Below are 144,179 nucleotides of genomic sequence, written 5' to 3' on the forward strand. Positions count from 1 at the left end.
AAACCCATCTCCCTGTCCCAATAAGAAGCAGTATCTTATAATTAGAAAGCAGCTGACTCTGTCTGTCTTGAAGAGCTAATATGGTACAACAGCATTTCTGATTGCTCCAGAAAACAGCAGCAGTATGAGCAGTGAGGTGAGAACCAAAGCCGTCTGGCTCTCTACAGAGCCAGTCTTTCTTCCGGCGTGAGCGTAAACGCAGCTTGGTGTCCTCAGCCTTTTCTGCCTCCTGCAGGATTCGCTGTGCCTGAGAGGCCAGATGCCCTCTGACTGTGCTCCAGGACTGTTCATGTGGTTTGTAGATACAGGCATTGACACAGTTAATGCAGTAACTAAATATAGAAAGTGCTTCCCAAGCTGGTCTTTACACAAGCTGCATCACTGCTCATGGACTCCAGCAAGAATTTCTTCTCCTGTTTATCACTTTTGCTGTCTGATTTCATCACACTGAGCAGTGTGCTGCAAGGACAAGGGCTTACAGTCCTTTTCCATGGTTTCAGCTGCCTGTATCCCAAACCTCACCTGCATGATGGAAAAGAAAACTTTTCACTGACACATTAGAAGTTGCAAGATGGTGTAGCTAGCAGTCTATATCAGGCAGCTATTTCCTTTAGTTAAGAGGTTTATAAAGCGTAGATTCTCATAGCAAAATATGCAGGTTTTCTACAGATTAAATTCCACCATATTGGAATATGTTGAGGTCTTTATGCACAAGGTGATGAACCTGCCTGCCCTCCTATGAAAATTGAAATAGTGGTACAGGGACTAAATTCTTTTAATTGGATGTTCTCCATATATGCTAACAGTTATCTATTGTTTTTTTTAATCCTTGAGAGATCAAGTGTTTCTCAAACATGCCCCTCTTTTCCACAGATAGGATTTGCAGTAGCTGCTGCATGGCTCAAGAGCATATTCTGTCAGCCTAGTACTTAGATTTATTACACTGGTGCCTGATGTGCACTTCCACAGCCTGGCAGAGAATCAATAAGTGCAACCCACCAGCTAGTCATTCCAGTAATTATGATAACCCTGTAGACCAATAAAGCGGGAAGTGTTTTGCTGTTATTGTTTTCTGAGACACCAGAACACATCCTCATCTTTAACAGTGTTTTACAATTATTTGAATAATCAGGAGGCTTCCCTGAGAAAGGATCTGTGAGGAGCACAAACTAGCCCTGCAGGCTGTTTGTGCGGCAGGGCTGTGTAGCTCCATGGCTGCACGAGTGGGGTCAGCTCAGAGCCACCACAGCAAGGCTCTGTAGCTCATTTCTGCAAAGTTTCTAACAATACCCTTGACAGTGGCCAAGCAGCTGCTGTGCAAACTATAATCACATCACTGTGCCTTGTGCCTCCTTGCCTGTTTGACATACTCTCCTAGTTAGTCCCTTTGCCAGATATGCAGAGTCCTGCTCTCTCTTTGTCCATGCTGAAGCAGATGGACATGTCCAGACTGGGGCTTGTGAGGAACTGGAATCCTCTCAGTAATGACACTGCTGCTTCCTAAAATCACTAGTTCCAGACGTGGTTGATTTGCACTGCAACTCACATGGGAAAGTAAGTTCAAACACGTCCTCTGCTGAGCTCTCACTGCAGCTGGGCTGATAAACTCTGCAGAGCACAGATTCACTGGGACTGAGATCTGTGCTACCTGGTGCTACAGGGGCTGGTCTGCATTGGCTGTTTCAGCAAAGAGAAAGTCCTGGGATTGAGGGGTGAGTGATGGGAAAAATCAGCAAGATCCCACTGAAAGGTGGGAGCTGGTGCAGCCTCTGAGAAAGCATTGATGGGAGTGAGCTGTTGTACTGACTGCAACTGAGAGGGCAGTAATAACTGGAGTTACTACTCAAGGATGTGAGTGACTAAAAAGATCTGTGAAAGAACACAAAATGCTGGGAGCAGAGAGGAAAGCCCAGCGTCTCCAGAGACTGTTGGAGATAGATGAAAGGGTCAGCTTGACCTGTGTGATCTGCAGGACTTTTTTTTCAGAAGAGTGAGAAAGAGGGATGAGCCTGGTGGAACTCCTCTAGCACACAGACAAGTAGCCTTGCTTTGCAATGCTACCCCCAAGATGACAGAGCTTGAAGTGCTAAGATAAAACACAGAAACAAGCAACTATGGAACACGTTGCATTAACATATCAAACTCCAGTGACAAGTCAGGTGTAGTTCAGTGCCTTCTTGGCCTTTTGATGCACTGTAATTATTGCACAGGGAAGATAAAAACATTTCTCAATAGTTGGGGAACAAATGCCTATGAGGCAAGAAATGACACTTCTGCCTTTGGACCGTATTCTTTGCCATTTCAAGAGGTGAAACATGGTTGAGATAGAGGAACCTCCTCCATCTGCTTCTCCCAGCACATTAATAATTTGGCATCTCCGCATGAAAACTGTTAGTACTTTCTCAGGTTTTGGAATATGCTTCTTCCTTCTCTGTGCCCCAGAAAAAAAAAAAAAAAAAAAAAAAAAAAAAGAGAGAAAGTGGCATCTCACTATGCAGCAAACAGCACAAAACAATCTGTGCAGCTGTGAGAACTGCCTGGGGGAGGATACGATGGCTCCAAGGTAGACTATTGATTTGAAGCCTGAATAAACAGAAGAAAAAAAAATAGAGGATTGTAACTTTTAATTATCATTTCTAGAGGTATTGAATTGTAAAATCAGTGCTGTTTTGCAGAGCTGAAAACACACCCTCTCAAAATGAAATTTCTTGGAGAAGCTATTTGCCTGGAATGCCACTAGAACAGCCAGAAAAATAATTATCAACTATTTCTATTCAATTATAATGACTACAGTAAGTTTAAAAAGTTGATATTGGTTTTGGTCCCAAAAACCAATATGGTGTATGTCTTTATATATGTATTTATATATGCACTTAACCTTATAGTCTAATGTAATATGTATATGATATCTTTTGACAAATATTTAGTAATAATTTTTTAATTAGCTTGAAATTTGAAACAAGACCATGGTAGATTATTTTATTGACTGATATTTTTTACCTCCTCTAGTAAATTCTTTCCATTAGGCAAACAAAACAAATACCTAAGCCACTGAAATTTATGTTTTTAGTGGTTGTGCCTTTTTCTTCAGCACATATAATATCATCCCAAATTAGTTTTCATTCTCTACCACCTGGTGAGCTTTTTATACCTGATGAGACAAATTGCAGGGTATTTTCTCTTCTCTTGCTGGATGAGCAAATAAACACCTCCAGAGCAATATGAAGTTTGCTTTAAAACTTGCCTTACAGGCAAAAGCCACTGAGCTTTTATATCAACATTTATGGGAGACAGAAGAAATCATTGCATGGCATTTCTATCACTACTCACCCAGCTTCATCCCCATTTTCAAAAGTGTCAGCCCATTCTCCCTTTGTCTTTTGATGTGGTCAAAACTATTTTCCCACCTTCATCTTCAAAAAATCACCTGGGCTATGAGCTCAATTCTTGTCTTGTGTGTCACTGTTCTTGCCCTGCAGATTGCCATTGATGCCAAGCTTTCCTTTCTAAATCCTTCCATGCCTAAGTGAGGGCACCTTTACTCCAACGTAGCACTTTCCCAGTGCCCCCCAGTGCCTTCCCATGGATAAGGCAGTGATCACACCCTCTCAGAACCATATCCCTGGGGGGTTGGTTGAGGCTCTGCATCTCCATCTGAACTAAAGATGCACAAGTTTAAAGCATAGAGTCCCTTCAGGAATGTGGTAGGAGGAAGAGAGTTCTTGGGACCTCAGCTACGAGGTAGTTTTATTGCATCATTAACTGAAAGCAAATTGTTTTCTTCTCATTCCAATTGAGTGATGGACATACCAGTGCATAAGCTGCATTTCTATCAAAGCTGTTTTCAAACATCTCATGGATTTTCCTTTCTCAATAAGCTTTTGTCCTGTTTCCTGGCCAGGTCCTAATCCACATCTACAGGCTGCCCAGGACTGGGTAGATTAGCAATTGAAAATTCTGCTCCAGAACTCAGGAAGGCATATTCTGGGATGATTCCCATCCTTTGCAATCCAGGCAAAGACTTTGTTCTACACAGTGTGCACAGGCACCAGCCCTTGTGACAGCAGTGAGAGCTTCTCCCTCCATTCCCTTCTATCAGTATGAAAGATTTGGTCAGAAAACTTTCTTATAGGGAGATTCAGTATGTTAGTCCAAATGTGCTGGTTCCTCCACAGATGAAGTCTGAAGTCATCAATCCTTGTGCTGATAATCAGAAGGGTTTTGCAGGAACTGTTACACCCAGTGACTGTGATGATGCTATATCCAGTGAAAATCTAAGTTTCTAGCTCTCCCTTAATGAAAAGCAAGCAGTGTGTAATGGAAGCATAAAAAAGTGCTGAGGCTGCTCTTTATTATTGCTGACTTGGTGTTTTTATGTGCAAGGCCCAATAAATGCTACTGACCATGGCCATGGACCCTCTGGTCAGTTCAGCTGAGGGCCCAGAGGAATAATCATCACAGGAATAACAGGGTGGCAGCAAAAAATATATATAAAAAAGGAAGAGCTGAGAAGTCATCACAAATCCTAACTGCCACCTTCTGTAAAATTTCTATACCACAGAACAAACTCAGATCAAGCTGGATGTGCCTCTTCATGAATAGATATGTGAAATGGGAGTTTTCATGTAAATTGGTGTCAGCAGCCTTGGAAATAACCAGAGCTTGCAACAGAACGTGCTAATACCAGGTGTTTTCAAGGGAAATCAGTCTACAGATTGATGGATGAGTTTTGGGAGGATAAATTGTTAAGCTTGTGAAGATGAAAGTCTCTATTTGCACAGGTACAAAGTTTAAGGAGCTTTTTTTTTTGATTCACGGTTTTGAACTGCAAAACAGCGGCGTGCATCGTGCTATGCGTAACCCAATAATCTGCTTTAAAACAGATGTAAGGCAATGCCAATTATGGCTGTGTTTTTTAATGAATAGCTGCTCAGCCAGGTAAAAAAAAAAAACATGTAGCATATTGTACCATCCATTTTAAGTAGAACTTCCCGCAGCCCTTCAAAGGCAGGTCCTGCCTAACAAGTGGATGGAGCCATGTATCTCTATTTTACAAGGCAAAAGGGAATAGTGTGGGCAGTGCATGATGTGCATGTGTGTGCGTGCCTGTGCGTGCTCGCAGTGTTGAAAGCACCAGATTATGCTGAACTGATTAAACAAGCTTACAATTGCATTACAGCAGACACTGTGATGGGAGCCAAAATATGATTGGCAAAATATACATGACATATTGTAAAACAGATAAAATGATAACAGCTTTTTGCCGAGGAGCATCTGCTATTCAGTTGGGAAATTAGGGTGGAATGCAACTGTTCTTATAAATCATAAAATGGCGTTACCATCATCAAGAATTTCTTGTCATGATTTTTTAAAGTGTGATATAGTTGTTGCTCTTGCTTGTATGACAGAAAGTTAGACTACAAAATTTTTCTCTGAACATGTTAGAGAGAAAAAAAATTCCTTTACCTGCCCTTTAGCATTAAGTTCTCTAAACCTTGTGCTTATTGGAAAGTTTGAGGGTTAAAGCAGGATTAAATGGATAAAATGACCTGACATTAGAGGGTTTTGGATTTGTTCAGACGAACTGCAGAAGAAGGGAGAGCAACTCTGATTATTCTGATGTTAGCCAAACCTCCTTACCTTCCTGTTGCAGTGGTTTACCATTTGTTCTGCAGGGGAGGCTGCACACACAGATTGTGTTGTTTTGTGCATTGATCTGCTGGGATTAGACATACTCTGACTGAACACAGTGACCTTCAGATGCTTCCATGGAAGAAGGTCTGTTTCTTAAGACAAATAATTAACCACTTCAGGATGGATGTTGCCTCGCTATCTATTGAATTGCTTCCACAGGGTGTAATGACTCACTACTTAATTGCTATGTAATTTTATTATTATCTGTAAAATGGTTTTCAGAAAGGAAAGGAATAATTGCAAACGGTCTGATGCAAACTGCCCCAGCTTTACTGACATCCAGTCATCATGTGTTAGGTCCGTGGTGGGTGTAAATTCATAGCTTGAAAGGGCTGTCCTGCTGTAAGTAGCCTGCCATGCAATTCCTTTATGAGAGCAAAACACAGGAGAAAGTGTGAGACACCCAGTGCTCTTTGTGGTCTCATCTCTGATTTCACGGTGCCAGAGCAAACCATATCCAATTTTGTTGCTGTGCTGACATCTTTCCAATCTATTCTGACTGTTCTGCTGCCTGCCAGGTCATGTAGTGGACACTCATTTTGTAGTCTACCACCTGCAGGCAAAATAAATCTTGACACATTCCCTCAAACACACATGTTGCTAGATCTACCTGTCCTGCCCCACACTGCATCTGCTTCAACTTACTGGCTGCCCAACACTCACTCACTGTTTTTTTTTAATTTCGTCTAACTGGATCAGATTAGGAAATGCCCATGTATATTAAGATTTTTTTATAGGATCATGCAGAAAGAAGAGATTCTGCATGTAACAGAGCTGGTTTTCCAATTATTTTTGTACCAGAGATTCATACACTCAGCCTTGGCACAGTGTTCATATATCATGCACCATTTTAAACTTGAACTGTAGTGCAGGTAGGGGTCATTCCTGATCTCTCTCACAATAATATGTAAACATATCCTGTGGATGCACAAAATACAGCTTTTTTGGCTGAAAGAACTGGGTCTTTTGTCTAGTACTTGTTAGCCTGCACATGTCATTGGTTATTGCACTCTATGTCATCCTGTGTCAACATGTGTGTTTAAATTAATTAATTAATTAAATTAATTAAATAAATAAATTAATTAATGTTGGGCAGCAAATTATTCTGATCAAGGATCCCCCAAACACTTCTCCCTTTTTTCTGGGGCTTACCCTGGTAAGTAGTTAAAAATGCTTCTCTGTCCATTTTAAAATTGCTGCATCTAAAGGCTCAACTGAGAGCAAATAACAACTGGCAATTCTTGTGTCATCTCCTGTTCTGCCAAAACTCACGGGTACTGTCAGGTATCACTTTTGTGAGAGCTGACCTGTGCTTTGTTTCCCAGGTTCCTTTTTTGTCACCAGTCCTTTCTAAGTCTTCTCTCAGGTCTAATAGATGGTATTAGGCTGGATAGCTGGATACTGAAACTGGGACAATCTCACCACGAAGCTGTGTCTGTTTGCAGCTAACTGCAAAAAGTAGAGAAAGAACCTACCTTAGATCCCACTATTTCCATAGTCAAGGCATAGAGGTCTTCATGGGCCAGAAGAGGCCTTGTATCTTGCTATGTGAGCCTTAAAGCACATGAGGTCTTGCCCTTGGGAAGGACTCATCCTCAGCAATAGTTGACCAGGGGAGAGATGGCTGAGAGCTGCTGTGCTGAAATGGATGTGAGCATCTTCCCAGGCTTGTGAGACAACTGTGTGCCCAGGCAGCAAAACCACCCATCAGCATCCAGGCCTGTACCAACAGAAGAAATAAGAGATCAAGGAAAGTGATTATCCATTCTGCTTGGCACTTGTTAAAGCATATCTAAATAGTTTATTTAGTCTGGGCCCCCAAATATGAACATGATATTGAAAATTATAGCAAATTCAGGAGAGAGCCAACAGGATACTCAGGTTGGGAGCATTCTCCCTTTGAGGAGATCTGAGGGACCTGGAGCTGCTCAGCCTGGAGGAGATATGGATTCATGGTGCCTAATAGCTTCAGCCTCCCAGTAACTAAGAGAAGATCATTGAAATGTCAGAGCCAGGCTTTTCATAGTGGAGTATGTTAGATTATGAGAAAAAATGGCCATAAAATGAAATAAGAAATTACATATAAAGATTATAAAGCTTGTATGTGTGGAGGAACTTTTTCATCATGAGAACAGTTAAGATATAGAGCAGGTTTCTCATAGAGGCTTTTCTGTCTTCATCCGTGGTAGTTTTCAAGAGCTGACTGGATAAAACCTTGAACAACATTTTCTGATCTCATAGCAGACCCTGCTTTGAGCATTATGTTGAACCAGGGATCTTCTGAGGCCCTAACCAAGTCATGTTATCTGGTGATTGTATGATACTTATAGGCCTGTTTAATTAAAAGCTCAGAATTTCTTCAAAACTCTTAGCTGTCCCTGTGCACTGAAGGCTCTTTTCCAATTCTGAAAACTCACTCATTGCTGTGACCTACTCTGCTCAATTCCACTTCTTCAAAGCCTCCAAGCTTTTCAGGTTCCTTCTGTTAGTATCAGCTTGTCATGGTGATTAATTCACTAACTGTCCCAATTGTCCTTCAAAGACACTTGTAGGTATTGCTCAGATCTGCAGTATTTTCTAAAATCCTCTCCAGTTATACTCACATTTTGATCACTTCTGAATATTTCATGGAGGTTTTTGTTAAACTTTGCCATGTGTCCCTCTTGGGGAAGATCCCTTACATGACCTGTGTGCCATCATACTTTGAAACAGGAATGCATTTCACCCTACCTCTGATGGAGAGCTGAAAGACCTAAGCTTAATTTAAACCTAAAATTACCTTCCAGTGCTTCACAAATTGTTCTTATACAAACAAGAGCAAAAGTCTCTGGATTGCTTTTGTCTTATAATTTTTATTACACATTACTAAAGAGTTCAGGAACAGTCAGTAAGTTGAACTAGAACCAATTCTCATCTGTTGTTATGGTTACCAGGAGTAGAAAATAATTTCCTGTAATTTATCTTAAGATCATTTATGTCAGATACAAACACAGATTAAGCGGAATACCACAGTAATTTCTTCTTCAATTGTGTTAGGAACCATAAGACATTCATTTTTACTTCATAAATAAGGGTTACAGTATGTCATGCTCAGTCAAAGAAGATAAAATGAATCTAATTAAGTGCCATCAGAAGATCACTTTGCTGTTTTTATTGCAGCAATAAAAGTGCCCTTACCTTCTTATTCTTAGAGAAATGACAGAGATTATTATGGAAATAGGATGAGATCAAGTAAGTCTTGCTTGACCTAGACTTGGATACAACAATATCCTTGTGTCAGTGATTGTTGAAGTGAATAAGCAGTTTACGAAATCTGATGGGCTAAAGCTCATAAGAGATGCACTTCCTTTATTAGAATGAATGAAACCATATGTAAGCCTCAGACAGGACTTGTTTATTGGGTTCTATATAAACAATATCATCTTTTTATTGATCTGTAGGCCTCAGTGGTGATGATGGCAAACAAGGCTTTCAGATTGATGACTGCAGGTCCCTTATGTTGATTAGTTGATGTGTGCACAAGTGGAAAGAACCATTTAGCATTAGTGGTATATATATACCAGTATAATAATCTGGAGCTTGCTTCAGGGCAGAGAAGAGTTCTGCCTGGAAATAAGAACAGTGGAGAGCCCTGAGAGAGCACAGGGTAAGTGAAAGGCTGTTAAACAATATTTCAAAGATGTTTTTATCAAGTTGTCACTGTCTTTAAAATGCCAGCAGGGAGTTTACAAAAAAATAAATAACTGAGGTCTGTAAAATGTCTGCTCTAAACCCTGCCATGTTTGAGGAATCTCACTGCCTATAACGTAAAAGAGAGTTAAGGTGACATGTGGTAACAATGCTTGACCCATGTGTTTGGAGAGTTGATGGACAACAAATCCAGTCTCCTATGTGTTTTCAAAAAAAAAAAAAAAAACCTCAAAAAACAAAAACCCCACAAAACAAAAACAAAAACCCCACAAAAAAACAAACCAACCAACCAAATAAAAAAAATCCCAAAAAACAGCAAAGCACCCAAAAACAAATGTATGAAACCAATCTGAGGAGAGATTAAAAAAAAACAAAAACAAAAACAAAACAAAACAAAACAAAAAAAAAAACCACAAAAAGAAGCTGAGTTTCCTTCATGTACATATAATTTCCTTCAGGTACTGGAGTTACTCTGATCTGAACCTTTGTATAACATATTCTTTTCCATGATGACACTTTTTTACAGCGCATTTTTGAAAATTCCTAGGACTTGTTCCGTTCTGGAAAAGGTCCTGTATGATTCTGTATGTCTGATGTCTATTTTTTGGTGCCTCAAGGACAGCACCTGAAAGGCTGTCCCAACTTTTCCTGTTAAGACAGCACATTTTGGCACACAGGATTAAATGTGCCCCCAAGTCTTGTTTGACTTGGTAGACAGTTGTCAGTTTGAACAGTGCCTGAAAGTGCAATCAGTGAAAGGTACAGAATTCAGCTGGAATGGTAAACATTGAAATCATTGAAATACTGTAAAAATTAAATTATTGGTGTGGTAAAAGCAAATAAACCCTGTGTCTCCACAGAGAAACCCTGGTAAGTTTCTTACTCAGAATAAATGTGCTGGTTTTGTGTGGGGTAGAAGTAATTCTTTTCACAGAGGCTGGTATGTGGCTGTTTCGGGTTTGTGCTGAACACAGAGTTATTAATACAGAGATGTTTTTGTTATTGCTGAGCAATAACAAAGTACAAAGAGGCCATGTCTTTTCTGCTTTTTGTAAGCAAGAAATCCGAGGCGGGGCATGGGAGGCTGGGAGGAAACACAGCCAGGACAGGTGGCCCAAAGTGACGAGAGGGATATTCCAGATCATATGGCATCATGATCAGGAGGATGAGGGGAACATTTGGAGTGGTGGTGTTTGTGTTCCCAAGTCACTGTTACTAGGATGGAGTGTTTTCTTTCCTTATTAAACTGTCTTTATCTCAACCCATGAGTTTTCTACCTTTTACCCTTCCCCCAGATTCTCTCTGACCCCGCTGATGGAGGAGGGAGTGAGTGGCTGTGTGGGGCTTGGCTGCTGGCTGGGGTGAAACCATGGCAGCAAATAATCCAGTTCAGCAGTTTCTCCATGCAAGAGACAATACGTCTACAAGTTGATATTTTTGTATGGGCTCAGGGCCCAAGTAGAGACATCATCTCATTCAGGAGAATGCTGTCCTTGCCATTTTCACTTTAGCTGATCTAGCAGAGATGTAAAGCACCAAAAAAATCCAATAATGCTAATTTATTTAATTTCCTGAGCTGGAAGTGACAAGGAGCCAAGTGCACGCTATCCTGCTCACATGAAAGCTGATGTGCAAGTTGAAAATCAAAAGTATTGCCAAGGAGACCACAACTTGCATGGAGCTAACCCAGCTCAAATGAAAGCTTCTGAAATCCTTAACCTGCTACAATAAATGACATTTCAATGCTAATAAGGAGAGAGGAAATCAGGGGAAATATTTAATGGAAACATATTGCAGCTGCAATTGCTGAGCCAGATCCACTGCTATAAACACTGTTGAAGCAAATACAAGATATAATGATTAGCATCAGCTAGGAATGCCCCTTAGCACTATGCCATTAAAGTTCCTGAGAGTGGGAGTAAAAAAAGGCAGTTTAAAGTGTATTGGAAAATGATTTTTCATTCCATTTTAAAAACTCATTTCATGCATTGTTGTGTCATCTACTTTTAAAATTACAGTACAAGCAGAAAGACCAAAACGTGATACCGATCTTCTAAACCATGATCCCCAGGGCAGAAGTACATGGTTGACCTGTAGTTATTTGTTAGATCTTTCTAGGCCATTCAGCAGAATAGTATGCAGGACAGTCATATGAGCACCTATATAATAAATACAAGGTATTTGATTGAGAACTATATTAGAGTGAATAAATAGCAGTGAGATGGCTCACGCTGTGAAGTTGTGACTGAAACTCAAATAGCCGTTTCTGCTGCCGTGATGTAATTGGTGACCTACTGGAGCCAGCTCTTTGTTGGTAATCTATATCAATGCTTGGACAATAGTACCTTTCAATTCATCATTTCCCAAGAGATTTAAAGCAGTCATAGAAACATTTTCTTTTGCTGCATGCCATTTATTACTTTGAAGGATGGAGCAGTCCCTTCTAAATACCCACAGTGCATTAAATATTATAAATTAAAATAAACTACTTCCTGACTAAATAAAACAGTAGCCACAGAAACGGGCTGGTATCAGCTTATTTTCCTAACATTTTTCTCAATTAAGGAGAAAGACTTTAGTAACTGGAATATAACAAAATGTTGCTTCTTACTCTTGGAAAACATACATGTGCATATGTAAAAATACAGTTCCTGAAAATGAGAATTAATTGTATTCCAATACAGATAGTGGATGGGGAACACTATACAACTTCTTATTCCTAGCTTTATTACTTCATCCTACTTGCTGAGCTGGAAATGCCTCTTGTGTATGTATTGAAAATAATTAGACTTGCAGCAAGATATTGACTGGAAAAATTACAATTTATGAGTAATGAGCATTTGTTGATTTCTTTTTTCTTGTGGATCAACAGAGAGAGCTGGCCAAATTTGAATTTCTCTGTTGCCGTTCATATCACGTAGTGGGAAAGATGTCCTAAGCCATGAATCTAACTGTGTTAATGTAAGGCTTCTTTGTAGTAAAAAACTCTAGTTTTCTCCTTTCTATCCTTTTATTTCACTAGGAACAAAAGAAAATCCTGTATGAGAGATTTCTATCCATGTTCAGAGTCTCTTCCTTTGATCATACTTCTGGATTCAACCCATACTTTGGGATTCTGCCAAGTCTAGCATGCATGAACCAGAGAAAACTCCTTTTGCTTTATTTAAATAAAGACTGTCTGTCTGATTCCCCAGTTCCTGATATCCTTCACTATTTTCTCCTGACAAGAGACTCTGGCATATTAAGAGGGTTATTGACTTTGGCTAACATTGTCCTCTTTTAAATTTAATTTTAATTTTAGCAAGCTGCTCTCCTGTGGAGGAACAGAGAGAAGATGGATGGGAAACACAGATGGGGACCACTGGCCCCTGTCTTTTTTTTTGTTTTTATTGACTGTTTTTGACCGATATTTTCTGTAAAGATATTTGGAGATTTTATCTGTTTTGAGAAAACACCTACACTTTAGCTCTCCATGCTTTCAACAGCACCAAAAGTCTAATTAAATTTCACCCTATCCCTGCCAAAACTCTTTATTACATGGAGAAGATATATTTTCCCTATGAAACACGTATTATACCAAGCACTAATAAGCATGGGCACACACAACATTAAGCCTGATTTGACACTCGAATGTTAACTGTTATGTTTATTTGCCATTAGACATGATAACTGTTATGTTTATTTGCTATTACATATGATAGTAGCTGATAGCCACAATTGAGGCTTGAGTGTCAAGGAATGAAGCAGTGCACCAGAGCAAATAGCAAGAACACAATCTGGCTTGGCGTTCAGAGGGAAAACCAAGGCATGTAGGGGTGAGTTGTCCTGCCTGAAGGCAGAGCAGGGCAATGTTTGAAACAGGGTGTAGCCATACCAGCTCCCTGTTCAGTGCTGTGACTGCTGGAATGTACTGCTTAACTCAGTTTCCAGTTCTGCTTTGTGGGTCTCAGCACACTGCAGAATCAGCACAATCCTCACTGCAAGCACAGAGAGGAAAAAGCTCCATGTTTGCACGCCTCCAGGCTGAATCTCTGTGTCCAGAGAACAAAAATGCATCCCTCAGAATTATGATTGAATTTCTTCTCTGCTATGGGATTTCTGTTTGTTTTCAGTGTGAGGTAACAAATGCCTGATTGGGAGATTAGGGGCAGATTCTGTAATCATAAAATGTGGTGTCTTCTGTAGCCCAGAGCATTCTCTGAAGTAAAGATCCCCAATTAGATGAAAGCTTATGTCTGAGGTGAAGAAGTCAGGGTAACATCACTTCCAAGAAAATTCTTTCCTGTGTCTTTCAACCAAGGAGATTTTGAAATGAGGAATAAAAAGAAAAGATAGTAAATATGAATATTTCATCAGTTTGAGGTTCAAATAGCCCTTTATTTTCTTTTCTTATGCAACAGGCAATGAAGGTGCAGTGTAAGGCAATAATGATGTGCAGCATGGGTTTCTTTTCCCCACCCTGCGTGTACAACAGGTAACACACAAACCAAACAGTGCAACCTGTGCTCTGCTGGGGTGGTTCTTCTCTGAAAAGTCTCATTCCTTCCACTTGAAGTTCAGTTACTAGCCACATATGTTAGATATTAGCCAGATCTGTGGTTTATATTTTCCTAAGGTGTAATCAGAGTTATGGATGGCTTTTCAAAATTGTTCACAAAAATTCAAGCTGGGATAGAGCAAACTTGCAGAGGAGAGTGTACGAATTCCAACTGAGGGGAGAGAGGGGATAGGCAGCCACTAGCTGTTGTCTCTTTCGATGCAATAATTACGCGTGACTAAATGAAGCTGGCAGGAGCAAAGTACAAACCAAGCAAAATGGGACAGAACTTGCACGCTGCAACAGATCTATGGGGGTTTTCCACAGCTTGCATTGGCCCCAAAACTCATGTCTGCTCTTGGGTGGGGCATCTGAACTTCTGAACAGCTTGTAAACACATTGCCTTTCTCACTGACTCTTTCCCACCCATTGCACATTTTCAGAACCATTCTACATATTAAAGTTTCCCTTGAGTCAAAAAGGTCAGGGGAATTTTAGTGAATTCCAACCCATTCTTTCCTCTGACTCACTGTGATTTTGCTTTTGAGGTACAGCCACACTGTGAGTCTGTCCCTGTTCCCTTATGAAACCTGTAACTGATTTATTTTCATCAGAAACTGTTTCAAAACTTATATCCATATGTATAGTCAGGACCTGTTTGAAAGAACGTCATCATGAATCTTCAACCTCTGAAGTTCTTGGCTTTCATAATAAAACTCATCTCCTCATATTTAAACATATTTTTCCACCTTTAAATAGGTGACACCTACATTTTAGAAAAATGCATAGGTGAATATAGATGAAATACCAGACAGAGACTACATGAGAAAGGCGTGAATAAATAGGTTTTACCATCTTAAACAGACCCTAAAGCTGCTTTCATGTGTGCTTCCTTCACTTCCTCTGTTGAAATTGATTCATTGAAAAAATTGGTCATTTAGATTCAAAAGCCTTAGCTCCCGTCTGTATTGTCCTTCACTTTATATCTATGTTGCTGGCGATGTGTTGTTAAACATCCTTTTAGGGCTCTTTAAACTCTGATATATTTCTGGAAGCACAGATTTGAAGTACCAGTGGTTTGTACCAAATGCAAGAAATTACAGATCTCTGAAAAAACTGGGTTCATCAAACATTCTGCTACTCACCATGGTTTAACCACATAATGAGCCTTTTAGTGCATTTTCCTTGGTGACATTTGGAAGGCAATGCACTCAGAGCTGGCTGAGGGAGGCACACAGGGATAGGGGCAGTCACATCATGTTGGATATCACAAAGGAATCTCTAGGAATTTAGGAATGTCCCCAGACAATATCATCAATCCAGCTTCAGGTATTTTAATGCAAAAATAGGGGAAAGCTTTTAGCCCAGGATGCAGAGAAAGCTGAATGGGGATGACAGCAAATTTAGGAACACGAAGGATGCACCATCAGTCAGAAATCAGCATTCTGATTCACACTTCATCCAAGCACAGTCAAAACCAATCCCCACAAATCATCCGAGGAGGACTGATTCTACATTAGTCTATCTCTTGTATATAGAGACTTCATTAATGAACCTGATGCAGAGAGAATCTCTGATACTGTCACGGCAGGAGATTCTGTTTTAATTATTATATGTGGTTTTGTAATTTTAATTGTATAATTATTACAACATTAAAAGATGCAATTATATTTTAAATCTTCTTAAGACCTCAATTTTATTACATTTTCATTACTTTGTAATGGTATGATATTTTATTATTCAAAATCATAAATTATTAGAAATATTTTTATGATTACACTCTTTTAAAATATGATCTTCTTATTCTTTCATCACTTTATCTTACAACCATCCTACACATCCAGTGGAAAGTGAAAGGCTGCAAGTATTTTAAGATGATAAGACATCAAAGATGGTGCTGAAATTTTTTCACTTTAGCTGTAGCCTGCCTTACAGAATTAATGAAGCAGCTTCTGATGACAGAAGTTAGTTCAAAGCAAAACTCTAGTTATGAAAACAGCTTTTGTGGAGGGCTCACGCTTAAGATGAGTTATGTCACAACTGTCTGTGAGATCAGGAACTGTGTGAGAGGAGGTGGTGAAGTTGTCTGGTGTTAATTGTTCCATTTGCTCATAGCAACCTGAATCAGAGGCAATCCTGTTGAAATCAGAAGCAACACTTCTGTTATGGAGAGCTGAGTCAGGTTTCAAACCTGAGCAAGTCTCACTGTCACCCATGTTGCAGCACCCAGGGAAGCAGAAGTTTTTCTAAATACAAGTTAAATTGTCCATGCTGCATATCAGAGCTTGAACCACATTAAATGCCCTCATTTCCTCTTCTATTTTTATGTTTGTATTTACAATTTGCTTTTATGTGTTTTCCTCTGTGTTTTTATTACACAAAGTGCCCTTTTTGAGTTATATTAACATTTTCCATTGTTCTTCAGACTTTGATATTATACATAATAACATCCATCCTTTGTCTCAACTTGCTCCTGAATCCTGTTACAAACAAAACAGAGTAAAAAAATCATACTTTGATCTGCAGTTAATAGAAATGCAAAGGCAGGGAAGCAGGGTGGGTAGGGGTGTTTCCACCCTACCCTAAAGAGCTGCTAACCTGAAAGACAGAGTGAGAGTAATTTTAACTACTGCACTACCACCAGTGCACTGACTGCACACTTTGTGATCAAGAAGAGCATGGTCTTCCTGGTCTGTGAGACACAGCAGCAAGGACAGGATTAATTCTCAGTGAGGATGCCCTCATAGTTGGGTCTCAGATTCAAGGGTTGATCTCAGCAGAAAGGGGACTTGTGTCTAGATGCCTTCAGCAGTGTTTTGTCAACAGTTTGAGGTCCCACCATTCAATCATACTATCTACCCCACTTTCAAACTGTGTGAGAAGGCAGAGACAGATTCTTACACATACAACACTGACCCTAAACGATAAGCAATCACAAAATTAAAATCTTAATAAAAATCCAGTGTAATATTATATTCTGATGGGCACACTTTGTTTGTCTTAGGTGCAAACCATCAAGTTTAAAATTTAAGCAATTGTTTGCTCTCGTTTTTCTCTCCACTGTTTTCAAATCTGTATTTTCAATCATGGCTTCACCTCCTTTATAGAAAACTACAGTACAAACTTCAGTGGATCCTGCTGTTTTTAAAAAAGCTTAGGTAATATTTTGTCTGCACAAATGTCACAAACTCTTTTCATTTGGAACAGATCAAAGGGAAGTATTCTATCAAAATTCTTAGAAATAAAAAGAAAGCACACTGATTTCTGAGTTGCAGAGACTGCATTAAGGTTGTGTGTGTACAGAACACACAGCTGCTAGAAATGCCCTGATTTTGCTCCTCTGTAGTTTTTAACAGGCAGAAAATATAACCTCTGTATATTAATTTCCTTGTAGCAATTTTGTAGACTGTCTAAGAATGGTCTCTGAAGTTGTGCAATGTAGTGCAGTACATCAGGAAGCATGAATGCTTTGCAGGGAAGCTCAAATCACAGTGTGCAGTTGAGAGCCACACTTCATCTCCTGCCATTCTTTCACAGCAAATGAGAATTTACACATCAGGACCCGATATGCTGAGTTGCTTTCTCTATTTAGTGTCACAGCTGACATACATTGGAGGGCAGGAGTACTCACATTCATCAGAACTATTCTTATAAAGCAGAGAGATTTTAGCATTGTGTGCTACTGCTTTTGATCCCAGTACAGGCCAATTACCACTCTGTCCTGCTCTTCCTTTCTTATCCTGGGGTGATGATGGAAGTATCCCATGCTGAAGAGGTTTGCCAAGCTGAAAAATTAAAAGCTCTTCTTCTGTAATAGTATCAGCACTTGCATCAGTACTTTTTTGAAAGCTGATTATGTTGCTTTTAAGGGATAATGTGTTACTAAAGCAACAGCTCTATTTGCTACAATGAAAGGGGAAAAAAATTCTGTATCCTGAGAACAACATCAATGTGTTGAAATGTAGACATTCCATATTTTTTTTCACATCATCAGTGCAGGTGATGTTTGATTAAAGACAAAATACTCTTTCCTCACCTGTAGGCTTTCTGAGATGGGATATGGAGGAGGGGAGAACTGAACTCTTAAAATAACAACCTGGAAGCCCTTGGGAGGACTCCTGGACAGCTGTGCCTGTGGCCTTTACTACTTTAAACACACACCTCCCACTCAGTGCCTCCAGGGATGCAAAGCACCCCACCCTGTCTGTAGGTGAGCAGGTTTTTATGGATGACACGAGTGCTCTGCTTGCACACACAGACACACACGGATTTACACCACACTTGGCTTCATCCCAGTGCTCCCGGCTGGTTCAGAGTGTGCTCACTGGAGTCAAAGGGGCAGCCTATAAACTCCAGTAAGAGCTGAATCAAGTGGCCAGAGAGGGCTCAGGATGTATTTCACACACAGGCAGAAGTGAATTCCTGAGGAATTTACTATCAGCAACACGGATCATTTGATCACACCCAGTGTTACTTCTTCAGCAGGGAGCAAAATGAAAGAAACCAACTCCTGAATCCCATGCCACCTGCAAGCTGTTTTCCTACATCCCTACTAATTCCATGTAGAGAAACCAGATAAAACAAACACTGAGTTTTGAATAAACAATGATTCACCTCAGGGAAATTATCTAACAATACTCACAATTTCTTTCCAGATAAATCAACTGAAGTTATGGGTCAGATCTTCTTGTTGCTAGGAGCTCTTTGGTTTTTGGTGGGGGAAGGACATAATTTTGTATTTTTTAAAAGATGAACTTTTAATTTTGACCAATTTAGTATGATTAAAACTGTGAATTGATTGGGGATTGCATTCCAAAGCTGATTCATTTCATGCTTAATTATGTCTCTAAACTGGGAGTATTGCCGGTGATTGTCTTTATGTAAACAGAAGCCTATACGTTTTGAAAAACAGAATGAAAACACCACCAGTACAGAAAGATCAATAAAGCTCTCTTTTCCTGATATGCTGAAGATACACATCTTTTTTATAATTGAGTGTAAGGGCCAAATTTTTAATTCATAAAAGTCAGTGCAGTTTTGGGACTTATGAGAAGATCCAGGAATGCAGATATTTGTGAGGAAAAAAAAGGACTTAAATGGCTGATTTCAGGTATTATTTGCCATATTCTCCCTGACACTCTAAGTACAGCGATTTCAGCTGCTACTCTTCAGCCTGCTGATATCAATAAAATTGCAAGAATCAAACATGAATAGTCAGGGGATCGTGAATTGCAGGGTTAGGTTCGTATGTTGATAAAAAGAAGTGCTCACCTGCCTGGTGGTGTGATTATATATAGTCTTGAACAAAATCATGGTCCAGAGCACCCTTCTTCAGCAGAGCAGGTAGAAATCTGAAGAAGGGATGAGGTAGGAAGGTGATTTGAGCAGCTCATATGCTCATTTTCAGATATATTTCAGTGTCCCCCAGCACCCAGTGCATTTGTGGTTTTGGTCAAGACCCTAGGGAACTGCTGTGTCCCTCTGAGAAGAAAATTATTAATGAATTTAAGGGGGAAAAAAACTAATGCTTCTGAAAAGGATTTTGATCAGTTGGAGCTAGCTTTTGTTCCAAATTGGCGTGACAACTGCATGCATCAAAATGCTCCACAGAATGAACTGTAACAGCATTTCTGCTCAGTGAGCTGTGGCAGCCTTGTGGTCCCTGGAGCCTCACCAGTCCTGCTGGTGATCCTGCTGGCATGCTGGGATCCAGTCACAGATCTAGGAAATATGGGGCCACGTGTTGAGTCGCCTTTCTTGCTGTGTCCAGGATTTCCTGTTCATCATAAACCTCAGCTGAGGATTGTAGCAAAGAAATTAGGTGCATTAATAAAATGGGTGCTGGCACTGGGGAAACATACTTTCCAACATCTTGTGAGAATACTGTAAGAACAGCCACTGGGCTTGGAGACCCCTTCCAGCCCCATGGGTGCTGAGCAGTCCCCATGTCTGTTGGCAGGAATCGTGGCTGCTTATATTTGCTTGCATTTTCTAAACAACTCTTCAAAACATTTAGATGCAGATTAAGTTGAATTTCCCATGATAAAAAATGCTGCCCTGATGTTTTTTAAATCAGATTTTGAAGTCACTTTCACCTGGAAGTCAGAAAAATAATGAAAAAGAAAGGTCATGAAATTGTCCTGTGTTCTGTGTGAGGGAAATTTGGTTTCCCAGTTCCTCAAGTGCAATTGTGTTCTACAAAAGCCTATTCTCTCAATAGTCCTGGTCTGGCCAGAAGCAGAAATGAATTGAAATTTCATAAGTCCCCTCATTCTCATGACATTTAAAGACCCTCTTTGAAAGCTGATTAATATACAGTGAGTGCCTTGTTGTTAAAGTTCACTGTATTATGATATTGATGGTCTACTGTTGTATTTTGAGACCAGACATTGATATGGGGAGCTTAATAGCTTATAACAACCTGTACTACCTTTGGTCGGAAACATAGATTTCTGATTCTTTAATGGATTGGAGAATAGCTTGTTCATTTACAGACCCTGTTCCTATTGAGAGAGAATACAAAAAATAAATCTTTTGGTAAATAGCCTAATTTTGCACCTTCCAAGTGGAGACACTGATGGCCTTTCTGCTTTGCCATAATATTTGGGTGAGTGGTCCAGTAACTCCTCTGGTCCTCAGCTGGGTGATTCTCCTATCATCTACTTTCCTGTGTCCGCAGACTAATCTAGAAGAGCTGCAAACACAATGTACCTTTCTGTGCTTCTTTCCAGAGTTGCAACACATTGCTCCTCTATCCTCTTCACTCAAATGAATAGTTTACAGCAATCAATAATATTGCTTTCATTTATCTTTTTTTTTTTTTTTTCCTACAGCAAATATCATTATAATTTCCTCTTTCAAGTCAGGGAAATAAATAAATAAATTTCCTCTTTCAAGTCAGTGAAATAATCTCAAGCTTCCTCTCCCTAATGTATTTTTTTTTTCTAATTTTCCAAATGAATCCCTGTTTCTGGTCAAAGACTAGCACAGTGTGATGAGTTCATTAGTTTGCTGGTGTGCATTCTCTGACTCACATTAAAGCACTAAAGGTCTTTGAGTTAGCAATAATTAGATGAGGTCATTAAAGCTACAATGAGATCACAATTGCCAGAAATGGCCTCACATTGTACAAAGTAAGGTCAAATCAGCCATAACCATTACTCATTCTGGATTTTTAATTCATTACATATGCATTAAGTAACAGTAGTGGGTCATCCACAGCTTAGCATGAGTGAAAAGCCCTACAAGCTGTCATATACACAGTATTGTACACTGAGGGGAGAGTTGCATGGTGAAATCTTTTATAGCAAAGATCCCTCACACATAGAAATCCCCACAGGGACTAAACAAGACTGGATCAAAAGAAATGGCAGCAGGTGCCAGCAACATTTTGAAGGAGAAGCAAGGCAGGATCACAGGCTGCATTGTGGAATGCCAGCAGGAGCATTTGCCCAGGAAAATTCAAACTAAGAAGAAGGAAACAAGGCTCCCAAGCAAGACAGGCGAAGACGTTCCTCAGGTCTAAAGCTGATGTGAAAGCCATGGCTCCATGGAAGGCCACAGCCACAGCACAGAGCAAGCCAGGCCCTGTGTTCATGTTGGCAGAAGGTACCAACATTACCTGAGCAGTATGAGAAACCCATGCTCCCCTATCACATTTGCCTTTGTCCCACAGACACCTCTCCAGGAAAAGGAATGAGGAAAAGGAATGAGTCAGTCCAGCCGGCAAAATGGATGGATGAGTTTTCCTTCTTCTAAGAATGAGTGACATTTGCCATTCTTTAGGTGTTAATTATAAACATGTAATCACCTGGTGAGGGGAGGCAGAACTCCGACCATTTTTTCTCATTTTCTACACTGCCAAAGAACAGCTTTAAACCAAGCCTCTCCGTGGCAATAGATAACCCAAATCAAGCTGAACAAATAGTTAAGTGGGAGAATAGACAGAAGAGGTGAAAATCAATATACTAATGAAAGTAGCAATTGCTTCCAGATGTGTCTATCACAGAAAGCTGAGCTGGTTTTTTGTGTGGTTTCTGGTTATCTCTCTCCTCCTCTTCCTCACACTCTGCTGATTGCAGGTAGAGTGGGAAAATGGCCCTTCCAGCACTCGAACACATCCCATTCCCTCAGTGCCGTGCAGCAGGCAGCGTGCCCAGGGAGGCAGCAGGAGCTGCACAGCAGTGCTCACCTCTGATGCAGTAAAGCCTGCAGGAAATGCAAGGCTCTGTTTCATCTGCTTTCACTGTGAAACGCCTCCTCCCTGGATTACAAGGGACAACCCCACCTGCATGTCAAGGCTGAGCAGTAGACATGTGAAATTACACATCCATTCTGGGCTGTGCCAGAGGAGGAAAAGTGGCCTCTTTGACCAATACAGTCCAGACATGAGGCATAGACCAGAGCCTCTGCCTGAAATCCAAATTACTTGTGGCCAGGAGCATGAGCATGGTGTCCAGGGAACTGACCCCCAACAAGTTGTTGTCTGCAACTTCTCCCACTCTCTGGAAAGATTTCCTCCCAGGAGAGGCTGGACTCTGCTTACTGGTTGTAAACATGCACAGACCCAGGTTCTGCTTTCTGGCAATTTCTATTTGCATTTTCTCTGTAACCAAAGTAATCAATGAGCCTAACTAGGAGCAACACCTGAATTTCTTCACAGTCATACCTGTGTTATGAACAAAATTAGTAGTTAGTCAAGAGCTCTTGATTTGTAGAAGTTCTTCTGTCTGGGTACAGAAGTACTCTGAATGACTGGGGGAAGGTGCAGAGCTTCCTTCAGCTTGCAAAAGGCTGTCCTCAACCTAAACCTCCTCTTTTCGCCTGTTATTTCTGGGGAGAAGTAGAGTCTTTCTCTGAAAATATTGAGACTGTTGAATACAGATTCTAGAGTGTGAAATGAATTTTTGAATGCATCACCTGAAGGGGATGCTGGAGAATCTGGGATGCTTCAGTGTCATCTTGAGAGACCAGACCCTCCGGGTCAGCTTCCACAGGAGCTGCCAGTACCCTCTCAGAGATGCAGCTGGAGTTTTACCACCCATAATATGAAAAGATGCTTCACAAATATGTGCCTTGCAATTTTCCCTTTTTATTTCCAAACTTGCTTGACTGGTAATGAGAAAAAGACATGGCAATGAAATTGCAAATGGAGTAGACCATAGATTTGGCATGCTAATGCTTTTCTGACATTTCAGCTACCCTGAGGATCTACTTCTTTATGTTATGGAGCCAAGGGTTGATTTTCTCTTCACAGAGTTTTTCTTTCAGAGAAGAGGTAAGTCATTAATGTTAATAGATCCTAAAATATCCACAGTGATGGAAAAAATGTTTTGCTTTAATGTGTGCAGTAGAACTTATGTGCAAATAAATAAAGCATCCAGGTTCATTAGCATTGATGTGTTAGCCTGAAAGGGAAAAAGAGAATATAAGCAGCTAATGTTGTTTGTCCTGCAATCCATCTTCCATGTCACTGAGGGGAAAGAAACTCTTCTTAAATTTCCAATCAATCTTCCTGACCTTTTTACATCATTTGCATCTTCAAACAGATTTTTTTTTGGTTGTTGTGAACTTTCCCCTTGGTATTTCACTTAAAAAGAAAAAAAAGAGCTTTCCTTCAGAAATCTCTCCTTCCAAATGCCTCAGCTCAGACACGGGTCGTTATAGCCCTAACAGTAATACCCCGTATTCGCTATTTTACCCACAAAGCAGCAATCCAAGGTTCTATTTAAGGTGGACCTGAAGTGATGTCCTGGGGTCAACCGCATTGTTCATTCAGGCTAATAGAGAAGCAGGGGCCAGGGGAGCTGGTGGACCCACCCAGAGCCAGTTACTCAGTTTTCTTTCCTTAAACTGCTTAAGTAACTTTTGGAGATACAAGTCTTGGTACTATGCAGAAATGACTTCCCTATTTTATCTAGTTTGGGTTTTTTTTAGAGCTACATCTTATTTGCACTGTTAATAATAGACAGACCATGTAATGACACCTTTACCCTACATTAAAGATACACTAGGCACACAGTAGCGGAGCAAATATAGGTAGTTGATATAATAGAAAACAGAAACACATTTACACACTCAGCATTCATGTGCTGCCAATTACAAATTGTGCACAGCTTCTGACAGCCCATGAAATTCTTCACGTATTTATTTGAAAGTGTAAGAGTATAAGGGCAAGTTAAAGAGGCTGAAAAGTTCCTTTGTCAGCTGTGGTACCTGTCTGTTGTTGCCAAGGGCAATGTGAATAATATCAGTAAATCAGTCTATTGCAAGCATTGTTTTAAATGATATGCTGGACAAAACTGCCTAGCTTACTAGTAGCAGTCAAAAAGCAAATCTGGCAAAAAGATAAATAATTCAAAACAATAACCATTGCACTTTATACAATAGGCCTACTACTTCTCTCTTCCTAGAGGAAAAAAATAAGTCCATCTTTCACCCTTTCATACCAGTTTCCATTCCTGCAGTGAATTTTGTCAGGAAGACAGAGACAGGTTCCTCAACTAAGCTACCAGAAACAGCACACCAGTCTTCTGAGGAAAGAAAGCACTTTGGCTTGAAAGCTTTTGGAGCTGGCTTTGAGGATTTCACACCAACAAATAGCTATACTCAGGTTTTTTTATCTCCATTCTGCTTGTACACTGCTGACAGCAAATCCTCACCCTGCTACCCAGCAAAGGGTTCAACTGAGTCCTTCTGAACTGTGTTTGTGGCTGTAATTAACGGGGAGGGAGAGAAGGAGTGCAGAACTGTCCATAAAATACAGCTCTAAAAATTACACCCCACCGAACAGTAGGAGCTGGCTGTGGATTCACAGGACATGAATGAGGTGAGTTATTAAGTCGTTCTTGACCCAAATTTCTGTAGGAAGCTGCAAATATGGAAGTTTTGCCAGTTTTAGACCTTAGGTTTCTGAAGAGTGAGAGGCTTCTTACTGACACAAAAAAAAAGAAGAATTTGCTGTGTTTGTGATTGCTATGATGACATTGACTCAGCAGTCAGATGTTTTGGTGGCATTAAAGGGGATGGAAGTGGCCGAGGGTCCTTCCCAAGCACAGCTGCTGCTCCTGCTTCTGCTCATCTGTCTGACTTCCTTCGCAAAGAAAGGAGACCTGGGGAGTGGCTTTAAAGACCTGGCATGAAAAATGTATCCCATGTGAGGCTGTGCTGTGGGAAATGATCATCAGTAGAATTGTACATGCTATGCTGCCTGCTGAATCCCCCAAAGCAGTTAAAGAGCCAGGAGAATACGAGACTGTCATTACGCTGTCTCCCTCCCTCTGCTTTGGAGCATAAACCTCTGCCAGACACTCAGGCAGAACAAAACACTTAATCAGAGTTAAGGATGCATCTGGTCCCCTCAGAGAGATGAGCTGTTCATTTATGCTTGTTTACAATATGTTTATAAACATTAGTGGACAGGAATAGATTACCCCAGTTTACTGCCACATAAAGAAGTCAGCTGCTTACGTTTCCCATCATATCTACGTGCTTTTCTTTTACATTACTCAAGTGGTACCTTATGGCAAGTAATCTTTGTGAATTAGACCAGAAATCAGGAGTGTCCCTGCAGAATTTATGCTATTTTCCCTGCCATTATCTCCAAAGTATTACTTTTGGATCAAACCCTCATCCACAATGCCTAATGTTCCCTGCCATCTCAATTGCTCTACTTCATTTTACCTATTTTTCCCTGTGGTCCATGGAGGAATGACATTGGTTTTATATTTGAGATGAAAAGCATATTGTTTGGACAGAAATGGTATTGTGATGACACTCCCCCCTAAGTCAAATGCTCATAACCAGCTAAAGAAAGCATCTCTGTAAAGGAAATTTTTAATTTTATGTTCTTATTTAAAAATAGATTTTCAGTGTATGGTCTCTCTCAATTACAACTTATGACTTAACAGAGCAGTAGCAAAGTAGAGACTAACTGTGCAGCTCAGGTCGTGTACCAAACCAGCGTCCTCTGAATTGGGGTGAGGACACAGACATGCCCCCAAATCCTGGGAAGAGCCCTGCACTGCCATTTTACATTTCACTCCACCTGTTGGTTCTCCCTCTTTCTTTCCATCTTCAGTTTGGCTATGAGCTTTTTAGGAATGAGCTATTTAATTTTAAGTCTTTGAATTGCACATCATGAGCCCTGATTTTAGTTTGATAATCACAGAATCATAGATCATAGAATGGTTTGTGTTGGAAGGGACCTTAATGACCATCTCATTCCAATTCCCTTGCTATGGGCAGGGACACCTCCCAGTAGACCAGGTTGCCCAAAGCCCCCTCCAGCATGGCCTTGAACACTTCCAGGGATGAGACATCCAAAACTTCCCTGGGAAACCTGTTCCAGTGTCCCACCACTCTCACAGTAAAGAATTCCTTCCTAATATCTAATCTAAAATTACCCTCCTTCAGCTTGAGGACATTTCCCCTTGTGCTATCATTACATTTCCTTTTGAAAAGTCCCTCTCCAGCTTTCTTGAAAGCCTCCTTTAGGTACTGGGAGGTGCTATAAGATGTCCATGGACCCTTCTCTTCTCCAGGCTGAACTCTCTCAGCTTGTCTTCATAGGAGAGGTGCTCCATCCCTGTGATTAATTCAGTGGCCCTCTTCTGGACTTGGCCCAAGAGGTCCACATTTTTCTGCTGCTGGGGACCCCAGAGCTGGACATGTCACTCCACACTGGGCATCACAAGAGCAGAGTAGAGGGGGAGAATCACCTCCCTCAATGTGCTGGCCATCCTTCTCTCAGTGCAGCTCAGGATGGGGTTGGTCTTCAGGTTGACAGGTCAATAAACACATTCAGGGTAAGAATACCTATGGTTGAGAAACACTGATGTAACAAAGGAGAAATAAATTGAAAGAAGACAATGGAACAGATTTCACAGAGAGCAAGTGTGATGGGCCATGCGACCAGCTGGTTATAAATTAATACAGACCAATTGTTATGGGTGAGGATCTACTTAATTGATGAGAGATTTTAGCACCAAATATTTGACTTAAGGTGGCCGTGTTGTGTGCAAACTCATTTAAAAACCTGGAAAGAAAATTGTAGCCAGCTGTAGCATCTTCTTCCTGATCTGCTATTGGTCACAGAGCCCTCCAGGATAGAGTGATAATTTTCATTTTGTTGGCTAAAGATCAGGTATTGTAAGGAGTACTGTCACATCTTTTATTAGATCAGCATTATAAATGATCCAGCAATCCCATCAATCAATGGATACGTGAAAAATGTTCATGAGCTTTCTCTACTCTCGTGGGATTCTCTGAGATGCCATCAGGAAGGACCTGCTAAACAAATCAGACCCGAGAGTGAGACTCACTTATGCAAGCCCAGATGTAGCAAATTACAAGACAAGGCTGTGGACCACATGGAAAAGGCAACCCAAGCAAAAGGCACAGCAAATATGCAGCAGAATCCTCTCTAACACACCCTTGCACACACACAGAGGCAGGTCTGGATCACCAATATTTGCACATTGACAACTCTCCTTCCAATAAAGTGCACTGGTACCCTGGAAGGCAGATTTTTTGCTTTCCTATCATGAAGCTGCCTGTACTGCTCACTATTTGTGTGCTTCATGTCAAAAATCAAAGCCAATGCAAGGTCAAAGGAATTTCCTGGTCTTTTTTCAGTGACAGCAGGAAACAGGGTTCCCCATGCCTTCAACATGCATATTCTCATTATTGTTTGCATTATTGTTCTGAGTGGTAGACAACCTCCTTTCCTTTATTAAGTCCTCCTTCTTTGGGTGGAAGATTGAGAAAATTATATTTGTTTGCACCTGCTTCTTGAGGGCTCTATTCTCCAAAGAATAAAACAAGCATTGGGGAGAAAAAAGATTCCTATATCAAACCATCCTATACACATGCAAATTGATCTGTTTGCAAGATAAACTAGTGTGTAGACAAGATTAATTCAAAAATGTGTGGAAAGATTCTTGATTTATTGTTATTACTATACAGCACTAATATGTATGCAAAATAAGTTAGGCTGAGTAATGCAGTACTTCAGTTCTGACTCACTACCAAGATTTGCACTAAAAGAAGCCAAATAACCTTTCAAACAGATTATATCCACCTAAAATACTACAGTGTTCCATTTCATAACAGTAAAAAAATTGAGAAAAAAGGCACTTCAGATATCAAACAAATTCATTTCAGATACACTGGCAAATTTCAAAAGGTTAAGATACCAATATGAAACTTTAAAAAAAGACAGAATAATGTTGGAGACCTTTCCTTGGAATCTCATTTTGCATGACCAGTATTTGTAGAAGAGACTATTAAAACTGAAAAGATCAAAATTTGTGATGCTCTCCACCTGAAGCATGTCAATGGGAGATGGCAGATTTTATATTGGGCCCCAGGCTTTACAATTCAGATACATCTTAGAAGCAGTCCTTGCCACATTACCAGAACAAATGAGTGCTAACACATTCTTGCTTTGTAAGCAGATGGGTCTGCCACTCTTCATTTAGAGGCAGTTCCATTGATTTTGCTTTCAAATTTCATACATAAGAGTGACAGGATCCAACTCTGAAGTTTGTGTGTTTCTTCTGTGCAGGCTCACTCTTAACTTTTAGTCGACTCATGGATACTTTTTCAAAACATGCTCAGCTGGGCTAGAACTTTTCAGCCTGGAAAAGAGACAGAGGAATATAAAGGCCTAGAAAAGCCTGAGTAGGCTGGAAAACCTGGTCAGAGACTGACTGTTCACTGCCCCTTTCTGTACTGGGCTAGTGGCAACCAAAGATAACTACTGAGAACCAGGGCCAAAGCAAACAAAAGGATGTGGTTGTTCATGAGGTCAGTGATGGAAACTCTTTCCAGGAGTCACTGTGAATGTGAAATGTACTTGGAGGAGAGTTTTGTGTGGAATTACTAAATAAAGAGAGCACCATTTTAACCCTAGGAAGTTCTAGGAGCTAAGCAGCTTGAAGCTGAAAGAGGAGACAGCAGCCCGTGCTCTTACAGGTCAGATTGTTAACCTGGTGAAGAAAGGAAAGAGCAATAGGTGAACCCTTCATCCAAACAACACAGCTCTTCCTAGGGTTCCTTGCTTTGGTATCCAGTTCCTTGCTTTTGCGGATGATGATGTCATATACTTCCTCTGAGAAAGCCATGGAGACCTGCCTTGAAACCAGCTATGCTCTTTGCCCATCTGTCCCTATCTCTGCTCAAAACTATCACACCCTGATCACAAGAAATGTCCGTGTATTATCCATCCATAATTCACCAAGGGAGAATTTGATAATGGCATTTGTCGCAGCTCTCTCTTCTCAAAAATGTTTTAACCGGTGACTGTCTATGGAGTAAAATAGAGATTTTCAGCATCACCACTACATCAAGAGGATAAGCCCCACCCAGCTATTACAAGAAAGGATGAGCTAGGAGAGCCTTCCTGGCAGTGAGTGCCCTCACAGGCTGTTGTGTGTAGTGTCCTGCATCCAGAGAGAGGCAGCAGCTCCCCATGCATCGTGTTCCCTGTTGGCTGTTCATAGGCATTCAGATTTTTGTTTCTTTTTTTTTTTTTAATTTCTGTTACTCTGGAGCTGTCTAACTAACAGTGAGTTATCTCCAGTAGGCATATGGAGAACCAGAACCCTCTGAATCAATACCCTTTACTAAAGGTTCTAACTCTAGGGAGCTCTCAAGCTTTTACCAGAGGGTTGGCAGGTCCAGTGAGGAAATTCACATCTCCCAAATGCTGCTTCTGAAACTAATTTGAAACATGCAGGCTTAGCTGGGAATTCTAGTTTTGAAAAACTGTGTTTGACACAGGCTTTTTTTTTTTAATTAAGAAGTAAAAAAAAATTTGAAACAATTATGGTAACCTGCTTCATGCTGTGTGCAGATAATTCAGGCAATTGAACTACCTAATGAGTAAGTCATTAATTCTTAAAAATACCTTACACATTCCAATCATAGCATCAACCATTAAAAAAATCCATACTCCTGTGTTTGCTCTTATTTTCATCTAATAATAGCAATAGCCACCCCAGCACAGGGCATTCTCAGGGATTAATGACCAGCTGGGACTAATAGCACCCTTGGCGATACCTCTGGCCATAAATGCTTGTCAGACTACCATCAATCCTCAGAAAATGCCCTATGCCCAGATCATTACTACTTAACCAGTAGTCAGAATGAAAATGAAAAGCAAATGTAGGGAGAGTTGTCAGGAATTTTCACATGGGAGAGTGTTTGCCCCTGTCAGAAGTCTTTGTGTTGGGGTTTCTGTGATTACTCCTTGTGCAGTTGTGCCCCTCAACCACATTTTCTGAGGCAGGAGATGTGAGGATTCAAGCTCATAAGTGCCCCCAACCCTATTCATCCTGGGGCTGGACAGAGAGCACCACCAGCTTTGGTGCTATCACTGACTCCTGTTCAAAACATCCTGCATGATCTATCCTGCATCATCCAGGACAGAGCTTTTTCATCCCCATCTTCTCAGGATGGCCAAAGCTGAGGGCCTCAGCCTGGGTAAATCATCAACAGGCTGTGGAATTTGCAGTACTAGGGAAACATTTTTAAGCAAAACCTATAGGAGGAGCAGCATTGGTTCATGCTGGTAGTCAAAGTAGTTACATATTTATTTCACACTGGCATTCAGAGGAGGTGCATATTGAAATTTTGACCCAAAATTTCTCTTGCTGTTGTGCAAATTTTCAGCAAATAGCAGCAAAAGCAGTCCAAACCACGTGCCACTGAATTGCTGGAAATGCCAAATGTCTGTGAAGGCAAGTAAGGAAACATGGATGTGATTTGACTGACAACCAACTGCTGCCATTTTTACTTTTTGCCGACAGAATGACCCCAGGAAATATTTGTGCTGGCAAATTTATAGGTGCAAAATGGGAAAATGAATTAAAGCTAAAGCTGGCAGGAAACTGCTTTCTCCACTCCCCTTAGGTATGTGTGGGTGTTCACATATTTAGAAACTTAATTAATAGCTCTGAGGGACTTTCCCTGGCTATTTTTCAGTGAAAAATGTTTTCAGTTGGTTGGGGTTCTTCTTTAATTTTTGCATTTCTATATCACTAATTAAATCAAATAGATCTGGCCTGGAAAACATCAAATAGGGAAAAAAATTACCTTTCGGATAGCCATTATCAGAAGACTGAAGGTAGTAAAAATGCTGTACATTTTACTTTCTGAGGGCCCTCATTTCACTGGTATCTTCTTGAGATTCTTTCACAAACCAGCAGTGTCCATCTGACCAATGCTTTTACCTTTAACCCACTGCTCCTGTCACTGGGAGAAGGGATATCTCTCCATTGCATTTTTGTTCTGGTTATTTTAAATCCATTCTGTTTTCATAGCATTGGGAGTCTTTTGCTACCCTGCCTATAGATTTTTTCATGGTCTACACATTTCCTACTGTGTGGAGGAAAGGGGAAATTTTTCCAATCATTCATCCTAGGATATTTTCTTCATTTTGTCATTCTGATAAATGTTAAATACAAATGAGAGAGTGTGGGATGACATGAGAGACCAGTGCAGAGCAAACACAAAAGCTCTTATTGAGGTGCACAAGGAGCATTCTAGATAAATCTGTCCAAACCCCTCTGAATCCATCATCTCCATAATTTGAATTAATTCATCTTTTCCTTTTGTGGGAAAGAAAAGAAGCTATCTAAATCAGTGGGATTAAGCAGTATTTTGCCAATTTACACTAACACCTGGCTTCTTTTAGATAAGGCCCAAATGAACGTTAGCTCATGCCAAAGAACAGCCTCAGACTGTTGACCTAACTGTTTAAGTTATCATTCCTGAGATTTGGAAGAACAAATGTTGGAACTAATCCTGTCTATTGCATGTAACCTTATGCCCAGGGAGGCATTCATGAAATGTTATCAACATCATGTGGTTTTTATATATTTTTATTATTATTTTTAAAGGAGAAACTAGAAATGAATATCAACTGATCCAATCATAACTGAGAGTATTGCATCCTATGTACATGACAGTGGTCATAAAACTGATATAATCATTATATTATTCAAGGAGCAGAAAACTCTAGGGAAAACAAAATATGTAAAAATAACCCAGAAAATAAAGTAATATTCAATGACAAGGGAAAAAATGGCACATGGTAACTTGCTATAGTAAGCTTTGCTGTGTCTTGGGAACTCTCAGCCCTACTCTAATATGAACATTATAAGTAGCCATTTACATAGAAAATGTGAAATAAATGCACCTGATCCTTTGGTTTTGGAATTGGGGCCCTTTGAGACCAACATGAGAAGTTCAAGGCTCAGTCCTGCAACTTCTCCCCAGCCAGGAGGTTGTTACATCAGTATAAAATCAGCATGCCCTCACCCAGCTTGGCTTCATCCCATTTTAATCTACACCCGGCTGGGTGTGCAAAGACATCCTAATGCCCAAGCTGCAGTCTCTCCCTGAGTAACATTGAACCAGAACACCCATATCTTTAAATCACAATAGATTATTGCTGGTTTGAATTGATTGGGATTCTGTCCAAGCAGGTGACAGCCAAAGGGATGGTGAATCATATTTGTGTCAATGAATAGCCTGCAGTGGGAACTGGGACTGTGCAAGGGAAAACAGGGAATGTAGAATAACCCCCATAGCTTATTGCTAAATAAAAGCAAGAGTAGTGTTAGCAGTCACTGAGTGTTTGTCCAGTGCTTTTATTCTTTACAGCACTGTGCAAGCCATTGTCAGCTCTTGTATGGTCTGGAAGTACATTTGCCTTCCCCCTGGTTCCCTTGCCTACTCCCTGTGGTTGGGTTTGTTCCTGGGAGAAGATGCTGTCACAGCAATGGCTGGGTAGCACAGAAATGGTTAGACCTACACAGAAATTTGCTCCCTTTTATTGAATTACTCCTGCCAATTTGGGGTTTACCCAGGGTGGCTCTACTGTAGGAATAAAAGCCCTAGTCCCTCTCAATCAGATGGCATGGTCTCATCAAGCTGGTTCTCCCACTGAGCAGCTGCACCTCAATTAGAAACTAGTACCCATGAAGAAAGCACCATTGGCTAATTATGCTAATTAGATAATAACCACCACCTCTTCATATGTCAGGCTTGTCACGTCTCTCACTGGTATTTTATTGCAAACTGCACTGAGGAGAATTTTTACTTTCCTGCCCTATCTCTCATGGGAGTGCGACACTTACCTGATTATAAAATCTGATTTCAAAGTCCAATCCTGCTGGGTTTTGGAAAGTTCACACTCAGGTCTTGGTTCATCCTAACTTAAGGAGATTATTTGACAGGAACTGTTTAAAAGAAAATTGGAGGAAAACTGCTTTTCTGAGAATGGCTTACAAGAGCCACTGGAAGCCCCATGGCCTAGAACCCAGTGAGTACACCATTTATTCAAAAGAATTATTTCATGTTCAGAGGGAAGAACTGGTGCTGCCCTTTATACTAAAGAGCCCATTTTCATGTAACTCATACAAGAGTAATTTAGAGCTGTAACTTATGTCTTATTTGTTGGAAAGTGGTCTTCAACAAGTGCTTTGAATCTATCCTCTTGTTGGACTCTGTAGCAATTTGTTACCATTGATTAAAATAACAATTCCTTGTCATTAACCCTTTTAGAATTATATGTGGAGAATTAACATGAAGTGTGATTAGAGTGGGTTTCTGCTCAAATCAAGCAGGATGCTGGTACACTGGAAATGAACTGAATATCAGGAAGGATGATAAAGCCTCTCCTTATTTCCTTATTATGATGTCGCCATCCAAGTTACCCCAAGAAAAGATAATTTCAGATGCTTGTTCATTTGATTGCCCTTTTCTACTTCAAAGGCTGTCAGCAGAGGATAAGAGCTTGCATTTTAGGGTGATGTCCATAGGGGAGATCAGAGCAGCCTGCTGTGGGGTCAGAGCCTCAACAGGGCCCAGCAGCCCTGCCCTGGCTGGGGAAAGCAACACAGCTCATCTGGAGCCCCTCGGCACTGCTGAGTTTCCAAAAGGAAAAAAAGATCTACACCAGGGCCAAAGCTCAGCAGGGCTCTGCTAAGCCTCTCTGCTATGGCACATGTTTGGTAGTCCACATGAGAAAGGTGTGAAAGTTGTGCATTATTGTTGCTGTTTTGTTTGGCTTAATAATATCTTGTTGGCACTGATCAAAATAACTGTTCCTCTTTAACTTGTTTCAGAATTGCACACAGTTTTCAGGTATCAACAATGAGTATTTCTGATCACTTTGTCTTCATAGGAGTCATACAGCAATTACTAGTTTTGTTAGTTTAAGTGTTTACAATTTCTGATAACTTTAAAGCATATTTTTGTTTTTTCCTGTTGCCAAATAGCTATTATTTTTATTTTATTTGTGATGTTTTGACTATGCTGTATGAAAAGAGACAACCATTTCTTTCAGAGCCACAGGTCACCATTGCTACTTGACCTAAATTCCTATTTAGGTGATAATTTCCCAGTTATTTAGCAAGTTGTGAGCTATATAAAACTCCAAACAGTGTGGGCTTTATTCCAAACAGACAATAGGCAAAGAAAATGGATTTTCCAAAGCACTGAGACAGGGCGGGAGCTGTATCATCATCAGCCAACGTCATATTCACCAGCACACACAACCTCTCCTAAGCAGCATGGTCTGCAAGATGTGAGTTTTGCATTTGTACCACGACCACGATGTGCAGAAATCAGCCCTTCAGAAGAACGTAGTGCTGCAAATCTGCCTGTTGACACATCTGCCACCACTGATGGCACTGGAGGTCACCAGTGTGAGGTGCACAGAGACGGGAGACACCTGGAGCTGAACTAACTCACAACGCAGAAATGAAATTCCTTAGTGTCACTGAGATGTGGGCAGAGCAGCTCTGAGAGCAAGACCTGATGAAAAAAACCTGTTCAAAGCACAGTTTAGTCACAGAATTTAAAAAGAGTGGAGGAGAGAAGAGCTTTTCTATCCTTGTGACTGGCTTCATTCACAAGGCACAACACTGTCCATGTGATTTCATTTACCAGCAAGTTCAAAGAGTAGCATGATAATGAAGCCATCTCTTTTTAATATTCACTTTTCCTTAGAGTCCAAAACATTTATGAAATGCTTTCTACTGAAATCTGAACACCTCTGTTTCTAAATATAATGCTTTCAAACTTTGAGTAAGCTACACTGCAGTGTCCAACTGTACTGTAAATAGAACAGAATTATTCCTAAAGTTAATTGAAAAAAGAAAACTTACCTCTATTAGCATTCATAAAAAGCTAACCTGACATCCCAAAAGCAGCTATTATATGCCAGCGTGTCATGTGCATTGGGAATATCTGATACAATTCACAGCTCATAAATGTCTAATTAAAAAAATATATATACAACAATTTTAATTGGTTCATTGCATCATTTGTTTTTATTACAGTTTTAAACTCTTGCACAATAGTCCGGGTTAAAACTCTCTCAATTTGCAGGGAAAAAAGAACTATGAAGAAGGATATTGAACAAAGATAAGTAGGAATTCAATAATCACCATATGTACAGGTATAGAAAAATGGCTGAGTGTTGGTTAGAATATAAATCTGGGGTTTAATAAATCACAAAGTAGTTTGGATCTATCTGTGACAGGTTTTTAAAATGCCATAAGAGTCAGTGTAGAATTAAAAAGCAGAGTCAAGTTTTAGGTTCACACAAAACTCCAAGCTGAATAGTGTAATAGATAAATGTGTGAGAGCACATTGCTTCTGGTTTAAAAAAAACAGAGAAATCAGAAAATTGTTCTTATTATTGGTTTTATCTCTGTTGGGTTTTAGAATGCTGCAGCAAAGAAAGTTAAAGAGGAGATATCTTATGGCTAACTCAGTTTTTATCTGATACTTGATAAAGAAAATTCAATTCATAATTATTTATGAACCAACATCAAGGAGTTTATTACTCTGATTACTCACTAATCATTTCCCGTAAATGCAGTGACCTAAAAATCCCATATAATCAATAAAGTAGTAAGTTTCAGATTTAAATCACTGTACCTTGTATTCTTGAGTAAACCTTTGGGTAATTTACAAAGGCTGTTGAATTTTATAGTAAGTGTTTTTCAAACCAAGCTGGATTCTAAACAATAATGACTTTTTAATGTGGATCTGTGATTACATTGTCATAGTGAAATACGACAGTCTTTGACTGCATTCGAAATGAGGCAGAGGGTGAATTACTCCGAAGGCACAGATTACCATAGCCTCAGGTAAAGCAATCTTCATAAATTAAACTCCAATCTAAAGTGACCTGTCACTACAAACCTGTTGCTACTCTCAGTAACTTAAATTTCAGTGTACAATTTGTAAACAAGTTCTTTTCCTATTACCACAGTGGGGGAGAGTTACTTTGCTAAAGTGCTTTAAAACGAATGTGAGGGAGGAGAATTATACAGAGCATTTTATGGGTTTCTTTTCCATAATTTCAAAAAGCTGTTAGTTTAGAAAATGCAACTTGTTGTCTGCTAAAATGTTTATGATTTTAAGATCTCTAAAGCTGTCAGCTGAAGGAGCCTTTGGCATAAACAGCAACTGCAGCACCTTCCTAACTAATTTTTGACACACTGAGCATATTTGACTCTCATACTCAGCAAGGATGTCTACAGTTCAATAGTATTAAAAAAATGTTTTGTACATTTAGAGGCTTCAGCTGCCATTCCCCAAAGGGTTTTCTGGTTTTGCCATAGCTCAGTCTGGTGATATCTAGTTTATAAATGCCTTTTTCAGAGATGCCAGAGCAGCTGTCTTCTGAAAACCATATGGCTTGTGTGGTAACTAAAAGCTGAGGGCTTTGCTCAGGGTTGGCTTTGGACATCCACAGCAGAAATAGCAGATAGTCATGTAAGCATGGAAGTCCCAACCCTTGGTAGTTTTCACCTAGACCACTCACATCCCAGCTTTTATCTTACACATCTACACGTCTACATCATCCTACACATCTACACATCTTTTGGCCCAACAACTGCTCTTCTAGTACTCACTATCACTTGAAGTTTGTAAAAAAACTAAAGGCTACCCCATGAAGAGCTGAGCTAATTCATTGGAGTTGTGCATTTTGATTTTCAGAACGCAAGACCAAATTATGTCTTCTTGTTAAGAAGATATTGATATATAACTTTTTTTAACTACATTTGCTGCAAAGAAGAAAGTTTAAAAGGCAGTAATGGAAAGTGAAACACATAGTTTTGCTGACACGAGAACTAAAATGAAACATTTTATGAAAATATTTTCAACCTCTTTTAGGCTTACTTTCAAAGCCTAGAAATTAATCCCATGATGTTTGGAAAAGATAATATTTATTGCAACTACCTAAAAGAACAGCAGTTAATGGCTAACAACCACAAGTTCAATTTGTTTTGAGCAATACCTTCATATTCATAAAGCAAGTGTCTGTTTTTTTTCCACTGGTTTGTTTTTTAGTTTAACAAAAATCTCAGCTTCATATACACAACAAACATGATGGTGTCACAGTGTGGGGTCTAGGTTTGAGCCACAAGCTCAGTTTTTGGCTCTCTGGAATAACTGGTTTATACACAGGAGGGTAATGAGGCAGAAAAAAGTTTCTCTGTTCTTCCTTTCTGGAGGGTGAAGAATTCCTTACTTGGAATGACAGGTCTGGGTCATGAAGATATTTCTGAGCACCTGAGCAGAGCAGGTTGAAGAGGACCAAATTTACCATGCACCAAATCTCTCTTAATATCAGGTTTTCAGGCTTCCTTTAGGATGACCATCTTCCTCAGCCTATTTGGATATTAATATTGTGCGCACTTCCTAAACTCTTCTTCTTTTTTTCATCCATTCTCTCATCATAATCATTGAGAATGCCTTAAGAAAATGGGTTTTGAACGGACATTTTATATCTGCCAGGCTGTTTGCATCATATGCCCACTTACTTTAGAGCCAGTGACCAATTTCAACCAACCCTGATGTCTAAAGAGATCCTATTTTTCTATGAGTTGTGTGAACTCTTCTCTGCATATCTTTCCACACAAGGACCCTGTAGGCGCTAGAAAATCTACCTTAAGGTGGTTAAAAAGAAGAAGCAAGCCTAAAATAGAAAGCTGGCCAGGTTAGATTATTAATCTTGTATTGCATTTTGAGGAATCTTAGCTGAAACAATCAGAAAAAAAAAACAAAATCAAAAATTCACACCAAAACAGAAACCCATAAATAAATTCATTTTTCAGTTCTCACATTGTCTGCATTTTTAAGGGTTTATAAAGACTCTAGATGCCTCTAGGATTTTTTGCATGTGGTATTTTGTCTAGGCACAAGTGCAGCTGCAAACGTTCTGAACTTGCTGAGTAGTTCAATGTGCACTTCATGCCATATCCTATCAGATTTCCAAGTATCAAGCTTCTTCACAGATTTTTCCCCACTAATTTTGTCACAAAGACCAAATATAGGATCTAGAAGAAGCATGCTTCATTGTGCAGGAAAACACAGCTGTACCTCCTGTACCTCCAGCACTTCCTCAGGGGCATGGCTGGAAGCACTGGCTCAGCACACAGCTCTCTCATTCCACATCTTTCTTTACCCTTTACCTGCTCTTCAGCAGCACTGCTTGCACAAAATTAATTTACTCCTTTTACAATGATGTCTTTAAGAGAAAGACTCTGTTCCCCAGTACATCCTGCTTTTGTGACTGCACCTCAGCCTTCAGGGAATGTCTGCTGAAATCAGTACCCACACATTTGGTAAGGAGCAGGTAAGAAGCTTCCACCTCTACATGGAAGCATTGTTATCGAGCCTGTTGAGACAGTCTGACTGCAGGCACTGGCTTATTTTCTCTCCTGCCAAGAATATCAATTGGATACTACACTTGCTATTGATCCAAAGGAAGATTTTGTTGTTGTTGTTGTTGTTGTTGTTGTAAAAAATGTGAATGCATTATGCAATGTCATGTAACACTATAAAGCAAAATAAAAGGTACAGAAGGGAAAGAAAGCAGCAGAACAGAAAGACAGCATTAGCTCTGCAGATTTTCCAGCCTATAATGGCATGTTTTGGCAGAGGGGCAAAAAAACCCATGGCATATCTATGGGTGTCTGAGTCCGGAGATGATTCAGCTCCTCTCTGCTGTGCCTTGATGGGCTTGTTTGTGATGACTAAAAGTACAATCAGGCTGGCTGATATCATATTTGTAACACCTTAACTGAGAAATAAACATACCTGGAGCAGCACGGAGTGCTTAAAGATTAATCTGGATCATGGGTTTCCTTGTCCTCCCAGCTCTTTATCCAGCCTGGATGGATAAAGATGCTGCACACCAGGCAAAGAGCTGTAGGGTGCTGCAAGGGTCTTCGAGCCCTTTGTTCTCCTTATCTCTTTTCTCTGGCTCTCAAGGGGAAATCTCCTCTTCTGGGCTCACAGTGGGTCCATGACTGCTGGGGGAGGGACCTCACCACTTGTGCTGCAGATGAGGCACCCACAAAGGAATGAGCTTTTGGAGGCTGGGCTCCTGCTCTCCCTGCCAGTGGACACAACTCTTCTCCCAAGGGTATGCAACACCTCTCTGAGCAGATTTCAGTGTGTTTTGCACTGACAGGTGTCTCATGCTGAGATGGAGGCCATGAAAGCCGAGTTTCTGCACTTTAAGGTGGTTCCTAGACAGTCACGATCCAACTTCTCACAGTTCTGGTTTTATTTCCCTGATATGTACATCTGTGGCTGCTCTGTCACATTTAGTAGAACTACCTAAGGTGCTTACGAGTTCTGATTTTCATGTACTAGTTTGCAGCTCAAAGCTGTAGGTTTGTGCCAGAGATCTAACTACTTCCTTGGCCACAGCAGGGAAACAGCAGAGAAACCATGACACCTGTGACATCTTGGTATCTGTGGTAGTGACTAAATGGGAAGGTGGGTCAACTGGATTAGCATCCATTTGCAGGGGATGCAACTCTTAACCCTGGATCTGTGAGCTCTTGTTCTGCCCATGATCACAGTACCCTGTAATCTACAGATTTAGAAATATGCCCTGAGCAAAGATTCTTAGTCTGCTGCCCACCTGGAAAAGGAGTCAGGTTCAGTCTGAGTGGCCCCACAAGGACCCAGTAGTTTATTCTGTCTTTTCTTCTGACTTTTCACATGGATATTTTGTGTTTATGAAACTCTGGAAGGGACATATAATTACAGAAACAAATCACACTTTTGGCACAGCAAGAAATACAGCAATGTGTAAAAAGAAAATATACCTCATATTCCTGCCTCATTTTTCTTCTAGTGCTCTTAAATCTTCTTCTCCTTAAAGCAAGGCCTCCTGAGTCTGGGATTCCCTACAGGAATTCTCAACTTCTCCTGTGAAACATGGAGCTTTTACTTCTCTGTCACAGAAAATCAGCTTCCTTTTTTCTTAGCTGTCACACTGCTCCCCTCCCCACAACCTCATTTTTTTCCTTTGAACATGTGGACCTTTTGTATTGGGTTCAGGTTTTGGTAGTGGGGAAACTACAGGGGTGGCTTCTGTGAGAAGCTTCTGGAAGCATCCTCCATGTCCACTAGTGCCAATACCTCCAGGACATCCCCACTGCTGGCCAAGGCTGGGCCAATTAGAAAAGTTGGCACACTTCTGTGATAACATATTTAAGAAGAAGAAAAAAGTTATTGCACAGTTGTAATTGCAGCTGGTCCCCTTCAACTCAGAATATTCTGTGATCTCTGACAGCTCTCCCTGACCAGGATCGGGAAAAGCATGTGATGAACTGACCATATGATAAATTGACCATAACTCCCATTCCTTGGGGTGGAGGAGATAGAGCTGGGAAGGAGGGGGGGGGGGGGGGAGAAGTTATTTATAAGGTCTTAATTTTACTTCTCATTATCCTGCTCTGATTTTGTTAGTAAAAACTCAATTAATATCTCTAATTTGAGTCTGTTCTGCCCATGACAGTAATTGGCAGGTGATGTCTCCCTCTCCTTACCACAACTCATGAACCCTTTGTTATATTTTCCCTCTCCAGCTACAGAGGGAGTGATAGAGAGGCTTTGGTGGGTGCCTGGCATGCAGCCAGGGTCAGCTCTCTGCACCTTTCCATTCATTTTTTCAGAGAAATGCAAACAATCCTAAGGCCATGTGACTATACTTGTAATATGTACATGGCAAAGCTTAGAGATGACAGAGTGATACGTTGCACACTAAATGGAAAATAAATCTAAACACCTGCCAGCTTATATTTAGCATAAGTATCAATCAGCGTGTTCCAGTGGATCTGCTCCAACATACACCACTGTGGATGCAAGCCAAAATCTGAGCAGCAACAAACAGCCCATTATCAATCCATTAGTCCTCACTGACTGAGCTATACACATAAAATCTTGTTTTACATGCATACTCCTGCCATTCCCCAGCAGAGATAATGAGATTACATGTGCTGTATCACTCAGCCCAGAAACTTGTCACATTCTAATGAGTTTCTTCTCTCTGCCCACAGACACAAATAAAATACCTGAATTTTCTATTGTTACCTACGAGGTACCCAGCAGCCAGATGCTCGCTGGAGAGAACTTAGTGACACCCTGCAGCACCCAGCTAACACACGTGGGATGATTATTGCCAGTGTTGTCTGTCACTCTGCATCACAGGGAGACAGAATAGCAGAGGTTGTGGTGCCCACTACAGTGTTACAAGCTGGGAAATTGAAAGTGGAGCATTCTTCATTCTGCCATTTTCAATATAAAATAGAGCCTTCCCTTTCCCTTTCCCTTTCCCTTTCCCTTTCCCTTTCCCTTTCCCTTTCCTCTTTTCTTTCCTCCCTGACACAGCTGACCCCAGGGATACTCCACATCTTTTGCTCTCTGCTCATTATATAAAGCTGGGCAAGGAGAGTGAAGGAGGGGAACATTTGGAATTACAGTGTTTGTCTTCCCCAGTCACTGTTTGTTATGATGGAGTCCAGCTTTCCTGGGGATGGCTGAATACCTGCCTGCCCATGGGGAGTGATGAATTCCTTGTTTTACTTTGCTTGCATGTGCAGCTTTTTCTTTACTTGTTAAACTGTCCTTATCTTAGCCCAGAAGTTTTATCATTTTACTCTTCCATTTCTCTCCCCTCTCCCACTGCAGGGGCCTGAGGGAGAAGCTGTATGAGGCTGAGTTGCTAGCTGGGGTTAAATCACAATGCCTTTCCTTTCTAAACCTGTGAGTATTCTGTAAAACAACTAATTAGGTGCTCATTCCTTCTCTTAATGCTGAGTAATGCCCTTAGCAAGCACACAGCCATAGCTGAATGTGACCAGCATCAGAGAGCACCTGGGAGAAACTTCCCCACCCAAAACTCCACTTCTTTCAGAAAATCTTTTTGGGAGAGACATTTCTTTGTCTTTCCCACAGTAGCCTTCTCTCCTACCAAATGGTGTGTCCACTGGTGATTCACCCAGGGAACCCCATACTGAACCCATCCCTTGGATATTGATGGGACAGTGCCACACAGGCAAAAGTTTCCTGGGTGTCCCACAGTGCTTCTGCAGCTCTACAGTCCACAGCGTTCCATTTCAGGGTGCCCAAGTGCAGTGTAATTGGTGCACATGCCTTCTGCAACTGCCCTGTTTTGGAATGAGGCTGCTTTTTGTGAAAAGTGGAAAACATGCTTTTGTAGAAGTCCCTGTGCTAAAATTTTCCTTTGAGCTCTTAATTTGCAAATGGCTTCCTTTGTTTTAAAACCCTGTTATAAATAAAAGAAGAATCTAGCTGCTCATTTTTACTTTTTGATGCTGGATAGGTCTCCATTTTGCTGAAGAGCTGGAAAGGTAAAAATGTGTACAAAGGGATGGCCAATTTATGCCCTAGATTTTAAAGCAGAATAGCTCATTGATCTTGTCTGATAGATTTGCTTAAAATTCAGTGGTACAATATATCTTAGAGCCTGAAGAGACGAGTGAGGATCTGTATAGCTTGCGTGAGCTGAGGAGAAAAAGGAAAAAAATCTCCCATTACAGTATAGAGTAGTTGTCTTTTCAATTATGGATGAAAAGATGAGTATGACCCTGAGGGGTTGGATTCAAACAGAATGCAAGGGGGGAAGAGCCCTAAAAACAAGCAAAATCTTTACTAAGAGGTGATTAAAAGGGAACATAAATGTCTGGATGTGTGTTGAAGAAGGAAATGCAATGGACTGGGGGAAAATGGTTATGGTGGAATATGGAGTAATGGTATTAAATTAACAAAAGGAAAAGGTCTGTTGAATATCAATAGAATCCTTTCTGTTTTCCTGTGGCATCGTCTCCCAAGGGAAGTTGCAGGAGCCCCATCATTTGAGTCCTGGCAAATGACTTGGGACAAACCACAAGAAAATGCGGTTTAAGGCACATTACTGAGATGTTCAGGGATGGAGTTACTGACTGAGTGGGTCATTTCTCCCTTCCCCCTTCCCTGGGAAGCTACAGCAATAATGAAAATAAGGGAAAAAAAAAAAAAAAAGACACCAGGGCAGGGTAGAGCTCCTGTTTATACAGGAGTGGCAGTGCTACAGCAGCAGCAGAAAGAAGCAAAAAGATGTGTCCACACAGATTGAGAGGACTGGTGATGGGGGAGGGAGATACACAGAAAAACTGAATCGCATGAGGAGTCAGAAAGGGGCAGGTGAATGGGTTGGCCAGAGGCTGGCAGTGCCCCTGGGCAGGGACTACCAGAGCTGTATAAAGGCACTTGTGCCCTGGCAAGATTTCTCCTGCAAGGGACTGCTTTTGGATGCTCTCCACTTCTGTCATAAGGAAATGTGTTCCTAGTAATTCATGAAGCAAGTAGTCCTTGCAGAATGTTGGCAGATAATACAGAGCATCCGGCAGGGTAGGAGGTGCCACTTGTATCTTCCCAGGTCACTTATTCCACATCTCCCATCACCTGGCAGAGCTTATAACAGCTTCCTTTGAAAGGAAGGTCCACACATGCTTCCTAAGGCTGATCATGCCCATTTTGCACCTCTATCTTAATTACCCTATTGAAGGGTCTCAAACATATCTTGAAGCATTCCTTGGCTACGCCCCTGGTGCTGTGGAGGAGACTGGCCTTTTCCAAGAGAAGGAATGCAGAATAAAAGGGGCATATGGTTCAAGCTAGGCCATGAAACATCAGATCTGGAATCACAAATGCTGCTCGTGAGCCCCCAGGCTGTCGCTCAAAGCCCGTATCTGGCCTTGAATCCCTGTTTATCCATGAACTTTATGAACATGCACCACTTCCACTGCTTAAAGTTAAGCATGAGCTCTGAAGCTTGAACAGACTATCTAACTAGAGTATGGCATGAGATATTCCACGCAGACAGCTCAATAATTATTTCAATGAAAAAAAAAATCAATCCTTTTTGTGTGGAGTCCCTCAGCACCAAGTTAGAACAACCTGGAGTCTGGGCTTTGAGAGGAGGCACTGTTAGGAATCTGAACGTATTGTTTTCCTTTAAATTCAACTGAAACCTTTAATGCTGCACAAAACCACTTGTCTGCAAGAACAGGGGTCAGAGGAGGCACTAAAGGAAAAGGCAATTGAACAGAGTTTCTCTTCTTTCCTGAGAAGACCATTAAATATAAACATAAATTTTGTCATAGAAGTGTGTCCAATAGCTAAAAAATGGATCCACTCACAAAAGCAAGAATTCCTTGTTTTAAAATTAAAATAAAATAAAATAGTCATAGGGCAAATTGTCCTTCATCAGGACAGCAGAGAAAACAAATTTGATTTCTATAATATAAGACAATAATGATTATTAAGTTTCATGAAAATAAATTCAACCACCTTAAGAGTAGGCTATAAATGCAAAGTATATTGTCTCAAAAATTAACATATGAAGTTCAAATTTGTGCACCAATTCAAAATCAGATTTAATAAACTGTGGTTATTAAAGTTAATTGGTGAGAATTCCATTATAAAACCAAATGAAATCTTAACTCTACAAGAAATAAAATTTTTTTTAAAGCCTAAGCAGACTGTGTTAACATGCAATGATCCAAATTATGTATTAAACTCAATTATTTTTATTATTACTTTTCTATTAATGTTACATGATTAACTCCATTCTTATTAGTCTCAGTTCCAATCCTAACTGTGTCTCAACTTTGGTATCTTCTTGGGTAGAATTTGTTCACAGAGTTATTGTAAACAAGCCTGTTCTCCAGAGGTCTATAACGGGGCGTGTTTTGTTAAGAGCAGAACAGCACTGTGGTTTAACAGGCAAGTTAGTGAGGTGGTGCTTTCCATCAGCTTTGGCAGCATTTTCAATGGAAGAATGTGAGTATCAAGGTTCAAGAACTCAGTTGGTTGGTTCTTATCCGAGTTAATCTCATGGCTGTGTTTTCAAAATGAACGCTTTGTTTTTAAACTTTATCCTCCTTAATATTCACCAAAGATCTGAACCAGTTTGAAGTGCAGAAGTTTCTTCTAACATCACCTGGACTCCAAATCAGCTTCACTCACCCCAGCAAAGGATATGTCATAAGCATTAACATCTACAGTCATTGGACTAATTCAATGAGGTAATACAGCAAGTTTTTTCAAAAATATTATTTTATTATATCACCATCTTTGTGCATATGGAAATCAAAATTAATGGCTCTGATTTTGAAGTAATTTATTTGTGTGGGTTTTGAATCTTTCTTCACATATTCCTTTTTCTAGTGTAATTTCTGACAGCCAGAGGTTGTCTTTAGCATTTATAAATTTTCTAATGCTAGCAAGATCTGAAAGTTCCTTGGAAAAGTGTTTTAAGTCTTAGTGAGTCATGAAAGAAGACTTCACCAGCTCAGCACATCTCTAGGGGTTTTTCAGTAACCAAAAATGAGGCTTAAATTTTTTTTTAAAGATGCAGTATGCCCACCCTGAAAAACAAATACAGAAGTCAGAAATGTTAGTCAGATCTATTCTCATTTTTACTGGGGAACCTTTGCTGCATTCCTAGGAAAAGCTTTGAGCTTTGGCTTGAATGAGCACTACTAGATTTGGTGCACTCTCCCCCTCACACACAGGGCTCCTGTCTGTAAATCAAGAACATCAACACTGATCCAAAATCCAAGCCTTCATTGACTCAGTGTGATGTTTTCGCCCCATGCAAACAAGGTGATCTTGGAAGATCCCCTTCCAACCCAAACCATTCCATGATTCTATGATTCTATGATATTGTGTCTGTACCTCAGCAAAAGCTTTTTGTTTATTCATTTGATTAATTTCTTTGAGTTTAAAGAAAGGAATTAATTTCACTTATTTCTTTATGTGATCATTAGAAAAGCTTTTAATGAACATAGTAAAACCCAACTAATTATCACAATGGCATTTAACTCTAAATAAAATTGACAGGAAGCAAGAATATGATACATATAATTTTGTACAGTTTATTAAAACACATTTATCACTTTTTTTCCTCCTAAAGCAACCTGATAATATTATTCCATGATAATTTAGCTAATATTTTTTTCTGTGCATTTAATATTTAAGTGGCTTTTACTGATATTAAAGTCATAATGCATTTTATGGAAATTACCTTGCATTCTAATTACTTTTCTTGGTGAGGAATGGTAAACAGAATTATCTCGTTATGCTTGTTGTAGATGAAAGCAAAGAAATATTTAATGAGAAGAGACTGCTAAAGGAAAAAAGAAAAATCTATATTCAGATGGTTTTTTTTCAAATGAGTCCGTTTTGCCATCAATTCAGAGATGCGCGACTCCCGGAACCAAAGCAGGAACCAGGCGTGCATGTGAACAACAAAAGGCTCTGAATGGCAAGCTGGATGCTTTTAACATCAGCAGTTCCCTTTTTTCTGTGGCCTGTCCGAACATAAGCTGAGGAGAACTGGGAGTAAGACAATGTGCTACCAAAAGAAAGCAAGAAACACAAACAACAGTGTCCTTGAGCTCGAGCTGTCCCATGCTTTTAGTAAATGAATTTACTGTTGGAAAGCTACGAATTGTAGCTACAGAAATGGAGAGGTCAAGGCCTGTGCAAAAGTTAACCCTTTGTCCTTTCTTTTCCCAGTTCTTTATATGAAATATACTTTGCTGGAAAAATAGAGGAATTCATTGTGGAGAAATCAAGTTTTGCCGACAATTCTTCTCTCAGTTTCTCTGCTGAAGTCTAAGTGGAGTCAAAAACAAGGCTGGATTACTGTCTCTGAAAACAAAATGGGAAATTTTTTTGTATGAGCCTTTATGAAGATGAGTATGTGCTTTAGCACTATCTGAATGAGGTCTCTTCTCTTTCATAAGCCATCTTTTGGGAGATATGAGATGGAGTCTGGCTCCAGGGAAATCCTGGTTCACTGGCCACTCTGTGTCTCGACATGTCTCTGAAAATCAAAATGCACCATGGCTCGTGCTTAGTTTGCATGACTTTGTAACATCCAAAGAGCTGCCGCCAGAGCAGATGAATGGAAAGTACAGTATGTAGCAGAAATAGGTAGAAAAGGAGGAATAAGTGAACAGTAACACCAAGAAATGAAATTCCAGGTGTTGTTACTGTGGGGTTCCACAAATTTCTCTGGATTTGATTTTTTCCTTTCTTTTGCACTGGCACAGGGGTTCCCTTCCACCCCAAGACCTACACACATGGCAGCAATGTTTACACCATAGGTCATATATTTCATAATTATAATTTTATATCTATATATAGAGAGAGATAAAAAATAAAGATATATAATTATATAATGTATAACCACCCATTTGTGGTAGTAAGTGTGGTAGTTCCACCCTTGTGAAAGGACTTCTCTGAGGCTTTCATGTAGTTTAAAGAGATCATCACATTTCTCCTCCACATGTTCTTAATTTCCAGGGTCAATATTTTCTATTTGCATTTCCAAACTCCCTAGCAAGACAAATATTGTAAGATTGTTGTTCTTGCACCTGTTTTAATTTCAACCTTCCAGTTCTGGTAACTTTGGAGCATCAGATATTAAAGGCAAGTGGATGGAAAATGTAGAGTTAAGCTTTAACTCACACAGAAATTTCAAATTCAATTTAATTAAAATGTTCTGTGAATTTCTGCCTACACTAAGCAAATTTTTCTGTTTAGGGGAGGGAGACTAAAAAGTTCTGTGAATAATGCCTATTTTGCAATTTTCTAAGCTTTCTTTCCACTAGAAATGACCTTTAAATAAACTGATTTTAATTTGCTTTTCAGCTCATTCTTTCTATTTTTTGATCAGCAAGCAAAACAAGCGAAGAAGGCCTTTAGTCCCCTGTCATCACTGAAAAAGTCACTGTAAACCCTAGTGCAGTAGTCCAGTCCACTAAACTATTTATTCCTTTTTAACCAAAACCTCTTATGCAACCCTTCCCATAGTTCTGCAAACAATAATTGCAATAATATTTCACCATTGTATTAAGGATCAGGTTATCTGTGTAGAATATTTAGAAAGGTCAGTATCTCATACTTAACTTATAGGCAAAAATAAAATTGCCAACGAATGTCATTGATATTTATTGCAAATGCTCTATAACGTTCCATGTTTGCCATGCACATTTCTCCCTGTAATACAACATGTTTCTAAAATGGATTAAATCCTGATTTGATTTTAGTACTCTACATATTACAAATGCATTTAATTTTAAGTGACAAAATAAAATGTAGCAGATGACATCCTAATCTGATGTATAGCAGCATCACCAGCAATTCCCTGTGAGATACATCTTTTTTTAGTAAAAAATGTCAGTGTTGCTTGAGTTAGCTCAACAGCGCCTTGTGTTCAAGCAGCACCACACTTCAGTGTCTTCTCTTTACGAAATGTTACCAAAACTGAAGGGGTCTCAGCAAGAGACACAAAAAGCAAGTTGAAGCAGGTTTATTTGCTTTACGAGGCACAAAGAGCACTCCCTGTTGCTGTGCTCCAGCTTATTTGAATAGACAGCAAAGACAAATGCAGGCAGCACTTTTAAAGGTCCACTGGAAGACTTACCATTGGATTTTAAAGACTCAGGATCAGCAGAGATAGAACAAATGTGATGTGTCTGTGTGTCAAAGGCACAGTCTTGTTTTGGAGGTCACTGAGTATCTTGCTGATGGAAAACAAATAAATGAGTAATAACATTAACTGAATGATTGGGTTATGGGCATTATTTTCTCCAGAATCCTTCAGAGGCTTCAATGTGTTGACTTCAGCAAGGCAAAATCCTCTCAGGGCATCATGACCATTATGACCTCTCTTCTTTCAAATTATGTTAGTTCTGAATAACAATTATGGAAATTAACTTATTAGTGCAAATTGATACATGATGCTGGGCCAGCAGAATTGACTATTCTGTATTATTTTATTTATTTAGGCCGCAGTACTGGTTATAGTGCAATAAATGGAGACTGACTCTATCATTAATGTAGAAGGATATTTAAGTTATGGGTATAACATTAAATTCATTTATGTGAAATTTACCTCAGAAACATCAAACAATATTCTGGTATTATCTGCAATTTGCCATGGTTGGAAAATGAAAGAAAGGGCTAGCACAACACAAAGTCTAAGAATTAAGAAATTATATTTGTTCTTTGAGCATCAATAAGAAGTCCTGTTTCTTTGAAACAATTTGTGCCATCTCAGAAGAGGAACAGATTTTTTTCCCTTGCATATTTGTTCATGTCTTCCCTCTTTCACCCCTCTGCCACCACATTTTGTGATGGGGAAGTGCAAATTGAACTTAAAACTGAGCACACAGATCTCAGAGAGAGGGAGCTGAAAAAAGACAAAACAAGTGCGGGCAGAAGCATTGGCCTGAGGCTGCTGGTGGTGCTGAGGCTTCTCAGGATCTCATGAGGACCATGTGGACACCTCCCCGTGCTAATGCAGGAGGTGTCCCATCTGTCCAGCCACAGGGAAACCCCTCATTCCTCCAGGAGGACATTAGGGAAAGCTCTGCAAGTGCCAAACCCCACCCCAGCAGGCCCCCTGAGATGGAGGAAAGCCCATGTGCATAAACAACCACCTCATATGAGCATGACCCAAACCCCAGTGGGAGCTCCCAGAGACACAGGGGTAACTCTGCTGCTGCACCAGCCACCAGAAAGTCCGTGAGGAAAATCTGAAGGAGAATAAACCTTTCGATGTGGCTGGCTGCATTCAGATGCAAATTTTTGTCTGTAAAGCTGGAGATTATCACACTGCCATGGGACGACAATGACCTGTCCTGAGCCTTGTATAGGACACCTCAAATCAGCTTTGCCACCGCCTGTGCCAGGCGGGCACTGAGCCCTTCTAATCCCACCTCTGTTGCTTTAATTAACTGGGGACAGCCCCCAAGGCTTTAGTGTGTTTGCATCAACAGTCTGACCATCACACATAATGAGGAGAAAAATAAAACTATCACACATAATGAAGAGAAAAATAAAATTCAGTGTGTGTTTACATGGAAGATAATTTTCTCAGGAAAAGGTAAAGATTATTTTTTCACCTTCCTTCATACTACTGCAGGGAAATACAGTAGCAGCAGTTGTAAAGCAAATTTTAATGATATGCCTGAATGTCACAGTTAAATCCCTGACAAGTTTTTACAATGGCAGCATTTTGATATTTTTTTTCTTTCTTCTTATTTGACCCTAGAGATTACAATCAAAAGCTTTCTTTCTTTTTATTTTTTTTCTTCACATTAAAACCTTCTAACATTAACATTAAATCTTGTCTGGAAATTGACAAAGCCTGTGATTCAAAATGAAACAGGGAGATTACAAATACTGACTCCATTCATGGAAAAAAAAAAGTTATTTTTTAAGTTTAAAACTGTAATTATCTTTTAATTGCTTGTATTTGCATATATCATGGAGTGTTTGGGGGAAGTCTCATATTCTTTGCAATTTTACCTGGCTATCTGTGTAATGACACCTGACTGTGCAGCTCCCACTGGTCATTTCAGTCATCTGCAAGAATTTGAGTGCAAGGATGTTCTGTGAATGCTCATTTTCCTCTGGCTGACACTTGGAAGGAAATGAGGAATTTCCAAGGGTTGGCTGTACCAACTGCCCAAGCAACATGTGCAGCTGGGGCAGTGAAAAAGATCAGAGAACAGGACCCTGTATGTTTGCATCAGGATTAAACCAGAAGCCTCCAGAGCAAAACCAAAGCACGAAGGAGCCAGGGACAGCTGGTTGAGGTACAGCAGATTCAGAGCCTTAGAGCACAAGGCAAAAAGATGCAAAATGACCTCTGGCTGGGAAGATACCCAGTGGTTTAAAAGATGGGGTGTCTTGTATAACACAGACATGAAAAAGCACAGAGGTTTGGAAGAGTTCCTGGAAGACAGCGAGCAGCTGCTTGGTGCCATGTGGGGACAAGGAGAGCCCTGGGTGCCCCAGCTGCCACACGGAGCCAGCAGAAGGACAGGGGGTCTCGCTGTGCCCGAGGCCATGCCTGCTCCTGGGGCAGATGGGACAGCCATGGCCACAGACAGGAGAGTGTGGGGAACAGACTGGAATGTTGTCAGCTCGGTAAACCGTTCCCTGAAAATAGACTCCTTCCATAAATCTGCTTCTAGAAATACCAAGTGCAGGGCAGCCCCTCTCTGCCTGTATTTTTTGTGTTAAAATCAGAGGAGAATTAGCTTCAAAATTCACCCACCAGACCCAGTGAGACATTTTACCTGCTCGGAGGGTAATGCTTCTGCTTGCTTGAGAGGGGCATGGGAGGAAGGGAGAACATTTCATCATGCTCAAAAGCTGCACAAAGCAGTGTGCACCCAAACAGGGGAATGCAGCACCAATAGGAGCTCTGAGAGCAGCTGCTGGGCAGCTCTCACTCCCGTCTGTTTTGTAATGGTAAAGGAAAAATAAGGATAATGGTATCCATAACTCTTCATGAGCACTTTAAACCTGAAACTATCTTGGTGCAGCTTAAATCAATATAGTACCTGAAATTTTCCTTTCTGAACCCTTTCTTTTTCTTCTAAAATGGCAGGTTTCTGAGTAATTTTCAGCTGTCAAAAAAAAAAAAAAAAAAAAAAAAACCAACCCAAACAGCACCAAGTACCATGGTTCTTCCTTTCTCAATCCTGATAAATAGAAGTGAGTCTGCTGACAAGGAATTCCAGTGAGCTTAGATGTCTGTTACACTTGCATTTTACTCCTCCTAATTTCTCAAAGATTTCTTTGCCCTCTCTGATCCTGGCTGAAACTCAGCAAAGTTACATTAATAAAAAATAGCAGCATAAATTGAAAGTTTTCCAGGAATTCCTTGTTGTGGCCTTAAGTACAAAACTATTACAGTCTTTTCCTCTTCAAAGAGATTTCTTACAATTTCATAAATCTATCAGTCTCATCCACTGAAGTGTGCCTTTCAAAAATCCTTATTGCTGTTGAAAGTCCATGGCATCACTTTAGTTTTATTGCAGAGTTTTCCAGAGAGGTCTATTGCTCTGTGTCCTTCCTGCACCTGCAGAGTCTGAGGTCTGTCTGTTTTAACTTTAGCTGCACCACTGCAATTCAATGAAATCTGTGGGAGAGGCATAAAATGGTCAGTCTAGGTTAAATATTTAGTCTTATTCCATGCAATCATTAATTTCCTTCAAGAATTCCTTTCAGGGCCATATAATACTGACACTGTATTTCTCTAGAACTCTATGTTTTTAAGGATGTAGAGAAAGTTGGTCTCAGTTCTCTGGGATTTTAATCACGGACCACATATCACCCCTGTGTTATAACAAAGCAAAGTCTAACAGGACGGCAGATATGGATTAATTTGGGAGGCAGAGATCATGATCATTCATTTTCCCATTATTGCTGATGCCATTTAGCCTGTATGAGCAGATCACACAGTGATGTTCCTGCCAGCACACCTTGCTGTATGGCAGTAGGGACTTTTCCTGACACAGGGGAAAAGAGTTGAGAAGTTGGAAAATGAGAGTTCTGACCCAAGGACCTGACACCAGTTAATAGATTTCGTCCTCAATGTAAATTATTGCTAATATAAGAAAGTGGAAGACAATTTTAGCTGTTAATGAGAACAAGTATGAAGTAATTATTTCTTGCTAGTTTTAATGAGAGACAGCAAAGAATGTGCCAATGGATTATTGCTTTATGCCCTTGTCTTCACTGGAATGAAGCTCCACGTTGGAGCACAAAAGATAATAACAGGACAAGAAGGAAAAATAACCTAAAAATCACTGCTGTGAGAACATCTGTAAAAGTCAAGTGCCAATGAATTCAAGCTCTGCAAATGTTTGGCATTGGCTTCATTTATGCATTTTTAACACATCCAACATGATCTTGATTTGAGAAGGAACAATAACATTATACCAAGTAATTTGTTGATAATAAGTTCTGTCTGGTTTTTGTAATTAAAAAAAGTGATTAAGAAAGGCTAAGTCATTAATGCTTGAACTGCTGCTGCTAGGATATGCACAGTAACACACAATTTATAAACTTTTGGCAGAGGGATTTATTTACTGATGCTTTTTCAAGAAACTTCTTTCTTTATGGTATTTATAGAATGTGAGAAATAATAGACTGTGATTATGAGCAGAGAAGAGCAATCATACTGATAAATGCCAGTGAATTGTAAAACTAGACCAATTACTAGACCATTACATAAGGATACAACTGCTGAATCTTGCAGCTCAGCTACTTTGTCTTTTGCATATTCATTATCTCAAGGATGGATAGTTAAGTTTGGCAGGTAGTTAGGAGAACACTGGAGAAGCCACAGCTTCTATGGCAAACCCAATGCTCAAGTTCTCACTCTCAGAAAATGGTCATTTTAAACTCAAGTTTTTTTGGTTTGTGTATCTATTTTCCAGTTCTAAGCAAAGGCAAAAACAGCAGAAGGGAACGGGGCAGGTCCACTGACATAAACAGAAGCAGAAATTATAGGATGTCATTTCACCCCATGTCACAGGAAGGCACAGACTGGTGTCTCAATACCCCAAACACAACAGAATACTTGAGGAAATTTTTAATATCACATCTGGTGCCGAGTAAATGAGTAAAATTTATCTCATTGTTAAGTGGGATGTGTGTAGCAGCCTGGGCTGTGAGTCTGTAAGAGGGAGAGGATGCATCCCCTTCCCTGCTTGTGGGATGGAAGCCAGCACCCCAAGCCAGCTGCAGCAGTTTCATTGCAGAAATGTTGATTCAATAAATTATTTGCCAACAGCAGACCACCACTCTTTGAAATTCATGTAGTTTATGACTTGGAGAAAACCCTTTCAAAATACATTTTTAAATTTTATCACAAGTGTCACAAGGTTTACTTTCTCAATTGCTTTATCTTTCATTGCAATGCATGAAATAAGGGTAAAAGTTTGTACTGCTTTTACAAAGAGTAAACAGCCAGGGTAAAACAGACTTTTCTCTCTCTGTAGATATTTAAGTAGATATAGATATTTGATGTATTACAGACATTTCTATCATAAACATATCTCTCTGAGTGCATTATCAATGAGGACCAAACCACATCTCTTTTGAGAAAACAAGGATTTTCAAATCTAGTGTAGGTAGTGATAGATTTAGGCTCAGGACTGTATTGTGTTGGAATCAACACTGTAGTTCTCTATACCTACCTTCAGAGCAATTTGGAGCATACTTTTTAATGAACTGGAGATAAAAATTATTCTCTGCTACAGTGAAATCTATTAAGATCTATCAAACTTCAGGCAAATCACTTTCTGCTTGGTAATGCCACCTAAGAACAGCCAGAGGTTTTAAAAATTATTATGGCCCTTGCTGAGCAGCAGCATGGATCCTAGATTACTCTTGTAAAAATTGTGTCAATAGAGTTCTTATATTTTCCTGCATAAGGACAGTGTAGGAGATAATGAGAGAATACCAGGAATCAAAGGTTTTGCTTTAGAAAGATTTACAGCTGCTACTTCATACTATAAGTCAACACTGAATAATTAAAAGACTTGTAATTAAAGGCTAATTCAGTATTGATTGTGTCCTAGAGCAAGAGGGCCAGTTCACTGTTCTCTCACCATCCTGTGAGAGCTTCATCAGCCTGACAGCAAGAGTGCAATTACCCTAAGTAGCTTTCAGCAGTGGGATGGCGTCTCCTCCAACCCATTCTGGTGGGCTGTGGGGGCAAAGTGGTTATCTCACAAGGTCTTCAGTATCACACATCCTCTCAGACCACTCAGCGCTCCAAAAGAAAACATCATTCTGTTTCATTTGGGAAATTGAGGGCATGGACTCTTCAGTCCAGTTGTGTTCTTGGTTCTCTGCTCCCTCTCTTCATGGTTCCTGTGATGGCCCATTTTGAGATGAGCACCTTTTTCAGGGTCTCTGGTTGCTGTCTCCAATGCTTTTCATAAGCATGTTCAGAATTGCTGTCTTATTAGGGGAATAAATGAAAAAGGGAAGGGCATGGGCACCTACTATCCAGTCTACAGACCCATCTGCACCTCTGCAGCCATACACAAAATTTACCCAGACTTTCTGGGAGGGGAAGACTTCAGTTTGGTGATGCACACACAGAATTTACTCACCATTGCACTGATGAACAAGGAAAGACAATGTGTCTTTGATGGCTTCAATATGGCAAAGGTGACTGTCAAAATTCAGGAAGTTCCATTTCTCTCTGTGACACCTTGATGATTCTCCAAGTAAATTTCACTGGCCCTTAAGTAGTCTATCCCCACCAATCAATTGTTTTTTTTTTTCTTGCAGAATCTCATATGCCTTCTGTATGCATCATATATCATAGAAATTAGGTCATATTTAATATACTGAATCATAAACATTAGAGATGGAAAATCTCATTGAGCCATCAAATTCATTTCCTTTGTCAGTGGAAAAAGGTTCCCATGTAGAATAGAATTTAATTTTTAACATATAATATGTTCAGTCCTAAAATGCTTCTTTTTTTAGTTGTTATTCCACAAAACTCATTTAGTCCTTGCTATCAGGGATTTTTATGATTATGTGAATTTTCTTTTAGAAACTTTGCTCCACAACTTTTAATTATATCTTCACATTGGTCTATCTCCAGAAAATAGCATTTGCAGGTAATAATCATACACCTTCTTTCCAGTACTATTTAAAACATGAAAAGATGGGTCTAAATATGGAAACAATCCTGTAATATCTATTTGCCAAGATACATAAATGCCCTGCACTTTGTTTTCTAGTCATGATTTTTTTTTTCTTTTTCACAGTTTGGAAACTGAAATAACCACTTTTCCTTTGAAAACCAACTTTTTCTTAATGGAATTGTTAATTACTTTTCAGTTCATATTATCATGAAAAATTCTAAGACCATGTTTTTCTTATAAAATCTGTGCTTTTTTTTTAGCTAAGATTATGAACAAGAATAAGTTTAGTTATTTAGACAATTATGTGTTTGGGACTCTTTCGTGCATTACAAATCAATTCTTTTAGCTGACCTGATGGTTTTGCATCAGATCAAAATATCAAAACAACTTTGACAGCAGGAAGCACTCCATTAGATATTCCTGCTTTTGAGGGCAAAAGAAACAAAAGTCTCTCTGGAAGACCCCCTTTCTTCTCCCAGTGAGCACAAAGCTCAAGGAGGAACTTACTGCCAGAGTGTATTGAGGTGGGGACAACCTATTTTTTTTATTTATATTTTAAGAAGAGTGCACCGAAATGGGACAATGATGGATCACTGCAGGGGACTGAGCATGCTGTATTTTTTTCTGTCACTGGGGAACCCCTGGGGACAGAGACAGGAGACAGAGCCAAATCTGATAAATCTTGTCTTCTTCATCTGATCTGAGATAGCCTGTTTTCTGGTATCACTGGGTACTCAGATAATGTAAATCAGACAGAAAAAAACAAGAGAAAACACAGATCACAGGTTCACAGACAGGTTACAGGTGTCAGGGACCTCTGGAAGTCATCTGGTCCCACTACCCTGCTCAGGTAGGGTCCCCTGGAGCAGGCTGTCCAGGACTGTGTCCAGATGACTTTTGAATAAGTCTGCAAAGGGAGACTCCACAACCATTTTGGGTAACTTGTTCCACTGCTCACCATCACAGTTAAAAATCTTTTCCTGATGCTCAGACTGCATCTCCTGTATTTCAGCTTGTGCCCTCTGGTCCTGTCACTGGACAGCATTGAAAAAGGCCTAGCTCTGTCCTCTTTGTACCCTATAAATCAGATATTTATAAGCACTTACAAGATCCCTCTGAACCTTCCCAGCATGACCTCTCTCAGCCACTCCTCCCAGCTCTGTGTCCTTTGCAAAATTGGTGAGGGTGCCCTGATGAATGCAGATAACCTTTCAGGCTTTTGCAGAGTATTTGGAGCATAAAGAATGTGGCCAGAGAGGATGGCCTATTTATGAATTTTGATAACATAGATTGCTTTCTCTTAAGGCTTCCCACCAACTTATTAGAACCTTTGGCTGCCAGACAAAGGGTAATTCCTGACCAGTTTCACTAATTTTCCCACTTGCTGCAATGTCACCATCCTGCTTGACCTTTCAAATCAATTCATCTTCAGATACATTATTGACTAATTTCCTGAAATTCAGGTGAAATGTGCCCATTTTTAACCTTGTCCTTCCTTACGTACAGAAATTACCTTATCCTCTGGTACTAGCATTGCCATTAGTAAGCAATCAAAATTCTTCTCCAAAGGCTTTTCGATTTTATTTGCTCTTTCCACACTGATTTCAGTGATGTATTTCACCTAATCCTGGTGCTTTGTCAACTTTTTAATAGTACTGAGAGCTTTAATTGCCTTATTATCTTCTCTTCTGCAGTGAGGGCTTTTTCTTTAGCATTTCTATTCCCCTCAAGGAAAGCATGGGTCTGGAATATTACAGGTCCTCCATTTCCTGGGATGAAGAAATTGCCCAGACCCTTAAGGATATCTACTTCATCTCTCAGCAACATTTAATCTATCGTGGCCCCTCTTTATCTTCCTAATAAATTTCTTTCTCAGGCAGCAAAGACTTCATCATCCATGCTCTTCAGACACAGCAGTGTCCTGCTGCTTGGTGTCCTTTTCGTCTATTGTGCAGCCAGGAAACCCAAGATCCCAGAGCTAAAAAACCAGTGGTATTTTTTGGGTCAGGACTACAGATTAGGGATGGCATTCAGCTAGGAAAAAATTAACCATGGGCCTTGCTGCTTGTTTTTCACAGAAAAGCTGAGAAAAGAAGAAACATGCCCAGCCCTGAAGGGTGTGACACTATAGCAAACTGAAGTGCCTGTCTGTGTTTCCATGAATGGCTGGCATTGGGGAACAGGACAAAAAGGTGCCTCCTTTCCCAGTTCCAGACTGTTTTCCACAAAGCTTAGATTTGGGTGCTTCATTATGTTGTCCTCTGAAGTAAAGGCACAAAGTGGGTTTGGATAACATGGAACAGGATGGATGCTTAAGCACTGGCTCTCTGGATTACTGTCTTTGCTGCAGCCTCTCATTTTAGATGGCAAAGGCTCCCCTGGCTCTTTGCCTGTGCCCATTACTGGGATCACTGGCAGGGCCCCAGCTATCACTGTCCTAATGCCTCCCAGCTGCGTGCCCTGACCTGCCTTTGCTCTTTGCTCTTGCTTTATCAAATCTCAATGAGCTCAGTGTGTGATGGGTGATTACCCCCCAGACCAGACACAGCAAACGCTGCACACAGGGAACTGCAGGAATAATGTGAGAAATTCAGGATTAAAATCTACTATATTGCAAATGGATGTTGTTTTATTTACCTGGCTTTCCTGTCATGCACTCCAGATTGTACTCTTGCTCTGTGTGTCACCTGCAGACAGATCTGCTGAACTGAGAATAAGGAGATGAATAATGTCACTGCCAGAACATAGCCATGAAAATCATAAATAAAAGAAAAAACATATTCCTGCTCAGAGGTATATTAACTGGAACTTTTATGTTATTTATGTTTTGCCTCAGATACACATATATACCATGAGAAAAAAAAAAAATCAACTAGTACTTAGAGTAAATCTACTGCACTTTGTTGTAAGCTTGGGAAAAAAAAAGTATGTTGATTGATTTCCTTGTCTGAGTTATTTAGAAAGAGCTGAAAGCTGGAGGGCTGTTAGATTCTGGTAAAGTGAGTACATTTTCCCCTGAATAGAAACATTTAAAGGCTCTCAGTGTTTGTGCACGTATTCGTGTTCCAACGCAGGAATTAAATGTCAGCAGAGCCAGACCTTCAGCTACATTTGATGGCAATACTGAAGTCAGTGCAGCCACATTGATTTATGCCACCTGAGGAACTGACCCAGAGTTGTTACTTTTCACTGGACGTCACATAAGAGCTAAAAATGGATTTCTGAGTGCACAGAAAAGAAAATGCAATATGGAAAGTGACTTGAAACCAGAAGATCTGTCTGAAAGGAGTGCTCTGCCTTTGGGTTGCAAACACACCAACCTTTACCAGACACTTCCAGTGGAAATGGTGTTATCTGGTTATGCAATGTCTCCCTGAATTCCAAAGGGAAGCTGAAAAAGATCTTATCACTTCAAAGACCGAGCTTGTCTCTGAAAATGGCTCTCTTACCCCTATTACAAGTGATGTCTACAATTGCAGTAGTAAGGATTCCATTTTCCTGACAGCAGCTTTACTGTGGGTTGCAGAACACATTCTGTGCATTGCCCTGCAGCTACCATACCTAGGGCTCAATAAGTTATTCAATTATTTTTAAGGGTTTTTCCGTAGCTTTACTGTGCAATGGGTAACCAATAAAAGTACTGCAGCAGTGAAAAGATTATGGGTTAAAACCTAAAAACACCCCATGCTGTGAAGCATTTAAATTCTTAAACTAGATTTAAGGTTTATAGTTCAAATCTGGGTTGGAATTGATGTATTTATATGGATTCTAGCAGAGCCCCTGTGGCTTGTAGCTGCAGGGGATTTGATCCAGCTCAATTTGATGAACTGCAAGTTTTCTAGTGAAACACTGAGATTCCACTGTCTCATTTTGCAGTTGCATTAAATAATCCAAAGACATTTGTTTGCCTTTCTGTCTCCACTAAATCTGCAAACAGTTTAAGTCTGATTTTTGACTCATAAAAACCTTAGGTAGGTGGAAAGGCTTTCACCTGGGCATGCTCAGGCTAAATCCAAAAGGAAACGCTAATGTGGAAGTACTGTACCTCCATTTCTGGTGAATTGCTTTACAAATAACCTTCTTTAATAACACAATCCTTTTTCTTTGGATTAATTCATTATTTTACAGAATAATCCAGACTGGTGGGACTCATCTTTCTTACACATAAATAGTTATGGTGGAGAATGTTCTGTGTGTGTGCTGCTGCTTCAGAGATGACAGGCTTTGGTTATTACCCCTATACACACAAGGTATGCTGTGCAATCTGCTCTCAGTTTTACTTCCTCTGATGAATAAGGAATAATATACTTCAGTGCATATTTTCCTGAACAAACAGTAATTCATGCTAAAATGCACAAAACCTTTGGGAGTAATGAATAGTCCCAGAGATATCCTAGAGGTATCTGAGTATGTATAAACAATATCACCAACAAGCAGGGGGTTAAAGCAAACCAAACTCAATGAAAAATTTTCACAAACCATTATTTCAGTAATAAACAAGTTGTGATCCTTATCCAGTGCAACAAGCTGCTCATTCCAAACTAAAGGCAGTGCTTTTGCCACATCATCCAGCAACTCACTCATGGCTGCTGGGAACTGATAACTGGGAACCAATATTAAGACTTGACCCACTTTAGTATATTCCTCCAGGAATTCTGCATGGCATTTAACTTGCCCTTTGAAAGTCACAATTGATGTCTAATCTGCAGCTGGGAACCAGGCTCAGTGTTGTGGCATATGAGTGCTTTAACAGATTGTCTGTGTGTGTGTGTGTCTTGAAATTTTGGTGAGCCCAGCTGATCCAATCAGTGCGTTCACAGGCAGCAAAGAGCAACACGTTATGCAACTTGAGATTCCTTATCATCCTTCATGGGAATTACCTTTAAGGCGCCAAGAATTGCTGTTAAATAGAGGGGTAGTGACACTGGTGAGCAGACACAAAACATGCTTACTACTTGAGATGAAAGTGTGATGGCTAATGAGAGAGGCAATGACACCCACTCAAGGCTTTGCATCTTTTCAATGATGTGTCACCATACAAAGGGAATTGCAGATGCCAGCTGATAAGGGAAGCCTAAGTAGAACTGACATAGTATTAGAGTGAAAGAACACAGAAAGTGGCTGGGCTGTCATATTCTGATGAGATAAGGCACCAGAGTTTCCTTTTCTCAGATACCTATTGCACAAGTGCATGCCAGGTATAGCCCCACCTCCCAACATCCTGCAGTCAGAAGGGGCAGAAAAAGGGGGGTTTGAGCTTTGAAATTTTCTGAGGTTTTGGTTTTCTGAAATAGCAGGAGGGATGAAGTATTGGATGTAAAATTTTAGATTTCTGGATTAAATATTTTTGTGTGAATTTTAGCCATGATGTTTCTGAGCTATCTTTAGTTCTGGTACCAGATGTTCCTGCTTGCTTTGGAATCAGTATCCTGTAAGTCCAAATCATTCACTCAGATTCCTACTGTTAACATAACAACAGTCAGTAAATTCAGGGGATAGGAACAGAGTTCATGAAAGCACGGTTTTGTTAGCTTTGTGGGTGTCTTGGTTTTGAGAAAAATTAGGAGGAAATTAGTTTACTTTGGTTTGAAGTCTTGAATTTAGAATGGAGAGTTCACCGATAAAATTCAACAAATATTCAACAGTACAAGGCAGATAAGTGACAGGATCACTGCCAAAGCAGTTTGTAAGAGCAATTTTCCAGTGAAGTATAAGGGCAGGAGAATGGGAACACCTCTCCTCCCATCTAAAAGGGGCAGAGGAGCTTCTGAAACTCAAGTTTTGTAAGAGACTCTGTTCTTCATTCCCATCTACGAGAAAATGTGACAGGATTTGTCACCAGGGATGGTGATTCTGTAACCACAGCTGTCCCTCCCAGAAAACTAATCCAACGTGTCAAATAACTTGGGAAAATATCATCTTGAGGACAAAATGGACTAGTTCTGTTTTTCTTTGCCTCATATTTGTATATATGACTCCAAGCTTCAAGATATGCCTCAATGAAGACAGACAAGTAGAAAACACCCTCTTTAGCAGAATCTTCTTGAGCTGCCTGTTGTCTTCTCACACAGAGTGCAGCTCACATCACTGCTGTCTTTGAACACCTCACTTATCCAGTGCTGAATTACAGCTGGACAATTCATCCTGGCTAAGCTAAATAGGATAGTTGCACACACTGCAGCCTGTCTGTCACAGGTCATCATTACGGTATAAATGACCATCTGTAAGCAAAGTACACAGGCAGGGTATGATTAGTGCAAGCAATTTAGCCACTATGCTTTTGTCAGCATGAATGCAGTTTAAATTAAACTGCAGTTGGCTGCAGCTAAAGAAGCTTTTACTTAGCTCATAATGAGCAGATTCCAGTTTTCTCACAAAATTCTTTCCTTCAATAACTACCCACAAGGCTCTTGCAGAGTTGCAAAGTCTCCGTGCCTACATCTTCTATTTCTGCTCTCTTGGCTGGGGAAACTCAGCAGGTTCCAGATCAGACTTTCCCCTTTTTCCTTTCCTGAGAGTGAAATACAATTTTTGTGTAAATCAGAGTTCTGTCTTTTGTACATAGGTACTGATGATTTGAATGGAAACATTTCACCATTTAATTTTTTTCTCTTTTGAAGCCAAGGTGAAAGCCTGGCTTTTTGAAGCTGAAAACCTGATTACTGGAATACAGTTCTCCCACAGTAGTGCAAATTAGTCGTCCATTGTGCAGTTTTGCTGCCAAGGGAAGACATAAGACTGTCTTAGAGCCAATCTCTAGGGATTCAATACTCCAATTCATTCTGCTGTTTGTATCTCAGAAATCCTCCAGGGTGCAATTCAAAGACCATTGAAGCCAACTGGCATTGAACTCTGTCATAAATCCAGATCTCATGATGGACAGGGTTTAAAAATCCCATGACATGGGAAAACTGTGGATGATTCTGCTGCAGTGGCAACAAGGTCTAAGAGGAGCCATGGCTCAGGAGGAGAGAGGTAGGAGCAAAGAGGTCATTTTACCTCTACTTCTGGCACTGGTCAGGCTAACACTAAGGACAAGGTATCCTTCTGAAATCTGTGGCTTAAAGATAACACTGGAAAGCCAGAGAGGGCAGGGTAGAACCAGGGCAATAACTTAAGGATGATACAGCAATGATGAGCTACTGTGGCAAGTAGAGTGTCCACTGCAGCAGGGCAAACCTGGATGCCTTTGCCGAGTATAAGATTTAGCAGAGGGATGCAAAGAATATCTGGAACCTGTGTAGGGCGTGAGCCAGTTTTGTGCTCCTGCCTTTAGGTTCTGTGAGTCTGAGAGTCTTGTCACAGGCTTCAGGAGCAATAACCCTATTTTCTGAGATTTCTGAGCAAATAATATTCTGATTGAATCCAAGTGCGCTGGCTTGCACAGAAGCAACGAGACAGCTGATTTCAGTTACAGGAGTATTGCCTTGAAGTGAATTTGGGGAGGTTGCTAATAGGCCTCTGGGGTGCTTGCCAGAATATCATAAGGACTTGGAGTTTTTTAATAGAATTAAAAATAAATTATGCTGGACAGAGCATACATTTGGGGAGTTGGGGGTTGCATGATGTAGTTAAGGAGTGTAGGCTAATATTGGCTTTTTAAAATTTTTATGTTTTCTTTTCTTCTTTTCTTTTCCTTTCCATATCTTTGTCTTTTTTTGTTTTTTTTTTTTTTTTTTTTTTTTCTTTTTATTTCTTTTAGTTTTGATCTTCTCACACTTTTTCCATTTATTTCATTTGCTGTTCCCAGCCTGTTTACTTTGATAGATGCTGATGTGGAGGGTTTACACCAGCTCACAACTGTCCTGTTTCTTGCCCTAGCATCTAGTCCTGGCCTTTCCTGGAGACACTATTGGACTGTGTGGATTTTTATTTTGACTTGCTATGGACATTCCTGTGCTGTCATGCTGTTGACATATGCACTATGGAATTTCTGAAGTCCACAAGACATTGAGGATTCCCATGTTACTTACCTAGAGACATACTTTGAAAACTTACTCTCTGTTACTCTGAAGACTTTCATTCTAACATCTCTATGTTAAGCAGAGTAGGCAAAATATTGTCTGTGCCATTGTTACATTAAAGGTTCATAATTTATATTCAAAATCTAAATATGTGTTGATGCCATAGTATTAAATAAGCAAGAATTAAATGCAGCCAAATATTTCCATACAAAATACAGAAGGAAATTATGAATCTTCTCATTATAAAATTCCTTTATTCTCTGACCAGCTGGCTGGAATTTTTGGAAAGAGCAAACAGATGATTTCTGGTGTTTGACCAGCACTGCCACATATTAGAGACACTTATCATAAAGTGGACCCAGCGGGACAGCTGTTAGAAAGCTTCCAAAATAAATGTTGCCTGGATTTTTGGCCAACAGCTCGGTTTGACCATGATCAAATCCCTTCTTATTTGACATTGCTGAGCATGTGTGCCACAAGTCTGTTTGCTTGGTATTACTGCTCTGGAATACTTACTCTCTAAGCAATAATAATGTTTGCCTTTACATGTGGAAACATATTAATAAGTGAAGTAGAACATAAGCTGGTTATTATGTTAGGTGCTTGCCTTGTATTGCTTATTCTTCTTGTATCTAAAAGTCTGAGATGTCTAATTGAGCAGTGAGGGCTGTTCTTAGGTAATCAGCTACATACCCTAAATAATTAACAGGAAATAGCTCATGATCAGTTTGTGGAGGAAATTTAGACTGGTACTTGTGCATATGGCAATGTATGACAGCACATTAGCAGAAATCAGAACTTGCTCTGATTGGCATTTTGATTGCCATCTGGCTTTTAAGTGACACATTATCCCATTCTCCCTAATTTGAGAATAGCTGCTTTTGCACAAGGCTGCTCACAATGAACATCTTACACTGGGACAGAAGGGAAGGAAGGCTGTGATGTTTGATGTTCCCTCTCTTGGTAAGTACAGCTGCCCTGAGACCTCCAGGCCTAAAGCCCACTGTTATATGGATTCCTTCCAGTGCTTAGGGAATTCAGATTTGAGAGACTGTCAGGGTAAGAAGGAATTTCATACTCATTGAAAACAATGAAACTTGTGTGGCCCTTAACCACAGTATCACCACATCATTGTTTCAAAGCCTCACATCCCATTTTTTTCCCTTTTGCTTATTCTAGTCACATAAAGAAAAGTTTGTGGGAGCACAGAATTGCAATGTATAAAGGGAAAGCAGAGTTTGCCATCCCAAAATATAACACAATTTAGAATCCTTGCTCAGAAAAAGATCAAACTCTAAGTAAATTCAACAGCTGGTCCACACAGCTGATATGCTGATAACAATATCAGCATATTGTTACAGAGGTGAAAGCTTCCTAATAGTAGCTAAAATAAAATTTTTTATGGTTCATTGGTCTTGTGTTAGCATTGTCCTTTAGCTAAAATCACCCTTTTCTCTGGAATTTACATCACCATAATATTGGCCTCTCTATCTCTCTGACTGTGAATTTACTCCCTTTACGATTCTGTTTTTGTTTATAAATTTGCAAAATGAAGAGTAAGACTTTCAATCTCCTCTCATAAAATATATTCTCCTTTATCTGACCCAATCAGTGCATCCACTCCTTAAATCCAGTCTTCAGACTGAGCTCTTGTCAGTGCCTTGCACAATGGCACTTGTACTTCCTCCATAATGTTGGGAATATCTTAACAGATACCATCTATTATTTCAGCTGCTCTTCTTACTCAGTTCACAACACATTAATGACTCTTTGAAGAATGTTTTTTTCTTCTGAAATCCCTGAGCATTTTCCTCTTTGCTGTGTCCAGCTCATGAACTCTCTAATCAGCTCTCTCATCAGTCTCCATGTGCATGACATGCACCTTGGCTATGAAACCACATTATATTTCCAGCATTTTTCATAGTACTACAATTCTTTCATTGTTTTCCAATGTCTTAGTGACAACTCACAACCCTGTGTCATCAGCAAAGACTTACACTTTTAGAACCAGACCACCTAGTGAAAAGTGGTCCCAAGACTTATCCTTCTGGAGCTTCACTAAAAACTTCCTCTAATCCATTGCCATCTCCCCTTCAGTCAGTTCCTCACTAATTAAATGATTTGCTTTCATCTCCGGCTTCCTCAGTTTAACTAGTAATTTCCCAGGTACTGAGCTGGGGGGATATTTCATCCTAAGGAAAAAACTTACTGAGTGGGAAGTCTGGGTTTGAAACAACTAACATTCAATAAAACATTTTCTGTGTTTCATTTTGGTTTTCTTCCCTACAGAATTTATTCTTAAGTGTTTTACAAACTAGATCAGAAAGTGTGGCCTCTAGATTTTCCTTCCTCACTCCCTCTTTCTTTTTATATAGAGAGTCCCAATCATAAAGATGCATTAGCTATATGTTTTGATATTTGTTCTTAAAATTTCATAGTCCAGTTCTTTGAATTCCAGCATGAGAGAGCACTCAACTTACCCAAATTACATCTCCAGACATTGTAATTTCCTTTAGCTCAGCCCCACCTCTTTAGGACATGTTCACTTGATAAAATCACAGAACTGGAAGGGAAGGTTCATCACATAATGTCCTGAGCACATCATCCATAGTTGCATTATTTTTAACTTTTGATTGCCCAACTTACCTATAAACATTATTTTGAAGATTCAATAACACTGCCAGACAATATATTTGAGAGTTTGTTTGCCCTTACTATTAAATTTTCCCTTGTGTCTATCAGGAAGTTTCTTCATTTAAAAATTAGACTCATTAGTTCTGGCTCCATCTGGTCCATCATGGGCATGGAAAGCCGACCACATCTCTTGTCATGTCTTTATCTCTGACAGCCTTTGGTCTTCTCAAGTGCTGAAGTTCTTCAGTAACACAAAGAGCCCCAGTTCTTTGCTCACACACAACTGGCTGTGTTAGTGTAGATTGTGACCACTCTTGCTGCTGTTTTTTGGACAGCATCTTTCTCAGAACACTGTGCTCTAATAAAACAAAAGTCTCACAGAACCTTTCTTAGTTCTGAGTCAGATATATGAATTACTTGATGTGCTTTCTTGCAGCACTCCTGCCTGAGCTAGAAATGACATCACTGGCTCATGACCACCTTTGATCTGCTATAACCCCAAGCAGTGCATAAAATTATTGCCAAGCCCATGTCCACCCTGTTCAGATAGATGCAGTTGGTCACTCCTGTCCAAATATTATTTACTTTGCTTTTTCTCCCTAACAAACTTCATTCCATTAATCTTCCTGCTAATTTTCAGAATGTCCCTTCAAGTTCATTTTGAATTTTCAATGAGCCTGTAGTCCCTTCTTGCTCCATATCCTCTGCAAATTTAATAAGCATACTTCCTATTCCATCATCCCTGCTAATGAAAATATTGAATAAATGCAGACTTAGGACAGACTCCTGCAGAATGTCACTCAATACACCCTTCCATTTGGATAATGAACCATTGATAAGTACTTGGTATGTATAGATTTCCAATCACTTTTTCACCTTTCTCATACTAATTTCATTAGGACAGTATTTGCCTAGCCTGCTAATGAGAATGTCATGTGAGATAGTGTCAAAAGCCTTATTTAGGTCAAATATGCCTGTTGCTTCTCCCTCACTCACACAGCCCTCGATTTGCTCAAAGAAAGTTGGATAGATGTGACACAGCTGGCTCATGACAAATCTATAGCATGTGCTGCGTATCCACTCCTATCTTCCAGGGGACAGCTTGTTCCAGACTTTTGCTAGGAATCAAAATGAAGATTGGTGGCCTATCTCCTTCACAGGATTTCTGGTTTTTTCTTCCTTAATAACCTGAAATCCCCTGGCTCCACTTCCTTTTACACACTCATACTTGGCTGTTACTGTTTTGTGCACTCTGTGTACCTTTTATTGCCTACTTTCTCTTTTATCACGTTTGAAAAGATAAGGCAGTGTGTTTATTAGTTGCAAAGCTCCTTCTTGTATTTTCTCTCTGCCATGGAAAATATTTCAATATTTTTAATTAGCTCTGTATTTCCTTTCTTTTCTGTTCTGTGAAGTTTCACTACCTCTGGCTTTATAGAGGAAATGGAGGGTGACAGGAAATGTAGGGCAGGGGCCAGGTTCTCCAACACAAAGTTTTCCTTTGCTTCTGCAGGCATCCACCATGCACCATACAGTGGGGAATGGCCTGCTTATCTTCAGAGCAGTGAATGTGCCCTTCTGGCACTGCTTACATGTCCCTAAAATGCAGGGGATAACTGCAGGAGATTTTTCCCTGTTAAAGTTTTTGCAGTCTTCTGAGCCACAAGAGTCTGCAAAACTTCTGGTTGTCAGCCCAGTGACTACTTTCTAAGTTTTCTGCTCTATTAAGCAAATCTATCCACAGCTGTTGTATTTTAGAGTGTTTAGACTCCTTAAACGTGGTTTATTACACCACTGAAATATTCTCATTCATTTTTAAAGGTCAGACAAAATCAATCAAAACAAATCAATTTACATTTTAAAAATTGTGTTAATGTGACACCGTTAGGGTAACAGAGATTGAGGAAGCCCTGGTTTCACAGGGAAATTAAAACAGATCTAGCAAAAGAAATGAACTGCTGCTATTGTGAAGACTAAGAACAGAAGTGATTTATCAAGTGTAGGAAAAGGGATTTGGGGCTGGATGTGAATCTGAGAACTGGTCCAGAACCATTAATTGAACAGCATAAGTAGTTTCTGTGGGCATATCTTTTAGTTTTTTTCCCCTAACCACTCCCTAGCAATGTTATTAACAGTATATACATCTCCCAGCTGAAGCTTATCTCCATATTAAATATTCAGTGTGAAAAAATGGCTGAACATATTATGAACTTTATTGTCTCCAAGTGACATATTTGCTAAATTTCAAATCATTACATTGCTTGACAAGCTTGGTCACTAATTCCTGTTTAAAATTCAGAAGTTCAGAGAATATTACAAGCCATGCTAGTAGCCTAGCACAGCTCTTGCCTGAGTCAAGGCAGAAAAGAGCATATTGGAGGCTGAACACAGGGAAAAGAAATCATCTGTCAGTTGAACTTTTCTGCTCTTTGCAAGTTCTAAGGAAACTTGGGTGAGGCAGCACAACAATTCCATGGCATCTCAAAAATGTAAGGTCTTCCTGCAGTTTTTTCCTGCTTCTTTCCCTGTCTATTTAAGAAACTGAGCAAGCCTCTAATTGCTGAGGTGGTGATGAATTCCAGTACTTTGGCCAGAATTTTGGGCACAAGTGGCCAGCTAAGTATTGACCTTTCAACATGTGTCAGTGTCTCTATGACTTACTTTTTTTGAATCACTATCTAATCACACTCAGTCCTGTTTATAATATTAGAGGATGTGAATGGTTTTTTTTTCACACTCCCTCCAATATCAGACTATATCTCCATTTTCTCTTTTCAAAGGAAATGAACTCTATTTTGTGCAGAAGTTAAAGAGGGAAAAAAAAACAACCCCCCCCCCCCCTTTTTTTTTTTTTTTTCCTATTATATTTCCAAGTTCCAGCTGGATGAGTTTCAGCTGAAGTATCCAAGGGGAGAGTAGTGGCACCAGTCTGGAGCAGGATTCAGCTCAGCAGCTGAGGACAGCAGCCCATAAATGTGAGGACAGGGCTGAACAAACTGCTTGGAACAAAATATCCTGGATCCTTCTGTTCATTTTTACAAGCCAAAGCAACTTCAGCACTTTAAGGAACTGTTGGAAAGTCCAGAAAAACCTACTTCTTTATTCACTGCTTTTTACATTTACAAGATCTACTTAGGACTAGGACCAGAAATGCTGATGTTTTGATAAAAAGTTGCTTTAAATTTTGGTTGGATTAAGAGATTTGCCAAAAGTCTCATTAACAGACCCTACTTTTGTCAGTTTTACAGCCCAATTGCAGTGGCTTCAGAGCCTTGGATACACCTCACCCTCTGAACTTGCAGATGCTTTTCCTCACCAAATCCATATCTTTAAAATTGCTCTTTAATCAAGGCTTCCTTAAATCCTTCAGCAGATAATAATCAATAGCAGCCTTAGTAAAATTTAACTGCCTAAAGGTTTTGGCAGTAGAAAATACTCTATTTACTTCTTAAAGTGAGCATTTCTGAGTTAAAAATCCTTATAAGCATAAAGAGTGAAAAAAAATGCATTTTGGAACTAAATTAATAGTAAATTATGTGTATTTGTCTGGTGACAGCTTGGAAAGCTTTGTGAGCAGCAGGGCTGCACGGAGAAGGCAGAACCATTTCTGCAGTCCTTTCTCAGAAGAAAAAAAAATCCCAAAACCTTCTTCTGTGTCTTGGGGGGAAGGAAAGTCTAGTGGATATGGCACTGGATGGGGTGTCATGAGACCAGGTCTTCCTGCCTGACCTTTTGGCTGCTCACTTCATCTCCCCATATTGCAATTAATAGGCCTGTCACTGGGGGTAGCAGGCCTCCTATCTCTTGCTCTCTCATCACATCTGTCACATTTGTTTTACTCTTTGGGTGACAAACTTTCTCTCTGGTAGTGCCCTTTTGCATTCTCCTTTTACAATCCTCCAAGCTTTGATCCAGGCTGCTTTAAAAAACAGATAAGACTATTTTGATTGTGAGCAGTGGAGATGAAGATCTGCCTCAGAAAGTTGGGCACCTGGACAACCTGGGCAGTGATTTATTGGCAGTGGAGTGATTTTGTGGCCACGGCAGAGTAGGTCATGAGAGGGAGAAAAAACCAGGGGAAAAAGGTGAAACTGTGGGTAAGGAGTGGGGGGGATGCAGCTTCTCTTTGCCTTCCTTGTTTGGCTCTAGTTTTTTACCTCTTTTGGTGCAAAGTACACAGTCCCTTCATGCTGGGCACTATATTGCTTATACCACAAGCTAGCTGTGACTGAAAATTTCCAACCATTTGTTGTTTTCAGGAGTCTGCAGCTCCCTTTGTTAGTGGGAAGAAAACAGACCCCTGATGTTGCTCTAATGGGTGGGGTTTTCCCCTCTCCTTTCTGTCTTCAACCATCCTAAAATAGCCATCTCAGTTTTGGTCATCAGTTCTTCAAGGGGAAATTATGCTAGGGAATGGAAAACTGTCTTTAATGCCAAGTTTTAGCAATTATTGTGGCAGGTTCCAAATCTCTGGAAAATGGGTTTCCTAATGGAAACTGACCCTTCTCTCACCCAGATAACACTGCCACTGTAGCTAATATCATGTGTCTCGTGATACTGACTGTCAGCTTAAATTGATTACCCAGGATGTTCCCCCCACACCCTGCTCTAAGATGTCACTGCTTATATTTATAACTGGCCTCTATCTGCATACCTAACAGTCTCTATGTGTAAAACCTTGTCCTCATCCTCTCCATAAATGTTTATTGAAAAGAAAAATACAATGTTCACAATTTCTTTGGCCCCTTCCATCATTTATGATAAGAAAGAAATTTATTGATATAATGAAATAGTTTGTATATTTGAAAATTAATTGTAGGTCTCTGAACTTTACCTCAGCTCCACACTGCCACATTATGTAAGTATTTATTTGTGACCTGTGTACATTTAATAAAAATGTCACAAAAACTCAGCTGTATTCAAGTGTCAATTGGTACTTAACACCCAGGCTTACATTTATTGCAAAGGTTGTTTTCTTGAATGCTAGAGAGATGAAATATTGAAATCCTTAGTTCCAGGAATTGCATTTTTTATGGTTCCTGGAGACGACTCCCTGAGGACTCAGAGCATGATGGCATACTTTGGTAAGGAAATAAAAGCCCAGCTACTTAATAAGCAGTCTGTCCCTTCATATTTTAAGATATTTAAACAGTATTTGCATTTCCCAGACTGGTACAACCTCTGACAACATCTCAAGCCACCAGGTAAATAAGAGAAGGGAATGTTCCCTTACTTCATGAGAAAGGTGTTTTTTGATGTTTAAAGTGCCATATTCCATTTCATTATGGCAATGCTGGACAGACTTAATGAATGTTTTACTTTGATCCTTGAGATTTGATGTCAGGAATATCAGATCTCGAGAAAAGCAGTAGGATTTGGATCTGTATTCATCACGTGTTTGTAAAAGGAATGGAGGATGAATAGCTGTGCCTTTGAAGGAGAGGAGCTGAAGAAGAAAAAGATGCATATTTTAACTAGCAGCCCTTTGGTAAAACATGAGCACATGTTAATGGAACAGACACAGCCATTCCAGCTGCCATGTTCCACCAGTGCTGAGCTCAGCAGATGGATCTGCAGGGACTTGGATCAGCCTTCAGAAACAAAACTGACCTCAGCTCCTACGTACAAACTTTCTGCACCCCATAGTCTCCCCTTCCCAGGCAGTGTGTTTTCCTGCTTGAGGAGGTTTAAGTCCACAGGGAAGATGATTTTCCTGCTTTGGAAAGTCACTCATTCTGCAGTGAAGTATTTTTAATATTTTGACAAAGAAGCTGGATGGTTAAACAAAAGAGACCTTTTGCTGTTCTTTCATTAGAGTGTGCAGCTGAATGAATGGAGTGGGGTGGACTATGAAAGGAGACTGATTGTACCTGTCATAATTTTCTCCACTGATTTATTTTCAAGAAAAGCCTAAAATTTCCAGTCCCTTCAGATTTGGTGCATTGTCTCACAAGTAGCTTGATAATTTGGGTTGCTTAGATGGTTTTACCTTTTGTGCCTTGTCAAATCATATTACTTACAGTTTATCTACATGTATGGAAAAATATTTTTAATATTTTAGTGCTGGAGAGCAAGGAGGTTTCATTAAAAATTGAAATAATTTACTGTACTTCACAATAAAACTGTAATGCCCAGGAAATTGAAACTATAAGAATTTTATTATTCTAATATCTTTTCATGTTGATTGCTGAAATAGTCTAGCTTCACAAAAATCTCTTTACCAAAAAAGAAAAGTCAGCCCTTAAATTACTGTTAGCAGTGTACACAGAACTTAATCACATGCTGTTTTAATAGAAAGATCTCAAAAGCAAGCAGACACTGAAGCTGATAATAGCAGTTAATTACTTCAAATGGAATAAAATATATTCTTATTGTGAAGAGGATCACCTTTGGAACACGGGCAAACAACAGTTGTGGGAAAATGATTTTTTTCTCAGGGTTGCATTTGCCATCTTTGGGTACTTTGCTGCCACATTTACATGTCTCCCAGATTGGGGTCACCGGGGGGCTTTTTTCAGTACTTCTATTTTTACCTCACTTAGGATGGGGGGAGAAGACAGGGCAATGCATTCCTTATCAGGTTCTTATCTTCAGGAATGCCCCATCAGATTTTTTTTACAGTCCTAGAGAAAAGAAGCAGATATGTAAACAAATATATACTGATTTATGTGTGGAAGATTATTCAGTTGTGATCACAGCAAAGCCTGGAAATGGTCGAGTCAGTGCTCATTGCTGGAGGTATGTTTCCATAATAGGATATGCCATACTATTTGTACTCCATCCAGCTGGCCCGTTGGAACATAGTATTTTATGTAATTATTGCATAAATTTTAAAAGATAAAACATGTAAATGAACCTGAGTGGTAGTAATAGATGATTTTAATTACCCAGACAAAGACAAGATTGCATTAAGTAGAGGAAATATATTTCTAAATCTGGAATGAGAGTGCTTTCTAATTCAATCTGAACATCAGCTGACAGCCAAAGAAACAAGGCTGGGTTGGACTTTAACTTGGAAAGAAGGTTGAGAAAATAATATTAGAGGACAATTTGGGCTTCAGTATATTAGTTGGGGTCACAAATGCACTAGAAAAGAACTAAAATGACAGACAAAGCTATGAAGGGAAGCAAAAAAGAGGACCTTAACCCTCTGGTTCAAAATAGCAAACAGGGATACCATGTAAAGAAAATGAAATAAAGCATTAAAGAGAAAGATGATAGAAAACAAGAAGGCTAAAATGAATGCAGAATATTCTGTGATAAACACACTTGACAGATAGCTTATCTTACACCTGGTTGTATTCTCATTTGTCAGAGGCTGGGCAAATAATCCCTTCTTCAAATGTAAGATGAAACTCCTCTGTGCTGCTTAAAACTCATAGATCTACTGGTCAGTGAAGGCAGAAGAAAATCCACAAATTGTTGTGACATTCTATAAAGACTGACCTCCTTCTGCCCCTTTTATTTGCAGTTAGATTCCTACTTGGAAGAGTTCTTCAGATTCCTTCTCAGTGTTGGTTCTAATTTATTTAATTTCATGTGCCTGCTCCTTTTCCCTTGTTCGTGTTCACATCTCAGCAGTGCAGGTGCTACAGAAAAGTAATAATATAAAACCCATGAACTATTGGTGGATACTGGAGCCAGACCTGGAAGGGATCATGGAGGATGCCAATTCAAATCTTTACTAGGATTGCTGATGTGAACACACAAAACAAAAAAGCCTAGGGAATTAAGGGTAACATCCTTATTTCCCTGTCCCAAGAAAGCTGAAGAAAACAGCAAGGTAAGGAGGCTATCCAGCTATTAAAGAGCATGACTGGCAGTTGAGTTGATAATGTTTCTAACAATCTGAATGGTTCCTTCCCTTCAGCATTGACAAAAGGACCTCAAGGTCAAATTTCTGTGCATAGCATACATTTTCCCTGGGTGGGGAAGTGAAATGTTAAAAGGCTGCATGAATGTACCAGAGAAAATAGGCAATTAGAAGTATTAAAAGTTGACAGGCAGCAGGTTTTTATGAATTACATCTCAGAATTCAACAAGTAGTAATTGAGATAAAAAAGACCTTTTGCTGCTGAGTTTTGATAGGTCACCACACACAAGAACAGAGGGTAAGAACAGCAAAAGGCAGGCTAAACTCAACAACACTGAATAAAAATTGACTGGGGTAAAGAAAGGAGTAAGCCAGGTCTGTGTTTGGCTTGAGCAGGAGGTGTAGTAAGTGCTGTTCATGGATTTTCGAAAGCAGCAAAGAATCTGGTGGTCTTGGGCCTGTAATGGAAAGATTAAAGTGTCAAAAGAAAGAGGAAAACACAGGAGCTGGGGAAGTAGTGAACAGGAATCGAACCAAAGAGCAGCTTAAGTTTTCCTGTCCTACCCATCCCTCTTAGTCCCTGGACATCCTGCCTCTCTGGGTATCCCAGCAGTAGGATGGCTTTCCCAAAGCACAGCCTGCAATTCAGAAATGGCCCTTACAGAAGTAACAAAACTAATCCCTGACGTCTTCTTGCCACTGCTGTCTATGGCTCCTGTGCTGTGCTCATCCTCCCTGCTCCTGGAACCCCCTAATCTAAAATGAATCACAGGCCACTTCAGTATGCCTTATTGCTGGACACTTGCATAGCTTCCATGTCTGAAAGTACATAACACCCTAAGAATCCTGGGGGGGCCACTGAGTTAGAGGAGAGAGCATTTTCTTCCCCTGGGAGACAAGGGAAAGGCTCTGCCAGCATTTCCCGGTACTGCCTTGTTGGAGAGTTATTTGGAAGAATGACACTTATGGTAAGAGCAGAAGATGGAATTGATGCAATTAAACATGCTGTCATAGATGAACTTATGGAGAGGAATCATCTCTTTCCCAGCATTAATTACAAAAAGTACAGGGGATAATGACCAGTCCTTTAGGGCTCTTTCTACTGTCATGTATAGTGTTTGATGCCTTTACCCTTCTGTTAGCTTCCACTTTTAAAAATCCCATTTCTGCTGTGTTATGGCAGCACAAAAAGACTCTGCCGAGACAGCAGGTTCTGTAAGAGAAACAGGGAGGAAATATGTTGTCTTGCAGGCTGGGTGGACAAAACTGGGAGGAAATGGGTCCTCAAGCATAAAACAGGGATATGTGAGGCACAGAGAGAAAGTGATTTGTACATTTCATGAAGGGAGTTAATAAAGGAGACTCAGATTGTGTAGGAGTGGGCAGAAGAGCTAATTTCAGTGCCTTATTCAGCAACGGGCTTTAGGCTTATCCAGAACCTCCATGAATAACTAACACAAATACTGCAATAAATAACTATGACAAATAAAGCTATGCAGCGATTTATGGAGATATTTTTTTCCATTTGCATTTTGATGTCTTTTAGAAAGTGATTATTTTTTATTAAGTGAAAAAAAAAAGTAAGAAAATTCTGAAGTGCATTTCGTCTACTTGGAGACAAAAAAAAACCCAAAAAACTATTAGCAAGAGCTGAGTAGTTAAACTACTCTTAAGCCAAGAGAATCCTTCATTCTAGGCCTACCTGAAGAACTTACTTTGTGACTTTGTATAAGCCATCTGATTTCCTCACAGCTCCACCAACTCTAGGGAAAAACAGGAACAAAAATCAGGATCTCATTTAGAATCAGGTTTCACATCTGATCTGTTTTCCCTTCAAAAATGAACTATGAACTATGGAAATAAGAAAGATGGCTATTGTTTAAATACTGGGAAAAATATGGAAACAAGATGAAATAAGGGAAATGGCTGCATTCTGTAACCCACTTTGACAATGATCCAAGAATAAACAAACCCCAGGTATCCAGCAGGACTGAGCATGGCCATTATGAGCTTAAACAATGGGCACAGTTGTGCTCATTGCTCCCCTTGTGTAAGTCTGGTTTTCACTCCAGGTTTTCACGTCAATTGTCCTGAGCAGAGACAAACCAAAGATCTCAAAAGTGTGAGCCAACACAGCCTGGCTGCAAGGTGCTGAAAATCCAACTTCTTGAGCTGGATTCCAAGTTCTGCACTTGATGTGCTTACTTATGAGAAAATTTTGCCTCATTTCCCTGGTAATTTTTTTTTTTTGGTTTGTCTAATATAATTTTAAAAGTTTTTTGTTTTTTTTTTTTTTTTTTCAAGTAAAGCTTTTATAGTGCTTGCTTTCATGAAGTATTGATCTTCTCAGATATCTGTTGACACCTATCTTTACTTTAGGAAGAGATGTCTATTTTCTACAGTTACTCTTCAGCACGTCATTCTGTGAAGATCCGGGAAAACCTGAACTCTAAAGAAAATGCCCCAGGAACCTGCTCAGGAGTTTTGCATATACTACACAACAAGACCAGATAAAACCACTCGAATTTATTTTATTTTATGGACAAGTTATTATTTTATGCTTTGGTCAGTCTAAACTATGGCTGAAAAATACTGTAAATAGAACCACTTGAAAATACTGTAGAACTCTCTGATAAACAATAGATTCACCTGGGAATTTGAGGAAGATATTTTGATTAATTCTATTTTTCAAAATCATTAGATTTTAAAACACACTTTATTTGAGCTAAGAAGCAGGGCAAAACCCAAGTGAAATTCTCACAATTTTACTGTCATTTTCACCCAAGGAATGTTTTCTAAATGCAAAATTAAATATATTTTTTAATCATCAGCTAAAAGGAAACATATTCTTTACATATTTTTTGCCATACTTACATAGTTACATAATTGATCTGGTGACAGCAACACAACCATTGCCCACCATTTCGTTTATAAATTTCATCAAAACCAGAAATATTTTTTTTTGCCAGACTTGCAGTTCTGTGAGAGGAGCAATGTCTCTAAGAACAGCAATAAGTTTGTGAACTTTCCACTGCTGAATGTCAGCCTTCGACACAAAAAATCAGATCTAACTTTGATTCTGTCAGGTGACATTTCCCATTTTTTGTTATATCTAACAGTAGAAAAGTCTCTTGGTTTGAGACTTGGTAATGCTCAAGAAAATAGGGTCAAGCAAGAATTTCTAGACTGATTGATTCTACAGCTTCACTGTTAAATGCTTTTCCGGGTTACTATTAGGTGACCATCAATGAGGATAGTTTATTTTTGACTTGCTCAGAATTTAATGAACTGGAAAACATCCATGAAACTTAATATCACCACAACCATAACTTGCCTGAAATTCCACAATTCTCAGAATTTAGTCTGGACATGAGGATTTATAATTTTCCATTTAATACTCAAAATAGTCTTTGAGAATTCACTGAAATTCTCAGAGAATCCGGCCTGAATTTTGAAATTGAAGAAAAAAAATCCCAAATTATATTCTTCATAATATGAAACAGTATTCAGCAAAGCTTTTGCAAAAAAATATTAATTGACCCTTTTATTTATATATCCCGCTTTGTCTCACTTTGCCTGCATATGATGTTAAGTTACTGTGGATACTGCTGCTTCCTAGGCTACTGCTTTTATTTCCTGAGAAGATGTATGGCCAGCTCAACTTGAGAAGGTGTAGAACAGCCTTGCTTGTGGATTCTGGCTCAACCCTTTCTTCTTCCTGCTACGTTTGCCAAGATTTGCACAGGCAAAAACGTCACTCACATTGTCAACAGGGAAAATCCTGTGGTAGCTGTAGAGGAGGAAAAAAGCTGCCTGCTTTTCTCTACATCTATTTGTCAATGTAGAAATATCAGAGAATGTTTCCTTCCTGACCCTACTATTCAGAAGTTTGGTGCTATTGTTCACAGCCAAAAAAAGATGCTCAGGTGTGGCACGGTTGTGTAGAATGCATGACCGAGGGAGACCCTGAGATCTCCTGTTGCCACTGAACCCTCTCAAAATGAGGGTGATGGACCCAGACCCCAGCAAGGCTGAGCTTGGCTCTCTGGAGCTGGGTACAGGGCTATTATCTGAGGCCAAGCTGGATGGGAGCCTTGGACAATCTGATCTTACGGCTGGCATCCCTACCACTGGTGGGGTGGTTGAAATGAGATGATTTTTATGGTCCCTTCCACACCAAGATATTTTGTGATTATATGATCCTGTGATACCACCCCATATCACTGGATATGAAGAGCCATGATGTCATCACAACACTAATTTATTACTCTTTGCCAGCACCCAGACCCAGTTTTCAGGCTACAGTGGCAGCCTACTCCGTGCCATTGTTAATGGTTCTGCTTCAATGCCATCAAAATGCTCGAGTCAAGGACAATGCCACAGCCTGGCTTCCCAGCAGGCTGTGCTGAGGTGTGCACAGCCATCCTCCACCAGTGTGGCAGGACAAATCGGTCACATATGCATGTATTTATGCAACCATTTCCAGGCATCACCTGTCTCTCCATTTCTGGTGGAAAACCAAGAGTCCTGAGAGCCTAAGCAACTGGTTTTTAAAATTTCAGTCTTTTTAATACCCATAGTTTAGATTAAAATTCTATATCAAGGACTCTTGAAAGTTAATGACTCCATATCCCCTTCCTAAAATTTATTATTCAGGATTTAGCTGGAAAAATGCTGGTGCTGTGCATTATTCTGTAGTTTCATCATGTAGTTTCTTGTTCTACCAGCCGGTGGTCTGTGATTCCCCAGAAACCTTAGGAGGTTGTTTAGAAATGGGAATAAACTGCACAGTTCTCCACTGGCAAATGTGAAATTGTGCTCAGATGCTCCTGCCTGGGATCTCCTTGTTCATGGAGAGCCACAGCCCAGCTGGAGCAGAGCCTGGGGCTGAGGGCTGCTCCTGTAGGAACAGCATTTTATGTTGCTTCAGAGGCCATGGTTGCTGTTTCTGCAGAAATGTAGCTACATCCATTAAAACAAAACAAATCAAAACAATAAACAAGAAAAGGAGTCAAGTCCCATAATAAATCAAACCAAACAAATATGCTGGGAGCAACACAGTTTTCTATGGTGATCAGCTTGTCAATGAATCATAGAAAATTCCCAGAGAGCAGTTCCACACCAAGATGCTCCAAACCTCCTGCCCCAGCCAGAGTTCACTCAGCAGCTCCCCGGGAGGAGCAGCACGCAGTTGTGTGCTTACAACCTGACCCCCCTAACACAGGTCCTCTTGCTGCTGGTCCTGCCACAAATCTGAAACGCTGAGCCTTGCTTAAAAAATGCATATAAATCAGTCTGAAGTCCTCTGAGCTTCAGACCACAGCCCATTACAGACTGAAAGACTGGGGAAAGACATAAAATATAGGTTTGTTTGCCCATATCAATTGCCTTTTTATCTCCTGTCTTCTAGGCACAGAGGAATTTGAAGTGAGGAGATGTCAGTTTTGGTTTGTATGCTCACAGTTTCATTGTAATAAATTATGTCTTTGACACATTTTTGTAAAGAAGGCAAGGAAAGAAAAAAACCCTGCCCAAACCCTTGTAGTCTCAGGTACAGAGAGATCACATGCAGGCTGGTGATGATTTTTGACATTGAGAGAAATAAAGTAACTCAAGAGTCTAAAATGAGATGTCAGAAGGCAGGCTTCAGAGGCCTCGTGCTGTGCCATGCTGCTTTGCCACAAGCTGAAGGGCTCCGTCCAGCTCTGTCCTACCTGGGAACCAACAGCCACACCCTGGGGAGGTGGATGGAGAGGCTGCAGCTCGCAGGAGCTTTCGGACACAGCTGAAGCACTCACAGCTCCTGCCTTGGCCGTGGTGGCAGAGATGCTGTGGGGCTCAACCAACACAGAGAGAGACTTAAAGTGTCCACTGCCACATAAGCATGAAATCGTTGGCTTTGCTGCCTTGCACAAATTGCAATATGCAATTTTTGAACTGAGAAAAGGCAGCAGGAAAGCTGTGCAGGCAGGGGACTGCTGCTGTCTCGTGCCTGCCCTGCTGCTAGTGAGAGGCAAATGGACCCAGTGCCTCTGGCCCTCCTCTGCTGCCAAAGGAGTCTATCAGTGCTGCTCTCGCTGGGAGATTAATTAAAGTTTGTAAAGCACTTGGGCTATACTCGGATGAAATATCACAAGATATTTAATCCTTTGATAATATTTATTTGGCTGATGCCTGCACTAGAAGGGGAAGGAAAATCAGGGCACATGTCTGTTTAAAAACATCCTTTCTCATTAAAAAGAGCCTAGCTAAGTTAAAAGGTTTTTGGAATGTGTTTCCTGTCAAACCTCGGGCCTGGGGGGAAAAAGTACCGGAGAAGCATTTGTGGCTGCAGTTCATGTGTCCATCTGAGCACAACTGCAGGGCTTTGTATGACTTGTGAGATTGAGGGCTGACTTATTCCATTATCCTGTAATATTTCATGCTCCTAATTCCCGCATTACTATCTCATTCAGTACAGCTACAGCAGGTATTAATTGCCTATCCAGACAAAACTAGGTTAAGCTTCTTATTAAAAAAATTTTCAAACCTGTGTAGAAGCTTGTGACTTTATTCAATTGTCCAAGACCCAGATGGAATCTTTTCTGGAAGCCCTGGTAAAAAAATTGTGTGTATCTTGTTTCATTATCTAAAAATCTTTAATCTTTCAAAACTGACATAAAATACATAGTTACTCCTCTCACTCCATTAATTTTAATTTGTTTTGATCCCTTATTTGCTGTTTTAAGAATCCTCCCAATCTAACTTGAAGATTCAAAGCCATACAAACAGCATATGGTACAAACTTCACATCTGTATCGTGTTACACTTGGCAAGAGAGATAGGAGCACTCATTTACTGGAGCTCAGCATGGGGTGAGAGTTCAGAGGTTATCATTCCTGATGGCTTACAACTTTACAGATGTTTTCCCTTTATGAACAGCAGAACCACTTGTCAGTCACAGCCCAAACCTAAAAACCAGACGCTTCTACCTTCTTTTCATGATTTTTTCCATAATTCTTTCCATGTTTTGCAGTCTCTTTTTAAGGTTCAGCAGTAGGGAAATGACTACAGATTAACAGTTGCAAAAAATTAGTTAACATTTTAAATGTGTGGGGAATATGGCAAACTAAAGTAATAGTGAAAAATAAAATCATAGTCAAAACATATGTGAAACTTAATCTGCAATAATCTTGAATTAATGCTAAAGCCTATATCACATTTTTCCACTCTTGCCACAGTGAGAATACTGAATGCACACATGTAATATACATTTCTCTAGAATTGTAATATACATTTCTATAGAATTGATCATCTAGGTGATATATTGCAGTAAAACCTAAATTTGGCTGGATTGGATTTACGTAAATGACTCATTAGAATTGTGATCTTTAGTGTAGTCTTGGCTTGGATTCTCTAGTCATTTACAAAACACCTGAAGAACCACACCTGGATAATTAAAAATGCCATTTGGCAGAAGGAAACTATGAGCAGAGTATAGGGGATTGACCAAAATCTCATAGGGTTCCTATGAGAGAATAAAGAAATTAACCAGTCCAAGTTGGCCCAATATATTTTTTCCTCTCATGCAGTGAATGACACTTCAAATTTGTATTACAAATCCAGTCTCAGTCTAAAGAACTACAGAATCCTAGAAATATTAAGGTTGGAAAAACCTCTAAGATCATCCAGTGCTTTCAGGTAGTTGCATACAAAACACCCTCAGCTTCCTCAGCTGCACCTCATAAGATTTGTGCTCCAGAACTTTCACCAGTTTCTGCAGTAATTTTCATCCAACAGATGAAAATTTGGAAAATTTTCAGAAAATTTTCATCAATAAGGCAGTAGCTTTCATCCAACAGATGAAAATCTGCCTTAAGCTTTGCGAGCTTCTATTTAAGTGAGTTGTGGTCACTGGGAAATTTGCAGGTGTTCGGAAAAATAGAAAGATTGTTTCAGATGGCAAGAAGTAGGCCACAAAAAGCAGGTGATTTAAAGGGTTGCCCCTCTCTGACTAATCTTCAGTAACTAACTATGTATGAACTCCTTGTCACCTGGAGCACAAGCCAGATCACCGGTGTGAATTTTACACAAAGTGGATATTACTTTACAGAGCAACTGATGTGGAAGTCACACAGGACAAGTTACCACACTTTAGCTATGGGGAAATAAATCACAGAACACAATCTGATCAGTCCTTAGTTAATATTAAAGTTATCTCTTCCAGTTTATAGTTTCATAGTAATCTCTTCTTTTCTTTTTTTTTTTTTAATCCTAGAAAGAAATACAGTTTTTGTCCACCTATGCTTTTCAAATTCTAGCTGTGATTATATATATGCATAAGTTCTTTATAATAAAGAGTACCTACAGTGACACACGTTTGAAATCCTCATTATGCATCTGGAAAGACTGAGTGGGGATGGGTGACTTGTCACAGGCAATAAAAAATGTCAGTGGCACATGTTTGTGTGTAGTCTGTGAATGCTGTTTGATGTACTTATCAGTTTCTTCCTACAATATGCTGTAGTTACTGAACAGCACAGCTTGGCTATTGATGGGTAAAAGAAGTAGAAGATAAGAGAATAGGCAGACAGTGATTTGGATTCTGCAGATGATATTTTGCAGGTTGGAAAGGACAAAGACAATCTGCAAGCACCAGCAGCTGATATAGCCTCAATAGGAAATAATTCTGGGCTTGAAGACAGAGAAAAAACATATGCACAGTAAATCATTCAGATCAAGTCTAAATGGCAGTGCATTTGACAATAAGGCAGAAAATTATGGAGTATGAGGTTGTTTATTTTTTTGTTGTTGTTGTGGGTTTTTTTAGCCTCAATTTTATAATAAACTTCTAGTTAGACTGATCAGTTATTAACCTCTTAGCACACAAAAGGCTGAGGTGCTGCAGCACACTGGGATAACAGCAAACTTGTACTGGGGAGATGGAGGATTGAACACTTGTCCCTCTAGGTCTTTACCGACTTCCCTGGGTCCCCTGAGAAAATCACAAGTGGTTAAGAAGCAGCCAATTGGTCAGAGGAAACGGGGGCAATTTCCAGTGTCTAAAGGTGAGACGTTATTTTTTTACACTTCATTATTTCCTGTTAACTGCTCATTCTGTGAATATTTAAATCTTTTTTTTAAAACAAACCAAATAAACGAACAAACAAAACCAACCCAAGAACAGTGAGACTGTTTCATTCCTGCTTCCCTTTGTAAAATCCTCAGAGCACTTCCCTTGGAGAGGATGCTGACCAGCTGAGGAAAGCCAAACGGAGCTGCCGGCAGTTTCTTTGTCACTGTAACATCTTGCAGGAGAGCGTGATACTTGGGGATAGAGCTAACGACCAACAGTGGCACCATGCCATGGAACTGTCAAATTATCTGGAGGGAGGATGGTAATGAATGTGCATCACTGCTACATACAATTTGCTTTTAAGCAGGTAGGTAGGGCTGTGACTGAACAGAAGCCATTAAATTATGAACAGAAGGAGAGTGATCCAATTTTCTGCCTTGCTAAGGATATGAATAGTTTTAATGATAGCTGAAGACTCTGAGTTTGCCCTTCCTTTTGTAATCTTCCTCAATTGTTTCCTTCAAGTACAGCAAATCTAATTCTCTAGTTCATACCATCAATGTTGCGCTGGTCTAATTTCATAGATGTTTTTTGAAGAAGCACTTTTGTTTTAGTGCAATGGACAGAAAAATGGAGTTCATTGTTCAAAAGCTCCTTTGGCAATGAGATAAATGGAATATCTCATTTTACATCTCTTCTGTTGCATTACTGGAATGTCTTCTGCAAGAGGAACTTGGATAGTCTGTGCTGCATCTAGGCAGCAAATAAAAGAACAGTGGGACCCAGAGTTTGCTGGGAACAAAGTACAAAAGCTACACTCATCATCAGGAGGTTCTGTCACCCACCAGCTGTGGACGTGCAGAACTGCAAACACTTTTCGTTTAATCTTAGTGACAAAGTTGCTACTGACCCAGATTTTGGTCTCTGTAAGATCATATTTTAGGCAAGAAAAGCCTGTGTTCAAATGTATGTTTAGTAAAGAAGCCTACAGTATAAATTTTAGAGTCAGATCAGTTCAAATAAGGTGAAAGACTGTTTATAGTGAGTTCTGTCTGACAGTATTTACCTTTTCTGCACTGCTGAGCTCTTTCTCCATTTTGCTGATATAATTGAAAAATTTATATATATGAATTTTTTATAAGGAGGACTTCCTGCTATTGCAAACTGACTTTAAACTCTGTACCTTAAAAAGTAGAGTTAAAACATGTGTGCATTAAAGATACTTTCAATGCATAGTACATGTCTTCAGAATAGCTTTTATCTAGTTATGATTAAAAACATTTCACCACCAAGACAACTTGATGGTTTTATGACTTATTGACTACCCTGTTACTGTGTAACATAGTTAATTGGCTCTCTGCTTGCTTTAATCTTGGATGTTTGATCCTGCTAAATCTTTAAAACATGTTTTTGACTACATTATCCTGTAAGTATTTAAAATAAATGCCCCTCAAATGCATTTTTTGCAGTTTTAATAAGATCTCTTTAACAAATAAATGGGGGAAGGAGTGGAGACAAGGGAGAATGCATGAAATATTAATAAAGGCCAATATGATAGAGTCAATAGATAAAGCTTGTTCAGATAAAAGCTTGTTTTGCAAAGCATTCAAGTTTGGATTCTCAGCTGGGACAGTCTGAAATAGCTCATTGTAGATCACACTTTCCTTTTCCTCTTTCCCCTGTTTTGACACAGGCAGAGCCAGCAGGAGGGAAAATTTCTTCCTTTTTGCCTGTTGTCTGTCTGCAATGGTGGGGAGGAACTAGTTCTTCCTGGAGATCTTGCATGCTGACTTTGGATGCTAAAACATTGTTTGGAAGAGGTGGATAAAATGTGGATAGGGCAAACATAATTTTGGGTACATCCTGTGGGGAACTGTAATTCCCTCAGGGGTAATGCCACTGCTCTGACCATGGATGGTGTAGATACTGTGGGGATGGGTAGAGGTGTATGGCATGTGACAGTCACAAATAAACCTCTTCAGAAAAATGTTAACGGAGGAGAGAGAGAGTGTGTGTGTGTGTGTGTGTGTGTGGGTAGGGGTTGGAACATGCAGTGAGAGCTGGACATGGGCATGGGTGCAGGATGTTTGGGTCATAGGACAGTCCTGCTTTGGCCAGGAGAGTTTCTGCAGCACACAGGCTCCCTTTAAGGCTCTGAGGAACAGCATGGACCCCATCTCCTCACTGGGACAAGGGCATCTCCCTCTCCAGGCAGGTGCCAGGGGAATCAGCTTATTTGCACACTGACAGAAAAGAGGTGCCTTCAGTCCAGCTCCTCCATCAGAGTGTATCCTTTAAAAACCCAACGTAAGCCATTAGCCATGTGCTTGTTGGGGTGTCTGTCACAGACAGATCCTCCTGGGGAGCTCTGAGCAGTGGGGAATGACTTGGGCTTTTAAAAGTCATTTAAAAATTACTTTTTTCATTGTCCGGAGACAGAACTGAAATCCTGTTGGATTTTAAAAGTGTGCAGTGAAGGCAATGGAAAGTTGTGAAGAATATTAAAAGGATATCCCTCTAGCTGTTTGTTTTTACACATTTGAATCAAAAGGACATAATCTTGGGAGAGTTTCCCTGTTCAACCATGTAAGAGATTTCTTTTCACTAATATACTTCTGGTGATTTCTGTGAAACCCTTGCAGAAAAATGAAGCCTCAGAGAAAATATTCTATGGAGTGAGGTGTCTGCATGGCTTTGTGTCTCTTGAAAGCCTGCTTTTTGTGTAGGACAGTGTCAATTAAGGCCATTCCTGTAACGTGTCGCTAGAGGGACATGAAAACATGGAACAGATAGCTCCTGTTGTTCTTAGTTACAGCTCTCCAATGTGAAAAAGCACAACAGGGATGACTTAGAACATTCTGTTCTCTGACTGAATAAAAAATATGATCTTTGAGCTGTTTGATGTTTATTGAAAAACCCCAACACGTACTAGTGCTGAAGATGCTGCAATAGTATAGAGGTACACCAGCAAGTATTCAAATAAAATGCAAAGGAAATCTTCAAGCATAACATACAAAGAAATAGTGTCTTCTACAGCTCTTAGCAAATTAACTTGTTAATATCAGGTATTTATATTAAACTTAGCCCCACACTTGCTAATATTCATTTTAATAGTGGAGATGAGCTGTGTTAGACCTGCTTTCAGTCTAGGGTGTGATCTCAAGCCATGAAAGTTTCAGTGTCTCCTCTGTGTTTGGCAGCCACAGGGGAGAAGGAGGCTCTTCCATGGGCCTTTCCCACAGAAAAGCTGCAGAGCACAGCTGGGAGGCAGCAATGGACCTGCTCCTTAGCTCTGTGAACAGCTCTCCTCCACCCTTGTCCAGCATCAAGCTGTAAAAGCTCAGCTTCAATCCTCCCACATCTTGCACTAGACTGGAAAAGGACCATCCTGGGGCTGGTCTGAGCTGGGAGGCAGCAGCTGTCATGACTGTCCCCATGTGTTGGAAACCTGCTGCCTCCCAGCTGAGACCTGTGGTGCCTGCCTGCATCACAGGCAGGAGTCCACCCATGCCTGGTGGGATGCCAGAGGTGCCCCGGGCCACCATCTGTGCTTCAGGTTTGCAAGCACACAGACATGACATAGCACAGGGAATCCCACCACTTTAAGCTTAATCATGTTCTTCACATTTATCTTGAAATAATCTTGTGGGTACACAAGGTCTGTGCAATCAAAAATCAGCTGTAACCACGTTTTAGATACAAGTAATTTGCAGGGAAGCAAATGCGACACCACTGCCTAAAATCTCTTTTTTGAGAAGGCTGTTAAGAAAGCACAGCTGAGGCATACCCTCTCTTGGCCAACCTGGCTTCCAGACTGCTCCAAGCACACTTTGATTTTATCTGGCTCAGAGACAGAGGGCTTGCAGTTATTTTGCATCACTGCCCCCACCTCTCCTCCAAGTCTCCACCTGGCCTTGGCTGTCTGAAGGTGCCTCCAGCTCTCCCCTCACACCAACTATTCATATAGTGAAGAATTTTGGTGACCAAATGGGATAAGAGCATTTCTGTTTCCACACTGGAGACAGGAGGGGAGTGCTGGTGACAATTGTATTCCCTGACTCTGACTCTGTTCCAGGTGGGGAATTTTACTTACACCCCATTTACACAGCAACTGCAAGGGTGCTCAGAACTGTTTTCCTTTCCAAAAAAACTCCTTGGGTGGCTTTTGTTTTGCATGGAGTAATTAAGGAGAGGAAGTTGAGCCCTTTCCCTTCATGCCTTTGTTTCTCCTGTGTATCACATTACAGGTGCAGGGGTCAAAGTGTGACCATGTCAAAGACTGGTGGCAATAAATAGCTGCAGAAGAGGATTTGTGTTACGGCTTATCTGGTGGAAAAGTAGAGAGAGGCCGGCCTCTTTTCTTGCATCTATCTATCATCTATCTATCTATCTACCTACCTATTTTCTGACCAGGTTTTATTTTATTTTTAAAGAATGCAAAGACTCAGGAGAGCTTTTCAGTCTAGTTTGTCCCCCATTAGCTTTTGAACTGTTACTCATGCAGTGTGATTGCTTACATGTTGTACCTGTCACTGCCTCTGCCCTTTGTTCAGGCTAGCTAAAATATAGTAGTACCTCATTTCAGTGATAGACTTGACCTAGAGTAAAATGTGCAAATTCTTACAGAAAGTGCAATAATTGCAATTGATTTATTCTTCTATGGGGAAATAATGTCTGTCTCAAACAATAACATCAGCTTTCTCTTAATTGCATTACATTAATATCATATTATTCTGTATTCATATCCACATCCAAAGCTGTGACACATGTCTGGGTTGTGTTGGGTTTTTTTCCCTACCCTTATGACATACACAACTCTCAAAATAGGTTACTAAATATGGGAAGCCCCTTTTTGCCCATTCTATAAAAGAAAAACAAAAGGGAATAAAATTAATTTTAAATAATACACTGGTCTATAAGCAGGAAAGCTGTATTTTACCTACCACAGCCCCATATTTATCTTTGTTGTTAATCCAGTGGTGGGGATTATGCTGTATTAATGATGTGTGGGAGCTCCAGACTATTTCTTATTCCTGGCTCGCAGCATCTGCTTTCAACAAATGTCTTTTGTGCACATATGTGACCTTTTGGCTACCTACACTTCAGTCCACCTGTCAGGATGGCATCGTGCCTGCTCATGAGTGTGGCCCAGCTGCTGGGGCATGGAGGAAATCAGCCTCTGTGGCCCTGCAAATGCTTCTCCATTGCAGAACACCTCCCTCTTCTCCCAGTCCCATGGTGCACATGGCTCCTGGCTTTGGGGAGCCACCAGCCATCCGATTTCCAGAGGACACCAGCCTTGGGCAGCTGGCTGTGGTTTCTGGTGAGACATGGCAGATCTGAGCTGGCATCAAGCAAAGGAGCTGTCCTGGCACAGGAGCCCCTCTGGCCATGGGGTTCCTGCAAGCTCCAGGCACAGTGAGCTCAGGCTCATTTGCAGCAGGAGTCTGGGACACAGCTGAGACCCAGCCTGTAAATCCAGCCCTTTTCAGCAGGGCAGAGTTGTGGATAAAATCCCAGTCACTTTTCTCCTTCCCAAGATCAACCTATGCAAGATGTGACACCTCATGAGAAAGATTTTACCAGCATGGTTTCCTTCAAAATAGCTATATTTTGTGAATGTTGCCTGATTTTTATTTAGACGGGATGAAACTTCAGTTCAGAGGAAAAATTCCCAAAGTGTCTAACGTTGTCAAAACACCAAATTTCACATTATCGTATTTGGCACTGAGACTTTTTTTTTTTTTCCCCCCAATTTTCACTGTGAGATGCCTGTTTGAAAGGCAGGGTTTGTTTTTCAACTTTTTTGCAATTGGACACGTTTGCTTACTTGGAACACAGTAATATGGAGCTCTCCAAAGTCACTTTGGGTTTAATTTTGGCAAAAATTACACCTGTTCTGTTTTTTCAAACTGGAAAAGAAGTCAAAATGGCAGGATTTCCCATGAAGTGATAAGTCTCATTTCTCTTCTGCTTTGGCTGGGTTCAAATCACCACAGGGAGAATTTTCCAAGAAGGTTATTTATAACGTTTAGGATATGGAAAAATTTCAGTGTTTTCAACCTGCAGCATGTGGAAATAATCAGGCAAAAAAAAAAAAACATTTCCGTGGTTCTTGATAACTGAAACAGCAGGTGCTAGGTCCAGGAATAGAGAAAGAGGAATGGGAATGAAAGTACTTTTCATTGTATAACATTCAAGGAGGCAGTGGGTGGAAAAGCCCAAAGAGAGGGGTTAACCCAAACACAAAGGATAACTTTACACACCCTGCACTAATTACATTGAGGAACCTTTTGACACAGGACGTTGTGGAGGCCAAAACTGTAAAAATTGTAAATGAGTTCAAACTGGGAGCAACAGAGTTCATGTAGGAAGTCTATCGGGGGCAATTACAATATTCCAGATGTTACTTCCAGCAAGTTCTTGAGCAACAGACTGCTGGAAGAATTCCTCTATTTCCTCTGCTTCCTATAGCTTTTCCTTAATTGTCTGCTGCTGTTGGAGGAAGAATAACAGGTTGGAGGATCCTTGGTGCCATTTTGTCCTTGTGTTACTGGCTTGTCAGAGAGCTTGGACGGCAGCCATGACAAATGGAGGGTGTAACAAGAGACTCCAAATGAAATAAGACAAAACAAAACAACAAAAAGTACAGTTTCTTTGGTTAGCATTTCTCTGAAAATTAATTTCAAACAACCCCGTTTTCCAGCCTCAGAGGTGTCCCAATAGCTGCAGGACATTAAGCAGGGAGTCATCCACTGCAGAGACCCTGTTAGCAAAGCACAAACAGCACATCAAGAGCAGACAGAGAGGAGGAGAAAAGGAAGAAGAAGTTTAGAAATGGTGAGAACAGAGGGCCCTGTTTGGCAGCTCTTTAATGCTTATCGTAGCATTGTATTTGGCACCCAATTACCATAGGATGTGATTGGCAGCTGATTGACAGGATTATGTAATGGAGCTGTCTCTGTTGAGCAAGAGCCATATTTTCAGAGGAAAAATATCACTCTGCTGCTGGGGATGGGACCAATGCACAGTCTGCTTGGATCAGCTGAGGGATTTGAACAGAATTTTCTCTTTAAACAACTAAATATTAAGAACTGCTTCACAATGAAATGCAAGTGAAATAGCCATCAGCACTTCAAGGGTGCCCAGATATCTCATCAGCCTCCTGCCCATCTGACAGACCCTGAGGCAGCTCCCAGGCTGGCAGCACTGAGTCCCTGTTGAGCTAGCAAGGGGGCACCCCAGCCTCAGGGAACTCCTGTTCCAATGCAGTCCTAAAGCCAACGCTTTCAGAAATGACACAGGAGAAAAAGCTGCAAATAAGGACAGTGGTAAAAAAATACAACACAAGAATCGGTGGATAGCACAGCAATTTTCCTCCTGGATATTTAAAATACACTGGTTTTAGTAACTGGGGTGCAGTGGTTGGTATGAGCCAGCCTTGTTTGTGTTTGAAGGGCAAGAGAACTGGTTTGTCATTTTTCCCACAGGACACCTGAGTAATGAGTATCTTGATCCCACCAGTGCTTTTTCTTACCTGGCACTTTCTTGATTTTTGAGAATGTGGGGCTTGTTGTCCCTGCTCATGTAATTCTGGGATTTGCTCGCACATCGCTGGGATTCCTGCATGCAGTGAGGTGCTTTGTTAGATTGTTAGACAGGAAGTCTCAGTCCTGCAAGGACTGAATCCACAGGTAATGTGGCTGGAGTGCTCCTGATGGCATCCCTTTAAGAGATGCTCTCTAACCCCCTTTGCTTCCAGGGAGAACTGGTCACCGATCCTGAATTGACGATAAAGGGTGAGCAGACAGTGATGCCCGAGTTCCCAACTCTCCTGGTTCAGAGCAGATCAGACAGGAGCTCACTCTTACCTGGAAAATCTCAGAGCCACACAGTAATGGCCCTTCTGTCTGTGGATGTAGAACCTTGGTTGGCTACACTGAGAGGAGAAGGTGTGAGAGGGTTGTCATTGCCTCTATCCCCAGGACCTCAGCTGCTGTGGGGGAGGAATAAAACTCACCTCCTACTCCCAGCTGCTCCCTGCAGAGGCTGTGGTCCTCTGTGGATCCAGGAACAGGCTCCACACTGGATTTCTTTGTGACAGGGCTAGCCTGTGATGGAACAGACATCCTGTCCCCTAGTTTATGAAGAAGTATGTATTTTTCTCTTTTCCAGACCATAACGAAACACTAATTATGTGCAGATCAGCACTCAGGGTGTTGCAAAGCCAGGGAAGATCCTGCTGCAGGGTCCAGGTGTTTGCAATGTGTGAATGCACATGTGGATGGATGTGTGTTCCTTGTGGAATGCAGCACAGATGTGATCTGCACTGCAGGCAGGGGTGCTGCAGGTGCTGGACAGGTCCTGGATCTGCTCTGGGCTTGTGTTCGTGCCTCAGCAGTGTGAAAGGCCCTCCTCATCTGCAACAGCAACTTGCACATGCTGTAAACTGTGCTCTCCAGCTCTTGGCGAGTCAAAGAGCTGCTTTTGGCTGCCCTTGGATCATCACTGAGCAACTTCTGGAGCCAGTGAGGCACAGCATGGAGCTCTCTGCTCTGCACAGGGGGAGAAGGGACATCCAGTGATTGTCTTGACACAGCCACAGCGCTCATGCATGCTGGAGGACAGGAGCAGCTTGTGGGGCTGGAATATACTCACCCCAAAGATACATTGAACACTCCAGGGGAATAAGGGGGATTCGATTTCACTAGCTAGCAAATTAAATTTCTGTAAGCCCATACCAAGATTCATACTATCAGCTGGAAATAATAAATTTAACTGGTTTCATATGGCTTTGAAACATCCCATAAACAAAATTGAGTTTTTAAGTTTCCTTTTATTCACCACTGTTTGTCTCTCTTTCTGCAGGACTTGGAGAAAAAATCCTGCTGAAGCCAAGGCAAAGACTCCTATTGAGTTCAATGAGAGCTGAACCTGACCCTTTATAAGTTTCTGTGCTCAGAGAGCTGTTGCTAGAGAGTAGGAGTTCTGGACCACATGCCACAGAGTGTTTCTTTATAAAGATGCTTTCCTTTCGACATGCAGCAGTGACAACAACACCTGTGTGCTCACACAGAGGCACAACAGCCACGGAGAAGTCATCCATCTTAGGAAACGTGTTATGCCTTTTAAGTGTTTCTATATCAAAGGCTGATAAATAAAACATGGGTTTAGTGTTAAAAGGAAAAAAGAGCCCTTTTAACAGATTAAAGTGCTCACAGTGCCTGACACTGTGAAATAGGAGTGTGGAGCAGCAGGGCAGTTAAGAAAAAGGACTGGCTATGCTGGCAGGTACAAACTATTGTGTGTCTTGTAGCAGTCATTGGCAGAAAAAAAGCCCAAAATCTACTTTCCCAGCAAAGCCTTCCTGGAAGGTAACAAACTGAGCCCTCTATAGCTAAACTTCTGTATGTTCTCCAGCTCAGTGTCATGAGAAGAAGCTTTCCTCACTGGAGGAAGAGGAAGACAACAGTTTTTAAGCCCTTCAAAATAAATAAGCAAACAAAATCAGCATCTTCTCAAATGTTATAATGGTTTATTCCAGCAGACTGAAAGCCCTGCTGGGTTTTGCAACATTTTTTTCCTTCAGCATCCTGATTCTTCTTAAAGCCCAGCACACTGAGTTGGCTCCTTATCTGATTTCCATTTGTTCCTCAGCAGTTACAAAAGCAGTGGTAAAGCCTTATGCATTTTCTAATTCCTTCACAACTGTGAACAGAGTGCCTAGAACACCTAAAGGCTGTATTTGTACAGACAGGGCATTTCCCCATTCAAAGGAGCATTAACTAATTGCATTTATTTGGCTGATCAGAAAAGCTGATCATTAAAACTGATTTTTCTTTCACTCTTTCTTTCTGAACCTGTGTTACCTTGGTGGAGGGGAGTCTTACAGCAGAGGTCACTGAAAATCCTCCTGAATATTTTATCAGTTCTGCTCCTCATGGCTTAGTGTACAAAGACAAACCCTTATGTGTGAAGGGCACAGAGCTGAGACAGGGGGAGGAGGGATAAACCAGTGTCTGCCCCTACCTTGTTCTCTGACCAAAACACAGAGCATGTTGTCTGTGGAAGTGGAAAATAGAATTTGTGCACCATTAGGATCCCACTCGATGTGGAGCCTTGCTTTTAATAGCTAAAAAGAGCCCCAGTTAATGTGAATGAGAGCCAGATGATTTTGCTGACAGGCTGGTAAGGAGCAGTTTTATGATGCCAGCTGGTATCCCATCATCTTTTAGGACAAACTTGCCTACTGCTCTCATGGATTTGAAATGTTGCAGCAAACAGCAAGCTCAGGTTAGAGCACAGCCAGGCAAATCTGTGATGCTCTTTCCCTAACCCAGCCATACAATGTGGCTATGCAGTGCCCACTGTGAAAAAGCCATGCTACTACCTCTGTCACCTGAGAATCATCTACACAGTTGTATAAACCATTTCCAAAAATGCCCCAGCCAGCAAGACACATGGCCAAAGGCAAGTGGAGGGAACCTATAAAATTAAACTGCATTATTTATTGGAGAGATCTAAGTTCTACCTTGCCCCAGGGTGTCATTATGCACCTCTAGCCTATGCTGATAATAGTCATCTGCACTCTGATAATGGCTTTGATACCTTTCAAAAATGATGATAATTTAACACCTCTGTGAAAGACACCTCTTCTAGACATACTGGCACCCCTTACAGACAATGATGCTCCTGCAAGGACTGAATGAGACCAGAGCCTGAAAAACCACACTTGATTTCCCCTCAGCAAGGCAGAGTTGATTCTGTCAGCAAAGGGACACTGACCATGGAAGCTGCTTGTGTTGGATTTGGGGCTGTACTGGCATGGTAGATGGTGTTAGATGGGGGCAGAAGAACACCATAATCATATAGAATTGTCATAGATATTGTCCCTTTGCTCCATTCAGCGGGAGAGAAGGAGGCAGTTCTGTGTCTGACAGGCTAGCTCACCCTATGTTCAGTAGGCCTTTTTTAATGTTATACCACATGGGAATTTTCTATTTATCTTCCATTTATCTCATGTCACTCATAATAAGCATCCTTCCAGCCTTAGCAGGTCAGAGACCCTAATACTATTTCCCCATATTTCAAAACTGATGGGATGGAGTAACGGGGGGAAATGCTTCTGCCCACAGGAGGCCATTCAGATTTTGCTTTTTAAATGAGTATTTTGTCCCAAATCCTGGAAGAAGCTTACACTTTGGTCAGAAAGTCTTAGATTCAGAATGTTCTGTGGATTTTCTGTTTAACTCAATAGCATTTCCCAGGCACTCACGATGCAATGGCTTTGGTGAAACTCTTCTGCCATTATAGGCCTGTGTACAGCCCAAGAGCAGCCTGGGACTTTTCACTTTTTAGTTTTATATAGTTTATTTGCTCATTTTTTGCAGAATTGGCAGCCCGTGGGTTGATAGCTGAGGTTTGCCCAGCCAGTAGGTGCTGCAGGGCACTGAGCATTCACTGGGATTTTCTGCCCAGCTCCTTCAGCCCTGACACTCAGTGAGCATCGCATGGCCTCTGCTGACACTGACAATTAGCACCAATTACACCAGCAGTTTTGTAGGGTGAATATTTGCCCACTGGGACCCTGAAAGAGACCTGCTCACTTCACAGAGGCTGCCTGATGTCTGTTAGATAAGAATGATTTACTGACTGCAGCTGGGCTCCAGCAGATGACCGAGGCGTCATCAGTCTCCCCTGGCACCTTCAGCCTGGCAAACTTGGGCTTTTGAAGGAGTTAATGCCCCTTATCCTTGAGATTATTCCTTCCTTGTTTTAAAAACTGCTGGAGATTTGGGGTTTAATCCTCCCTTTGCCCTGCCATGGGAGAGGAGCAGAAGGGATTGTCAGATCCACACCCTGTGGAAATTACCCTTCCTCTGCTGCACCTCCAAGTGCTGTCAGGTAATTTGTTGGGACTTTTAAACCTAAGAGAGGATGTCTGCTCTGTTGCACATAGCAAAGCACTACAGAGCCCAGCAAAGTAGGCAATCTCCATTATCCCTTGTTGGATCTGTTCCTGAAGTCTGCAGGGTTTCTTTTTTTTTTTTTTTTTTTGGTTTGTTTTTGTTTTTGTTTTTTTTCAAGTCTGACATGTAGCTGCCATCTTAGTCCAGCCAGAAGAGGCAGGTGTGGTAGGAGAAAAGGGTGTGAACTGGTATGACAGTGAAAAAGAAACACTTTTAAAGAGAAATTATGCTGGAGCCTGCTGAAACACTGTACTCATTCCTTTGAATTTCTGTTTCCTTTAGCCATTTTTTCTGCATGACTGCCCTTCCTTTCCTCTTATTACCAATAAATGCTGTTGTCTGTGGCATGCTATTAAGTTTTTTAATACCCTATTTTAAAAATTAATGCATTTTTAATAAAATCTCCAAACTGATCATGTAAAGAAAATTATCACTTAAGAGCTACAGTATATGCTGGTGCAAACTCTAAGTTTCTGACATCTTCTAGCATACACTGCTGGGCAGCAATTTCTGTTCAAAAATAATGTTTCCTCTGTCAGCTGGATTCACACTTACTGATGTCGACATGAATTATAGCAGAAATACACACAATGGTGACATTGTGATGTGTAATTGACTATTTTAGGCCTAAGCTGCAGTGTTTTACATATTCTTATGATAACAATATTGTTTCCTTGCTTTTCCTTTAGTTTAGAGTTGTTTTGGGGTGACTTCCTTTAACCCCCCTCAGTCAGTAATGAACACATTTATTTTCACTGCTAACAATTTCAGCCACTGAAAAATTTCTACTGAATACTGGAAGTTCAGCAATTCCTGCAGTTTCTCATCATCTCAACAAGAGATGTTTGATATTCTGAACTCTCCTCTTTTTGCCTTGTTTTGCACCTATTTGGTGAAAGGAAGCACAGAATTTGTGTCAAGGCTGAGGCCCCATTGTTCAGCTTCCTCAAAAAGAATTCAGAAGCAATGAAACTTTTTTGATCTCAGAACTGTGATTCAAGCCACCTAATAAATTTCTCCCCAACAAACGCTTTTTCTCTGCCACTTCTATGGCAGAAATCCCCCTCCTACCATAAAATACCCCAGTATCTCTCTTTTAAAGGGAAGAAAGTGTGGGCAGATAAAAAAAAGTAGAACTGTGTTATATCAGAGGATCATTTGTGTCTCAAAAAGGAGCTGTAGACAATTATCCAGAAGATCCTTCTGACTCACCTCAGTGGCACAAAAGCACTCTGATACCAGTCTCCTTCTCTGTTTTGTTCTTCTGATTAAAATTTGAGCATTTGCATTATTGTACTAAACAGTTCCTTTCTATTCTTACCATTCACAAAACTAATTTCACTTATTTGTGGATTTTCCCCTAGACTGAGCAAGCTGAAATTCACTCCAACAAACCAATTCTGAAATTAAAGAAGCGCCACTTAAGCATTATTCCTAAATCTTTTGGAAAGGAAAAAAAAATGAGGGGGAGGGGAAAAAAAACACAAGATTTTTATCTTTTCTTTAAGAAAAATGGGTGATGCATGAAATTGAAACGAGCTTTGAGGCGATGAGTAGAGATGAAGCATTCCTTTGTTTTCTGAGGGGAGTAGCAGGCAGATCAGTGAGACTGACCTTTTGGCCTCCTAGGCTGCTACTAAAGGTGCCCTGCCAATATCTTCTTTTTCTGCATAGAGATTTCTCTGTCTCCTACTGGATTCATAATCCTCCCTAGGTCACTGGGAAGCAGCAAAGTCTTGTTTGATTGACTGTACAAATGAGGGGTGCTTGGGCCTGGGGTTCCATCCCTGTTCTGGTTGTCATTGACCAAATGTCAGATGACCTCTCCGGGGTATTTTTGTGCTCTGGAAGCCTTTTGGGGTTTTATTTTGTTCTTTGCTCTATTGAATGTGCCTTACTATGTGATTGTACTGTGCCTGGTGCTGGGAAGTATTGAACAGATTTCAGATGGGTATCTCCTGATATTTACAATGTTGAAAACAACAGACTTACATCAGCCTCCCCCTATATCCTTGGATATTAATATCTTCTGGCTGGACTATCCTGTGTTGCATAATGATGGTGCATTAGAGGAAGCTCTGGAGACTCCTCTCTAATCAACCCAGCTAAATCCTTTCAGGGGTCATTCTTTGAAGAATGTTTTGTGTTGTCATTGGCAGATTTTCTCAAAACAGCCCAAGGAAAATCACAGATCTTGTGATTTCCTGAAAGGACATTTTCAGAAACTCAGGAAAAAAAGAGTCTCAACTGGCTGGGCAGGAGCCTACTTGCAAAATCTAGCTATAAACTTTCAATGTGATCCCATGTTACCTTGAAAAACTAAAAAAAAATCTCACAACCTGATTGATATTTTCTGAAATTTAGGTAAAAAATAGTTTATTTAAATTGAGAAAAAAAATCCAAAAAGAATGTAAGAAATAATCTGAGATGACTAACACTAAAAGTCTCTCCTACTATTGTGCTCCTTCTGAGCCATGAGAAACTGCTCAGTGATACTGCACTCATGCAATAGTGAAAACATGGACTAACTCAGCAGTGTCAGTATTTATTCTGAACCTCAGCTGTGTGCAAGACAAAAAAAGTAGTCTGTCCTGCTTTGATTATGGGGGGGGTTAGATTGATCCTTTGGCATTTTCCTGTGCAACCTGAAAGGGAGTCCGGAGCATCTAATATTTGTGCCAGGAGGGCAGCAGTCTCATGCCTTCATCTACTGTCAGTTTAGAGACCTGTTTAGGCTGGATATTAGGAAAAAATTCTTCACAGAAAGATTGATTGGGCATTGGAATGGGCTGCCCAGGGAAGTCATAGGTTGTACTTGATGATCTCAGAGGTGTTTTCCAGCCTTGTTAATTCTGTGATTCTCTGATATGATGTCTGAGATGTGCCTGAAGTTCAGCAATGTGCCATAGGCATGTAACCCAAGGCCCCTGGATTTGCAATAAGGAAGGACAGCCTTGCAGGATGGATAGTCTAGAGTAGCCCTCAATCCCTGTGCTGAGCTCCATGAGACATTCCTTATGGATCTTTCCATCAGCCTTAAGGGAGCTCACAAGATGCCCAAAATCTCTGAAGAGATCCAGCAGCACCCCTAACAAACTGATCAAAAATCAGTGATGGTGTTAAAATGAAGTTAGTTCTGTCTGACCAAAGCCACAATGGATTTGCCATTAATTGAGATTTTTACAATAAATAGCAAAACAGAGATCCTCTGCCTACCACTGAGTGGTATTTCTATTTACATCACTCAGAGGTGTGACCAGCTTAGGGCTGAGAGCAGTACTAGTGATTTTGCTCAGCTTCAGTCACTAACTGACATGGTTATACTGCTTCCAGAACTGTCTTTGCAAGACTTTCCTCATTTCTTCCAGGCTGAAGGCCAGCTTTCCCCAAGGCTGAGCCCTGACCTGCACTGCCTTTGGAGGGGAACAGGTTGTCTGAAGTGGAAGTTCCCCTAGTCCCCCACAGTGCCTGTCCACGAAGCTTAAATCAGAACTCAACCTTGAAGTTGTTCTTTTCAGGTGTGTGGAAAGAGAAAATTTCTTTTCTTAGAGAAGTTTGCTTTATTTGTCAATATACTCATATTTCCTTAATAAAGGCATTTAATGTACCAAGGGAAGGTTAGTTCCCCCTCCTCTTCTCATTTAAGGGCTAATTCATACGCAAGCTAATTTGTTCTGGCTATTATCACAATTTATTTCCGTTGCTACAGGGCAGCCAATAACTTTAATAAAGGAGGTTCCAGTTACCCAATCTTCCCAGTTAATAATCTGCATTGAAATACACAGAATGAATTGTCTCCCACATGCTACAAATACAGAAAATTACCATGCTGTAGTGTTATCACTACCGCACAGGTACAATTAAATGTGTGTTATGCATGGAGCTGCAGAGAACACTACCAGTAATGTCAAATGCAATTAAAAAGGAACTATTGTGTGGCTCCATCTGAAAAATCAGCCTGTTTGTATGTACTTTACACAGGATTACTCACTGGATAGCGCAATATTGAATCACTTGATGTTTGGGATTCATGGGAGAGAGCTAAGTAAACAAAGGATCACAACCTGCCACAGGGGCTGTTAATAGTGAGGAGCTAAGGCCTTCCACATTAAAGAAAATATGAGATATTTATTTCCTGCATCACTGGAACACTGTTTGTTCATTAATGGTGACCTTATTGGGTATAGGCACTGTTCAGAGGGTTGCAGGTTTTGTTCAGCCATGTGCACTATCCGTCTCCGACAGAAGTGACAGTTTTATACAAGTCCCCTGCTCTCTTTAATAGATCATCTTTCCAGCTCGTTATGCTCTAGTTGTTCTCCCTTTATCTTTAAATCTCAAAGTCTTGACCTTCTTTTTATACCTCAGTCAGCGTGAAGACACCCCAGATCCAGGCAATCACTATGTTAAAACTGTTCCCATCTTCCCTTAACTCAGCTCTTGGAAATAAAATCATCTCTTAAGACCCATGACTATATTAAATAAACATGAGCTTAGTGTTCTGATTGCTTTTATTTGGTGGTTTCTTTTGCTTACAATGCAAAACTGCAATATCCTTGGACCAAATTCTGTGGTGACTGAAAGCTGAACAAAGTTCTGCTACGTCTCTGTAAGTTGCTCTAATCATCCTTATCCCCATGTGTGGGGACTTACCAAGCCAGGACAGCATTTGGGAGGGAACCTCTCAATTGTGGACATTTTAAAACAGAATGCAGTTACTTTTTGATGATGGGCTGATAATTTAATACCTTAATTCACTATCCACTTAATTGAGGATGCTAATAGGAAAACATTTTTATTTTTTTGAATGTAACAGGATAAGCAGAGGAACCCAGGTTGAGAGAACTCCTGGAGGTCTGGGTGCTGTTCACACCACTGCAGGTTGTCACACCTCAGCATGACACTGACCCAATTGCAGTGTGCTGTGTGAGTACTGCCCCTGGAAAAGCAAAGGGAGTCCAGGAACAGATGTTACCCCATGTGTTTTTATTAGTCCTGGGTGCTTTTTTTTTCTACCCCTTTTCAATTATTTGATTTAGGCACTCAAATTAACATCACACTTTCAAGAAGGAATTAAAAACACTGCCAAAAATGCTGCATTTCACTTTGGTCCTGGTGTCAGGCTTTGCCAAAGAGAAGCATAAAGTGCAATATTTCTAAGATCATGTCCTTGGATAGAGCAAATCTTTCCAGCTCCATCCAGACCACAGGAGCTACAGCATCTCACCCACATCAGTGCTGAGCTTGTATTTTTATTCCTTCATTGCAATGCTCGAAACAATTGAAATGGTGGCCTAAATAACAACTATTCCATTAAATTATTCAGAATTTGTTCCTCTAAGGGAGAGTTTGAGTGTTGTCTCTCTCAGAACTGCTGAGGTCTACAGTTCTGGCTTCCTGGGCAACATTCCCAGAGCTGGAGCAACCCTTTCTGGATGTAAGTTTGGTAGTAATTGTCTTGTGTTGGAGCTGTCAACCAAAATTCAGACTCAGAGCACATCAGCTTATCCCAGGGCCAGTGTGTTCCTTGTGTAGCTATTGTAGCTTTTGGAAAGCAGCGCCCTCTGTAAAGTGAATGAGCTGTGGAGGGCAAATGCAGCATGGGGAGGCACGTGGGGGCTTGATGTGGCACAGCTCATGCCAACGTTGCTTAAATTGTCATAGCTACTGTGGAGTTGCAGTCTCATCGAGTGCATGCCATAATACTGGGGAGAGCAATTGCAGTATGCCTAATTGCTGCCTTCCTTTCCCCCCGCCTTTCTCCCTGGCCCAAGTTCATGTGCATATGTTATCCTGTGGGTGAAAGCTAATATAATATGAATTAAAGAAAATTGCACTACTCCCTAACGTCCAAATCACACAGATTGATTTGCATTTACTTGTAACTGAAAACACATGGCTAGTCACAGCTTAAGAAAAATAAAAAGGATTACAGCAACCTCAGACCATGACTGAAAGGAGTTATTGAGCCCTTGCATTGTATCATTTAGCTTCACAGTGGAGCAGATACCTAATCTCACATACAACAGGCCATCTATAATCAAAGAGTTTGCTGCTCCCTGGCTGTCCTGGAATGATCACGTAAGCATTTGTCTTGACAGATACCCAAGGATCATTTGGCAAGGGGAAAGTAGCACCAAAGGAAAAACCCCGAGAAGGAAAACCTTTAGGAGACTGATTGAAATTGCAGGTGACAAGGGGATTGATGGCAATGGCAATTAGGCGGCCCCAGGGAAGTAGATAACTGTTAGAGATACAAAAGCTTGGTTCTGCATGTGGTGCCACACTCGTCCCCTGGTTGAGAGAGTGACCTACTCTCCCCTCTCAGGTGGCAGAGTGATTTCCAGCAGGGCTCTGGCTCTGCACCTCATTGTAATTCAGGAAAGGCCAGCACAGAATATTTTCACTGTTCTCATACCCTGATGAGATTGTTCTGCCACGATGCAGTCAGTACAGTGCCTGAGAAAATTACTTTGTGAAATGCTGGGCTTCAAACCATTACCTGAAGTAAAATCCTTAGGCTGAATTTAAAGCATGATGTAATGCAGGTGCTTGTCTCCTCCTTTCCTTTCCTTTCCTTTCCTTTCCTTTCCTTTCCTTTCCTTTCCTTTCCTTTCCTTTCCTTTCCTTTCCTTTCCTTTCCTTTCCTTTCCTTTCCTTTCCTTTCCTTTCCTTTCCTTTCCTTTCCTTTCCTTTCCTTTCCTTTCCTTTCCTTTCCTTTCCTTTCCTTTCCTTTCCTTTCCTTTCCTTTCCTTTCCTTTCCTTTCCTTTCCTTTCCTTTCCTTTCCTTTCCTTTCCCTTTCCCTTTCCCTTTCCCTTCCCTTTCCTTTCCCTTTCCCTTTCCCTTTCCCTTTCCCTTTCCCTTTCCCTTTCCCTTCCATTTTTTTTTTTTTTGTAAATTCTTTCATATTGGGGATTGTTTGTTTTTCACAGTTCTGGGATCATCAAATTGACGGATAACTCTAAGTAATGAATCCCATGACTGCACTATTGAAATGATATCAACCACCAAAATGTCTGCTCAATCTACAGCAGAGTCACTGCACCCCTTTGGTGCCCAGATAAATCAGCTAAGCGTGACGAAGTGCCTCCAACACTCTTTTCCAAAGATCTGAAAAGTGGTTGGCTGGTCTTGATTGTAGTTCCCCAGCTGGCAGCTGTCTGGCAGTGTTTCTGATGGAAATAAAAGCTGGGGGGGGAGCATGGGAGGAAACTTCTCTCTCTGAAAGAAGAGAGTGATTTTATTAAAATTTGAATTCTGGAGGTTTTTCTTATTTTGTTTTAATGTCTAGTGCCAATAAGTTAATATTCTCACTGAAGAAAATAAAGATGCTTTTAGGGAAAAAAAATGTCTGTTTTCCCCTTCTTTAATTATCTTTTCTTTTTGAGTGGTTGGTATCTATTGAGGCATCCAGAACCCCACAGACATGGGCAAACTCCCAGTCTTTCTGAAGTGATGCCCGAACAGAAGAAGCAGTGTGAAAGCAATGTCAGTCCTGGTGCCCACAGTCATTTTTTCACGAGGTCATGCTCCGATCCAGGGGCAGTCCATTTCTGGAATCAAATTCCTAGCTGTGGCTTGCAGGGCAGGACAGCCCAGCCTCCCAGGGAACTTCCCCTCAGTGATGCTGAGCTGAAGCTTAGGGTGAGTTCTTTGTGCCCGGCAGTGGTGGTGGCATTTGGGGTTCAGGCTCACCCAAAATGATGTAATTGGACGTGGCCCCTGGACTCCACCAGGGAAAGGAGTGAGGGGCCCAAGGGGGGAGGGACCCTGCTTGGGCAGGGGTGATCCAGGCACCAGCTGAGCAGGGGCTCCTGAGCCCTGCAGATGTGACAGGGCCATTTCATGGGGCTCACATCCATCCTCATCCTCATCCTCATCCTCATCGTCATCCTCATCCTCATCTATCCTCATGCCCCAGCTGCCTCCTTGACGTGTCACTTGTACATAAACTGGAGAGAGGTTTGTAACATAAAACAAACGACCTTTAATCCTTCCAGGGGACTGAATGGAACTAATAACAGTCTTAAACTGGTTTCCATCAGAAAGTTGTCTGGATCTATATTTCTGGATTCCATTACTAGTCTTCAAGAAGAAAAAAAGTAAAAATCCAAACAATGTTTTTTCTGCCTTTTATTCCTTGAGACAATGATCCCATTGTAATTGTCAATCATTAAACAAATCTCTCTGTGCAGAATATAAAGGAACCACAAATACTGACATCCCGAAATGAAGAGATTCATTAATCACAAACACAATGAATAATTATTTTTAAAGAGGAAGCACAAAAGGCCTCAGGACTCGGAGCTTGCATGGCGGGATGTAGCAGCTGGGACTATTGCAACCCTACCAGTGGTGCCTGCCCTACTCAGAGCAATCTTTCCCAGAATATGTCCTGTTGGGCTTTCTGTTTGTTTCAATATACTGTTTGTTTGTTTGCCACTTAGACCAGTCCAACTTGCTGTATTACTCAGTAGGATGCTAATAAAATTTAATAGCAAACCTTAAAAAATGTTTATTTAAATGTACCACAGAAATGTTTCATTAAAGCAAAAAATATTCCCTCCATATCCTTATGGTTTCTGTTTGAAGTGCTTTTGGATTGGACTCAAGGCATTTGGGAGTTTGCCAGGAAGGGGTGTAAACAAGGGAGGCGTGGAACTTTTATTCTCAGAGAATGTATGGCAGATCCAGGGTGCAGCAGTGCCAGGATGTTTGTGCTTTAAATTCAAATCAGATACACAAAAAAACCCAAACAAAAAGACACTACTTTGACTCAAGAAAGAAATGTGCTGGGGTCACCTTGTTGAAGAATTTAGATAAGAAAGGATTTATTAATTTCTGTGGTACATCTGCCTGCCAGAACAGGTTTTTCTGGAATATTTTTGGCTATATGTAAGTATCTGATAATTAGGAAGATTTTATTCTATAGAGCAAAAAATAATTCTGATTTTATGCTGCCTCTTTTATAAGTATTTACATCAAACCTATATTTGACAAAGTCCATTTCTCATCAAGAAGATGTGTTTTAATGTCAAGAAATAGGGCTGGAAGGTCTCATTTGAGATTGTTCAGCCTGTTTCTGTACCCCCAAAACAGGATCAACTCACTTCTTTTGCTTACCTTGTTCATGAAAACCTCTAACGATGGAAATTCCACGTTTCATGGAAATTTCCCAAGTATTTATCAGCTACAGCTTTTCCCTGATGTTTATCCCTACATCTCCTTTCCTGCAAATTAGACAATAACCCATTAATCTTTGTCCAAACCACAGAGGACAAGGAGAACAATTCCTTCTGTCTTTGCAATAACTTTTCACACTCTTGGGGTCTGTTAGCTTTTTTTTCACTAGCTGAAGATACCCAGTTCTTCCAAAAGGGATTGATTTTCTGGACTGTTGAATGTTTTTGTGCTCTCCATTTGATGCCCTTTCATTGGCCCACCTCTCTTTCTAATACATTGCCAAGGACATCAGGTGAGAAGCGCTGTCTCTGCGTGGCCTCATGGAAGGATTACTTCACAGGACTTTTATGTGCAGCTCCCCTGTTTACACAGCCCACTCTAATATTTATTTTTTGCAGTCGTGTGACGATGTTGACTCAAGCTCAGTCTGTGAACCTCGGTAACCTTCAGATCCTGTTTCACAGGGCTGATGCCCAACAGACGTTTTGCATCCGGTGTTTGTGCAGTTCATTATCTCCACTTGGAAGCGTCCACTTTTCTCTGTTTTCATTGAACCACGTCCAGTTTTTCTCAGTTCATTTCACCCATTTGTCAAGAAGATTTTAAATTCTAATCCAGTCTCTCAAAATGATTGCAGTTCCTCTGTGCTTGGTATTCTCCCATTAAAGACCTGCCACCACGCTTCAAATTAGGGGGTAATCTTCCTAACCAGTAAACCCTTTAACAAAATGTATGTCCAAGAGCTAAAAGACACCTGTCACATGCTCTGGAAAGCTGAGAAGAAGGTCAGCTTCAATCATGGCTCACTCATGTTCTTGAGAAGCCCAGTATCTCATTATCCAGATGGCTTTGGGCATAGAGAAAAGGGCAGCATGGCCCAGACCCAGGGCTGTCAACATTTTATCTAACATTAAGGAATTTTTGTTACCCAGAAACCATCATGTCATCACAATGAGGTGCTGGTCACCCCACAAAGACACAGAGTGGAAGCTGCAAGCTGTGTTAATTAGCCATTTCGTGCACAAGCATTACTTGGCAACTGCCTTGCCTATATGTGAACATAATCTGGCATGAACAAGCACTCAAAGATGTTGTTAAAGTCAAGTATGCCTGTATATGTTACATATTATACATTTCTATTTATTATAGATGTACATGTTTTACACTGTAGGAAAAAAAAAGTAAAATCCCTTCCCATTTCACTTACACTGATGCTGTTTACCTGAACTGCTGCAAAGGAATCCATGGTATAAAGTACTCTCCTCACTCCAGCCAAATGCATATTGCATCTCCCTCTAGTGGCTTAACCTATATGTCCATCCTCCAACAATAACTATGGATTGTACTAATTCCATTTGTCATGGACCAGAACATAACTCAGTCAGGAGAGGAAATGAGCTCAGGTATGAACACATCTTTATGTTGAGCTATCCCCTGTTTCTGTATTTCTGCTTAAAGTCTGCTTGAATTTTGTACCAAACTCTGGTTTTGCAGACAGAAAATCATGATATACATAAAGAGGAAAATGTGTATTTCCAGTTTAAAATTATTTTGGTGGTAAGCTAGCAGAAACAATGAGACAGAGGCCAAAATTCAAGCCTGTCAGACAGCTCTGTAGTGAATATTTTCATTTTTCTTCAAAAGAGATGAAACAGCTCAGAAAACAAAACATATTTTGGGCACCAGACATGTGCTGGGAAGCTTTACAGAGTTACAGCCAGAACAGCCTCTCTGTTGCATGCACCCCATTTCATTTACAGTCACCATAGTTTTGGAGTGGTGGCTAATGACCAGATAAGTGTCTAAATCACTCCCACTCAAGCTACTTATTTTCAGACTTGCAGGTAAGTCATCACCTAGCTAATCAGCTATAAAATGAGGCTGTCGCAGCTCTGAGTAGTATTTCCCTTCCATCAGTGAAAAGTGCCATATGCCTCTGAGCACACACAACCATCCCAGCTGAAAGCCAACAACTTAACTACCCTCTGTGTTCATTAGAAATTCCATGCCTCTCTCCAGCCCCGTGTCCTTCCTCCAGAAGACACATAAAAACAAGGTCTTGGGCACTTGTGTTAATTAACATTCCCCCAGACCTTTTTTCAAAACTGGAGATAATAGTCCTGGTGTGCTGGCCACCTTCCAGCGTGCAAATTGCGTTCGGCTTAGCTCAAATTCCCCTGGCAGCTGGAGGTGGCTGAGGTATTTGGATGTTCCCTGTCCTTTGCTGTGCTGTGCACACAGAATGAGCCAGGCTGGGAGCTGGGCTACAGGGGAATGGGGGAAAGCTCCCCTTTTGGATAAGGGAACAGCTAAAGGTACAGTCAAAGATGAACACAAATACAAGGAGCTTATCCACTGCTCCTATGAAAAGAAAAGAGTTTATTTACTTCCCACTGACTAGTTTCTGGCAATAAATTAACAAGTTTTCCCATTTATCTTCATTTTTTTTTTCATTACACAGCTGCTCTTATAAATCTCTAGCTATAAATCTGAGAGAGGAGTCCGTAACAAAGCCATAATTAAGTCTTAAAATGTAGGTGTCATTTTATTAGTTTCTGGGTCCATATTCACATTCTCCATGGTCCTAAACAGTGTTTTTTCTTCTTCAAAAGTCTCATGTACATCTAGTTGAAAACCCAATGTACTTATTATGTACTTATGAAAACCTTTTTTTTTTTTTTTTTTTTTTTTAAATAAAGGTTAAGTACTTGCAATTAAGCCTTTTCGGCTTTTTTCGGCTTTGGTATCAATATAAATTCTGTTTATGATATTAAGTTTGGACCCTTGGACCCTGAAAATGTAATTAAAGCCTTGTCACAGAGAACTTATTTATCTTCAGATGAGAAATACTGGATCAAAATTTTGCCAAATACTTATTTTAATGTAGCTTTTCCTAGTCTGCATCTACTCCATAATAAATTACTATTTCTACTGAGGCTGAAGAGAGAACTTGTAGACTCTGGATCGACTGTGATATTGGTTGAGCAGTGACACTGATTGCCCAAGGATGTTGTGAGGTCTCCATCCTTGGAGATATTTAAAAGCCATCTGAACACAGTCCTTGGCAGCCTGCTCTAGGTGGCCCAGCTTAAACAGGGCAGTTGGACCAGATGATCTGCAGAGATCCCTTTCAACCTCAACCTTTCGGTGATTCTGAGAATTTTCACTCATTTCATGCTGTTGAAGCTTAGAGACCAGCAGCATGATCCAAATGTAAGGCTGCCAAAGAGCTGACAGGAGACAGCTTCAGGTTGACAACCTGATTCTTTTGTAAATTCAAAAGAGAAAACTGAATGTGGGCCAGCATCTCTGGGTCATATCAAATGTTTATCCAGTTCAGACTAGTGTGATGATGCTGATGCTTTAGGAAGAGATGATAAGGAAATGAATGTAAGCTCTTCCCTCTTCAGTCTGAAGATTCCATGGTTTGCAGGATTCAGCTGAAGGAAAAGGAGAGCAGCACAGGGGACAGCAGAGTATAAGGAAAAATCACATTTCCATGCAGTTTAATGTTGGAACTCTAACAGTACATTTGACCTGAATAGTATTTCCCAGCAAGTAAAACCATCATATAAAAATATAAATACTAATAATAGTTCAAATATCCAAAATTTCTCTAAAAACAGAGAAATCCACAGTTTAACATGAAATTACTCTGCAAGAAATCAGACTGAATATTTCAGATTTAACCCTGAGCTATTCTGAGGCCTTTGTCAAAATCGTGCAGTCCTTTTGCTTCAGGGCAACAACTTGATCCAAATCCAAACTATTATGATGGGATTTTTCAGATCAAGAAGTGAAATTATTGGGTTCTAAAGGACAAAAAAGACATTTCTCACTGACATCCCTGAGTCTTCCTCACTTGATAGTTAATTCTTTCATTAAAATCTTATCTTACATCTTTTTTCTTAGAAGCTGGAAGGACAGAACAGGACAGGACACCCCCTACCTTGGTTTTGGTTTGTTCATTAGGCCATCAATGAAGACTAGTATTGCTGTCCTTGAAGTTTTAGATCACTGCTTATTTCAAGCTAAAATGAAGTTGTCAATCCCTGGTATTAGCTTTTCAAACAAACTAAGTGATATTTATGATAGTCTTGTATATTTATCTTCAAGATGACTTTATTTGTCCTAGGTTGTGGATCCCTGCTTGATCTTAGATTATTATGATTTGTTTGTTTTATCTGTTTCTCAAAGATTTATATTCTCAAACTCCCCCAGTGGCACTAACAAAGGTTTGATAACCCAAGTGATAAACCAGTTCTGCTTTTAAGTTTCTTATAAAACTTCATTACAAGTGAAATTAATCACTGTAGACTTTAATGTGAAGAGAGGACAGAGGCTGTTATTTGATGGCCTGTGTTCAAAAAGCTGGGTAAGCTTTATATCACTCTTTATGATAATAAAAAATTACGGTGTAAGACCAAGGTCATATCATATACATGAACAATAGCCCAGTGTGCTCATGATGCACTGATAGAGGACGCTGGTTCAGCTTTATGGCTCATACTGCAACCTTCCTCCACTTCATATGCACTCCTAACACATTTGCAGTTCAGCTCCTGCCTGAAAATAGACAATATTTTAGGAATAAATTATTATATTTGGTTCCAGTTTACTCAATAAAAACTGACATATGCCTACATGAATGTACTGGATCTGTGTTCATCTAAAGTGATGATGCAGTTACTTGATATTATCATTTATATCCTTATTTGTCTGTCTTGCTCAATGCTTTGAAATGCCTTAAAAGCTCCAGAAATAAAATAGATTCTGCAGGCAAAAGGGAATGGCATGGTTTGCTGTGTTCCAAAATCCTCCATCAATGGGAAAGAGTAATCATATTGAGAAGCTGTCTGCTCATTGGAAATGAATATATCTCTTGGGGTTTTTACTTTTTTTTTTTTTTTAATCTTTTTATTCAGAGCAGCAAAAGAAGTGTTTAACACAATATTTCCAGCTTGCACCTATTGATGCACGAAAAGCTGTAATACGGGCTTGTCTGGCATGATCTTAAAGAGTATGTCCAACTGCAGCTCCAAGGCAGTGGAAGAGAATTGTTAAAGACACTGTTAAACAATGTCCTCAGCCCCATTCCTGCTTTCCCATGGAGTGCCCAATCACAAAGAGTCACTTACATTTTTCACATAGTCACCCATCTGCTTTATTCTACCTTGCAATCCTGAGACCTGAGCAGAGCTTTCTTAACCCAGTGAGCAGAAGCCTTTGGACCATAAACATAAACAGATGTTTGCACATGTGTGTGATTTCCTCAGAGTACCTAGCTGGGTTTGGATATGTAGCTTATAAATATATAGGGGATGAAATTATGAAATTACAGTAGGAAATTATCTCCAATTCTGCTAAAAGGCAACTTGCTTTTAGTAATTTTTGAGGTCTTGGGTTATCTTGTTATGGTAATGCTAAATTGAGACTACATTAAGAACAATCACTATTTCACCTGCTAAATAATTACCAAATACATGATGCAATATAACAAGCACAGTACATAAGAAGTGTACTTCTTCAGAAGTACTTCAGAATCTAAGCAGCTGGAAAAACTGTAGCTCTGTGACTACACCACTTTGCAACAGCAAAGCCTGACCACTTAATGCTGTGGAAATGCAGTGGGAATCAGCAATTAGAGGCAAATAAAATTGTGATCAGGTAATTTGATGCAATACACATAGTGGATTTCATCTCCTCCAGTAAAATGAGAACAGATTTGAAGGTTTCAGTCATAAAACAGGAATTAAAGTGATAAAAATATTCTGACGTGAGCAGCAGCAATGGAAGTCTATACAGCTGCTTTGTGGAGTAATTTCATGCAGCCGTGGGTGAATGTGATATTTTTCTCCTGAACCTGAAGGAGGGGATGACTGATTTAAGTGCTTCATGTGATTAAGTAGACAAGGTGGCCATTTTTATGCATTTATGCAGAAGCAATAAAAATGTGTGGTCACGCACCAAATCCTAGGGTCAAAACTACAGTTACTACTTAGGCAAAACTCCCGTTTACGTCTCTAGTTTTCATTGAATGTGGGCAGTGAGCCTTCTGGCTCTCAGCCTGTCCTCTCATGTTCTTAAATAACACCATGAGGTGACTAAGAGGAAGAGGAAAAAAAACCTGATTCATGTAGTCATTTGAATGCCTAAAAACTGTGGCTGCTCCTTTTTGCACCCCCCAAACCCACAAGGGTCCAGCAGAGGGGTCTAGAGGGCATCAGGACAGTCACACCCATGAGCTGGAGGCTTGCAGGAGCATCTGTGTCAAGACAAACCCTGCTGCTGGGGCTTGATGGCATTCTGTGAAATTTTGGGTCTGTTTACATTTTTGACTCAATTTGAGGCTTAAACCAGCAAGTAGCTCAACATAGTGTGAAGTGGCAAAGACTGAAGCTTTATATGAGCATGCTAAAAGACAAGGACCTGCTCTGGTGTGTAACTGCTCATGGCTGATGCTTGAACAACAATAGCCCCTTGTGTTCTGTTTCATGATGAAATTAAGCTGGATTGACTCTATCTATTAAAATTTTTTGATATGTGAAATAATTTTTTCAACCCATTCTCACAAGGTCGTAAGGACTTTCTCAGTCCCCCCACCAGAGAGACCAGGGAGATGGAAATATACTCTGAGCCAAACATACCCTCTTCTTCATGGATCCTGGCACTTTTAATCAAATTTTAGGAGTTCAAAGAAGCCTCACACCAAAATACTGCACCGTGCTCTAAGCCTGCCAATGCTTGCACTGTCTGATTTCTGACTCGAATAATAACAGTGAAACATGATTGAGCTGCTTGACATTTACAAAAAGGTGCTTGTTAAAAACAGTTCCTCCCAACTTAATTAACACTAAAACCCTTTAGGTGTTCCTCCAAGTACATATTAAAACAGCTGTCCTTTTCCCTGAAATGGAAGTAAACTAGAAGTGAGCTTCTATAAAACCAATGGACTATGACTTCTCCCAAGCACAAATGTAATGAAATGTTACTGCTGTAATATCCAGCTAAATAAAGAGTGGTGAGCTGGCTGGGCCAGCTGCAGTGGCAGATGCAGACAGGATCATGGGCTTTAAACAATGCTATCACTGAATAAACACAGACGAGGAGATAACATTTCTACACCTCCCCAATTTCCATGAAATTAGTTTTTGTTATTCTAAATCCAAAAAGCTGATAGTCCTCCCAGTATAATAGGAATGATGGTAATTGTTCCATACATGGTATCATAAACTGCCATTAGTCACTGGTCAGGAATATTTGGAATTATGTGTCTGTAAATTGCGCTGCATATTTGAGGAGACTTGATGCTTTGTTGGTGAGAGAGATTAGCCACTGGTTTATATATCACCCTGTGTGCCACACTTTCCTTCATAAGAAACTTAATGCAAGACCTAAAGGCCACATCCAAACCAGAATCTTTCCTTACAGAAATACCCCAGTAAATTCTTAAGAACTGACTAAAGGAGTAAGTTAAACAATTCAATACAAATACGGCCTTTCTGTGTTAGATACTGTCAAAAAGGTAAAATGTACATCATTTAAAATATACTGAGATTTTGAAATTAAACACCCTCCCAAGCTGAGGTCAAAGCTTAAACATTTCTCCAATTTGGTTATTGCATATCATGTCATTTGAAAGTATCAAAAACCAGAATTTTTTAAAAATGGCAACAATATCCATTAAGCTTTTTTGTTGTATTCATGTGAAATGTTTAAATATTACCAGCATTTTCCAAAGAAAAAAAGTACTATTTAGTGTTGTCAGTCACTTGACAAGGCAAATGCAACAGTAAATAAATGCTAAATAGGGATCAAAATTAATCTTGCCTCTCAATCTAAGTGTTGAATTGTATAATGGTCCAAGCTCAGAATCTTATAGTTGTCTACAGGCCCACTGGTGTTCATGGACTGGGTTTGGATGCATATTTGATCCTTGCAGCATTTGTTTTCTTTTATCCTCCCTAAAACTGAACTTTTCGCCCCTTTAAAATTGGCTTGGCCAGATAAGAATCTGTGTGGTTATAGGATGTAATAATGTATTTAATAATGATGGGAATGATTTGCTCGTATTAAATAACAGCATTTTACCCGACAAGAAGTTCCACTGAAGTCAAAAGGCCACTTGACACTTGGGTAATAAAGTGCTCCCATGCCATAAAGGAGATTATTCAGTCCTGTTCCTATGTGTTTTATTGGCCAGCATTTGAACAGATTAAGTACTACTATTGTGGAAGATAAATCATCGCAAACTCACCATGTCATCTCAGCTCATTTTTATTGTATTTGCAGGGAAGGAGCTTTAAGCTCAGATAAATATTGAAGATGACACTTTCACTGAAAATAACCAGTCACTGGGAAATAAACGAAATGTGCATAGATATTGCTATTAAAGAAAAAACTTGGTTCCCAGGTTTTTAAGGGCACACTGACAATAAACCATCAAAATAAAACTTGGTTTATCTTGCAGGAATTCATATGGAACCTATGGAAGAGTGCTGTGAAAATTTGTGTGTGCCTACGGGGCTTTCAAGCTTCTCCAGAAGCCAGCAGTCAGGCTCCACAACTAAGAGCAGGAAGAGGCTGCAAGTGTGAGAAAGGCTGCCTAATTCTCCCTGTTGCTGTTTCATATCCCTCCTTTTCTCCTCCTGTGTTTGCAACAAAGAAACTTTATCTGACTGTAATATCCCCATCATTTTTTCTGGGAGAATGGCAAAAGTTCTGGGAAGCATTAATGTCTTTTAATATAAATGAATAGGAGAAAGGAATAGAGAAGCAGACGATAACCCATCATTTAACATAACTATCCTGTACAATCAGTATGGGAGAACAGGCACTGACACTTGAAGGGTAAATATATTTTATTACCCTTTGGGCCAGACACAACAGTTTATCTTTTAAGAACAACGCAAGGGAACATTTCCTTCCCTTCCTAGCATCCTATTACTGTATTTTAAGAAGAGGGGTGGTTGTTTACCATTGTTAAAACATGTCACCAAACAATTAAGCCTCCTTCAACTGACATGATGGATTGGTAATTAATTTGCTCAGCAAGGTAATTCATGCATAAAAGCTCACCAGATATCAGTTACCTGTTTCACAAGAACCAGGGCAACCCTCAATAAAAAGGGTCCAGACTGTGTTAATTTAGAGGCACATATTTCTACTGAAGCAGATTTTATTAGAAGAATTTAGAGCCACCAAAGCAAAGTAGAGTCAGACTTTTCATAGAAGTATAGGATGGTTTGAAACTTCTAAAGTCCATTTAATCCATTAGCTCCTGCTTTAGAATCCTCTTAGTTGCTTGATCATATAACAAAACTATAACTCTCAATGGCAACATCAGTGTTTTTCATGGCGGAAATGAATACATGACCTTAGAAATTATTTCTTGTAGGCTGAAAAACAAGTGACAATTCCTTAACCTCAGCTTTCCTGAAGAGATATCAGCTGTGTCAAGAGCAGCAATTAAGAACCACAAATGCAATAAACAGTTATTTCATTTCCACTCACTATTTGTTAATCCACCATTTCCAGGGAAAGGTATTGAAGAGGTTAACTTAAACGACAGGTTTGGTTCTTGGTCCTTTCTCCCTGATTCCAACCTTGCAGCTCATCTGAACACTTTTTGGTTTGAATTGGGTTGGTTTTTTTCCTTTAATCAATCAACAGAATTAGTTACAAAGAAAAAGAAAACCCATCAATTTATGTTAAACAACCTTAGTAGTATTTCAGCATCCAGCACTAGAAGTGTTGCTTTCCCTGTACTGCTAATGCTGACTGTTTCTAATCAAGAAGTACTACCAGAAGTACTACTAGTAATTTATTTCCATATATATATATATGTTAAGTTCAGACAGTTTGGGTTTGGTTTCATGTGTGCATTACCTGAGAGGGCAGAGGTAGATTTTTACCCACAGCTGTGCACACACATATCCTCACAGCTCAGACAAGGGCAAGAGGATAATCTGCCTCTGACACACACTGGCACACACTGGTACATCCATGTTGATATGCTGGGAGCCCCTGAACAGATTTGCTAACCAGAGTTTTGTAAATCACAGGTTATCCTGCTTCTTCCAAATTACATCAAGGAGTGATGCAGACTTGCTTTCATGAAGGTTTGAGAGCCGACCACATCCTGTTATACTCCCTACATTGCTGATGAAACCTGAAAACATTTGCTCTCTGGTTAGACCATGATCATGTTGGGGGTTTTGATCATTTTTCAATTTTCATAATTCTTTTCAGTGATTTATCAGAGTTGCAGTTTTTTCTGCTTTGTCTTTATGCACAGATTGACTGTTCCTCCCAAGGACATTTCCCTCATTGCCAGACAATGACTGGATCAAATAAGGGGGGTTTAGACCCTTTTGCTTCTTTTCAATTAGTGAACAGACTGAAAATGGAAACAAAGCATATTATTTATGCCTTTCTTTCCTTCATTACAGCAGCTTTCAGGCAAGCCAAATGAAGTATTTTTTTACACTTTATGTAATTATCTTTGAGCTTAATGAAATTATGGAAATTTGTTAAAGAGCTGGCTGTCTCTGGCTACTGTAGCTCACAGGGAAATGAGGAGGAGCCACAAACAAAAGGGAGCCCATGAAAAGCTGCTGTTCTGTATTAGGCACCTCCGTGTTGGGACCAGTTTTCAAAAGGCACTCAGGCTATATGTTGCAAGCGTTCAGGAAGGATCTGAAAGCATTTAATAGGTCATTTGTGCACCATCTGAGCAGAACTTGAAAAAGTCACGTCATCCTTTGAATATATATTTTTGGAATATCAAACCCATTGCTGATGCCATTTCTGTGTGACTTGAGCTGTTGGCCAGAAAAGCCATTTTACAAAGATGTGGATGTGTGCAAGTATTCATCCATGTATGACATCTGTTGGGGTGAAAATACCACAGAAAGACAGAAAGCAGCTAGGGGAAGCAGCACAGTTCTTTGACTTATGGGATGGATATTATATATTATATATTGCAAGAACACTATGTTGAGCTGAAGCCAACAGCTGGAAAATTTGGACTTAGTATGCCCAAACCTGCCCTTTGCCTCCCAGCATGGACAAACCCCAAAAACATCATGTTACACAAGTGAGAGCTGTTGAAACCTGCTTTCCATCTTCCCTTCCTTCACCCTGTGCCCCCTCAGATGTGCTACTTGGGCATATGTGAGTAGCACACCAGAATGTAACAGAAAGTGAATTTATTTCTATCTGATGCTCATGAGACAATATCAGTAATCCTTCTCTTTCATATTTATTTCACTGGTGGTGTTTTTCTTTATATTGAAGTTGCCATCATCTGCTCAGAGAAGAATGGAAGAGCTCATCTCTCATAAAATAAGTAAAATTATGGCTGTGTTTTCCTTCTGCTGTCCCTCCCTAATGGGACTGTTGCCATTTTGAGTAATGAACCTCTTCTTTGATTCCTCCTTCTTTTCTGAAACCATGGAAGAAACTTGACTATAAATCATTCAGAAAAATAAGTCTGAATTTGTCTGTTATGCCTGATTAAGTGTTCTTTATGTTTACGCACTTCTCAGGAAAAATAAAATCTAGATTAACGCTTTAGCCAAGTCCATTTTTTGTTTTAATTTGAAAAGTCATGGAAAGAAAGGGTTTTTCAAGAGGTAGCCAAATAACCTTGGAGGAGGGTCAGGCAGCAGGCTCCTCTGGTCCAATAATTCTGCTAAACATGACCAGAAACCAGTCAAAAGCCAAACAATCAGACAAGAGTTCTGAGACATATTTTTGCTATACAGTATGATCAATGGATATTATCACAGAGAAAATACCTATCCTAAAAAAGAAATGAGCAAATAAGCACACAAAATATGGAAACCTGATTAATATGAAGGCAAAGTACTACAGCTTTGCTTCAAATCATCTGTGAAAAGTTGCTTGGGGGAAAAAAAGAAGAGTGAATATTTATAAAAGACCACTCATCTACATATGGCTACATTAATCTATTTCAAATTTTCAATCTTTGTAAAAAAGTAATCGCAGTAAAAGGGAAGCAGAGCTGATTTTTGCCTTAGACCAGCAGCAAGTTTCTATTTCAAGGTGGATATAAAATCCTGATTTTCAAGAACTCAGGAAGCAGCTTTTTTTAAAAAAAAAAAAAAAGAGAGAGAGAGAAGGCATAAGTTTGCTGTTTTGAGTGACCTCTCATTCCTGAGATGTTTCTTTTACGAGTTCTGTGTCTGATTGGCCTTAACTTTGAGAGATTCAGCCAGTCTGTGATCATTATTAAGCTATTCTGTGCAAAACACAGGATGTTTTTGACATTTCCCATCAGCTGCTGAGACATTTGCTAAAACATGCAATGAGTTTTGACAATCGTGCATTCCAATATTTATCCACTTGTCCACCTATCTCCTTAAACGTCTTTATGCTCTGCTTACTCTATCTCCAGGCATGTTTGTTAAGCAGGGCACACTGCTGTGCAGATGTAATATTCTATCATCTACAAAACATATTAAAGATGGAAGGTTTAAACCATAGGTTAATGAATAGCTGTAAACTCTGAGACCCATTTCAAGAGCCCAGAAGGAAACCTTTGGCCCCCTGGCTGAGTTCATGTCTAAAGGGAAATGAAGATCAAGAAACCTTAAGACTGCATTAAAAGTCCTAGTTAAAGGGCATTGCTGTTGTTTGCACTTAAAACCATCCAATGGAAGCTGTTATTTTCCTCAGATTTTAAGAGTTTAATTTAGCAATTTGTTAGTGAGGAAAGAAGCTCATTTTTTTAGTCACTGCTCTGCTTACATTAAGAATCACTTAATTTAAGCAGTCACTAAGTGCACAGAGGATTCACTGGGTCTTGTTCTGGGCACAAATATCAAGAAATGCTTGAAAACATCGTAAGTATGGGAAGAGCTTATTTATCAAACTCACTTAGCTGGTCATCACAAATAATAAGACCTATGACTTTCAAAAAACATGTTCATTTTCCTGGACCTAAGGACAGTGTTGTTCCAATGATATTTCTGATCTTTTTTTCTTCATTTGCTCATTTTCTGGAAAAAAAATGTTGTGTATGTGGATTAAATTTCTAAGAGCATTTTTAAAATGGCAACTGAACTGAAATGGAAAAGGTGAGGGGTGAATAGAGCAATTATAATCTAGATAAGGAAGAGGCCAATGAGAAAGAGAGAGAAAAAGAAAGAGAGGAACTACTGTAATGAAAAGAGGTTGCCTGTGACATTTCTGAAAGAAAGATTTTAGGACAAATTTGACTTGATATTTTCTTTGAAATGTTGTCATAGAATTACAACTGAATCTGGTATTAGCTGGTATTAGGTTGACTCTTAATACCACATGGAAGATTTTTGTGGTCTTCAGAACATACCCCAGTCTATCAGAGAGTAAAACATGGAAGGTAAATGCCTGTGTTGAAGCACAATTAAAAGAATTTCTACAGCAAGCTGGGAACTCCTTACCTAGAAACTGCAGAAATGGTAAAAAAAAAAGTTGGATAAATCAAGAGTGTAACAGAAGGGCAGATGCATAAGAAGAAGCAATATTTTAGGTTTGCTAGAAATAGGAAATGTTGGGCACCAAATACTACTCCTTGTCTGAAACAGAAGCAGTAAACAAGAAGTCTACGTCAGAATTACTAAAAACAAAAGTAGAAATCCATATGTCTGAGATTATAAGAATCTCTTGAACCAGCTCTGTCATCAGATCAATTAAGACATAGAACTACACCCATCTATTATCCCTCTCAGACAGATCAGTCATGAAAAACCATACAGGCCTTCAGTGTAGTGCAGCTGTGAAGAAATAAATTCAGTACACTTACTTTGTCTCAGGAAGAGTCTTTAAAGACTGTAAATTGTTGTTATTTTATAAAGAAATATTCTGATTTCATCTGGAATAAAATTTATGGCTGGGGATCAAGAAAGAAATTAAATCTGAATTAAGTGGATTGAATTGCTAAAATAATATGGTGAAGTCCATCCTATGGTAAAACATGGTTAGTGTACCAAAACAAAGGCTGAGAAGGAGCTAGAATTTTTTCACTGAAAAAATACTGGAAAAGTAAATGCTAGGAGAGGAAGGAAGTGATTTAAGGCTAAGAAGTGTTTGCACGAAAAGTCAGGAAATTGAAAGATGCAGCCTAAATGTAACAGTCTCAAAACTTACAATTCCTCATCTCTCCAAGAAAACAGATTCCTCAGCAACTGTGTAGTGGGATGAGTTGGGCTAACCCTGGAACCCCAGTGTGCTGCCTGAGCTTTGGAATGAGATTCAAAGATGCAAGATCTGAAAGTTCAGAAGATGGACCCAGTGATCCAAATATATTTTTACATGTTTGCTCCTGAATTTTTGTCCATCACACAGACAGCAAAACTTATTAAGGCTGCTCATGTTTACAGGGGATGGGGCAGGGGTTTTTGGTATGAATCTAACGAGAGAACAAATTTATTTAAGCCATCAAACCCACAGTACCAGTATTGAATGCTTGCACAAAGACTCAGAGGAAATGGGTTTTGTATCAGCTACATATGCAAATGTGGCCCATAAAAGATTCACCTGGCAGTGGCAAAAAGTAAGGTGGATCTTTTTAAAAGTCACCTTAAAACTGTAAATTTACTGCGTAAATTATTCAGTGTGGATTGTTCATGTAATTCTTCTTGTGATATGTGAGAAGAATGAATTTTACTATTTTGAAACCATATACGTGCTCATTTTTTAGTCAGTGAAATTCCAGAGATAATAGAATTTATCCATGAAATTTACATTTCAGTGGTGTAAGAAGATATTACCAAAATCATAAATGCGAAACCACAGAATATACTGAAGCAAGCAGTGGCCTGTAATTCAACCGAATATTTTATTTACATGTTAAGCCACCACGAACTCAGTAGCATGGGGTAGCATTTGGACAGGCCCACAATGACATGCTGGTATTTTACAGAAAGACTGGTGAAAACACTGCCCTTGGGATCCCCCTTTAAAAGGTTGGCCCATAGATGAGTGAAAAGGATGGAAAAGCTCTGCCTAATTCCCATGGGCTTTGAACATGGCCTTTAATATTATACAGAGGCTGAAGCAATTTAATTCAATTTCACAAATGCTGTTCACTTCCGCAGTAAGCTGGAGATGCAGGAGTTGGTCTTATTAAATATTTGAAGAAAAAGACCCCAAACATCTGACACCCCCAAGCAGGCTTCAGAGATTATGGAACAAAAGGTAGCTTGCAGTCTGACCTTGAGCAGAACACTGAGCATGGCTCTTCTTACTCGACTCTGTCCTTCAGAGAAATTTGATTAATTTTTTTTCCCAGCAAGAGTCAAGAAAAACTATGCAAGTTGTTACAGTGAATAACTCACTCTTTCATCATATCCCTTACTTCAAGTTTATCTGGTATCTACCTAGTTCACAGGAGTATACCTAACATTTCAATAATCACCCAGTTACTCTGTGCACCCACCCTGTCCCTCTTACCATAGCCTCTCCTGCTGTCACATGGGAATTTGTTATAATCATGGAGCCATTTTTAAAGACCCTTTCCCACTGTTGAAGCAGAACCTTCATTCTTCATGCCTAAATGTCTGGTTTTCTTCTTGTCTGTATCAAATCACATAGTTTTTTCATGCTGCAATCCACTCTTACCCTGCTATCCAGATCATTCCCTGTCAGCAATTCGTCTTCTTTTTTATTCATCATGTTCCAACTCAATGTGTCATCTCCAGATTCTATCTGCCAGGATTTTAAGTTCTCTTTCAGATTATCAGTAATGTTCCAGAGTTTAGGAAGATGAACAGCTCTCAGCAGTCTCTCACCAGAAATTCATATACTTCATATATGCCATTTATATGCATTTGAGGTGTGTCAGGTGGATTTTAATCATCCTTTTCACTTATCAAATAACATACAAGCCAAATAACTTGTGCAGTCTCAGTTCCCAACACACAACCATGCCCTGATGCAGCCATGTTAGGAAGAGGTGATTGCAGTCATTTTGTAATTACCACATAACATGTTTGGCTGTGTTACTGGGGGATCTACAGCAAGCCTATGGTCCTTCAAACATCTAGATTATATCAACAGTGTGACATTTGCCAGCCAGTTTTATAGAGTAATAAGCTTTTGGTCAGTTTGAACAAGATTCCAGATGATACAGCCTTGTTATTGTAGTCTCCCTTCTTTCTAAGTCAATGGAAACCAATACTAGCTAGCCATTATTTTGTTTGGGAAGAATGTCAGGGTCATATCACCTCTTCCATTCCAAATTACAGACTAGAATGAGTTTCCCTTCTGCCTTCTGGATCTTCTCAATCAACAATATGAGAGGTTCTTCAGACAAGTCTTCTAAGGTTTTTGCTTGAGAGTTATCCAGATGCAGTATTCAACTTTATTTTAATCTAATAATTTTATATTAATCGACAGAAAAGTCATTCCTTCTCACTGAATAAGATTATCCTTTCTCTCATTTCTATCTAGTGAAGTAGCAGCACAACCATTAGTATTTCCTTTGTTCTTTTCTTCTTATTATCCTGTTATTATTAGTCTGAATTCTGCAGGCTAAGATTGTGCATTTCCTCTTTTTGTAAGTTCTTTTTTTTTATCAGTTTTCTACAATACCCAGTTTCTAATTTCTATTATTTCTAGTATATCATCAACATTTTCATCTGTTGTAAAAATAATTTTATTAAGATACATATTTGTTTTGCAACCAATAGACTATTTTGATTATTTAGCAGAGGGCCTGCACTGTGCTGTGCATTACATAAACATATTGGAAACCAGTTTCCACTTAAAATAGTGGGTTTCTCAGGCTTTTTTACAGATCCTCTGCACAGGGTACCTTCACTTGAACTGGGAAGCAGGACAGTGGGACACCAGGGGTATGATGAGCTGACCCGCTAATATTTCTAAGCCATAAGGTTGCAGTAGTTTCTCCATCACATGGTCCTGCCCCAGGAAATTCCTTCTGGTCATTTGCCTGCTTGGTTCCCTGTAACAAATGTTCCCCAGATGTCCTCAGACATAATCACTTTTGATTTAGCATGCTGCACCATATGAAAGGACAGAGGTTCTCCCAAGGTACTTCCTCACTATTGGGAATCGTTCAAAGCCAATCTCAGAGCTAAACACAGCTTAAATTCATGTGACTTGAAGCTTGAGGAAACATTAACACAAATCTCTGCAAAAGCCAGCCACCATGATTTGTAGGTGAGCTTTCCCACCTGTTTGTAGGAGAACAAGTTTTATGACCAGCTTGGTTTTCCTTTGTGCAGGAGGAGGTTTGTCTCTCCTTCTCTTCCTCCAGATTGTCTCAGCAGAGAGAGAATGTGTGTCTCTGGGGAAGGAGAGACCTCTGGGTACAAGGGCAGCTGGAGTGCAGATATGATGTCAGATGTGTTCTAACACAGCTGGCAGAATGCTATAAAACAGGATTTTTAGTGTTTGAGGGATTTGCATGAATTCCAGATGTTCACTGTATGATCAATCTTTCTGTGTTTGTCCCCATGCACGTGTAAAACAAAGCCTGCCTAACCTAAGGAGTGAATAAGGGCATGCTTGCTTTCCTGGAAGTCTTTTGTTTGCTTTTCTGTTCAGATCTTGTGTCAGGTCATCCACGGTTTCTGTCAGCCTCATGAGATTAATACAGGGCTTTATGGCTTCTATGATGATGTAATACCTTGATTTCACTGAAATTGAAGAATCTGTATGAAAGAAAATGGATTTTAAATTACAACAGCTTCAAGTAACCTGTCTGAGCTTATAGAGATGGAAATAGTATTTGAAGGCACAAACCGACCTTTGAGCTGAAGATTGGGAAGGAGTCTTCTCTACAGGCAGGTCATGCTGTAATTGTTTCTAAAGCCTTTCTTGTCCTCTAATGAAACTGCTGCTGGCCAGGGTCAGAGACAGTGCTGCAAGAGCTGAATCCCTGGCTTGAAATGGTGCAGCAATGCTTGAGTTCCTGTCAGTCACTATGAATTTACTCCATTATAAACTCAATTTATAAAGGATCAGACCCTTCATATTTCACAGAGAGCAACAGTTCTACTATTTCCAAAAGCATCAGCATTTTAGTGTTAAAACAGCCTGCTTCCCCCATGTAACCCCCAAAAAAGCTGTGCATGAGGACTATTCTGTGCAGACTATGCTTCATATTTTCATTCTCCACAAGCGATATTACAGCTTAAAGCCACTTACAACAGAAAGGTGAGTAACAAATGAAACAGAAACTGGGAGCTGGAAAGTACTGGGATTAAAGCAGTGCACAAACCCTAAATCATAGGTGGAAGGTTTCAGGAAGCTAAAGCTGGCAGATTTGATTTGTTTTGTCTCACTGACTGAAGATGAAGCAGAGAGGAAGAGGGCATTGGGTTTGTTGCTCACCCCCTGAGAGTAATTGCACTTGAAACTGAAAGACTTTCAAGCCAAGTATTCCAACTCTTGAAGACTTAGCACTCAAAAGGATATCAGTTGTCTCCAGCCATGGTCATGAATTGAAATCACACCATTGCCTCATTGCATTACAGTAAATATTATCACCAAAGACTGGAAATGGGTGGGCCCACTGTTTGAGACCGTGGTCCACTGAGGAGCACAAAAAATATAAAGTTTTCACCTACTTTTTCACCTTGATGTGGAGACAGACACAGTGTGGGCAGAAGTTCTGGAACCTGACAGCTCCTCTGCCATGATGCCCATGGGGCTCACCAGATGTCTCCAAGGTGGCTGGGGCACTGGCAGAGGCAGCAGTAGTGTTGGAAAGCAGTGTGTAGGCTGGAACTAATCCCACAAGCCTTGCTTGAGTTCCCTCACTGGTCTGCAGCCCCACAGCTGCACAGCTCAGCTGCTCCCAGTGCCCTGGGCACAGAACTGTCTGGACACACCACAGGTGTGACATCCCCTACTGATTGCCAGGTGACCTCAATTTCACTTCCCTGAGGGGCCAAAAAAACCAAAAAGCAACCACCTGAACCCAAGAACCAGGAATTAGGATTCTTGTACTTATTTATGATTTCATCATGGCTTAGGTTAACTCGCTGAACTAGCATGATTCAAATTACTCACCAATAAAATGCAAATAACTGTTCCTCACAGGAGTGTAATGAGATTCCACTCACCCTTTTCTATTGCTTTGCAATCCTCACATTAAGGCATTTATTTCTGTGCAGGTGCTTTCCGGGTGGTTATTGTCTGAATAAGATGGAAGCAAGATTTGTTTTGTTTAACATTCACTGTCACACTATTTGAAAATCTCAGTCTGGTTTTACCAACCGGCTATTTTTTCTCTTCACGCAAGAAGAACATCCTGAATACCAAATAATCCATGAAGTGTGTTCAAGCACAGTATTACTGGAACAAGATTGCTGCATCATTTGTGAACTTTCCCATGGGGAAACAAAAAGGCGAAGCTGCAATAAATCTCCAGGTAAATCTTGCTATAGTGGAGATCAGTCAGAGACATCCTTCATTCAGAGGCAACTAATTTATTCCTAAACCAAATAGAAAATATTGCTATCAGTGTCAGGATTTTCCAGAGGTTGAGAAAATTGCTATAGTTGAATGAAAGAATATTTTTAACACTCTAATGACAAAGTAAAATTGCAATTGTGCTTCTCTTGGCTGCAAGGGAAACAGTAAGAAAGTAGGAGACCCCATGATGTGTCTACAAGGGAAAACTATTCCTTATTTTAGGAGGATGTATGTGATTCCATGTAGTGACAGGGAGGAGAGCCCGATGGAGAAGAACACCTTGATGGCCTGTCCCCACTGTGAGTACTTGAATAGAGGGGTTTAGCAATGAGAAAAAGCCTGAGTGTTTATAACTGAATTGTGCCCTGAAGGAGGAAGGTCTGTATTTAATGAGGTTTTGTGGATTTTTTACCATAAGTGGTCCTGAATGATTCACTTTTTTGAAACTCGTGAGCCAAAAAGCTGTGATTCTCAAATGAAGACAAAATAGAGGGCACTGCTATTCTTTGGACTTCCGTGATGAGCTTGCTCTACTACACTTTCTACCAAGTGTGGTTGCAAAGAGAACAAGGTTCAGCTCATCTGTTTGTAGGTATACTACACATGGCTGCATCACAGCTGGTTTTCAATTCAGCCAAGGAGAGTAGCGAGTGACTCAGCTCACCCCAAAGAAGGCACTGCTGTTCACTATAGGAACCATATCTAAACTCTCCTGAAATATGTCAGGAAGAATTCTTCCCTGTGAGGGTGCTGGAGCCCTGGCACAGGTTGCCCAGAGAAGCTGTGGCTGCCCCATCCCTGGGAGTGTTCAAGGCCAGGTTAAATGAGGCTTTCAGCAACCTGGTCTGGTGGAAGGTGTCCCTGCCCATGGGAGGGGGGTTGGAGCTGGATGAACTTTAGGGCCCCTTTCAACCCTGACTATTCTGTGATGTGGTGATACTGACCAAGATTTATTTGGCTGCAACAAGAGCTCAGGATGATGCTCTTAGGTCAGACACCTTCATTGCAGTGACCTAGATTTCAGCAAGATGGATTGCACAAAACCCAAACAAACACAGCGTGTCCAAGGTCAGGTCTGCAATCCCCACACGTGCCTCAGATCAGGTCTCCATGTGTCTCCCTGCCCTGCTTATGCCCTTTGTGGCTCTGTAAAGAACACTTCACGTGCTCTGGTACAACAAATTCCAGCAGCTGCTCAATGCATGCAGCTTAATGCCAGGGGAAAAAGTACCATCTACTTTGGGAAAACACCAAAACCAGCATGTTATGAATATTTCCAGGGTGTGGAGGGGAAGATGAAGTAAAAAGAAGTTAGATGGGTTTTTTTTAATTATTTATTATATTTTCTTGCAAAGATCCACATTTTCTGTGGCGTCTTGCAGAGAAATCTGGTTTGGATCCCTTTTAGCTGGGAGGAGTGTGGAGTGAGGGACGGTGTTAGGGATGAGGAGGGAATGAAGAAACAGAATTCTAGTTCCTTTCCGCCATTGGCTCTCTTGTCTCCTTTAAGAAACAGGCATAATAAGCCTCAAATTGTCATAATTATGTTCTTTCACATTGTCTTACAATTTAATTATTACTAAAGAACCCATTTGGATATCAGTTACAACAGTCTATATCCAGTATGGCTTCTCCAATGTCAATGACATTGAAATAGTATAAGACTGCAGTGAGCTCAAAATGAGCCCTGAAGCCTTCATTATTCTCTGGGGAAAAAAAAAAAAAAGTAATTTTTACTCATTTATCTCATTCTGAATTTCAATGAAGCCGTTAGTAATATCTCTTAATTCCAGTTTTAAGTATTGATAGTAACGTGCTGTGTGACACATATAATATCCAGCATTGCCTATTGCACTGTTTCCAGTAAATAGGAATGAGCCTGAGGTAATCTTTGGAAGTGTATATTCACGTTGTGCTAGACGGCTTTTTGTGGTTAATGGCTGTAACTGTCATAGTCTTGGATTCAAATCCAAATAAATTCTACTCCATCCTGATTCCTTTGGTAATTTGCCTATATCACGAGGCATCAATGTCTTATGATGCACACAATGAGGAGAGTCCAGAATGCAGGTGATTTATAGAAATGGTGAATTGGGCAACTATCCAAACTTAATTCTTGTTTAGCGTTTGCTCTTGCCTTCCACTGCTGTAACACTGAGGCACTTGGGTTGTTTCCCTGCTCTTCTGATTATGCTTTCATGAGAGAGGCAGCTGTGTGGGAGGTTTGGATGCAAAGAGCATAGAGATCAAGCCTTGACTTGGTGTGGAGTTGTTAAAAATGCTTAGGGCCATATTCAGATCAGCTGTTGAAAGTAGCAACTCCATTAGTGTAATTTAAGGATGCATTGAAAAGTAGAAAAAAATCTTCTCTTTGGATCACCTTTTTAACCCAATGTCTTCATTTTAAACAGTGTTTTTGAAGAACTGTAAGTGAATCCACATCCAGAATTACATTGCCAGTAGCAACTTTCAGAAATGTCAGTAAAGATAACTTTGAATCTGACATATTGTTAAGTTTGGATCACTCCCTTGTCAGTGAGACAACTTCTCTGCAAAGCATCATTAGCTCATGTCTCCTCTAGGCAGAAGCACTGAGAATTTTATATTTAGAAAAAAAAAAAAAAAGAAAATAAAAGATGACTAGGAACATCTATAGAATGAAACAATGAAACACACTTCTGTGTTTATAGTCAGGTACACAAACTCCCATAGTAGCACGATCCTTTAGAGACATTTGCCCTCCTCAGACTAGGCCAGTACTGAAGACATCAAGTAGAAACTAGTGAAGTTTCTGTATTTTGGCATATCAGTTCTGATTCCCTTCTGTTGCATTGATCAGAACTCTGTCTATCAAAGAGAAGGTGGGAAAAAGTGCTGTGTGACCTCTGCAAAAATGCAAAAAGCATCATTAGGCCAGACTAGCAGATGCACAGAGTTGTCACCTCTCCAATTTAGTGAGAATAAGAAAGAAAGGAAGAGGCACAGGCAAACAAACAAAAAAAAATACAGAAATCTTTTAACATTTATAAATTTGAAAAATTCTTCAACTCCAAATCTGTAAGTTTGTATCCAATAATTACTGCCAGCTGTATCTGTTCAAGCAGATATTATTCTAAATGGATAAGCATAAAGACTCTGATGCTCTTGGTGACTAAAAAAGGAATATCATTATCTGTTGATTTATATATACCATTCCTTGTCCAAGTGCTTTCCTCCTCTGTTAAGTACAATGAAGATCATGCAAAATTGCACAACTTAATGGGCTGAAGAAATCTGATGGCAACACTTGAATTGCCACTCTTTTCCCAGTGTTCCTCCTGCAGGTGATCTGTTGACATTCACAAAGGTCTATTCTAACAAACCAATTGCAGAAGCTCTAAACTTTGCCCATTCCTTGGTTGCAAGAACAATTTTACAATTTTAGGAAAGTTAAAGAAGGGAAAATTTTATTGCTAATATTACTATATGGAAATGGAAGCCTAGAAGTGTGTGTTTCTCTTTGATTCAACCAAAGCACTGGAGTCCTAATGGCCCTGATTGAGGGCTATTCAAACTCACAGTCAACAGTTCAGAGCAAATCCAGATGCCAGTAAAGTTACTACAAAGACTCATTTAAATCAGAATCACAGGGTTCTGGGACTGTAAGTATCCAGACCAATGGTATCTAGTCTGAAAATTTAAGAGATTACCACAAATCTCCTGCAATTCATGACTTGCACCCTTGTACCCTGCCCGGAACAAAAGGTAAAATACAGCATGAATCTCTTTCAATCATCTGTAAAAGAACTCCAGGAGACACTGCTCAGATGATGAGCAGCATCCCATCACACATCTGCAGCTTTTACTGGTGTGTTGAAATCCCAGCTCTTCTTTAGCTGCTATTTTCCCGTTTATTTTCTTTGGGTTGCCCAGTGGCAGGATGGAGCTTCATTTTCACTCCTATGCCTTAATAGTCAGGACTGGGCACTGATTTTTGCCCAGTTAAAGCACAAAAGAAAAGCTGCATAGGAAATCTAAATAGGATATGGTTAAATTCAGGGCTGCTTTGTAGAGGAAATGGGATAGGTGGACACAATCACTGAGTGGTTCAGCCTCCTGGAATTAATGACAAGTACTCACAGAAAAGAAATTAAAGCCAGGGTCCGAAAGGGATCCAAATATAACCACATTATCTCATGTGTCTCTGTGTTTCTGGTGGTGTGTCAGTGAGCAGAGATGTGTTGCATCAGATTGCCACATCCCAAGTACTGGATGTCATATCAAACAAGTGAAATACTGCCTAGCAAACACCAGACTTAATATGATTCATCACCCTGAATAATCAGTTTGTTGAAACCCTCTGTAATCTGTGCTTAGAAATATGCAGTGGTTTTTTCATTTTTTTCCCTCTAATCTATAGCTGTAGAATGGAAACCATAAGGTCAGATGTGAAATATGTTGGAGATAAGCCAGCTGGTGAATAGGGAAAAAAAAAAGGTTTTAAAAGAAACAAACTCACAGAGATTCTTCACTCCTTAGGAATAAAATTTACGTATCTTTCCAGGTGGAAGGATAAAATGACATATCAGCTGTGTCAGTAAAGTGGAAGTAAAAGTTAATTCCCTCTTCTCCACAAACATCTCATGTGTGCCTCAGTGTTCCCCAAATGGTGATATTTTAATGTGCAATGAGGAGACAAGAAAAAATAAATATGTTAGTGAATGTGAAGCACTTGAATCCTGTGTCAAAGAATGTATAGAAAAATGAGCAGAAATTCAGGTGGAAGACTGGACATGTGTGTCTTAAGCCTTTCTTATTGAAATGCAGATTAAAATATAAACAAACAAACAAACAAAAAACCCCATAAATTAACACTGAGTTGGTGTGTTTTCTGTCGAGCTTGAGAAGTCAGTCAGTCAGTCTTTGTCTCTTCAAGCCAGGGCCAAACTTGTGGGGTTTGAGTGTTTCAAGAGTAGCATCAGTTCGAGCCAAGATGTTTCCCCTTCCTGAGGCTGTGGAGAAATTCTGTCTTAACGGGAAACCATTCTTTTGGCAAGGAGCAAATCAATTGAGCATTAAAGGGCCTACACTGCTCACTGTTTGCCAAGAAACCTCTTCAGCAGGGTTAGAATTACAAATGGAAGTTGCTAAGTATTTATTTGTGCTACAATGCTGCTTGAATCGAATACTAGGGCATGGTTTTGGGACTACAAAGGATGCAGAGATGTCTCTATTTCTTGACTCTTGTTTCAATGAGCTGATAGAATGTGCTTTTACAATGGTCCCACAGCATGTACTGACACCTACAATCATTACTACATTTTCACTATTAGCCTGGATTAATAATTCATTAATGAATGGAATTAATTTCTTAATGATTTGCTATACTTAAATCCTGCACATTTTAAAATTAGGAAAAAAAGGCCAAGCTTAATGAAGGATTTGGAATCAGTTGGCTTAAAGCTAAATTAAATTGTGTGCTACAGAGCACTGCAACCATTATTTGAAGCCAGAATGAAAGGGAAGGAAATCAGAAATTATTTCCTGATTCTCACAGCATATCAAATCATGAATGATTAAGATTTGCTAGTATATTTTAATTAAGATTAATTTCAAAGAACACGAGTCCTGAAAGGGGATCTCAGCTATCTCTCAGTGTTTACAGTGCATGAGGAAAACACTGCACTCTGTTGCCCTTGCTGTCTTATGCAGCCCATGCTAAAGAGCTGCCCAATGTCACATCTGACAGTCGTTCCCCATGAAAAGCACACTCTCAATCACCTCAGCACAGACTGCAGAAAAGTGCAGGTCCAGAAGAGGGAATTGCCCTTCCACACTGATCACAAAGTGCCCTTTGATTTTTCACAGCTTTAGGGACAGGGTTTTGGTACACCGGAGGGCACAAGAAGAAGCAAGGACTCTTCTGCTCAGCGATGAGTGTCACAGATGTCTCTCCACTGTGACTTTTTGCTCCAGATAAGTGGATGTGGCCTCATGTGAGGTTTGTGGATGGCAGCTACTCTGCAATCCTCAGGGACATGATTGCTGTGTGCAGGTGACAAGGCATTCCCTGCAGCGGCAGCAGTGCACAGAGTCACAAAACAAACCACAGGTTTTGGTCTGCTCTCACTGGGTCTACTTGTGAGCTGCAAAATAACAACTTGAGTGCATCTAGAAACCACAGCTGGATTGCAAACAATGTCGTTAAACAAACAACAGCGGCATCATCGAACCTGTTCTCCAAAAACTCTCCTTGTGCTGGGTTAGTGCACAAGGGAGACACAGCACACATATTAATGATTTGGGGCAACAGATTGCTCTTACAGTAATTGCTTTTACTGTTATCTTGGAGACTTTGAAATGACTTCAGCAGATGTATTTTGTGGTGCACCCTGGTACAGTAGTGCTTCCATTTATTATTTATCTCTGTTTGGCTCTCTTTCATTTATTGTTGTTGTTGTTGTTGTTTTAAAGTCTGCTTTATCTTAGTTTCAGAAGGCCTGTTCCTAGTTTTGGAAGGCACCAGATTGCTAATTTGACCTCAGGCCAGGTGCTTCCTTGGTATTAGCATTATAAATAAAAATAAGATCAAAAAATCATAAGATAATTTCATTTGGATGGGACCTCTGTTAGTTTTCTGATCTTCTGCTCAAAATAAGTCCAAATTTGAAGGTAGATTCAGCTGTCATGGTAGTTCAGGTTGCTTAGGGCTTTTCTCTGACTTTTTTTTAGGATATTTAATTGTGAACATTTCACATCCTCTCTGGGTTACTGTTCCAGTGGTTAATCTAACTTCTTCACATAAAAAAAAAATTAGAAAAATAATCCTAGTATCTAATCATTGTTGCCCTTGTAATAAAATATAAGTGTTGCATGGTGGTCCTCAGCTGTGCTCTCCTGAGAAAGGTCAGCTGCATATCTTCCATAACCTCCTATCAGAGAATTAAAAGCAGAAATAAGAAACCCCCTTAACCCTCTCTTCCTAAGGCTGAGCAAACCTGGTTCATACCCCCTCTCCTAACATAACCTGTGTCTTGTTATTTTAATGACCTTGTTCTGGGCTCACCCAAACATCTCAATGGCTGTTTTGTATCTGCAGCCTCAAACTAGGGATGTGCTTGGTAAGCATTACTCTGGCAACTCTGAACTCCCAATGTTTCCCATCAAAGTAGATTCTGACCAGAGTCCAGAGTGAAGTTGGAGCTCAGAAATGTAGGTACAAAATGAGAGGCTTTAGTAGCTGAGGAGGTGCAAAAGAATCTGTGTGAACCAGCATGGCTTCTCTGGTTTTTCCTTCCTGAAACCAAAGGTCTCAGCACTGTGTGGGCTTAAGAATGCAATTTAGGCTGTAGAAATTTGAGCTATTCTGCATTTGAGCAGAGAAGGAAAGGATCAGGTGAGTACCAGCTCACAGTGATTATTTGTCTCCTTCTCCAGTACTGACTGTTCAGAATTGTTTTAGATTTTGTAAACCTACTGCCAGTTTGACACATTCTAATGCTTTCCTAGTCCCCGTAATCAGTGCAGACAGATACAAGCAGAGCTATCTCCAAAAGCCAGGGTCACCTTCCTGTGAAAGCCACATTTGAAATGCAGCATGCAAAATGCAGTTACACAAACACAGCTGTGCAGGATCCCGGGACTCGGGAGGAGGGAGGGCATCCAGAGGAGCTGAGAGCCACAAGGAGCTTTAGTCCCCATTCTCCTCTAGAGCACATAGATCCCAAACACACCCTCAGCAGCCCACAGAGCATCTTGGGGCTAGGCATTGGCAAGGAAAATTAAAACACTAGTCCTCAACAGATAGATATAAGTGGCTGAATGATGAAAGACTCAATAGCAAGAGCAGAAGACCCACTAGCATTGGGATACATTAGGCAGGCTCCTGGAGCTCTTCTGGTTTAGTTTTGCCTGAAAGGAGTTTGGTTTGCATGCCCCAACACCCCACTAGTGTGAACTAGAAGACACTAAGTGGGGAAGATGGGACTGTTCACTTCAAAAATGTTCTTCTGATCTGAGCTGAAGTGCTCATGGAGCAGCACTAAAGTCTATTTCCATTTCACTTCCAGTCCAAGAATATTAAACAAAGTAGCTGTATCTTCCTGTTCTCTTAGCAATGGACATATTTATTTGACAGCAAATAGCATGGAAAGGAAGAAAGTGTGTTTTGGGGCCTCATAAAATTTTTCTAATCAAATTTTAGTGTGCAATTTAAATAAAGTTTTGCAGTAAATCAGATGATGTAAAAGATGTCAAAATCTGTTATTTCTATTGTACAAATCCCTTTGCCTTTGGGATCAAGTGTAAAATGTGCCTTACCAATTTCACTTGCAATTGGGGTCACCATCTGGGGTCTGTATATTGGCACAGTACATATTAAACATCACTACACTTCACAAAGTGTTTTTTCCAACCATAAAATGTTATTATTCTACGATTCCATGATTTGTCTAAATTGCCCACCATTCATTTAGATGATGATCTCTAAATATTGCTAGGAGGTTGAATTGTGCTCCTGTTGTTGGAATTTATTGAGTATGACTCTAGTTTCCTCTGTGTGAAACACTGTAATAAAACCATAAAGCAATGCATCAGAGCTGTGATGTAAAGGACACACTTTTTATGATCAGATACTGTACCTGTTATATGGAATATCTGCTCAGAATAGATGTGACAGATTCCAGAGACAGTGAATCACTGAGCTCTGCACTTCTCCCAGTCTGTCTGCTGGATGCTCAGATACACCTGTACACACTTGTAAATATCTCTGACATCAATTCACTTCTCCTCAGCAACAGGGAGAAAAAAGAGCGAGGACAAATGTCAGGGAACTGCAATTATCACTAAGGAAGTACTGAACCAGGGAAAAATTTGCTCTTATTTCCTTTCCAGAAATGGAGGAATACATTCACCAACAATTTGTGATTCTCTCAAATGTTTTCATTCCACTAGACACAAAATAACATCTGTGAACAACCCTCATTCAGTCATCAGGAGTTCACTGTGTTTCAGCTGCTTTGTGTAGCTCATGGGTCAGACGCTGCCTTTGTGCACCTTCAACTCCAAAAGTTTTGCCTCTTCAAATGTCACCACCAGCAGTGCATGCGTTGAGTTTCAGGATGCCTCCAGTTGATCTAAGGGGATTATTAAATGCACATCCTGTCCACAGAGGTCAGTCCTAGCTGCAAATGAACAGAAGCCCCTGGGCTTTGGCTGTGAGTGTCCCTGGTAGTTGACATGGGGTTTGTCACAGTCCCTGTGTATCTGGCAGTTCTGGGGTACCCAGCAGCTGACCTGCCTGCTTCTCCCATGGCATTGCCACCTGTCCCACCTGACAGAGTAACCCTAAGTGGTGGCCTTAATACCATTATGCCACTCATGCTGGCAATAGTTTTCTATTGCTATTTTGGAAGCTACTAAATATATTGCACTGGTTTCCATAGCTGTCACAGGAAAGGCAGGTGTTTTTGCTCCTTGGGGATGATATTCATCCTTCTGTCTGTCTCTTAATGTACTAATACAGCTCCATTCATACTGCAGCTTGCAGTCTTTAGTGCAGTTCCCCTTACAACATCCATGGGAGGTAAGCAAGTACTGGGACATGAGGAAGTGCTTTCCCCTTTTTATAGGAGAAGTGAGACTGGAAAGAAATGCTGAGGGTTTACAGCACATAAGCATCTATTACTCATTTAGAATAAAAATAAAACCTCCACAGAATTTTCTATGATTCATGCAGTGTGGGAGGCAGAGGAGCTGAACTCCAACACACCACCTTCAGCCTCTAGGGTGGGCTTCTCCTGGGAACCCCACAACACTTCCTCCCCAGAGAGAGGGGAGTTCAGCCCTAAGGGGTTTTCCATTTCACCTTGGCATGTCATCTACAACAAACCTGGAACACAAGGAATTCCTCCTACAGGGTTCAGTTACCTATCACTTTCTTTTCCAAATAAATCAGCACTGATTTTTCAGACAGGATTGTCTTCTCTCGGTAAAACATGCTCATGAAGAAAATAAATACAATGAACAAAGAAGTCTAGGAAAAATGTGCCAAAGCCATACAGAAGTAATTAACAGCATTCAGTTCTCAGGGCAACCTAATTAGGTTCATTCTGCTTTGCAAAAAGGTATGGGTTTAATATTCAGACAATCCATAGCTGTCTGACTTAGAAATACCTCCTTAGATTAGTTATTCATGTATATCTTTTGATCAAAATATATACATGGCTTAAAAAAAGGAAAATATAAGTGTTAGTAAAAAACATTCTACATGCCTACTTCAGCAGCAGAACATGTGAGGCTTTAGAAAATAAAGCTTCCCATGGAAGAATCAAACAACATTTTTCTCTCAAGTAGGGATAGATTGAATCATTCAATTTATCAGCACATAGCTCTTTGTTTCAGTTCAAATTGTGTTGTGTAGCACTAATGATGACATCATGCAAAGAGAAAGCAGGAAGGTAATAAATTAGATGAAGTGCAGGAATCTTGCATTCCAGCTTTGTAGACTTTTTGTGTTGATTTAGGTTTTGTTTTGATCAAGGCATGAACAAATATTGGAGTGAAAGCATTTTCCACTCCATAGTAAAACCTTGATTTACAACAGCCTTGATTTACAACATTAGGAAAGGGGTTTAGTCTTCTTTGATAATTGTCTTATCATTTAAGTTTGCCTCTGAGGATTAATTTTTAAATAAATATAAGTGAGCCCATAGCAGGATTATATACTAAATAAAATTATTCCTGGGGTAGAATTTCGAGTTTGCATCTTTCTCAAAGAACAGTGTTAAACTTCTCTCTTCTCTAGAATTGCTCCTAGATGTGTGAACTCCAGTCATACAGGCTGTCCCTTCTACCCACCTGTCTAAGTGACTGTCAGCTTATAACTGTGATGGTTCTCTACATCCTGTCTTTCAAGGGCCCAAAAGGCACCTTGGAAATAACCAGTAGGTAAGAAGGAAAGTCCTCTGTTCTCTTACCCATTAGGATAACTTGGCAGCTTGGTGGAAGTATTGCCAATGCTTTCAATTGCATCCCAGCTCATCCAAGTTAGAGAGACCAGTGTTTCACTCAATGGCAGCTCAATAAAACCTTGCAGAGCTCCACAGTTCCCTTGGGACAGTTCTGGGTTTGTGGGTAGATGGTGCCATTGCTGTGTACATCTGTCTCATCTAAACCAGAAACAATGCCCCTGCAGTCCCAAAATACTGTGACTGTTTTCCAATGAAAAATAAATAGTGATGCAATGTACCTCGTTCTTGTGTTCTTGTGTTCTGTTATACCAGGGTGGTAATAATGTTTGAAGGTAATAGTCAAAATCTATTTCCAATTCAAAGTTAGGACCCAACCTGGGTAAATGTTACTGCTCAGAAAGGTTGTGAACTCTTGATTTTTTAACCCAGTTAAGGTGGTTCTATTTGTCTGCATTCCTTCAACTGCTGGTGACTCCACTATTCCTTGTATTATAAGGAAACAGTATGAAGCAATTGCTTTCCTAGAGGCTTTATACTCTAAACAGGTAACAAGGAATGAAGAAATTATTTTTCACAGATTCCTAAGGGAACACTGATCTTTGCATTAAGTGACTTTACCAAATGAATAAAGGGGTGGGGGAAGGTCAGGAGGAAGTTACTTTTGTAAGACAAATTAAACAGATCTTTGTACGTTAATTCCCATATCAATTATTCTCAAACACTTAAGCAATTACTTTGCTGTAACACAGAACACCAAAACAGTGCATATTAAGTGTGCATTAGATCATAACCAAAGAAAATTAACTTTAGGTGCTTGCTGTACACTTGGGTCACTGCCTGTAGTTAAGGCTGCCTGGCAAATTCCATTATAGATCTTTTTTTCACCTTTCAGAGGAAGCAAGTTCAGGATGCTGTTCTCTTGCCAAAACTGCCCTTAGACTGATTTTTCTCCTCCCCCTTTTTTTTTTTTTTTTTTTTTTTTTGAGAAAGCTTTAGCTAAGAATAGTTGTTACATTTCTGTGAACAAAGGGGAAGGGAAAACATACATTAATTTTGCCTCTGAGTAAAAAAAAAAAAAAAAATAAAATAAAAAAATCTGGCAAACTATTGCTATACCACAACAAGATACTTGAAAATTAGGTTGGTTTCTCCACTGTCAAAAGCACACCTTTTATTTACCTGGTGACTATTGATTTTTTTTAATTCAGTCAATATGTGCTCATAAAAGACTGCCCTGAGCTTAGCCCACTCTTTAATCTGCCAGATAAATGCACATGCAGTTCCACAGAGTCACTGAGTGCTGTTATCTTGGCTGTGATGGCTGAGCAGAATTTCCCTGCAATTTGTTTCTGCTCACAGCTGGATACTTCTGAGGGAGAAAGCTTAGAAATTCTGAGAAAAGAGATCTGTGTTCTTTACTACTGGTGATGCCTGTGCTGTACAGAAGAAGAAGGAAAATTCAAGCACAAATGCAGAAGTAGGGACATTGTGCAGGAAATTTATGAGAAAGAAAGAAATGAGAAAAAAGAAAAGCTGATGTGTGGCTAGGACAGGAATTCGCTCCTGTGTAAAACTGATATGGCTTTTCCTGATGTATTCATGTGTTATGCACAACAGGACAGAGGAGATCCCAAAGGCATGTTCTATCCAAATACTTGATTGCAATATTAATACTTCTTCTGTAAATTGCCTGGTTTTATCCTTCTTCAACACTAAAAAAAAAAAAAAAAAAAAGAATCTTCAAACAAAAATTCAGATGCTGACAATGTCAAAGAAAATCTTCTTGTATGTTTAGTTCTGAGTACTGAATAGAAAGAAATAGATTTGTAGGAGCAACTGTTTACAGAACTACATGGGGTGTTATTTGTAGCAGAAATGTAAATTCCATAATTTAACTTTCCTTTTAGCCAACTCATTGCTTGTTCTAGCTGGACCAGTTGAATGTGTGGCTCTTCTGAGATGCTCGGTAGTTCCATAGTAAGAGTTCTTCAGTTACACAACAGGCACTGACCAAAACAGCTGTCTTAAATAACAATAATTCATAAAAGCTCAGTGCCTGTGGTGCAGAATCAGCTGCATCCCAAAGTGGTAAGAATCAAGGAACAGAATTGCAAATTGTGATTCGGTGGAGATCAATGAACTACAAAGGAAAATCCAGAGTTACCTGAACCTCTTTAGCAGTTTTGTTATTAGTCCATGAGGATGTTACTGGTGCTGGTGGAATTTTCTGTCCCCAGAACTTGGCCACTTTTCTTCCCTTTTGCTTTGTTTAAAATCCCAGACTTCCAATCTGCCCTTCTCCTAAAGAGATGAGGTACAACTGCATTTTCTCATTCTCAAGCCACCATAACATCTGTCCTTGAAAACAATGCTCACTGAAATCACTCTGTTTTGTCTTGCAGGAGGATGACTGTTTTCCCTATTATTTGACCTGCTCTGCAGACGTGGAGAAAAATTTATTATGGATGTTGACATTTTCCTTCCAGTTCCATATTCACAAATAAACATTTCATTACACAGTCAGTATGAAATACCTTGTAAAAGGTGATTTTACGTGATCAGATGCAGCTCATTCATGTTGGAGAGTAAAGCAGGCTGATGATGGAAATGTGTGTCTGTTGTTTTGAGGTAACACCATATTGGAGCTGAACCACACAGACTGCCATCTGATTAATAGACCCTCCCACCCAGAGCTGCTAAGATAAAATAGATGGCAGATTTTTGTTATTTTGGGCACACACTTCTCCACATGACATGGGTATGTCAGCCAGCACAATGTGTTCTCACACACACTGTTTACATTATTTGATCCATGCTACCTGTCTAGGTTTCCAAAATGATTTCTCTTTCCTTTACTGATGGCAACAATGCAGATGACTCTAAAGGAAGCATTTTATTAACTAGAATTCAGTCCCTTGTTATTTTTCATATGTTTAAAACAGCAGCTTATGCTACGCACATCCCAGTTTGTCCCATCCTCATATTGAAAAGCTCTATGAGCATGCTGCAGAGCACAGCACCTAGTGTAATAACAGAATTTTTTTCTCTTGTTGCTTTGCCCAGAGTTTTAAGATTCATGTCTCTACTTCCAAACACCCATTTTAACCATTTGCTGCAGACATACATACACAACTGTGTGAAATCTCCACGAAATTGTCTGGCAAAATCCAACTAGGCAGTTCCCTGGATTACATGGCTGTGTTGTAGCCAGCTGCTCCAGGCTAGATGTACATCCAAAGGGCACTGCTTTAAATTTCAAAGCCCTCATACAGCTTTCCCTGAAACTGCTTTATGCAGCCAACCATCTACAGACCCAGGAAATGCTGTCAGCTGCTACTCAGTGTAAATCCTCCCCTCAGCATCCTTTCTGCTTTTTGCTACTTCTAAACAACACTACACTCATCCACCCTAACTTAAAGAAACCTAGCTGAAAACCTAGCTTGAGTACACCACCATCTCTAATGCTGCTGTCAGTTTGTATGCATCACGAAGGACAGAAAACACAAGTGATGCTGAGCAGAAACAACAATGGATCAATCCTTTGATTGATCACTAGTTATTCTCCTAGAAAGATAGAGCAGAATCCTGATGGTCACCTTTCCAGCTTGGCCTTTCTAGGTTAGATATTGGAGACTGATCCCTTGCTGTGATTCCCAGGCAACCAAGCATCAGCAGGGCTGTGTGCCACATAACACTCTACTCATACTTTAACAGGGAAATCAAAATATATGATGGCTAAATGGATGTTAGGTCTTTGTGTGGATGAGGCTTGGGTTTATCTTCCCTTAAGGTCACCACAAGAAATGCAGACAATTTTCACTTATGTCAGCTTGTCATATCAACCATTTTTAAGAAAATGGCTCATTGCTCTAATTTCTGGAGCAGATTTCAAGGTACATCATCTACTGCTGCCTCTTCTGTCCTCCCACATGATGTACACTGTAATTTTGGGAGGATCACAGAGCTGTGTGAGCCAGTCTCTTGAGTGTCTAATGTCTGTAGTTTATGTTTTTATTCTCTTGACTCCAACCCAAGAACTAGAGAGGATATGTGCAGTTACTTGGATCTTCAGCAACATTAAAATTGTACCTCAAGTGTTCCGTGGTGTTGGTTGATCTGGTCACTGCTGCTGAGCAGATGTGAAGTACCCCCCAGTACTCTTGATTTTCACCCACTGGTAAAATTTGGTTTTCTTCTGATTGCTCAGATTATCCATTTTTGAGAACAAGAACTTTCTGCTTTTTGAGAGCATGTTTGTCATATTGTGGCTGGAGCACCATGGGAACTGAGATGAGTGATCAGTAATGACAACACTTTTCCTTTACTTTACCTCCAGTTCCAGTTCCATTATGCCATGCCTTGCTCTGGGGAGGCAATCCAGGAGTGTGATGGATCATTCTGTCTCTGAGGTGAGCAAGCCTCTGTGGTGCATCACCTCCAAAGAGGGGAAAAAGATGCCAGCTACTACCAATCCCAGGCCTGGGATCCTTCTTCTCGAGGACAAAAAGCTGTTGCATACACGGATAATAGATTTTTCCACTGCTGCCTTTCAGTTGCTGTCATTCAAGGAGATGAGGGTGGTCCAATACATATTTGACCTCTGGTGCAGGGAATGAATTCTGTATTTGTAGGTTTCATGGCTCATCCAAACCCTCCAGCCAAGATCTTTGCTCAAAAGTAAGGTCTGGTTTCAAAGTCCCATCTACTGATTCATCCACATGCCTAACTAATTCTCTGGCTCATCTCAGGCATGTTTAGTCTTTTGTGCCTAGTTTTCATCTTTCACAGATGTTAAATGTGTTAAAAACTTGATGTGAAATCCACATCGCTCCTTGGCTTGCATTTCCTGACCACAGAGTTTGCAACCAGACCCTGCGGCCTGAGGTTGCTGCTGTTGTAACTCAGGATTTACCTAAAAGGTGTAGAGTCTTCAAATGCCAGGGATGTGATGTTATTCCTGCCCCATGAACTGTCCTGTTCAGTCTCCAGCTGCACAAATGAGAAAAGCAGAAGCCACCCTGTCAGTGCCTTTACCCTGATATGCCAAGCAAGCCTTAGCCCATCTGACAGGGATAGGCAAAAGGCTGTCTTGCAGTCTTGAGTGACATCTGCTTGCCAGCATCTCTCACTTGTTCTAGGCCTGTGGGCAGGGAATCAGGGTAGGACAGCTTTTCTCAGTGCCCTCTGGAACCTTCTTTTACAAGCTATGGAATTATAGCAGGGACCTTTTCTCTTGCATATTTTCAATAACTTTCTTGGCCAATTTTATCTCAAATTACTTATCTCCATGGGTCTTTCTTTTAACTTGGCCAGAAACTACACCATAATAGTGGTTTTTCACCTTCCTAAAATGGTTTAACAGACCTTTAGTGTTTAAGGGATTTTGCTTATATATATATATATACACACAGAATATTTTACATACACATATCTCTTCTATATTTTACAGGATTATTGCCTTTAACTTAGATGTTTCAAAAAGTTATTGGATTCATAGGCATATTCTTCTCACTGCCCATTTCTTCACCCAGTGGCTGTCCAGGTTTCATTTTGTCATGGCCAGCTCTTTGTTCTTGCTGGTGGTGGAGAAGACTTCCCATAGGAAAACTGAGATATCAGAAACACGAGTCCTCAGTCTGGCTATTCTGGTGCCCAGTCACAGAAAACATTAATTTTTCTGAGCTTTCTAATTTTTGTTCTTCTGGCCCTCTATCTTGCACTCCTTAATGTCTTTCTAATGGGTCACTTCGATTTTGGCATCTTTTACTATGCAAAAACATGCAAACAAGCTTATACTGAGCAGATTAGTTATGGCTGACATCCAAAAGTGATCAGAACATTTCAAGTCATGGCATAATACTGTAAGCCCTGCACAAACATGAGATTTGAGCATTTTGAATTGCACAAAACAAGATCTGGTCGGATAAACAAAGACAGAAAAAGTGAAAGACAGGCAGAGACCTAGGTGGTGATGTTTCCTTCTATAGAGGGAATTTTAAACAAGAGCATTTGACTAATGTTTCCAGAGATGAGACTGGTTGAATGCCAAAACACAGTTTTCATAACCTTTAAACCTGAACTGTGTAATTGTTGCATGAATCAAAAGGAAAAACTGTGACAGGTATGAACAAAGAAAATCTGTCAATCATATGGAAAGGGGAAAGATTTATGCTGCAAGTAAGACAGCAAAAAGAGTTGGGGAAATTAGAATGAAGAAAAAAACATAGTAACGTTGAAATTAAACTATTTCCCCAGGTTGAAAAGAAATTTCAGTTATAATTAAAAAGCCTACACGCATGTGACTTGCTGTCATCTAGAAACAATTCTAATCCTGCAGTGGCTGAGAAAACAGATGCAGTCCCTCTGAATAGCTAAATTAAACCCAGTTCTTTCTCTCCCTTTGATAAGGCATCCCAAAGTGAGCCAGAGTACACAGCTATTACACACTAATTAGTGAGACAAGGCACAGCCTCCCTTTACCAAGCAACCAAGTGGCCACTCAGCTGCAGCCCGTTTCTTCCTCCTGTCTGCCCCTTTCCAGCTTTACAGTGCTTCAGCAGAGTCATGCAATAGGGCAACAGCAGCCACGGTGGTCTAAAGGGTCACATTTCATAGGGAGAAGTAGTGTCTTTATGTATTTTTATATAGCTGAAAAAATTGAGCCAACTTCAGGCTCTTTAATCTTTCCCAAAGGCTTGCCTAACATCTCGTCCTTTTTCCCAGCTACGCCTGTTACTTTAATAAAAGATTTCGTCTATCCCCACAGCCTTAACATCAGAGACAGGACAGTCTGAGACCGTTCACTTTTTGCTTAATCCATGAGGTAAAAGCAATTATTCTACAATTTTAGGAACTGATATGACAGGAGGAAAAGAGCCAAACTGCCACTCCACATGCACTGCATTTCAAATGTAAATGTCTTGCTGAGCTCTGGCAGTATTAAAATAGCCTCTTGGCTGTCAGAGGCTGCCCATAGGACCATCACTCTCTAGCGCAGAGTGAAAGTGAAACGAGATAACCCTGTGATGGGAACTGGGGCCTGAAGTCATTTCTCTTACACCATAAAGCTGCTGAAAAGATTAGTAATTGGAAACTGCTCTTAGAAGGTTCTAATAGGATTCACCTCTCTAACCAGTGAGGTAGCTGGTAGGGTTACCTCTGAGGTCATTAATTAGTCACTACTTTAAATGAGTCTCTTTCCCTGTAACTTTATCCTTCTAAACTTTGTAACTTCAGTGTAGTCTTCATTTCAGGCATATGGTTTTCCCCCAATGAGGCTGTTAGCATAGTAATTCCCCCTTGCCAACAGCGATCAAGAAGTAATAAAACAATCTGGAATCTTTAGTCATGCATTAGATTTTTCTATCCAATAGATATATTTACATCTTAAATGTAGATTATTAAAAAGCTGATGATTTTAGTATTATGTCAAATTTAGCGGAGAACACAGTGCATTTACTTCTACGGCTCATCTCTGCTTTTCTTTTTTTTCAGAGGCTTAGAAAGGCAGAGTCTCTTAATGAACCTTTGTTAATATGCACATTTATATGATCTGATTGGCCCCTGCAGCAGCTTAGGAAAACCTGTGAAAAGGCAGCTGACAGAGTTACCAAAAACCCCTGCTAATTGGAATTATTAATTGTTTATAGATGCATTTACCACAAAGAGAAGAAATAAAAGCCAGTGACAGAAAACCCCTCAATTTTTCAAGCAAGACAGTCTGCTAGCAAAATGGTAGTGAGAACATGGAACATGTCACTGCTAAATGGCATATCAGCAAGTTATAATTAAGTGTCTTTTCAAAAAAAAAAATCAATCCTACAGGTAAGATCAAAGTCTGTAACTTCGAGATCTGACCTCTGTTCCAGGAGCCCTTTCTGCCACAGCTGAGTACCTGCAGAGGGTGCAGCCCAGCCAGACACAGCAGGCACATGGCTGGTCCCACGGGTGTTTTAGCTTTTGCTAGACCTACCTTTAAGTGCTTTGCTGACTTGGCTAAGGGTCATTGGAAAGGAGCTGGCACAGACTCAGAGCCAGCAGTGCAGCTGGGAACTGCACCCTGGGCTGAAAGCCTCCTTCACTAAATTGCCCTTCCCTCCACTGTCAGCCCTTGCTAGTCAAAGCAGAGGATGATGAATTTCTAAATGAAAAAAGAAAAGCTGATGAAGAAATATACAGAAGAATTGTAAAAAGCCTGGGTATTCACTCATGGAGGAGGGGACTTTGGCTCCAGCTGGGCTTGGTCCAGAGGATAGGCAGGAGATGCTCTGAACTGCCACACTGGGATGAGATTCAGGACTGAGAGGAAGCCTCTGCCCCCTGGAAGGGGTGCCTGAGGGAAGGATTGAGTGTTTTGCATTGCTTTTGAACTGGGGGACCAAAACTTGAGCTTGCTAAGGGCAATTTGCCAAGAGCCCGAGGGCTGCCCCTGATTTGTATAGGCATTTGCATTACCTGTTTTTTGTTGTGATTTCTGGGGTTTGGGGTTTGTTTCAAATTCTTGGAAATGCTCTTGGTATGTTGGCATGGTTTTATGTGACAAACACTCTCAGTAGAACTCATGCATCTGACCCTGAGAGGAAAAAACAGTGCACAAGCACCAACAGATCTCACCCACTGCCTGTTCTAGTTCAGCTCTCCTCAGGGAGAAAAGCCTTTGTGTACCCAAAAGGGGAATCTTCGGGGTCTCTAGCACTCATTCTCATGGGGGATTTCTACTTACCATGTGCTAGAAATACAATGGAGCAGAGAGGAACCACTCTGAAAGATTCCTGAGTGTGTGGAAGAAAACTTCCTTACACAGCTGGTGAGGAGTCAACTAGGGAAGGTGACCCCTTAGACCTGTTTGTGAACACAGAAGCGATTGTGGGTGATGTGATGGTTGGAAGCCACCCCTGGCTTCCAAAGACCATGAAATGATAATTTTTGGTTCTTGGAGAAATAAGGACCGAGGACAGCAGAAACAGCCTGTCTGATATGAGAGCTTTGGCTTCAACCCAGAAAAAAAAAAAAAATTGAGGGTTTAAGACCTTTGGAGGAAGGGACAAGCAACATAGGAGAAGCAAAGGACATTGTGAGGCTGTGCAGGAAGAAAGTTAGAAAGGTTAAATCCCTTAAATCCAACTTGAACTTAATCTGGTTACTGTCATAAAAGACAATAAAAATGTTTCTATAAATACATTCACAGCAAAAGAAAGACTAATGAGAATCTCCATCCTTTACAGATGCGGGGGGAAACACAGTAAAAACATAAAAAAGGATGAGGAAGATGCTGATGTATTTATTAAAGACTTCTTTGCCTCAGTCTTTAATGAAAAGACCAGAGATGCTCTCAGTGCTCAGTACTGGGGCAGGTCCTC

The sequence above is a fragment of the Anomalospiza imberbis genome, chromosome 6 (assembly GCF_031753505.1).
Source record: "Anomalospiza imberbis isolate Cuckoo-Finch-1a 21T00152 chromosome 6, ASM3175350v1, whole genome shotgun sequence".
In the NCBI taxonomy this organism is placed as follows: Eukaryota; Metazoa; Chordata; class Aves; order Passeriformes; family Viduidae; genus Anomalospiza; species Anomalospiza imberbis.